At 37.0% G+C, this 144,179-nt stretch overlaps 1 protein-coding gene and 1 long non-coding RNA gene across 3 annotated transcripts in view; both read right to left on the bottom strand.

Annotated features, from left to right (window-relative positions):
- Positions 1-14,777: 14,777 nt before the first annotated feature.
- LOC116258522 (acetolactate synthase small subunit 2, chloroplastic) lies at positions 14,778-70,691 on the bottom strand. Of its 2 annotated transcripts, XR_007574052.1 has the most exons (13): positions 70,185-70,691; positions 67,594-67,807; positions 44,862-44,945; positions 24,938-25,006; positions 24,714-24,797; positions 24,495-24,647; positions 18,216-18,305; positions 18,015-18,119; positions 17,817-17,939; positions 17,371-17,523; positions 16,307-16,343; positions 16,127-16,192; positions 15,013-15,095 (listed from the first exon to the last, which is right to left on the bottom strand). XR_007574052.1 is itself a non-coding variant. In XM_031635697.2 (12 exons), the coding sequence occupies exons 1-12, from the start codon at positions 70,457-70,459 to the stop codon at positions 15,012-15,014; spliced, it is 1,500 nt and encodes a 499-aa protein (XP_031491557.1). In that variant the 5' UTR covers positions 70,460-70,689; the 3' UTR covers positions 14,778-15,011. The 2 variants fall into 2 exon arrangements, 1 of the variants encoding a protein (XP_031491557.1); XM_031635697.2 differs by lacking the exon at positions 16,307-16,343 and having other exon boundaries at positions 14,778-15,095; positions 70,185-70,689.
- Positions 70,692-143,011: 72,320 nt separating this feature from the next.
- LOC126410305 (uncharacterized) overlaps positions 143,012-144,179 on the bottom strand; it is a 2,250-nt gene continuing 1,082 nt past the window's right edge. The window contains exon 2 of the long non-coding RNA XR_007574091.1: positions 143,012-144,179. This exon is cut by the window's right edge and continues 36 nt beyond it. This is a non-coding gene — a long non-coding RNA (uncharacterized LOC126410305).

The raw sequence follows: 144,179 nt of genomic DNA on the forward strand, positions 1-144,179 counted from the left end.
AGCTTTGAGGTCAGGGGGGTATATGATCTAGGGATAGTTCGGGCAGAGTTTTGGACTGAAGTTGCCTGTTCTTTAGGTTGAGATGGCCGGCTAATAAAGAAATGATTTTTGGGTATGACGGATTTCTTTTGTTTTGCCAAAGATTGTCTAGAAGGACATGATCTTTTAGATCAAGGATTAGGCTTGGAGAAGTTCGAAAGACCAAATTTGAATGTGGCGGGAAGATCGGTAATCCTAGGTCTGGGTCAATGGGCAACTGGTTTATAGAGGCCATGTTTCCTGAAACAAAATTTTGTGTTAGAGAAAAGAATGCATTCTACATTGTCTACCGTGGCTAATGTCTACATGCAGATGTATCATTTGAAGAACGAGATGAAGATGCTTGGACCCGTTCTTGTTTCATGTCATTAACTAACTGTTGCATGCTTAAAACAATGTCTAAAAGATCATCACTAGCTTTTCTGATCTCGATGGAGAAAACAGGGTTAAGGTCATGTAACCTTACTCTGGATTGGTCGAGATAACTTACAATTTTATTAAGTCTTCTAATTTCTGACTCATAAACATCAATGTCTCTATTCATCTTTGAGCAGTCGACTTAACATATCGGCTAGACGATTGTTTTCTCCTTTTATGTGCTCAAATGTTACCTTATAATTTTGGTTTATAAGAGTATCTTTAAAGGATATCCATCTTCTCTGACTTATTCGTTTAGAATTTTTATTTTCATAAAACTTTACAATGGCCTCACAATCGGTCCAAACTATTATTTCTTTTTTGTTGAGCAAAAATAACCGAAAACTATTAAGTCCATATATTACAACAAGAATTTCCTGATCTATATTACTGGAGAGTCCCTTTTCTTTATACTGGCCGCTGCTATATCTGCAGACGACTTCAGTTACTTTGGAAGCATATTTATTGGGTTTCCTTTTTAATACTGCTCCCCACCCATTAATACATCCATCAGTTTCAATTATTAAAAAGTCTGAATCGAGGGGTAGATACATTTCTGGTAAGTATTTTATTGCTTCCTTAACTTTTTCTATTTGTTTCATATCTTTTATATTAAAAGCTTTAACCCCAGATTGACCGAGTTTACTATATAAGGGGCCTACCATTTTTCCTAAGTCTTTAATAAATGGTCTAGCATAGTTTACTAATCCTAAAAACCTTTGAAGACTTTTAATATCATGTATCTCAAATTCCAAAGTTTTAGTTGCTATATGTGGTTGTAGTTTGATTTTTCCATCGCCAATCTCTACACCTAAATATTCTATGTGTTTTCTAAAGAATTGTGCCTTCTTACTGATTATAATTCCATTACGTAGGAATTCTCCTAACACTATTTTTAAGTGGCCTATATGATCTAGTTGTGTTTTACTATGAACAAAAATATCATCTATTTAAATACACACAAATCCTCTATATTGGCCAAATATCATATCCATTTTTCGTTGGAATATAGCAGGAGCATTTTTTAGGCCGAAAGGCATAACTAACCATTCAAAGCTTCCTAAGGGACAAGTAAATGCAGTCCATTTAATACTATCTGTATGCTTTTTTACTTGCCAGAATCCAGATTTGCAATCAAATTTACTAAATATTTACTGTGTTGTATACTATTGATTAGTTCAGTTTTATCAGGAATATCATAAGAGTCTTCTATGGTATTATCATTAAGTCGCCTATAGTCTATGACCATTCGTGATTTTCCACGAACTTGTTCACTATGTTTATTAACAATAAAGGCAGGACTCCGGTGAGGGCTTATGACTCCTAGTTTCAACAATTCATTTATATGCGTTTCAAAATCTTTAAAATTGTCATTCGTAGCATTTATCTTTTTGTTTGAAATAGTAAATCCTGGATCTTTTACCTGTAGGACACATTCTATTTTATTACGATCCCAATGTTTAGTAGGTATTTCTCCTCTGATTTCATCCTTTTCTAATATCCTGAGAAAGTCATCTATTTCTGTACAACCTGTGTCTAATTTATTATAGATTTTTTGTATATTTAAAAGGTTATAATCGGGGTCCATTTCTAATTCTTCTAGGTCATCTTCTTCTTCTAGGTAGGCTAGGTCAATTTTTTCTTTGCAGGCTCCTGGAATTTCATAGCTACAATCTTTAGGTCCATATTCTGGAACCCAAGAAACCTGGTTGGTAAGAAACGAAAGGCCAGTTCTGGTTATGACACATCCGGACATATTCTCTAGAATGAAATTTAGTCCTATAATGCATTTTGTACTATCATGTAATTGCATTTGTCTAATGAATGTCTTAGGTCCTGGTTGATAGGCAGTATGTTCTTCTTTAGAGAGTCTAAAGGCTATTTTATATTTGCATATTTCTTCATCATATTTGTGTAAGGATCCATCCATTTGTTCTGCCCAAAGTTGTAAGGCAGGGTCTAAACTTCTATGGTATTCTGGTGGAACTAATGCTTTGTCTAATACCGAGACGCTACATCCTGTGTCTACTAGGGCATCTATTTCTAATTTCCACTTATCTATTTTGAATATACAAGGAATTCTAATAGCTGTTCGTCTTTGTTCCCTATGGTCAGTCTTTATATTGGGAAATGTTATAGTAGTTAGTGCCCTTTCTCCTTTTTCCAAAATTATGCCTTTTCCCTTGATATTTGGTATCTCAAAATTTGTGGGATCAAGCTTAACTATCTTATTTTCTAAAGAACCTAATTTTAGTTCAGCTATAGCTAAAGTTTTTTCTATATCATCCATTCTATTTTCTTACGATCCCAATGTTTAGTAGGTATTTCTCCTATGATTTCATCCTTTCATAAAACACCATGTGTGACACCTTTGTCATCCCATTCAAACCTCACCGTTTGTGTACTTTTTCCCCTAAACAGCCTCCTCGCCTCACGGGTACTTCTTTTCCACAATAGCCTTTTGGTCTTAAAGGATTTACACAGTGGCTCGTCCAGAGAATCAAGAACTCAAAAACACGGGAATCATATCATGAACAAAACATGTTACAGCAGGTTCGTCTTTATAAAGCATGGTTCTACGCATGTTACAGAAGTACCCGTGAGGCGAGGAGGCCGTTTAGGAGAAAAAGTACACAAACGGTGAGGTTTGAATGGGATGACATAGGTGTCGCACATGGTGTTCTATGAAAGGAGAATATAACAAGTTTTTAAAATCGGGGGAATCATACCATAAGCTTACCATGTTTTAGTTTGTTCTTTTTTATAATAGATGTGTTATCTGTTCTTAGAACCCTGTTCCTGTGAAAGGAATTTTTCCAATCTAAAACTTAAGACTCGTAAACAGAGTGTGAAGTTGTATGCATGATACATAGGACTGCGGGATTAAAAGAGATGAGTACCTAGTAGGCTCTAGAACCTTTTTATTTCAAAAAATCTTAAGTACCCTTTGATTTCTGAACGCGGTGCTTTCAAAAAATCCTAAAATATTTTAATTAGTTTACAAAATTTTCTTTCGTCTTATAGGTATAGAATAGAACACTTGAATCCTGGAAAACATAAGACCCTAAAAACTTGTAAACCTTACAGACACTTATGTGTGATAAAGAAGACATCTACATACAAAGTCTAAAAGAAACAAGAACCTACTACTCCGAGGCAGAAGGATTAACCAGATACGATCCACCTAGTAGTTCTGATAAACTTATAGTTCGTCAACTAAACCTGCTAATCATTATGATGATAAAACTAAACCAAAGGCTTAGCCATCTCGAACGAACCTTAGGAAAAAAACCAGAACCACAGGAAGCAAACCTAGAGGAATTAACCAAAAGACTAGACAAACTAAACATAGGAAATGGTGGGATCAAACCTACCCCTACCCCTATTCCTAAAAGTATAGCTTTTTCTAGAAGATAATGGCTGTAAGACGTTCTTTTTCTAGTCTCAGTAGAAACCTCAGTGATACTAATGAAATAAGGCGAATAGACGATAATCTGTTAACTAGAATGATCCGAACCCAGGGTCCTAGCCCTAGAACATTAGAAGAAATACGTAAACAGAGATTTGGAAATATACAATAATCATCAACTCTCTCTGTTAAACCCTCGAACTTTATATATGACAGGATTTTGGAGTATTAACCCACAGTTAGTCAGAATAAGTAGAGAAGAAGAAGTTTGTGTAACTATTGAACACCAAAACATTGGCATCGTTAGTCATAACAGTATTAAACAATTATTACGAAACCAAAATAGATTTATCCATCTTGGTCTGATAATTATAGGAATTAAGGGCTAAGCCAGAAGAAATCTAGGAACTAAAGTATTAATCACTTTACTAGATAAGAGATGGGCAAATGATGCTAGGAAGGCCATTATAGCAAGTATGGAAATTGATATGTCTAACAACAAGGGCATATTTTATTGTGCACCTGATTTCTTGCTAAGCATAAGAGACCTTGAACATATTATCATAGGAATTCAAACTAAAAGATATGAAACATTTACGGGAAAAGCTAATTTACTTGTAAATGTCGGATTCTTAGGAAAAGTGACAAATAGTAGTACTACAAAATACAAAATCGATACTAAGGCTATAATCGAATCTATGACTAGTAAAGGTATTAGGATGATCAAGCCTATGGCTATTGACCCTGAAGAATCAGAAGGCTTAGATTGGAATATTAGTAAAAATCTAGAAATAAAGACTAATGTCAAAGTTCCTAAAGAAAGTTTAATGTTTAAAAACCCCAATGGTAACTATACTGTGAGATTTTTAGACTATAAAGAAAAACAACATAAAGAAGAAATTGAATCTGAAGAATTTCGTAGTCAGATAGAAGATTAATGGAAACCTTAGAAAATAATTGTATTCTCCTTCCTAAGGGATTTGACTTATCAGAAGAAGACGATATCCTTAGACTAGAAATAAAATTAGTAGCAGAAGGAAAAATTCAAGAAGAAGACAACCTATATATAGATCCCACGGGAAATATTAGGATAAATAGACTAGAAGATATGCACATCTCAAAAAATCTTATGGAAATAGATGCTCCAGAATCATCCCTCGTGACCAGTGGAAGATCACCTCAAGACCAACAACAACCTCAACACCAAACACAACCCCCGTCAACTTCACCTGTACTATTTTATTCACCTGGACAACCCCCTAGAAGACCTTATGTAGAATATAACGAAAGAGATACCTATACATCTAAGGGTAAAAGAATGCCTTTAGAAACCATAGACATAAAAGATTTAATAGATGAAGGAAGAATTTTGAACATTAGTGCTCATGATCCGCAATTATTACCCTCAGTAATAGACATGTGGACTCAACCAGTTGCTAGGAAATGGGATAGGATGAATAGAGAAATGTGGACAACAGAAGAAATGTACAATTGGGCAGAAAATTTTTTAGGAGAAACCGCTAGAGCATCTTGGGAAGCATACAAAAGAGAACACCCACAAGACTTACAAAGAGAAATTCTTTTAGGTAAAAACATTTATAACTTTACCAATAAAATACAATTACTCTTACTAGGATACCAGCCAAATACAGGGTATGATAAACAACAGCAAGACTCTATTAGAAAACTAGAGCAGCTCCAAATTAAGGACTGGCGCTATATTAAATCTTTTTTACAAGACTTCTTTTATTATAGTTCCTTAGCAGGCTGTTTTTATAATAAAGAGATAGGAGAAAGCCTATTTCTCAAATTACCAGACCCCTTGGGTTCTGAAATTCATAAAAAATATAAAGAAAAAGAGATGATGCCCCACCTAGACAACATTAGTATAAGGATTCAATTTATTATTGACGAATTAGTAAAGAAATGTACCGAGATAACCATTTCTAAACAATTAAAAGGAGAATATAGTTTTTGCAAACAAATTTATACGCCACAAAGGTATGATAAAGAGCCTAGACACCCAAAAACCTATAAGACAAGAGATAAAGATAAACGACGGAGATACTACCTTCGTAAATCTAATGCTAGAAAACCCTATCTTGACAAACATAAACATGTTAGAAAATATAATACTCAAAGAGATTATAAAAACAAATTAACATGTTTCACTTGCGGCAGTCCTGAACATTTAGCTAGGGACTGTTCAAAAAGGAAAAATCTCTACAATAAAGCCTCTATTCTAGTCGACTGCGTAAATGAGGATGTATTGGCTTTAGATGAATATATTAGCGATACTGAAAGCATTTATAGTATTGTATCCATAGAGGAATCATTCCATGCTCCTAATTCCTCTGATGAAGAACCTTGTAGCTATAACTGCATGGGACATAACATACTCGAATCAAATAGAAAAAATGGTGAGGAATTTCAAGAAAAATTCTCTACTTTAACCAACCTACAATACATGTTAGATAACATGGATGATGACTAATATTTTTTCGACAGCTTTTTGAGCATCATATAGGATGAGTTTGATCTTCTGTAAGTAGACATTAGCCACGATAGACAAAGTAGAATGCATTCTTTTATTTAACAACAAAATTTTGTTTCAGGAAACATGGCCTCTTCCAGCCAAACCCACCTTGTCCAAATCGACCCAGACCTAGGCCTGCCCATATTACCCCCAGATTCCAATCTTACATTTTTGACCTTGCCTGGTATGAACCTTGACCAAAAAGACCATATTATATTGGACAACCTCTGGCACAATAGAAAAAACCCAACCTTCTCTAAAGTCCTTAGCATCCTGGCAACCTACCTTAGCATCAAAAACACACAAAACCAAATCACACAAAGCCAACTTAAGCTCTTTCTAGATCCTACCCTTAACCCCGTATTTTTAGACATAGCCCAACAGTTAGAGGCTGCTAGTAAAGAGTTAACTCTTTGTAAAGAGACAATAGAGGACCTGGCTGAAAAATTAAAACAGTCAACAACCGAGGTCGAATTACTAAAAAAAGCAATGGGAAAAGGAAATGAAAAAACAATGGGAAGAAAAAAGAGAAAGCTTTCCCCAAGTAATTGATGAAGCGAAAGAGCAAGTCTACAAAATCATACTCCAGAAACAAAAGAAGGAACAAGGACGCATCCAGGATATACTAAGTTTTCTTGCAAGAAACCCTGGTCTACGAAAGAAGGGAATGAAATTCTGTTTAGTCAAATATCAGCAAGAAAGACATATTGATAACTCTTTCTGTGAGTGCAATAAAGGATTTGGGATCATCCTGGCAAGCATCAATCTCAAGAAATGGACAGACACAGAGATGTTTGATATGCAGGTCTCCTTGAAAAGTTTAATGGAACAAGGATATGTAAAAAGAATTATCGTAACAGCCGTGGAGCAGACTCATATGCTGCGATTCAATTGGCGTCTGGCCCATATAGTAGAACAAATCTTCCTGAACAACTGGGTTACAAAGGGATTTGTAAACCTGAACATCAATACAATCCCACCAACATATGATTATCCATGTGATGCAAAACATGAGATAACTATTCAGACACACTCTTTTGCCACCCCTCTACAAGCCTCCCTACTCTCGCAGACATACCAGAAGCAACTACAGATGAGTGGTATGATGAGCTCACAAGATGGAGGGAATTCAAAATGTCCCAACAACTGAAAACATGGCATCACCCACATAACCTCATCTCAGAAGACAGAAATACTAGGATATACACATCTGACTCTGAACATGTAAAAATGGTGATACCATTCCAAAATCATGTTTGTATGAAACCAGGCCTACGGGAACATTTTGCCCAAATTAATGTAGGATGACAAGTTCATGAAATAGAAGACACAGGCAAAGATGATGCTGCAACTGTTCTCCAATTCTATCAGCATTCAGAGAACGAAGGAGAAACTGATCTAGCATGGCAGTAGACATCCTCTAAAAGAAGTAGGGACGAAGCTGCTGAGTCCTTAACCCTGCAGCCTAACGTTTGTCAAGACCGGTAAAACTTGACCCTTGTAAGTCATGGTTAAACTTTCCATGGGTACAGTGCTTCCCATGTAAAACGTAAGCATCATCCGTTTGAGAAGAAACGTGATAAACTTCTCTTTGAGAAAATCCCCCAAGTTAAACATAGGATTTGCGTTGTAGATCATCGCCTCAAAATCTACCCTGGAAAAACCCTCTAGGATAAATATGGGTTTTACGTTTGTAAATTTTCGGTATAAAAATTTACCCTGTGACGCACCCCATAGGATAAGCTCTGGGTCACATCCTGAAGCAAATCGTTTCGAGGTGCTTCTAGAAGATCGTTGTAGTTGCCGACCTTCTTTATGTAAATAAAGCAACGTTGTGTGAATAAAGACGAAGGAATAAAAATTTACCCTGTGACGCACCCCATAGGATAAGCTCTGGGTCACATCCTGAAGCAAATCGTTTCGAGGCGCTAGAAGATCGTTGTAGTTGCCGACCTTCTTTATGTAAATAAAGCAACGTTGTGTGAATAAAGACGAAGGAACATTACACACGTCAAAAAAGTGAACACGTGGCAACTTCATTGAAGAAAAGACGAAGCGGCTACTGTAGCAGTCACTGTAGCAGTTACTGTAGCACTTTGGCGGTCACTGTAGCACACTGTAGCACTTTTTGGCGTTTTGGACACGTTCGACTGCCACTCATCCAGCACACGACATCTGTCCACCTTCGAGTTCCTTCGAGTGTAACTGCTTTTGTTTGTTAGCGTTTAGCTTGTTCGGGAAGGAATCTTATTCCTTTTCCATATTGTAATTTGTTTTGGAGTCTGGTGCCTATAAAAGCACCACCCCAGCATCTGTATCCTCATCCTCTTCGATCCACACATCCTCTCATCCATCCACCTCCGGGTGCTTACTTCTGAGTGCTTGAGTCCTCTCCCTTGCTCGCTCCCCTTCCTTTTCTTCTCCACTCCCCTTTCTCCCATGCTGTTGTAAGAAGCGAACCGGCGCTTTCTTGCAAAAATCCGGCCCCCTCTTTATAATTGGCCTCTTTCCTGCAAAAATCTGGCTCCCCCTTTATAATTGATATCAGAGCGGAGGTGGATGGATGAGAGGATGATTTTTACAGACGTTGGGGAGGTGCTTTTATAGGCACCTGACTTCAAAACAAATTACAATATGAAAAAGGAATAGGATTCCTTCCCGAACAAGCTAAACACAAACAAACAAAAGTAGTTACATTCGAAGGAACTCGAAGGTGGACAGATGTCGTGTGCTAGATGAGGTGGCAGTCGAACGTGTCCAGAAAGCAAAAAGTGCTACAGTGCGCTACAGTGTCCACCGAAGTGCTACAGTAACTGCTACAGTAGCCGCTTCGTCTTTTCTTCAATGAGGATGCCACATGTTCACTTTTTTGTTATTCCTTCGTCTTTATTCACACAACGTTGCTTTATTTACATAAAGAAGGTCGGCAATTACAACGATCTTCTAGAAGCGCCTCGAAACGATTTGCTTTAGGATGTGACGCAGAGCTTATCCTCTGGAGTGCGTCACAGGGTAAATTTTTATGCCGAAAATTTACAAACGCAAAACCCATATTTAGCCTAGAGGGTTTTTCTAGGGTAGATTTTGAGGCGATGATCTACAACGCAAATCCTATGTTTAACTTGGGGGACTGGTATCAGAGCTTAGTACGCTCTTGGTCTTGTAAGTATGCTCTGCTTTTAATAAAAGTTTTTCTGTGTGTTTAAAGCTTTCTTTCGTACTTCGTTTATAAGCCGAACGGGAAAGTCTCTTCCCCGAAAGCATGTCTCTTTGCATAAGCCTGCATAATCTGTTATTATGAATCTTTGTATTTTATGTTGGAAGTTCTGGCCCTAGCCAGGATCTATGCGTAGAACCATGTTTTATAAGGAAGAAGCTGTTGTAACATGTTTTGTTCATGATCTGATTCCCGTGTTTTTGAGTTCTTGATTCTCTGGACGAGCCATTGTGTAAATCCTTTAAGACCAAAAGGCTATTGTGGAAAAGAAGTACTCGTTAGGCAAGCAGGCCGTTTAGGAGAAAAAGTACACAAACGGTGAGGTTTGAATGGGATGACAAAGGTGTCGCACATGGTGTTCTATGAAAGGAGAATATAACAAGTTTTTAAAATCGGGGGAATCATACCATAAGCTTACCATGTTTTAGTTCTTTCTTTTTTATAATAGATGTGTTATCTGTTCTTAGAACCTTGTTCCTGTGAAAGGAATTTTTCCAACCTAAAACTTTAGACTCGTAAACAGAGTGTGAAGTTGTATGCATGATACATAGGACTGTGGGATTAAAAGAGATGAGTACCTAGTAGGCTCAAAAAATCCTAAAATACTTACTATAGTTTAATTAGTTTACAAAATTTTCTTTCGTATAACATAGAGTACTTGAATCCTATTGAGTCCTAACATATACCCGAAACATATACACTGAACGATTAACTTACCATTCCACCATCATATGAATCGGCTAGAATACCTCAACTTAGAACTATACCAAAAAACTAAAAGTACTGTAAAAAACAACCAATTTAGTCATACATGTTAGTTTCAAAATGGAAAACATCTACTTCATAATGAGGACAGTAGCCCTATGTCTCAACAACTGAATAGTTTAACCGATCTACACATTTCCTTAGCACAAAGCCTAGAATCCTCCAATACTAAAAATCAGGTCTTTTTACAACCCATATTTGATACTTTAAGAAATAATATTTTTAAAGACATCTTAGAAAACCAAAGATATCTAAAGGATCAACTAGCCACAATTTTGAGTAAACTAGGAAGCTTACAAGCATACAATGATAATACTGAAATCATAAACTTAATAACTGAAATCAAGCAAATAATCTTATGCTGAATATGGATTCCTTTTTGAAAAACTTAGCCAAAACAGAATATCAACATCAGCATGAATGGAAACATAGATAAGGAAGTAGCGACCATCCATGCATCTTTTGTAATCGGTATCCTAGTATAGAACTAAGATTTCAGTGCAAGGTTTGTATGACTGAAGCGTGCAAATTTTGTCTAGAACAAAGACAGTATCCAATTCTTCTAGAAAAAATTGGACGAAAAGATGACACTATAGAAAAATGAATTCTTGTAGTAGAAAATAAAATGGATATGATATTTGGCCAATATAGAGGATTTGTGTGTATTTATATAGATGATATTCTTGTTCATAGTAAAACACAACCAAATCATATAGGCCACTTAAAAATAGTGTTAGGAGAATTCCTACGTAATGGAATTATAATCAGTAAGAAGGCACAATTCTTTAGAAAACACATAGAATATTTAGGTGTAGAGATTGGCGATGGAAAAATCAAACTACAACCACATATAGCAACTAAAACTTTGGAATTTGAGATACATGATATTAAAAGTCTTCAAAGGTTTTTAGGATTAGTAAACTATGCTAGACCATTTATTAAAGACTTAGGAAAAATGGTAGGCCCCTTATATAGTAAACTCGGTCAATCTGGGGTTAAAGCTTTTAATATAAAAGATATGAAACAAATAGAAAAAGTTAAGGAAGCAATAAAATACTTACCAGAAATGTATCTACCCCTCGATTCAGACTTTTTAATAATTGAAACTGATTGATGTATTAATGGGTGGGGAGCAGTATTAAAAAGGAAACCCAATAAATATGCTTCCAAAGTAACTGAAGTCGTCTGCAGATATAGCAGCGGCCAGTATAAAGAAAAGGGACTCTCCAGTAGTATAGATCAGGAAATTCTTGTTGTAATATATGGACTTAATAGTTTTCGGTTATTTTTGCTCAACAAAAAAGAAATAATAGTTTGGACCGATTGTGAGGCCATTGTAAAGTTTTATGAAAATAAAAATTCTAAACGAATAAGTCAGAGAAGATGGATATCCTTTAAAGATACCCTTATAAACCAAAATTATAAGGTAACATTTGAGCACATAAAAGGAGAAAACAATCGTCTAGCCGATATGTTAAGTCGACTGCTCAAAGATGAATAGAGACATTGATGTTTATGAGTCAGAAATTAGAAGACTTAATAAAATTGTAAGTTATCTCGACCAATCCAGAGTAAGGTTACATGACCTTAACCCTGTTTTCTCCATCGAGATCAGAAAAGCTAGTGATGATCTTTTAGACATTGTTTTAAGCATGCAACAGTTAGTTAATGACATGAAACAAGAACGGGTCCAAGCATCTTCATCTCGTTCTTCAAATGATACATCTGCATGTAGACATTAGCCACGGTAGACAATGTAAAATGCATTCTTTTCTCTAACACAAAATTTTGTTTCAGGAAACATGGCCTCTATAAACCAGTTGCCCATTGACCCAAACCTAGGATTACCGATCTTCCCACCACATTCAAATTTGGTCTTTCGAACTTCTCCAGGCCTAATCCTTGATCTAAAAGATCATGTCCTTCTAGACAATCTTTGGCAAAACAAAAGAAATCTCTCATACCCAAAAATCCTTTCTTTATTAGCCAGCCATCTCAACCTCAAGACCAGGCAACTTCAGTCCAAAACTCTGCCCGAACTATCCCTAGATCATATACCCCTCTGACCTCAAAGCCTAGATGCTTATCTTACCTTAGAAAGGAGCCTAAAAGCGGCCCAAGCATAAATAAGTTGGCGAAAAAATGAAAAAGAAGAGGTAAATGAAAAAATACAAGCTCTAGAAACAGAAAATAAACTCCTCAGGGAACATGTTGAAGAAGAAATTAGAAAATTAGGAGAAAAAGAGAAACGATTCCCCCAAATATTTCTTTAGTCAAGGAACAGATCTATCATTTGGTAATGCAGGCAAAAAGAAAACAACAGATTGACATGCAGAATCTGTTAAGGACCATGGCACGACATTCAAAGAAGAAAAAGCATGGTTTAGAATTTGCTTTGTTGAAACATAGACATGACATCAATGAAGAAAGTTCTCTCTGTGAATGTGATCAAGGATTTTCCATTATACAAGCCACTCTGAACCTTAGAAAGTGGCAGGACCAAGAGATCCGGGGATAAAACTTTCCCCCAAAACTCTTTTGGAGCAAGGATTTTTGAAACGAGTACTAGTTACAAAAGAAGAGCAGGTAAAACATCTTGATTTTCATTGGCGGCTAGCATACACATTAAGAAGGCTGTTCAAACTATGAAGTATAAAGCCTTATGGATATGTTAATTTAGACATTGAAACTATTCCTCCTTCGTATGAATACCCTTGTGATGCGAAACATGAGATCACAATCAACACCTATACTTCACAATTTGCCTTGCAGACCCGTATCCCTGAAGAAACTCTTCGAACTCTTCTCATTACTGAAGATATATATTCCCAACTAAAGCGTTGGAGAGCTTATACCATAGCTGCAGACCAACATGCCCGGTGGACAAGATCTACTTGTATGGTTGCTGAAGATAAACATACACGCATCTTCCTAGCAGATACTTGGCTTACTGAGAAATTTTATATTCCTTTCCAAAGTATCTTACAGATAAACCCTGGCCTATGTGAACACTTCTACCAAATATATGACAGTAGTCCTGCAAAATGGACTGGTGATGACCAAAATGTCGGAGCAGTCATTCACAGAGACGACAATGAAGATGAGTGGCATGTTGATGGTGAAGGAGAATGGGATGATAATGAACAATACGAAGAAAAAATTATCGAAGAAATTGGAAACAACTAGAGAAAAGTACGGACAAAGCTGCTGAGTCATTAACCCTGCAGCCTAACGTTTGTTAAGACCGGTAAAACTTGACCCTTGTAAGTTATGGTTAAACTTTTCATGGGTACAGTGCTTCCCATGTAAAATGTAAGCATCATCCATTTGAGAAGAAACGTGATAAACTTCTCTTTGGGAAAATCCCCTAAGTTAAACGTAGGATTTGCGTTGTAGATCATCGCCTCAAAATCTACCATGGCAAAACCCTCTAGGCTAAATATGGGTTTTACGTTTGTAAATTTTCGACATAAAAATTTACCCTGTGACGCACCCCACAGGATAAGCTCTGGGTCACATCCTGAAGCAAATCGTTTCGAGGCGCTTCTAGAAGATCGTTGTAGTTGCCGACCTTCTTTATGTAAATAAAGCAACGTTGTGTGAATAAAGACAGAGGAATAACAAAAAAGTGAACATGTGGCATCCTCATTGAAGAAAAGACGAAGCGGCTACTGTAGCAGTTACTGTAGCACTTCGGCGGACACTGTAGCGCACTGTAGCACTTTTTGCTTTCTGGACACGTTCGACTGCCACCTCATCTAGCACACGACATCTGTCCACCTTCGAGTTCCTTCGAATATAACTACTTTTGTTTGTTTGTGTTTAGCTTGTTCGGGAAGGAATCCTATTCCTTTTCCATATTATAATTTGTTTTGAAGTCCGGTGCCTATAAAAGCACCTCCCCAGCGTCTGTAAGAATCATCCTCTCATCCATCCACCTCCGAGTGCTTACTTCTAAGTGCTTGAGTCCTCTCCCTTCCTCGCTCCCCTTCCTTTTCTTCTCCACTCCCCTTTTCTCCCATGCTTTTGTAAGAAGCGAACCGGCGCTTTCGTTTGTAAATCCGGCCCCCTTCTTTATAACAGGGTTTTGAAGTATTAACCCACAGTTAGTCAGAATAAGTAGAGAAGAAGAAGTTTGTGTAGAAAAACCAACAGACAGCCATATGCGCCAACACCGAACTGCGAAGCATGGACCCAATCCGTGGGCTGGATTTAATTCCAGCAATCCTTTTGACTAAGATCAAGGCCCCGACTAAGTGGTGCAAGATACAGCAACATGACCTCACATTTCATGGCATCGAAGACCAAGTAGCCACTAAAAATGCTCAATTAAAAAAGATGGTAGATCATCAGCGCATAAGCATGGGAACTGCACACGTAACAAAAAGCCAAGATTCAACAAAACACAAACAGCAAACTGGTAAGGTCATTGAGCACTAGGAAGAGTGCCTTAACATGCCTCTGGTATCAGAAAGCAGCAACCAGAGAATATTTCCTCTCTCTCTCTCTCTCTCCAGTTCAGTTTCAGATAAGCAAGCATTCTTTGGTTGTGCAGTTCACACCAGAAAACTTGGTTGCAATCCTACATGACTGAAAAATTAAAGATATTTTTTGTTCCATCTTCAAAGTTATAATGGAAGGGAAAACCCACGAAGGTACTCTGAATCCACACCAGACTCACGAACAAGTGCAATACGGCCTGTTCTTGCCACCTATAAGAATCAAAACCAAGTAAAAGTAAGGCTATATAGAACCATCTTAATTTCTGGATGAACTTTATGATTGATTCATGCATATTAAATCTACTAGTAAACATGGGTAGAATGAGTTTTTAGGTGATCTGTTATGGCCTTCCTTTTGGATGACAACAAAACTTTGTCAGGTTCTTTAGGCAAAAACCAGGGGTTTTTCAACCCTAAATCTCTAAAACCAAGTCTGGCTTCTGGTATGTTCAGATGCTAAATCCTGTTTTCTTAAAAACAAAAGCAAAAAAGACAAGCAAAAAGTGCAATCGTCTACCAGTCAGGAGATGAAATGGTTGAACTGGCGAATCGACTCAGTAACCACCCAATTGACTCTGATTGTCAAAGGATTGGGTCATGAGTCAAGTACAGACCCAAGCGTAACTTAATCCTATACGACTCTGTTCTCAATTGGTTGAATTGGCTGAATCAGTTCAATCGGCTCAGAATCGCTTAACTATAGACTCATTCAAATTCAGCACCAGTTCTAACGACCACCCAATATCACTAATAAATAGACTATACTCATTCATTGGAAACATATTAATGTAATGCTTGTTGTTTGATAGTTTTTATTATTTTGGAGTTGTGTTCATAAACCGTAGACATTTGATTGTATTTATTTGATCATTATCTGTCATTTTATAGATATCCTAAACTTTTTCATCATTTTGTAGTAATGTGCACTAAAAGATTCCAACCAAAGCAAGTCAACTCCACTAAGTGCTAACCCGTAACCCATAGTCTCAAATCTCTGTTAAGAGACAAAGATCAATTCAACTGGATACCCACAGGTGGCCTCCAAGTGCGCCACTAGAAACAAAGACAACTAGTAGAAGAGGGTATGCATGCGAAAGAGGAATACCCTGACTTTCATTGTCAAGGTTACAAGCTTTGACCATAATTGGACATAATCAAATGTTGTCACCGTTCCTCTTCTGATGAACCACCAGGGGAAATTTTTATCCTGGAAGCTATTGCCAGAAAGTTAAGGATTTTACCTCACATATACCGTAGGGCTCCAATAATCTTTGCAAAGCAACCATCTTATCCAAGTCACCAGTAAGCTGAATTAAGTATCAGAAAACAGCCATTAGCAAAACTTCTATGCACTAACATACTTTTGGGTCTGGAAAAATGCATTTACAAATAATAGTGGAAACAGCTAGAAGTTGATATACCTTTGACATTGTTATCATCGAGCAAGAAAAGATATCCCTACCATTTATCATAAATATGACAATTTCTTATTCAAAATATTGCATTAAAAATGAAAAAATAAGAAAAAAATGTGAACAAATATCACAATTTTGGAAGTATTTAGCTCCATAGTTTTGGAACAGTACATCTCTAATAGCAGCATGATATTCCAAGTCATTCAGAAAGCATCAAGTCCCAATAGTTTTGAACTGTCACACGGGTACTGCTCCCGTACCAACCCGGTATGGTACTAATACGATGCCGCGCACGGTTTAGGTACTGAAAAAATCATACCAGGTACGGTCAACATACCCAAGACTGTACCCCTTCATTTTAAAACTCGATCAAAGTTGACTGAGTCTTTTTTCGTCTGAAATTTAGGGTTTTTCGATACTATTTAGTATGGTAATAATGAAGGTTAACTCTACTTAATGCTATAATAATGAAGATGCTGTAATAATGAATTTTAACTGCATATTTCATGCTATAATAATGAAGATTAACTAACAAAGGGCATAATAAAGGAAGGAGAGAGAGAGAGACAGCCCAATTTACGAACCTACTACATAAAAACTGTAATAATTAGCTATAATAATGAATCTTAACTGTATATTTAATGCTATAATAATGAAGATTAACTAAAAAGAGGCATAATAAAGGGGAGAGAGAGAGAGAGAGAGGGGGAGACAGCCCAATTTACGGACCTACTACATAAAAACTGTATTAATGAGGAGACTTAATTAAACATTTTTGTATATGTAACTTCTAAATAAAACTTCCATCATAAAGACTAAATTTCTCATTAACTAAACTAAACAACTAAAAATCAAGATACAGAAAAAAAAAACAATAACCAGTTATATATATATATATATATATATACGGCCATATCCACACACCCAAGTTCTGTACCCGTACCCAAATCAGTACATCTACCGGCACCCATACCCATCCCTATGTGATGGAGCTTTTGAAATAGTTACAAACGTTGAGACATTTTCACTTAGGCAATTTTCTTAATATGGTTTGTAACTGAGATGTGTACCTCAAGTGTGATTGTATGGTCAGATACATCAACAGCCTTAGCACGAAATATTGTAGCAATATCTAGCACATCCCTTCGAGCTGCTGTATTTACTGCAACTTTAATCAGCATAAGTTCTCGTTGAGCAAATGGCAAATGAGTAATATCTGCAACCTAAATTAACACCTTTTTCAGCTTTGCAGTTCAAGCAGCAGATATGACTGGTGAAAAAAGAATGGAGTTCCCACATGGACTTGTGGGCACCAGAGTTGACACAAAAGTCACCTTTTTTTACAGGTAAGGATGTCTCACATCAGACTAGTGGTGCTTTAGATCCATGTCACACAACTAAGAATTGAAATCAAATTGACCTCATTTCCTTAATCATAATGTAGGTCCAAAGTTCTCAACCACTAGAGTTCAAACATGTTTTAAGACAAGAACCACAAAAGTATATGATCATTCACCTCATGCACATCAATAAGCTTGTACAGCTGCTGTACCAACTTGGTGATTGATTCATCAGTGGCAGGTACAACAGTTGTAATGCGTGAGATTCCTTCTCGTTCAGCTGGTCCAACTGCTAGGCTCTGTCAGTATCCAGAACAGCACGTGTCACGGGGAGAGAGAGAGAAAGAGAGAGAGAGAGAGAGAGAGAGAGATACCTGGATATTATAGCCTCTTCGAGCAAAAACACCAGTGACTATGTTCAGCACACCTGGGACATCATTTACAAGCATAGACAGTGTGTGTGACCTCAAGCCAGTTGACTGAAAGCAAGTAGAAAAGTCAGTACTGAAAAAGCATTTAAACCATTAATTCCTGAAGAGATAAATATGATGAAATGAAACATGTTGGCAGCGTACATCTTCATCACCAAGATCACCCCAATTAGCATCCAAAACTTGATTCATCCAAAGGTCATGTTCATATGGTTCTACAGGATAAACATCACCCTGCAAGTAGAAGACATTTGTACCTGAGAGAAAAGAAACAGGGAAGCCTTCCCATAAAAAGATGAACCACTAAACAAAATAAGAAAGGCTGACAAGAAGCAGCCTGCTGTTAGGAAAGCAGAAAATTTTGAAAAATAATAATTGAAAACGCTGCATTAGGGATAAAACACCAACATAGCGTGCACCAGACTTACAAAAGAAGCTATACCTGAACCAGAGAATATGAGCTCCAATATTGCTGTCCTCCAACAAAACCTCAAAACAACTTGGATGACAGCTGGAGTAATTCATTCTCAGCTAGCTCATTCATAGGTCATGTTGCATAAGGAGCTATGACTGATGCTGCAAGAATCATAACACGTTGAATGATCTATTATGTATTTTAACTATAGGGAAGGCTGATATGGCATGCCCTTTCAATTTGTTCCAATGATGGAGATATGCTTTATGGGGTTAACTGAAGAAGTATAAGGTATTGTTTTAAAAGATTTCTGGGGAAGTCTATCAATATGAATTGGAAAGACAAGATGAGGAATTCAAAGGTCGATTGCAGGGCCAACTCATAAGAGAAACATAGCAGCTAGCGAATTCATCATGGAGGGGTACAACATGGTCCTCTCTTGCAGCTTGTGGTGACCGCATGAATGTCAGTGAATGATTACTTGGAAAAAAGAACCTGTTGCTTTGTCAATATAGGGGAGAACAACCGGCCAATATGGGAGAAGTACCTCTACATGAATGGATGCCTGGTCAGTTAAGAAGGGAAGATCCATCTGTCATCCAGTCTCGCCTGCATTTGATGTTCCAATCTCAAAGACAGACCACCCTCCTCCCACTACCTCATGGCTTCAAGAAAACGCAAGACCTTTATGTATTGTTTTTATATTCTTCTATTGCTGACGCTGCTTTTAGACATTGAAATCTGGCTAGAAGCTGCTGCTTTCATTGCATTAAAAAGGGACCAATGTCTTGTTTAGTGTTAACGCTCTTCATATAGTTTGTCGGAAAAAATTTTATGATTAACAAAAGCCATTCTTTTGTTTCATCATTGACTGTGCATTGACGCACATTGTGAGAGACCATTTTGGGTGACTGAACATTGTCTTTTGATTACTTGTGAAGGAGTTCATGCTGTGTCTGACACAGGTGTGTTCAAATTAAGAACTTAATTAGTTTAGGATATAAATTTAAATTCAAATTCAAATTCATCTATTTACCCAAATCAGTCATTTCGAATTCATTCTTTAGAAAATGCTTTACCTGCATGATTCCTTTGATGCCATTACTTGTAATAATCATGTCATCTATGTATAAAAGCAACACTACAGTAGCCTTTTTAAACATAACATTGCTAAATCCATCAAATCAAGCTTTTGAAGCTTGTTTCAAACCATATAATGTCTTTCTACGATGAAGAACCTCACCTTCAGGTACATCAAGCCCAAGCGATGAGTCCATATACACCTCATTTAAGTAGCCATTAAAAAAATCATTCTTGACATCGATTTGACATATGGACCATTGTTTGATAGCGACAATGGCCATAAGGGTCCTAATTGATGTCATTCTAGCAACCAAAACAAAGGTCTCCTCATAGTCTATGTCATATTCTTAAGCATACCCTCTAGCAACTAAACTAGCTTTATATCTTTCAAGTGATCCATCACTTCTAACTTTATATACCAAACTACATCATATTGTCTTTTTCCTTAAGGGAAAAGAAACAATGCCTCCAGCTTTATTATTTTCAAGAGCTCCAAGCTCATTGCTCATAGCTTCAATCCAATGTTGCATTAGACTTGGCTTCAAGATAAGATAAAGGTTCATCAAAGGAGTGAATATATAATAAACAAGTCTTATGTTTTCGGGAAAAAGACTCATAGAAGACAAACTTTTGAGGTGGATTGCTATCTCTTTGAGATCTCTTAAGAGCAAGTTGAGAATATTGAGCGCTTTCTTGAGTCTTTCTCTAATAAACTAGAGAACTTCTCATGGTGGTCTATAATCAAAATGAATGTTATCAAGCACATTCAAAGTATCATCACATGACGAATGCAAAACATCATCATCATCAACATCTTTTATCCATAAGAACGAATAGCAGTGTTGTACGTATCGTACGATACGAGCTCGTATCGTTTTGAAAATACGGTACGATACACCCCCCGTATCGTAAATAGGGGGTGTATCGTTCCTGTATCGCACGTATCATGCGATACAGGCCCGTATCGTACGATACGGGGCGATACACCCCGTATCGTACGATACCGGCTGATTTCGCAAAAACCTGTCTGAGACCTACTCATTCGACTTTTTTTGAAAGAAACCCTCCGTTCTTCATTTCTCACGCTTGGATACTGCCGTCAAGGAGGACGATCGTCCATTTTCACCATCAAAAAATTGATTTTCACCGTGAAATCGAAGATTAAGGGGTTGATTTGTGCGTGGAACCGTGGTTGATTTTCGTTGGGAGGAAAGGGGTTTTCTTCATTTCTTCTTCGTAAGGTATGAAATCTCATGTTTTTACCATATATTCATAATTTTTTACCATAGAACCGTACATTGAAAGATTTTGAATGTTTTTCATTAAGTTTATCATAGGATTTCGTTTTTTTTTTTAAGATATGGATCCTACATGGCAATGGTGCGAAAGGGTGAAGGAGAATGTCCGCTTGAAACTCAAATGTAGCTTTTGTGAGAATACATTTTCAGGAAGGATTAGTAGAATGAAACACTATTTGGCAGGGACCTCCAAAGATGTGTCTCAATGTGTTAGAGGACCAAACAAACATTTGCCTCCATTTGTGCGTCAACAATGTTTAGATATGCTCCATACTTTACGTCAAAAGAAGATACAAAAAGAAATGAAAGAGGCAGATGTAGGCTATAATGAGCCTTTGGAAGATGAAGAAGAAGAGGAAAAAGCTTATGAATATGATGATGAAGATGATAGCAGTCTAAGAACAGATTTGGAGACCTCAAGAGGTAGAGATCGTAGAGGAAAAGGGATCATGTATGAAGGAGGTCGATCTGGCATAACGGGAAGGAAGAGAAGAGGCAAAACAAATATTAGAGCTAGGCGTGGTATGCGACTAGCTAGTGGTAGAGTTCCTACTGGTAGGTCTAGTGTTGGTTCTATTAAGAGATTTTTCTCTTCATATACTAGCCCAGGTGGTCAGCCGCAGATTTGTGTTGCTATGACATCTAAAGATATGGTATATCATGCACAAAAGATGATAGGGAAATGGTTTTATGATGCATGTATTCCATTTAATGCAGCTAATTCTTTTCAATTCCAAGCCATGGCAGATGCAATTGCTTCTATAGGCCCCGAATTCAAAATGTCGTCATATCATCAGTTGAGATATGTATTTGATTGTCCAAACTTAGCACTTTTTGCAATCAAAGTCCTCAGCTAGACATGCAGTGCTAGTGGATGCGAAAGGAACTGGAGTGTGTTCCAACATATCCATAGCAAAAAAAGGAATAGGCTTAAACATAAAAGGTTGAATGACTTTGTCTTTGTTCGATATAACATGAGGTTGAAACAAAGGTAATATAGCTTAATGTTTACATTTTTTGTACAATATATTTATATGAAATTACATATTAACAAACTTTCTCTTATTTAACATAGAGAATTACAAAAAACATCAGCAAGGAAGCACACATCTCAGTTCGATCCTATCAGCTTGTAAAACTTTGACGAACTGGAGCCATGCATTGAGGAAGAACCAGCTACAATATTTGATGATGAAGATCTTGAATGCTTCAACCTTGAAGCTGAAGCAGCAGAAGGCTTTGTTGATGAAGGAGAGTCTGCTACTGCTGGTGCTGAATATGTTGGTGAAGATCTTCCAATTCTTGACGATGAAGATGAAGATGATGAAGATTATGAATGATGAATCATGAATGAGTCACGTCAAGAGTGCTTTCATTTTATATGTAACGAACGACTTAAGAGTTATGAATCTATGGTTGTTGAACACTTGAATGTTTTATCACTTTATGGCTTATGCTTTGCTGAATGATATTGTTATGAATTTTGATGTCTATGAATGATGAACAGGTAAGTTTATAGTAATAATAAGTCTATCATTATCTAAACATGTTTTATGTAAAGAATTTATTATTTTTAATTTCTTATGATTTTTTTATAAATTTTTCGATTTTTTTTAAATTTTTTCTAATTTATTATTATTTTTTTAAAAGAATTTACGATACGTTATGATATTTTACGATACAGCGTATCTTAAAACCCGACCGATACGACTTACGATACGCGTTTTACAACATTGACGAATAGTCATCTTCATGCTTGGGTTTGTTTGCATCAGTCATTTTCTTTTTCTAAAAATATCACATTTCTTGAAACATACACTATCTTTTTCATCATAGCCTTAAATGAAAAGTTTATCATTTTTGTCATTCAAGGTATGCCACGGAAACTCCTATGGATACACCAAACAACCTGGATGCCATCTGAACCAGAGGTGGGTGCCGCCTACAATGTCAACCACCAGATTGGCAACCATGGCATCTACAAACCACTAGAAATTATAGAGCCAAGTGGGCAAAAAAAATCAAGTGATGCTTCATTCAGGTCCCCACACACTAGAAGGAGGATATCAAAGAGTGGGATAGTGGGCAGGTAATGCAACCAAGAAAGCCTCCCTGGTAAACAGTTGTGGAATCTCAAGCGACGTGGCCTCCTACATCGAGAACAATAAAAAATTTCATGGGAGGAAGAATCCAGATAAGGGGAGGAAGGCCTTTTGGAATTTGCGCTAGGAATGCAGATGACCTCCCTCCCTTGCGAGGCTTCCTGGCCTTGCCAGATGAACTCCAAGAAGAAGCTCATGAATCTAATGAGGCAAATCAAGAAGGGGCAGAAGCTCGTCCTCCACCTTTTAGTTGGAGAGAACGGCAAGCGACTCGCTCATGCAACTAAGGTGTTGGAGCGATGTTTGCTAATGCAAGGGCAGTCAAAGGTGTGTTACATTGCTAGGTCCTTCAACACCAGGCATAATAAAAAGATTGCTTCCAGGGGGGGTGGAGGTGTTTAATGTGATCCATAAAGAAGGGCCAAGAGGAAGGCAATCTCTTCCTCCGGCTTGCTCTAAGGAAGAAACCGGAAAAGAGAGAGAGCTTGCAAAGAACCGACCCAAGGTAGAAATTGTTTTAGTCGATAGGTTCCAACGGTGGACATGTTTGCTGCTTCTATTTGCTCCATGGTACACATATACTACACATGGATACCCAAAAAATTGCTTCAGATTGTACTAATATAACACATTAATGTACAATACGTAAATAAGCCAATGCTTCATTTTGTTCACGAGATGTGGGACAATACAATTGAAAAAGTACAGGAAGTCATTTGTAAACATGAGAAAAAGGACTTGTAAACTTGAAGATTCAGTCTTTTTAAAGCATGTGCATAAGATATTAATAGCAAGGATAAGAGCAACACTCCTTTATGATGCATGGAACACTCATTGAACCCCAAGTGTTATGGTAAATAGTGGCTTTTGAGTGTTGGAAAAACCCCATTGCATATAGATCCAGAATTATCAAGGTATAGGTTGGCATGTCTTAATAAGATTTTTACAGATCCAAATCAAAATAAACAAACTCACAATGAATTTGCAAGCTTTTCTACAAGAGATGAAAAGACATCTGCAATTGTAGAAAGAGACAGCTATCAACCTGTTCCTTGGTGGGTCAAACATGGACATGCTTCTCACTCTTTAGTACCTTGCTTTGAGGTTGTTAGTTCAACCTGCTATATCTTCATGTTGTGAAAGGAATTAGAGCACTATTTACATGTTCACAATATTAAGAAAAACAAACTTACATGCAAGCATGCAGAAAATTTAGTTCATGTGCATTCTATCCTTCGGTTACTTTCACAAAACAAAGATGAATACAGGTAAATCAATATTTATTGGATTGTAGGTTTTTCTTATTTATATACTTCTATATACTTGACTACTTGGTAATAATACACTTTGTTGACTTAAATTATAGTGAGCAGTGAAAATTGGGATCTGAATGGTGGCGAATTTGACTTCAAAAGAGAGGACGATCTTGACATTCTTAATTCAGGGTTAAATGAACCACCTAGAACACATGGCGCACCAGATCTTAAAAAGCAACTTCTGGTTCTACAATTAAAAAACCACTTACTCTTGATGATAAATCAGAATCATTAGGCACTTTTTTAAAGTCCTTTGCAGGTTTATGCTGTTTTGGCCTTGCATCTTCAATATCAGGATAAGATGCTGCAGAGAACCTCCAAAATGGAGCAGTTGCGCCCAATTTCTCCCTCCGCAGGGCAATCTGTAGGAATCATGAAGAATAGTAACTAAGTCGCAAATAATTTTTCCTGTACTTATATATGAATACCTTTCCAGTTCTTGCAATTTCTTTGATTCCAAACTTGCGAAGTGCTCTCCCTACGGCAGCTATCTTTCCAGGATCTCCAGTTACCTGAATCACAATACAGTTAAAGGTGTAAGCTTGCATATATAAAAGCTTTACGGAAATGAAAAACTAAAATATCCAAAAGTCTCAGACACTATGCTGATAGGAAGCTCCAAGTAATCTCAACATATAAGTTGGTATGTTACCTCAACGGTGAGTGAATATTCTGAAACATCAACTATCCGAGCTCTGAAGATGTCTACCAATCCCATCACCTGGGGATTGAAAATGATGTGCACAACAAGTCCAATCAAATCATATAAAGTTCACCCAAAAATGACAAAGTTAACTACAGTTGCATGCATTTCAAGAGAATAATAGAGAGAGAAAGGCTGCCTTTATTCAGAAAATTGGCTGAATTAAATTGAATATTTACAGATAGCTTTTTAACTCAACAAAAATGAAAGCTCGGTTTTCTAGTTAAAGTAAGCAAAAGATTTGTGAGAGTAAAAGGATCTACTAAAAAATAAGTTGTCAAAATTGGAAGCCAGACATAGGTCATTCAAGGTCCTTAAAAAGACTAATCAGGACTTATCCAATCGACTCTGTCCAAGTCGATTGGCAATAGATAAATAAAAGTACATACATTTATACATATATTTCATTTTCACAAAAAACGCGTGGGTATTATCCGGAGAGGAATTTATTGGGTATAATACAGCAAAGTTGTATATCTCGGGAATAAAACAGGAAATTCTCGACAAATTTTTAAAAAAATTTAAAACATTTAATAAATCCTAAAAATTATAAAAATATAAAAAATACGAAAAAAACACAAAAAAATGTGTATAATACGCGTTTTTTTCACGTTTTTTATTTTCTGGCATTTTTTTAGAAAAGACATGTTTTTTTCACGTTTAATACGGCTGACTATGTTTTGGCGTATTATACGCGTTTTTTTTCAATGGGATGCGTTTTTTGTGACAGTGAATTGTATTTATATGAAAAGAAAAGCATAAACATACACATACATATATGTAAACAATGCACATATTCATTTATAAGCTACAGATTACTTGATTCACCATAACAAGGCCAACTAATTGACTAGTCTGACAAACTAGTCCCAGTTTCATTTATCTCCTCTTAGTTGTCACTTGTCATCTAAATCAAAGGTAATTGAGTATCAGGATGTTCCAAAATCTCATTCTCCCATCTCAGGTTGATGCTTCTGTTTGACTGGGTCAGATCAATATATATATATATATATATATATATATATATATATATATATATATATATATATATATATAAATATAAACATGGGTGCGGCTGCAGCAACACAAACATGCACACAAACACACACACATATATATACACACATGTGCGCGTGGGGTTTGTGTGTGAAAAAGTTAAAAGTAAAGAAAATTTTTTATAGTAGGCCCCTTATTGTAATAAAAAAGAAAATGTAGAAAGTAAGATGGAAAGAAACTAAAAGAAAGATCTCTTTTTAGAAATGAGTAAATGACAACAAAGGGAAGGCCTAAAACCAAAAAAAAAAGTTGATAAGAAACCTAATTATGGATGTTTGCATTCTTCTCCGCTGCCACTAGGAATGTTCTCTTTTCCTCCCTCCTCTTCTTTCCCCTCCTTTCTCCTCCTCCTCCTCCTCCTCTTCCTCTGTTTTTCTTTTTTTACTTCTTTCTTGGTGCAGAGTCTGCTGACCGCACTCAAGTAGAACCCACAATGATGGAGGTGTGGCACCCAAAGTGCCATGCCCATAAATATATACCTACTACCCACAATGATGCAGGTGCAGCACCCAAAGTGCCATGTCCATATATATATATATATATATATATATATATATATATATATATATGATTTCTGTACAATTTGTTGTATGTTCTTAGTCGCAATGTTGCATTGCCTTGGACATAATTTCAGTGTCAACAGTTATTACTACTCTCATTACAGCCAACGTGCAATCATGGGAACCAAGGACTTAAAGAAAGATCAGTTCTTTATAAGACTGACCTTTGGTGCTACTGTTATTCAAGCTACTGTTATTCAAGTCAAGGTGTGATTCTGCCATTTCCAAAAAAAAAAGAAGAAGATAAGATAAAAGGCAAGAAGAAACGGAAAGCTTTCTCATTGATTTTTTATTGACACTGGACCTTATTTTTTATTTTGTGTGTTTCTCCTCCTATCGGTTGGTTGATGTTTTTGTTAATCTAGTGTACCCTCCATCTTTCTCAGTCACCTGCATATATAAACTTTTATTTTGAAAAAGGTGGACAATTCCTTTCATAAGGAGCCAGGATCTCCTTGGTCATGTGGACAGTTCTGTGCTAGCTATCCCAAAATTTCTCTCTCATGAAGAAAAACGTGATAAACCGGCAACTTCTACTATATTTATTAGGAAACCAGAATATATAAATTGGGAGGAAAGGGGTCAATTGCTGGTGGCATAGATTACAATATTACATCGACCTTGTTATAAGAGGTACTTGCAGCAATGCCCGATGATTGCACATTGAGCAGTTAAGAGACAGTTATTAACTTGTTATAATAAAGCACCATTTGGCAGGGACACAGAGACACATGCTAATGCGGCTGCACGCACTAGTAGTAAAGAAAACTCATTGCCACTATATGTGTGTCAACAACGTTTGGATATGCTTGATGTTTTACAGAAAAAAATTATCTAAAAAGAAATAGATGAGGAGGAAGGTGTACCCTCAGGAGCCGAGGCTGTAGATGAATATATTGATAGGAAGAGGATCATGATGCTACCCAAGATCAGATGTCGCTAGCTCATTGTGCAGGAAAGAGGTAGAGCTTCTAACAGGAAGAGAAGAGGTGTGCACCTATTGCTAGGCATAGTCATGGTGGACTTGATGGTAAAGTACCTAGTGGTAGGTCCATTACGGGTTTCCATTTTCTTTTCTTCCTATACTGCTCTAGGTGCACAACCCAACATCCATTCGGTTATGACATCGAAAGATATGACAGAACAAATAGATATAGCAGTTGGAATCAGTGTCACAGATATCACAAGATCTTCCAAACCTCACGATATTTAAAAAAAAAAATCATAAAACGGAAAAATAAAAAAAAGTCACAAGCTTTTCAAAATCTCTCCAAAACTAAAATCTCATGATTTTGTCATGATTTTTTCATGAGATTTAACAATTTTTTACTTTTTAGGGTTTTTTAATTTCTTTTTTAAATTGTCTAGATTTTCCAGATAAGAACAACTTTGCCAAAAAAAATACCTGAGAAAAACCTTGCCAATATTTTCCTAAGAATGATATTTGTGACAATGGTTGGAAGATGGTCTTGTGATGCATGTATTCCCTTTAATGCAGATAACTCATTTATTTCTAGGCTATGGCAAATGCTATTGCTTCTATTATAAAATGCCTTCATATCATCAGCTTATAGGCAGAATTCTTGATGCAACAGTTAAAAAAGTAAAGGAAAATATTGTGATAAATTAAGATTGAGTTAGAAGGAAACATCACGCAGCCTTATGGCATATGGATGGATTGATATATGGTGAAGAATACTCAAATTTATTGTCCTAATGGTACTATGTTCTTAAAATCTCTTGATCAGTCTAATGTTCCCAAGTTTGATGATCTTTTGTATGGTATTTTTTATGATGTTATACAAGATTTTGGGCCTACAACCATTTTACAATTTATTACAATAATGCAGAAAATTACAGAGTAGCACGTGAGATATTTCAAAGATATAAATCATTTTATTGGACTCTATGTCCATAATTTGTGCAACTTTCATGCTTCAAGATCTTCGCTACAAGTATGAGATGGAATTAGCCGTTGAACAATGCCAAGAGATCACAATATAATCACGCTTATGCAGTGAGATTCATGGGAAAATTTACAAATGGAGCTGAATTGATACAATTTGCACAAACTAGATTTGCCACAAATGTTTTCATTGTACAGGGCATAATGAAACAAAGAAACCCTTCGAGGCAGATGTTCTTTGGTAATGTATGGGCTGCATACAACATTTTCATAAAGAAAGTCTTGTGCGGTTCCGGATATTATATTTAGTGCTGAATTTTTTTATAATCATGTCTGAAATTATCTGAACCCTTTAAACAAAGTCCACAAGTTAGCTGATAGTGAAGACAAATCTCCCATATGGTAACTATACGAAGCTATAAACAGAGGAGCAGAGGTTATTAAAGATAGCTCAAGAGAAAAAAAGGAGTCACACACGCCCATATGGAAAATTACAGATTAATGGTGGACTGGACAACTAATCTAAATTCTGCTGTCAGATGTCCCGCATTTAAAAATGGCAGAGAGGCCATACATGGTTCGTTGAATTGTATTGATGTGTTAGTCAATGGAACCTAGGGAACAAGAAGTTGCCCACAAATAGTTGGATATATATGATAATTGTGTAGCTGATATGAGAATAAACACAGTGATTGCCCAAACCTTAGAACTTCAAAAATCAAAGTCCACAGACAGACATGTAGTGCTAGTAGAAATGAAAGGAATTAAGGGCTTTCCGACATATCAATAACAAAAAGAGGAATAGGCTGGAACCTACGTTACACACGTACTGCTTTGACGCACCGTACCAGTACGATACTTGTATGGGTATGGGTACGCCCTGGGTACTGCGTTGACCGTACCCAATCAATGTACATGAGTTCATACCATCCATTTCTCAACTCGGTCAAAGAGAATCGAGTCCAAAAACGTCCATGGGTTAAGGTTGACGTTTTTTTTTTTTAACGTTAAAGAGAAACATTAAGAGAAAACGCAAAACCCTCAACGGTTTCTACATTTCACCCACAGCAACCGACGGCAGCAAGCTCCTCTCCGGCAAACGACGACTTCTCCAGCGAATGGCGACTTCTCCGATGACCGACGACTTCTTCGGCGAAGGGCGATGCCTATAAATTTGTATAGTATCGCATTGATGACTGAACTGCAAGAGTCCGGTCTTGTTAGAATCTTGAAGAGAAAATCAGTTATCGACAGAGAAAGGGGCCTTCAACGAAAGTTCAATAGTTTCATCGACGATTCTATTTGACTCTCGAGGATTCCGAGTGACACGATCGGCTCTCCCCTTGTATCATTTGGCACTTTTTGCTGAATCTTTTGATTATCTAAGGTAATTTTCTGGGGTCATTTGGGCCCTTTTTGCCTACTCAATTTTTCTAATATTTTCTTATTTTTGAATTAAAATATAAATTTACAATACATTATAAATTTACAATACATTGCAATACTTTATGATACATTGTATCTATTGGCCCGACCATACGCTTTATGATACATACTTTTAAACATTGGCTTTTTACTGTCCCTCCCAACTCCCAATAGGTAACTAAGTGTTCGGAATGGGTTGGCGGTTCTCTGCTTCAGTGAAGCAACTCTCCAAGGTTCGGGTTTTGTTTTCCTCTAGATGATGTATTGATGAGCTATGTCACATGATGACATGAGTGTCGGGTGAGGTTGAGGACGTGGGTGCCAGTGCGTGTTAAGATATGGTTCAAGTCAAGTCAGACCCGACCCATCTTCACCACACGCCACATATAATGGGCAGTGGCATACTTGTAATTTTTATTGTTGTTTTGTGTATTTACTTGTAACACAAATTAGTATATATCAATGACAAGGAGCAGCACCATGCCCATGGCCCTTTTTCTTTTCTCTCTCTTTTCTAGAGCAGCCTGTTCCTCTTCTCATCTTCTCGCACCTCCTTAAGACTCCATCCGGTGGTTTGGTGATATACATCAAAATCTTGCATGGTATCAGAGCAGGTTTTGCCAATTAGAATTTCTGATTTCTGCCCCAATCTCAGTTTTTCTGCCCTAATCCCAAAATCTCTGATTTCTGCACTAATCTCTGTTTTTCTTCCCTAACCCCAAAATCTCTCATTTCTGTTTTTCCTGTCCTAATCCCAAAACTGCTGCCGTCTGCCCTAATTTCTAGATCTTAATAACCCCAAAACTGCTGCCATCTGCCCTAATTCCTATATCTTAACAACCCCAAAACTGTTGTTGTCTGCCCTGATTCCTAGATCTATCGTGCCCTAACTTCCAAAGTCGTCTGCCCTAAGTTCCTATCCTTATATGTACAGCTTCTAAGTTCAAATATGGATCACAACCACAATTCTACTATCTTGTTGTCTAGTTTCCTCTCTCAACTCATCTCACAAAAGCTTAACCATACCAACTATTTGACATGGAAACGTCAAATAATCCCCTTTATAAAGAGTCACCGTCTCTATGGACATCTCAATGGCACTACACCTGCGCCACCAGAATGGATCATGCGGGAAGTGAAGAATGCTACAGGGCATGTACAAGAAACTATTGCAGAAAGCAATCCTAAATATTTCAAATCTCAGACCTCAATATCATATCACAATCCTAAATATGAAAGCAATCTTATTCTCGATATACTTGGATTCAGTTCATAAAACAAAAATCAAAAGTGTTTAGTATCTTTCGAGAATTTCATGTCATGATCCAAACACAGCTTTCGTCTAAAGTTGTGCATTTCCATTGTGATGGTGGGGGAGAATATTCTTCACGACTTAATAAACTTTTTACGAGATGAAAGGGGAATTTCATGCCATGATTTTCATTCAAAGTCTTGTTACAGATGGACTATTACATGAGTCTAGTCTAAGTCCAGTCAATGAGTCAAGCATGTGCTCAAGCTGTCATATTTGTAAGAGTCATGCTCTCTCTTTTCAAATTTCAATCAATAAAGAAGCGAGCTTCAAAGTGATTTGATACTATATACTCGGATGTTTGGGGGCCTGCTCCCATTTCTTCTTCTTCTGGGAGCAAGTATTATGTTGTTTTCATTGATTCTTATTCACATTACACATGAATCCATTTCATGGAAAGCAAATCAGAGGTTTTCTGCTTGTTCACGTTAAGTTTGTATGGTATGGATCGGGTCACCCAGATCCAACCCATTTGATCCACACGCCCACACATCATGGGCGGTGGCATACTTGTAATTCTTAATGCTGTTTTGTGTATTTTGTTTTTGGTGTAGGAAGGATACCTCTCCCCATCACTGCCTGTGTGTTCCAAACTCTTGGACGGCTTCCTTGCAAAGCATGGGTCCCACTGACCAACACATTGTGACTACCAGAATGAATTAATTCATGTTGTTGTACACGACTCGTTTGAATCAATTTTGCTTTTAGGTCTTCAAAAGAGGGAAGAAAAGGTAATACCTCTAAAGCAATGTAGAAAACATCAAATTCTGACCTCAATCTACTCAAAGCCTGTTGTACCTTGTCCTTGTCGTTGACTGGGTGCCCTATGATTGCAAGCTGATCGCTGACATTTTTTATTTCATGTATGTATTTCAAGACTGAATGTGTGTCTCGCTTGGTATCCTGAAATTGCCTCTTGAGTTGCAGAAATCTCGCTTCTGATACTTGAGAATACGTGGTAACAAGTACATTCCACAACTCAAGTGCTAAAAAATCATTATCAACGCCCGCTAGAACTTCCTCTAATAGTGTGGAGGTGATATAAGCAACGAGAGATTGATCATGACTCATCTACGTCTCATATTTAGGGATGATTCTGCAATGGTTTCTTGAACTTGCCCTGCAGCATTCTTCACCTCTAGCATAATCCATTCAGGTGACGTAGGTGTGGTGCCATTGAGATGTCCATGGAGACGGTAACTCTTGCTGAACGGGACTATTTGACATTTCCATGTCAAATAGTTGGTATGATTTAGGTTTTGTGAGATGAGTTGAGAGAAAAAATTGAACGACAAAGATGCTGAAATTGCGGTGGGGATCCATAATTGCAGCAATCAAAAAAGCAAGGGAATCTGTTTCGAACATGATTGTAGTGTCGACATTTCCCCTGATATGCAACAAATTTTAATGACAGTGTTGCCTAAAGTCAATCTCAAGCAAAATGAAGAAGGACAATGGTATGTGGATTGTGGTGTTGCCGCTCATGTAACTGGTGACACAGGTGAACTTAACAATTCACTCAATCCAAAACAAATACTCCAGTAACATTGTGCATTTCCAATGTGATGGTGTGGGTGAGTTCGTCCCAAATGAATTTACTGAGTATTTACTAAATCATGAGATCACTAGACAGATTTCATGTCCACACACACCACAGCAGAATGGTGTTGTTGAAAGAAAGCATCGACATATAGTTGAAAGTGCACTAAGTATGTTGCATGACACAGATATAGCCATGAATTTATGGACTAAAGCCTTCCATACTGTTGTTCATGTCATTAATCGACTGCCACTATCTATGCTTGAAGGAAAATTTCCATTCTTTATTGAGAAATAAGTTTCAAGTTCGAGCTGTTATGTGCAGATTTGTGGGTTATGCAGAAAATTATAAGGGCTATAGATGTTACAATCCAAAGACTGGTCGCATACATATTTCACGACATGTTGTTTTTGATGAGCTTAAGTTGAAAGACTTAAAGGAGACACATGCTATGTTCAATACAAAGGATAATATACGATTCATGGCTGAACGCCAAGATATTAGGTCAAGGAGATGGTACATACCACACAGTGACAGAATTATGAATGAATTTGAGGCAGCCTCAAATGTTCAGATTGACAACATGCCTTCATCTACTCAGACAAACAACACGTCTTCACCTAATCGTTTTTAAGGAATAGTGTATACTCGACGATCAGCTCCAGCAACCGCTCCAGAAGCTGCCAGCACTTGCCCAATTAAATCAGAACGTATGTGACACCCCATTGATAGATGGGTAAGTTATGATAACTTCTCTTTGAATTTACAACTTTTTATGACAAAATTGAGTAAAAAGGTGGAGCCAAAATGCTATGAGCATGCATGCAAGAGCAAATATTGGGTCAAGGCCATGAATGAAGAAATGGCTGCTTTAAATGAATGTCAAACTTGGGATATTGTCCTTCATCCAGATAATAAGAATGTGGTGGGTTCAAAATGGGTTTACAAACTCAAATATAAACCTGATGGAAGTATTGATAGATATAAGGCTCGTCTTGTGGCTAGAGGTTTCACTCAACAGTACGGGAAAGATTATGATGAGACTTTTAGTCCAGTTATCAAGATGGGAACGATCCGGGTTTATCATTTCTCTTGCAGTCTCACATGGATGGACTTTATATCAGTTGGATGTTAAAAATGTTTTTCTTCATGGTTTTCTAAAGGAAGAAGTATACATGGTACAACGTCCAGGTTATACTACCAAGGATTCAACTCAATGGGTGTGTTGTATGGGCTTAAGCAAGCATCTCGCTCATGATTCGATAGATTTTCTCTTCATATACAACAGGCTGGTTTTCTCAGAAGTTCACTTGACCATTCTTTATTTATATATCATTCAAGTGAAATTACCACTTGAATACTTATATATGTAGATGACATAGTTCTTACTGGAAGTTCTTCATGTCATATATCTCATGTTAAGGAAGTATGGAAGCAACAATTCAAGATGAAGGATCTCGGTGAACTATAATAGTATTTCTTAGGTGTTGAGCTTGATAGAAAGGGTGACACATTAATTCTTATGCAACACAAATACACTCTTGATATTTTGGACAGAGCAAGGATGACAAATTGCAAGCCCATAAATACTTCTAGTATTCCCAACACAAAATTGAATGCCTCTAATAGGAATGATACATACTCAAATCCTAGTTTTTATCGAAGTATAGTTGACATGCTGCAATATCTCACTTTTACACACGCCCAAACATAGTATATGTAGTGAATCAATTTTCTCAGTTTATGCATGCACCAACAGAAGGACATATGGATGCTACTAAGTACTAAACATATTTTGCGTTATCTGAAGGCTACTTTTGGGGATAGACATGTCTACACAAGACAGTCAACTGATTTGAATGGACATACCATTTCCACCTATATTGATGCATATTACGCAAGTGATCCAAATGATAAACGATCAGTTTCAAGTTATTGTATCTTTCTTAATTTCAATCTTACTTGTTGGAGTAGCAGGAAATAGTGTGCAGTTGCCAGATCGAGCATTGAGGCAGAATATAGGGCACTGGCTGCCGGTACAACTAAGCCTGGGCGCCGGGCCGAGCCGTCGCCGGGATCCGAAAAACAGCGTGCAATTGCCAGATCAAGCATTGAGAAAGAATATAGGGCAATGGCTGCCTGTATCATAAGCCTGGCCACCGGGCCGGGCCGTCGCGGGGTACTCGGTACCCGGCCAGGCTCAAGCCCGGGCTTGGAAAAATACTTATCGGGTTCGTTTTATCGGGCCCAGCCCGACCTGCTACAGCCTGACTCACTAAAAAGAAAAATAAAGGCTAGGGTTTTTCATTTATCAAATCGGGTGTGTTGGTCGAAGGCAACAGAGAAGGAAGGCCATGGGGAGTGAGACGGAGTGGAGATTGTAGGAGATGGGGAGTTTGCCGTAGCCAGCAGAGAATGGTGGTGGGAAGTGGTCGGCGAAGAGGACGCCGGCGGTTGATTTTGGAACTATGGTGAGCTTGACAGTGTTGGGGGAGAGGAGACGGCTGCAGCTGTGGTTGTGGTTGGGGGGATGACCGGCTTCCATTGTTGTTTCCTCTGGTGAGTCCTTTAATGATGACAGATGCTTCTTCATCTGACTTTCTCCTCTATCTCCTATCATTTTAGCAACCAAGAAAATGGGAAAAGAAACAAGAAAAGGAAAGCAACACAGGGAGAAAGAACAACGAAAACCGTAGAGTGTTCTTCCAAAAGACGATGAAAAGCAAGGGAGGAAAGAACAACATCAAAAATAAAATGGAAAAAAAGAGGGGAAAAGATTGAAAAGTGGCTGAGAGACCCTTCACGGCAGCAGCAGGAGGCCAAGCCTGGGCGGCCCTACCCGAGGGCTGGCCCATCAATAATCGGGCTGGGCCGGGCCGGGCCTCGGGCATAATCTTAAGCTCGAAGCCCGATACTTCATGGACCCGGCCCGGTTATGAACGGGTCGGGTCTCGAGCTGGCCCGAAAATGTTAACGGGCTTCGTTTTTGAAACTTTTTTCGGGTGGGCCGGCCCTACGTACAACTCAAGCTTCATGGTTGCGTCATCTTCTTGGGGAACTCTCCCTTCCCATTGCTCAATTATCTCCATTTTGTGATAACCAAAGTGCGATCAAGATTGCTTTCAATCCCATTCTACATAATCGGACTAAGCATATAGAGATTTATCAACACTTCATTCGTCAAAAGGTTGAGGAGAACGAAATTGTTCCTACTTATATATCCATGTCTCAACAAGTGACCGATCTATTTACCAAGGGTCTCACAGGGCATCATTTATGAGAATTGAAGAACAAGTTGTGCATGATCAAACCTCAAGCACAACTTAAGGGGGGCTATTAAGATATGATTCATATCAAGTCAGACCCGACCCATCTTCACCACATGCCACACATAATGGATGGTGGTATATTTGTAATTTTTATTATTGTTTTGTGTATTTACTTGTAACACAAATTAGTATATATCAATGACAAGGGGCAGGCACCAAACCCACGGCCCTTTCTCTTTTCTCGAGCAGCTTGTTCCTGTCTCATCTTCTCGCACCTCCTTAAGACTTCATCTGGTGGTTTGGTGATATACATCAAAATCTTACAGCGCAGAGTGGCGTATCCCAAAAAATTTGAATGCGAGGGTGTGGCGAGGGTGTACATATATATAATATTTATTTTATTTATAAATTTATCTTGTTTCTTAGCTTAATCTGTCCCTTTTTTCTTTACTTTTATTACCTAAGTCACACGGACGCTACAAAATGATTACCACACCCATGTCGACACGACTCTGTGCGCACCCAACACAATTCAACGAGTTGGGTGCTGCTAACTGCACCCATTCATTTTCGTCCATTTTAGACATGCATCCGATTTGCGTTTGACTCGAGTAGGGTGCGGTCAAACGGCGTTAAGCCTATTGTTGTCCTTTTTCGATATTTTTTAATTGAAATTTTTTTAACATTAAAAAGAGGGTTTAGGGCACGATCGTATAGCCTCTTCCCATGCAGTCCTTCCGTGTTCTCCTCCCTTGCGTGGGTTTTGCTTGTTTCACTGAAACATCCAGAGGAATGGAAGGTCATTTCCGGTGACTGAGGGGGTCGAACAACGGTGCGACAGGTCTTCAAGTGGAACAGAAGACTTCTCTGCCCTATTTTAGTAGTATTATCGTTTGCATCTATCTCAACCCTATTTCCGGCAAAACGGCTGGTTTTCAATCGGTCTCTGGCTTGATTCTGCCATCTTCACTTCCTCATTGCACTCTTGAGTTTGTATTTCATTTTGTTCTGTCACCGATTCAACTAACAACTCATAGCACAGGTGCTTATAATTTTTTGTTTTATCCTTAAATCAATAAATGTTCATATTTGACTGTTAGTTTTTTTCACTTTCTTAGTTTTGTGTTTCATTTGAAAAAAAACGTGAAAAACAAAAAAAAAACGCGTTTTTCGCATTTTTTCGTGCTTTTTTCATTTTTTCATTTTTTTAATGCCAACAGTTTTTTTTTCATTTTCTTTTTTTTTGGTTGCAAATATACTTATCTTTTGATGTTTGTGACTTTGTGTTATTATTTTCTCACTTATTTTATTTGTCCCCATTTTTAGTTTTTTTAATTCAAAAAAATACCGTTTTTTTCTCGCATTTTTCAACCCCGCCGTATTATACCCCAAAAAAACCTCACCATTTAAAACTCTGAGACGTTATTTGTGACTATTTATAAGTATGTAATATATATGCTCTCGTTTTTGTTGTTTGTTACGTTGAAACGGTCTTTCTTTATCCATGGGCTATGAGTTTTGATATATTGGGCATATACGTGTTTATAGAAGCTTTGATTTTCGTGCGTTACCCATATTGTGTAGAGTGCATAGACTGTGTATACTCTTGCTACAGCGCCACACCGCCACACCTAAATTTTTGGGGATGTGCCGCTCTGGCACTTGCACCTGCACTAACACCCGCACCCCACACCTATGTGACATATTGTACATAAAGAAAGAAAGGGATAGAGAGAAGAAGAAAAAAATAGCAAATATTTTGAACATGCATAAGAAAGGATGTGGTTCGGGTGTGTGTCGAAGCCGCACTCGTACCAGCACCAACGCCATGTCAACACAGGTGTGACCCCATTTTTGAAGATTCTGTGTGACGTAGTTGATGAATCTTTCTTGGGACCCCTTATGTGCTTTGATGTGATGTTCATTTCCCTTTCCAAGGCTTTTTCTTTGCTTTTCTTTTCTTTCCATACATACTTCCAAGTTTTTTTCATTAATAAAGGTCATAGGCCTCCCTAGCACGTGTTTTAATGGACTCTCAAAGGTAGCATCTTTGATTATGTTTTGTAGGTGAAAGGTAAGGAAACATGGCTTTGCTGTTTCCTCTAGATTGTAGTTGTGACCTATTTTCTGCTGTCTAGCAAGAATGTGGTTTTATGGAGATACTTTGTGAAATGTGCTTATTCCCCTCCCATAAGAATGCCAACAAATCTTCTTCGAGTTTAGCCATGATGACCAGCGAAGAAGGACAATGGCCACATGTGTCTAATATACTTAGTATATATTCATATGGATGGTTGAAGTCTTTGGCATGTAAAAAAAATTATTGCTAAGATACTAAGCTATTGAATTACCTCCCACCTTGGATATGGTTGTATTGTGAACCACCAAAATACCTACCTGAGCTAGATGATGTATGTGTATTAACTCATGCATTTCAAAAGTCTAAAGATGCAAAAAGTTAATAATCACTTCATTCATATGCATAAGCATATTTATGTTTAATATCATGTCATATTACTATAACCACATGTTATGGATGCTATGGGTTGTGTTGGTATTTACAGCAGTTTTTGTTATGCTTTATGCATGCTTTGGATTGACAAAGCTAGGGCAAGGATTAAACCTATCATAGACAAACTTCATGTCTTGAGCCCTATAAAACAAATGTCTCACATTAATGAACAGGAACACGAGAGATCTCGAGAAAGAAGCACATCACTGGTAATGAATGGCAAGCGCTTGTGCTCAACAAAATCTCTCGCATGACAGTTTCCACCTGGTGCTAGCACCATCTTCCCCTAACCGGGTGGGGAAGTAGTACCGACCGATAGTCCCCGGCCACCTACCAATCAAAGAGGCAGGGAGTCCGGGAACTCGTCAAGCTCTTACGGAATCAAGGTTTGATGGATTGATGGTCAGCTAGTAGAGGAGGATCAGATATCATGGCTGGAGGCTTCATGGTGACTCCAATATTTGGTTGTAGAAGACTTGAAAAAAAAACTTTAGCTTCAAATTTTCATTATTTAGACTCTTCTATTTAATTTCTTAAATAATGTACACTTTGATACAGTGATACTGCATTAATTTAAATTAAATGAATGGTTTGTTTTTGTAGAAACACGCAGCGGAAGAAGAGAAGAAAAACAACACAGGATTTACATGGAAAACCTCAGAACGAGGCGAAAAACCACGGGGAAGCTCTAACCTAGGAGCAAAACTGCAACCCTAGGAGAGAGAAACTTAATTCACGTAATCAACAATTACAATAAGTGATTAGAATAAAAAAGGGAGGAAAAGAGACCCGCCTAGGGAACCGAGCCCGTCCTCGGTTCCCGTGCCCATGGGTACAGGGTCCATATCCGGACCCGGTTCTCTATTGCACGGTATTCTAACACTCCCCCTCAAGCTTGACATACATGTCAAACATGCCAAGCTTGCTAACATTCTTTTCAAATTGAGATGTACATAAGGCTTTGGTTAGAGCATCTGCAATTTGATCTTCAGACTTCATATAAGGAAGGATCAACTCCTTTGAATCTATGTGCTCCCGTATGAAGTGGCAATCTATCTCCACATGTTTGGTTCTGTCATGCAGGATGGGATTATTTGCCAGGTTAATCGCAGACTTATTGTCACAATACATTTTCATCTTCTCTTCAATTTCAATTCCAATATTTGCTAGAAGAATCTTTAGTCATAACATCTCTGTAACCCCCATAGCAACAGCCCTGTATTCAGCCTCAGCACTGGATCTAGAACAGACCTCCTGCCTTTTACTCCTCCATACCACCAGGTTTCCCCCTAGAAAGATGCAATACCCTGTGGTAGACCTTCTGGTATCCGTGCAACCAGCCCAATCGGCGTCAGAGTATCCTTCAATATTAAGCTTGTCCTGCCGTGTATACAGTAACCCTTTACCTGGGTTATTCTTAAGGTACCCCAACACTCTTTCTGCACTCTTCCAGTGACAATCAGTAGGAGCATGCATAAACTGACTCAACACATTTACAGCATAAGTAATATCAGGGCGAGTAAGAGTAAGATAAATAAGCTTACCAACCAGCCTCTGATACCGTCCTTTTCCTTCTTCATCCAGGATGTTACCAGTTTTGATACTTATCTTTGTACCTAACTCCATTGGAGTTAGAAAGGGCCTGCATCCCAGTTTACCTGTCTCTTTCAGGAGGTCCAGAGTGTACTTCCTTTGGCTCATAACAAGCCATGTCTCTGATCGAGCAATCTCTATTCCCAGATCTTTAAGGTCAAATTCAGCAGCTAACCTCTCTCTCCTTCATCTTCATTTTCTCTTCTTCATCATCTCCTGTGACAATCATATCATCAACATACACAAGAAGAATGCTCACCAGGCCACTTCTATGTTTAATGAACAGGGTATGATCACCATTTCCTTGTTTGTACCCATTTGTCTTCATTACCACCCTCAGTCTTTCAAACCATGCTCTAAGAGACTGCTTTAGGCCGTACAGAGCCTTCTTGAGATGACAGCATTTTCCACTTTGAACATATCCGGGAGGCATGCTCATATAGACCTCCTCCTCTAGATGGCCGTTCAAGAAGGCGTTCTTGACATCAAGCTGGTCCATGCCCCACTTCTTTTGCACTGCAAGTGCCAAGATGACCCTCACAGTCTTCAGTTTTGCAACAGGAGCAAAGGTTTCAAGATAGTCAATTCCGTATTTTTGGCTGAACCCCTTTGCAACCAGACGAGCTTTATACCGTTCCACAGTGCCATCAAGTTTATACTTCACACTAAACACCCACTTGGAACCAACTAAGTGAGTCCCCTTGAGAATATCGACCACTTCCCAAGTGTTGTTCATTGCCAAGGCAACCATCTCCTCTGTCATAGCCTGTAGCCATTTAGGATCCTCTCTAGCATCTTCCATACACCTGGGAATCATAGACATAGACAGAGTGGTAATAAAGCATTTGTATTCTTTACTGAGTTTTGAATATGAGACAAATCTCTGAATAGGGTGAGAAGTACATGACCTATAGCCCTTGCGCAGGGCTATGGGAAGCTCTTCATTCATTGGACTTGGTTCATTCGGGGAACTCACAGGATTGGGATTGGTCACATCAACAGTTTCAACCACATCTTTCTCCTTTCTAGTGTAAACCTGCCCAAACAAATGATCATGGGATGTGGGCTGATCATCCACAGGGCCCCTTTCCACATGACTGTCTTTATCATCTCTGACTATATCTTCCACACTGTGACTAAGTTTGTAGTCCAAGAAGTCAGTAAACTGAATAAGTTGATTTGGAGAATACTCTTCCACACTCTCCTATACACTCCCCCTGAAGAGGATTCACAGGAAAATACGCCTCATGTTCATGAAAGGTAACATCCCGGGAGACATAGATTTTGGAGGTAGTAGGATCAAGACATTTATATCCCTTCTGAGTGGAGGAATACCCCAAGAAGACAGCTTTGACAGACCGAGTGTCAAGTTTCTTGATGGTGGGACTATGATTATGAACAAAGCAAACACACCCGAACACCCGAGGAGTAAGAGGCCAGGGGTTATGAGTGGGACTAAGCACAGAGTAAGGAGTACGGCCATTCAACACGCGAGTCGGCATACGGTTGATGAGGTGGGCACTAGTGAGGACAGCATCGCCCCAATAGCGCTTAGGAACGTGCCTGTGGAACATAATAGCTCGGGTGACATCTAATAAATGGCGATTTTTATGTTCGGCCACGCCATTTTGAGGAGAAGTATAACTACAGGACGTCTCATGAACAATACCCTTGCCTCGTCGTAAGTCCTCCAGGGATTGAGAGACATACTCCCTGGCATTATCAGTACGGAAAATCTGAACAGAGGACTGAAATTGATTTTCGACAAAGGCAACAAAATTTTTGACAACGACAGGAACCTCACTGCGTTCTTTAAGCAAGTACACGAACGTACAACTGGAGCAGTCATCAATCAGAGTCATAAAGTAATGGAAACCACGACAAGTGGGTACTCCCGAAGGACCCCAAACATCAGAGTGAACCAAAGCAAAAGGACGAGTGGTTTTATTGATAGACACAGGGTACGAAGCCCTAACATGTTTAGCAAACTGACACACTTCACATGTGAAGGAGTCCATGGAAACAAAAGTAAACAACCTAGGAAACAACTTCTTAATCAACTGGAATGGGAGATGTCCAAGGCACTCGTGCCATCTCATAATGCTAGACCTGTCCTCCACGCCCGTCAACTGTCTGCTAGTGGCTGAGATGAGAGCAGAGGCAACCTGTACGGGCAGTCTGTAGAGGCCATCAATAACCGAACCAATGTCAATCTTCTTCCCCGTCACCAAGTCCTACAGGGTACAATGATCAGCAGAGAAAATTAGATTACAATTGAGTTCTTTGGTGATACTACTGACAGATAACAGATTCACAGGAATATTGGGAACATGAAGAGCATTATGCAGAAAATATTTATTTAATAAGGACAAACTCCCTTTTCCAGCCACAGAGATCGAGGACCCATCAGCCATAGAGACGCGTTGCTGCCCTGAAGACAATTTGTACTCTTGAAACATCTTAGGGTTTCCTGTCTTATGATGAGTAGCTCCACTGTCAACTACCCAATCACCAAGTAAGGGATTACCTTGATCACTTGTGACAACAAGAGCTTGGGCTAACTGAGCGCCGTCAGACGTGGAGGCTTCCTCCTTAGTAGTAGATAATCGGCTGATATAAGCTTGTAATTCCTTGATTTGGTCAGAGGAAAGCTTCGGTTTTTCAACACTGGGAGAGCTCGTATCAGGCACAGGAGGACCCCGCCCACCAGAGGGAGGACGACCACGGGTAAGCCTCTTCTCAGGATGAAGATCCCAACAAAAATCAACTAAGTGTCCCAACTTGTTACAGTGACTGCAACGTCGAATAGGACGCTGCCCAGTCCCTGGAGCACGGCTAACAAAAGCAGAGGGTGAACTACCATGACTAGAGTCAATATGCATCACTTGACAGCGTTGTTCCTCAGATTCCACCCGGGCATACACCTCCTCAATTCCAGGGGTCTCGTCACAGTTGAGAATTTGACTCCTAATGGATTCAAACTCATCACGTAGACCTCCCAAAAAAATAAAAGTGCGGTCCATCCATTCTTTCTGCCAGTACAGTTCATGATCAAAACCACAATTCCAGTCAACATTCAGATGATAGTCCAGTTCCTCCCATTTAGTCTTCAGGGCTGCATAGAAGGATGCCACAGACAAGTCACCTTGTTTAAGAGAATAAATGTTGCGTTTAATCTGGTATGTACGCAGGATTCTCTTTTTACGGCCATACATCCTCGCAAGCACAGTCCACATGTCATATGAGGTCGACTTTCGCAAAATAAGGGGCTTAATATCAGCAGAAACAAAACTAATAATCCAAACCTTAACTTGACTATCTTCCAACGCCCAAGTCGCCCATCCAAGATCGGTTTTACTAGGCGCAGGTTTCTCCCCAATGATATAGGGTAGACGACCGCGACTAGTGATCCCAATTTCAAGCGCAGCAGACCAAGAGAGATAATTGTCTTTGTTCAGCCGAATAGAGGTGACTTGAACAGGCAAATTTTTGCTCTTGGTATTGCTGCCCGTGTCAAAGGTAACATCGGTCTTGGAGGTCATCTCTTCAGCCATAACGACCACAAAAAATCCAACAGTCAGAGAATACCAGAAGAAACGAGGAGGACCCGGGCGCTGTACTTTGCCTAAAATGGAGGACGGGCAGCGGCAGAGCAGCGAGCGTTGGGCGGCGTCGGGTGGCGTCGGGCGGCGTCGGGTGGCGTCGGGCGGCATCGAACAGCGAGCGGCGTCGGGCGGCGCACTCCAGGCAACGGCGGGCGGCGATGGGACGGTGTGCTGCGACGGCGGCGGGACTAAGGGCGACGTCGGAGATAGAACTTCAGCAAGGTCAGACTTAGGGTTCCAAAAAAAAAAAAGCCCTAAATCACACACGAATGAAGAGGCCAAACAGCACGATTTTGGCTCTGATACCATGTAGAAACACGCAGCGGAAGAAGAGAAGAAAAACAAACACAGGATTTACGTGGAAAACCTCGGAACGAGGTGAAAAACCACGGGGAAGCTCTAACCTAGAGGCAAAACCGCAACCCTAGGAGAGAAACTTAATTCACTTAATCAACAATTACAATAACTATAAGTGATTAGAATAAAAGAGGGAGGAAGAGAGACCTGCCTAGGGAACCGAGCCCATCCTCGTTCCCGCGCCCATGGGTACCGGGTCCATATCCGGACCCGGTTCCCTATTACACGGTATTCTAACAGTTTTTTTATGAGTTATGATGACGACCAAAAGAAAACTGAAGTCGATTAGGATGTAACTAACTACAATCAACTGCTACTTTGTGTTTTCTATTAATGAACATTTTTTTCATATATGTCATTGGGATACATATATTATGTGAATTAGCGAATATTATTTTTTAATGTTAGAAACCTTCAAAAAAGAGTTTGTCTTATTCTATTTTCAGAATAAGGAAATCAACAATACAAGTTTTGTAGCTTTACAATTAGATGTTAGAATATAAGCACAACTACAAAATTTCCATATGAAATAATGACTTTAAATAAATTTGAATTTTTTTATTATATATACTTATATACTATTTTTAGTGTATTTAAAATATGAAAAATATATGTTTAAAGGAAAAAAAATATAAATCGACATATAAATTAGTCACACTTTTTCTCAGAGGTATTGTTTAGATTCATCCAGCCCATCCATGTGGACGAAATATTTCTAGTAAGGACTAGACAGGTTACCTCCATTCGATTGGTTGCATCCACATTGAGTTTTATAAGCATCAACTCTCGCTCCACCTGAGGATCCCTTGAGATGTCCTCAACCTGGTATGTTTAAGAAAGTGTCAGGTTAAGAAATCAAACTTTGAAAACACCAGCAGTAAGACACCATGAACAATGGACCATGTCACACAATTAACTAACTGTATATATAGTTCATGAATTCAAATCAGAAAATCATTTACAACAAACCCTGGACAATTAATCAGCTAAAGAAGCATCAGAAACAGGGTTTAATGCATATCGATGTCGAACAATAAGAGCAAGAGAGGACTATTCAATTTCAAAAGTCTTCACCAACTGCATCGAACAACTTCAGCATGTCCAAACCTAAGACATTAATTACTAATATTAAGATCCTAATCACATTCATATAACAAAATGACTCTGTCAATATTGTTTACCATTTCATCATCCCTTTTTATCAAATTTTAACTTAGGACATTCATGTTTTAGGTGTCCCATTTTACGACAATTAAAACATGTAACCTCCTCATTTCCATCTTCATTAGACCTACAAAAGTGAGGAGGGCCTATATGGCTTTATGTGCATGCCGGGGCTAGGAAGTAACAACAACACTTCCATTCTACTCCTTGGCAAAGCTCAACCTGTTTCCTTTCATTGGGAGTTCAGCAATATCGCCACTCATAATGGGAATTTTAAATTGATGAAGCAAGTCCTTGCACTTTCAAAATCAGCTCTCAAACCAGTGATAAACTTGTAGCATTTTGTTACAAGGTATGTGAAAACTTGTATACACACACACATCCATATATATATATATATATATATATAATCATGTATATATAAATTTATAATAGATATATGGCTATGGACTAATACAAATGTGTGTGTGCGTGTAATATAATATAATATAATATAGTATGCACATTTCTATATAGGTTTCTTTGTAAAGATTTTACTTCATTTATCATTTTTTGTATTTTTATGATCTTCGAGTTCAGCTTGGTCAAAACATGCTTTGGCCAAGCTGGAGGTAGCCCTTGGAGCAGGTGCAGCTCTCTTTCTTTTACTGAATTTTACTTGTATAAATATGTATATTATTCCCTGATGGAAGAAAGCTGTTTTTACCCAGGTATTAAGGTCCATTAGTAAATATTACTACGTTCTCCAATTTTCTATGTTTTCAGGCCTTAGTACCTCTGATTTATATCTATCCTTGCCTGTGTATCACCCTTGTTTGACAATTTTTTTCTACTTGATTTGTTTTTCTTAAGGACTATATCTTTTAAGATTAACCCAATAAAATTCGCGCACAGCCATTTCACCCCATAATTGATGTACTTTGGCTAGATATTTTTTATGGCCTTGTCTCCTTGTTGAAGATTTGCAATTTTTACTTGTATGTTGCACATATGTACAACATCCTTCATAGTGTGGGTCTTGTTTAAGTAATCCCAAGCTTAATGGGCATACTTAAATTTTGAGATTTGACCAACATTTGCCGTATTGATACAAGTGAGAAGGCAAGTGATGATTTTGTGGGGACCAATTTTCCACTCTTCTCATTTCTATTTCCATTATTAATTTATCCTTTTCAGACCCTTCAAGTTCTTGAGCCTTGTCATCAACAAATTGTGTTAATCACCAAATGTCAAGGATCCTCTCATTGGAAGAAATCCCATAAGAAAAGAATTCACCTCACCAATTGGCCAATGTTTAACAAGGAGAGGTTTCAGTATGCAAGCACTAAATCTCTGAACCAAACAATTGCTACCAGTGCCATCAAACAATTGATTAGTTGAACTAGGGTTGTTCATGAGCAGAGTTTGAGCCAAGCTGAGCCAGCTCAAGCTCGGCTTGCATCGAGCTCAAGAAAGCTCAAACCCAGCTCGTTCAAGCTCGAGCTGAGATCAGGTGGAGCTTAGCCGAGCTTGTCTCGAGCATAGCTGAGAGACAGTTCATTGAAAAATATATTTTCATTGGAGGAAGAGCAGGGAACTCAAACTCTAAACCTAGAGTTTGTTATTCATGAGGAAAACCATTGAAGCATCTTCCTTTTTTTGACAGCTGTATAAAATGTCTTTTACTTATTCTCTTACCACAAGCTTTAATGAGTTTAACTTTAAATGAGTTGAGGTCTTCCAAGCTTGAACTTGACTCGTTTATTTAACCGAGTTCATGTGTTAGCTCGAACTCAACTCATTTATTAAATGAGTCGAGCTGAGCCAAGTGAGTTCAAGTTGAGCCCTGAATTGGCTCAACTCGTTGAACATCTACAAGTGGACCTTTACTCATTAGCTAGCCAACTAGTCCATGGCCATATGGTTGATCGAGGATGACGATGCATTTCATTTAGCATGCACTCATGTTTTAATAGCTAACAAAACATGTCTACATTGTTTTTATTGATAAGAGCTTATATTTCAAATTTCATGTGCCATGGGGCTAAATTGGGAGAGATATTGTATATTTGGAGCATGGAGCAACATTAAAAGAGATCTGGATCCAAATCCATGGAGCCAAAACAGATCTAGATCCAGATAAGCCTTGAACCAAGCATCAAAATTATATTGATTGAAGATTTCATAATTGTAATATAGCTAATAACAGGACACAAATAGGATAGAAGCATATATAGAAAAATTTTGATATTTTGAGATATTCTTAACTTTTATGGGGCATTGAAAATTAATTCCGAATTTTCCCTCATAAAGGGGATGTTCTCTAGAGGAGAAGTTTGTCTTTGGCTTGTACAGCTCTAGTGTTCATCTTCCTCTTTTCCTCAAGCTTGGTAAAAGAGGGTTCTCATCATCAAAATGTTCTTCCATGTGGAAAAGTTTGGCAGTGAGTTGTTTCTCTTCTCCCTTGTCATATTTCATCTTTCTTGTTTTCCTCCTTTACATAGAGTGCTGGTTTTCGCAGGTATACAGCAAGTTGGAAAGAGATCCTTGGGCAAAAGTCAGATTTTCATGGCCTTTCGTGTCCATGAAAGTCGGGTTCACACTACCAGCACCCCACCACTTCCCTTACACTTGTCCTCTCGATTGTAACTTGTTAGGGACTACAAGAACATCTATTGTGTTGAACATGTGAAGGACATCAAACCACCCAGCTAGAGACTGTAGGGAGTGCGTCATATCTGTGCACTTTCATTGGAGCACCGAACCGGTGATGCTCTTTTCCTTATCCCTTTTTCTAGGGTCCTGAGTCTATAGTCTAATTTATTTTTGTTGTCTTCATGCTTTTCAGCATGTTTTCCTTGATTTCATTATATACTTTCATAGTTTTAGGCAGTGTTATTTGTATCACATGATACGAGCCCATATCGTGTGATACATATTGTATAGGTTCGAGAAACCTATACGATACGCCTACGATACATGATACATGATACGCCTATGTATTGTAGGCATATCACTCGTATCGCACACGAGGGCCGTATCATGTGATACGGCCGATACGTCCTCGTATCTTATGATACGGGGACAAAACGGAAAAAACCTTGTTTTTTGTGCTTCTTTTTAAAATAGCTCCTGCCTTTCACTTTCTAAACATCTCTAAGAGCTGTGGGAGGGGGAGTTTTACTAGTTTTCTAGAAAAATCAATCATGTTGGTGAAGAAATTCCATTTGAAGCATTGAAAATTAAAATTTAAAACAATTAACAAGAAAATGAGGATGAATACGAAGATGATGATGATTATCATTGATTGATGACAATCATCATATTTGGTACTTGGCAATAACGAATTGTATGGTGTGGACTTGTGATATAATCTAAAACATTTTAAACTTGTGATTGATGTTTATTATGTTATTCTGAATCTATGACTTCTCATTTTTTAATGTGTTGTTGATATATTATAGCTTATGAATGACAAATCATGAACATTCTTTATTGAGATGTGTTTTTTATATGCAATACATTTTTCCTGATTTTTTCTGTTTTTTCACTATTTTTTCTAATTTTTTGTATTTTTGGAATTAAAAAATTAATTTTATGATACTTATGTTTATGATACATTATGATACAGCGTGTAGTTCGGCCCAACCGATACACGTTACAATTCACCTTTTAAAACATTGCCCTTAGGTGTTGATTTTTATGAACACAAGGAGTTTGTACAAGAAGACTGGTTGACTACAAGTGTAGATTTGAAAAGCCCTCCCCTTTGTCTCTCCAAGCATCATTTTGTCTTATTAAGTTTCTTCTTAAGTTTCATTGGTTTTTTTCAAGGTTTAGGTATAGGAAGACACAAATATCATTAACTTTGTATATTATGTGATTCATGTAACACAAAGGAGGAAAGTTTGCAGTAGCAGCACCTTAGTTGCCACTGGTTGTCTCCTTCCTCACTACCGTCTAAGTTCTAACATGTTAGTTTCTTTTTCTCTTTCTTTTTCCTTTTTTTTTTTTTGTTTTGGTGTAGAGTTCATGTCTTGTTTTAATTTTTGTAGATTAACATTCTTAACATTCTAGTTTTGCCAGTTTCTGTAGATCGGCAGCTTACCGTAGGTTTCAGATTCTGTTATGTAATGTTTCAAACTTCTGATCAATTTATAGTAGGTTAGCTAATAGACAGTTTCCTATAGTTTTTTTTTCCAGCCAGTGAATTAAGTTTTATACATTCAGTTGTTTCATTTAATTCTTATGATTTTCATTTCTGTTTTCAATGGATTGAGCATGTGATCAATCTGTATACATGTTTTTCGCATTGTTCATACATATAATATGCAAATTGTCATGCATCAGATCATGATTTATGCATTACATTGGCCAACTACAGTTTTTTTTTTTAGCATCCATCGCCTGCATCACTGGAATCCTTGCTGGATTCAGGCCATTCACCATGAATTCTGATCAGGGTTGTTGCCGAAGTGTCGTAGAAGGTAAGGGCAGGTTGGGCATTTCGTGAAAATATCAAGGATAGTTTAGGACATCATAATTAGGAAACTTGCCACTTTTTTCTGTATCGGTTTTAGGAAGTTGCTTACCTAATGTGATTTTTTGTGTTAGCTAAATATCTTGCAATTTTGAAAATTTTCTTTGGTCAAAATGAGTTGTCCACCTGTTAGCCACCGACTATCAAGTTGCTTACAAGACCAATGCACATACGGATAAAAACCCCAAAATTCACCCACGCAGACCCTAATCCCTGATTAGGGTTCTCTCTTCAGGAAATGGCCTTCAATTACCCGATGCCTCCCTACTAAGACCTTTGACCTATTTATAGCCTTATTTGGGTCTGACCCAAATGGGATCCAATCCAAATCATATAACCGGTTACTAGCAATACTCCCCCCTTGAAATACACCTTGACTTCAAAGTGTGAGAATGAGAAAGAATGCCAACCTCAAGGTGGACTGCCAACTGTAAGAACTTGTCTCAATGAGTCCGCATAGTGTAAGTGCACACTTGAAATTCTGCTGCTCGCTCTCAGAAGCCTCACAATTAACGCAAGACAGCACCATAGGTAAATGCAAGCCAGCAGCTGGGTTAAGGGAATTGTCATTCCATAGCTTCCACATTTTGTCATATTTGAATAGCCGCAAGGGAAGCCTACACTTCAGGTTAATGCAGAACATGAGTTTAGCTGTAGAAGAAAATCTAGAATATGTTTAACACTTTTTAACAGGACTGATCTCTCCTTCTGTCTCATCAACTTCATGAGACTCTCTAGCTGCTGTTTTACAAAAATAAGTATAGTGTGCTGACTTAGCCATAGCTGAATGTGGATTTGGATATTTTAGCGATGTCTCCAAACCCGAGTTTCTTGGATCGATACCAAGGGAGTCTCTTATACACTCTGTCGTTAAATTTGTCCTGCTATGAGTAACAATTTTGTTAAGAATTGAAGACAGGAAGGTAGCAGCCTTCCGATAACCACTCAATATAACATGGAAAGTGGAGGACAGGGAGGTGACTTTGACATCTGCAATTTTCCTTCAGCATTTCCAACAGTGCCCCACCTTCCAACATGTATCAAGACATTTGTTGACTTCACCGAGATGTCATCCATGCATAAGTCAACTCAAAATTCGAACTGCAACCAAGTTTCCTTGGGTAAGAAAAACTGTATCTAGGTTGAAACTTTGTTTGGTAGAGCGTTAATCCATAATAACATCAATCCTAAAATAAATCCTTTTTCTACTGTATGAGATGTATAAACAAGAATATAGTTGTATGGTCGAAGCTGGTTGTGCATCGCTACTGTCAAGAGGCACACTTCTTCACACTCTTGGCCACCAACCCATCGCTCGGGAGCATTAAACCCCAGGTCCATATCTCTACAGCTGAATGGAAACAGGGTGGCAATCCTCATCCCTTTCCAAAACACCAGGGTTGTTGTGTTCTTACAGAAATCACTTATATCTTGTCCTAAACCATGGCTGTTGAAAATTATCAGTCAAAAGCTTAGGCAGCTCATTGACAACATAAGCATACATTCGCCAGTTTTTCCATTTCTCTTGTGTAGCATTCAGAATAGATCCAGCACCGACACCAAAGTCCCAGTTGTCTGTTTCTCCCTTCACATTCAGACCTCTTGATGATGTGTCTGGTGCAATTACTGCAAAACCCTCGATAGAATCTGCGCGTTGAGCCTCGGACTTGATGCTAAAGTTCTCAGCCGAGCATGTGAGTCCAGACCACCAATAGAACACGGGAAGCTTCTGAGAGTCCACAGAGGGAGGGAAGTAGATATAGAAGGTCATAGAGCAGCTGAGGGTTGGGCTGAAATGGCAGTACTTGTTTTTGTAATCCCCATTTCCATGCATACCTGGATTTTTTTTGTGATGGCGAGCTGAGTGTGGATAGACCCATATTTAGTTTGTTATTACCATGCTCCTCTTCTCCTCATCGAAGTCTGTCGCCTTTCACAACAGTTACTGCATCCATGGCCAGTGGCCCTACTGAATTTACTGGTGGAACAGGGGTGATATGCCGCAGACTTTTGGCGCCAAAATGACCTTGCACTAAAGTGTCTTTGCCATTTGGATTGCCCCACACTGCTGTATGGCCAGACATCTCTTTCATACGCACCTTCCATCGATCTTCCCAACCCAGCCACTCTGCAGCATCCTCCCTCCTACTGCCTTGAGAGGCTATCCTTCCTTCTTCTCTAGTTTTAGCATATGAGCCATCAGAGCCATCATCATCAGTACCTTCATGGTTATGTTCACCAAATCGCTCATCTCTGATCTCACGATCCTTCCTCTTCATTTTGTCGGCATTATCTAGGCTTTTTCCCAAAGACACATAGGGCACTTCCCCTGCTCCATCGCTTGATGTGCTGTCATCTAGGGCACCAATTTTGGAACCTGCACGCTTCGACGTCTCAAGAGCACAACTCAAGTTTTATGGCCTTCCTCCCTTTATTAAACCTTTGTCCTCTTCATGGGAGAGAGAGAGAACCCCATCGTGGCTGTTTTGGTCTACAGCTGAAACCTCTCCATTCAGACCGTCCATTGTTTTTCGACTAACCCCCATTTCGTGACTCCTTCTCCTTGAGTTAGTAGCGCCCTTTGCTCGCCTTGCATGTATCCATAATATGTGGCCAAAGGGGGCTTTCCCGGCTGGTCGACTAGTCCCTCGCACAAACCTTCTGCTTCTTCCTCTTGGCACTCCACCACTTGCAGGAAGTGGTGTGCTAAACCTTTGGCCTACAAACAGAGCATACTTGTGAATCCTCTGTAGCAAGGACCTAGGTGTTGGCGTCGCACTTCTTGTTTTCTAACCCCCGCCAAATGATCCTCCTCTTGATGTGCTGGAATCTGGATGAAGAATAGCACGGTTTCTAGCTCACCTGCCTCTTGAATTTCTAGTGGTTTTCAGGTGCCATATTTGGCGATATGGTGGCCGATGAAGTAGGCGACACTCCCCTCATATTTAGATCACATACTTGTTTATCACCATGGCAAAGGACTCCTCTCTTTGAGCAGAATGGGAGTGGAGAGTCGTCATCTGTTTTGTCCGCCTCTTTTGTCCAGCTTCAACACTTTTGTTGTCGTCTCTCTGATTTGGTGCTCGTCTGCACAACCGATTGTCCATTGTGGCAAGACATGAAGTGGAGGAATAGTGTCTCCATCATCCCACCTTGTGGTAGCAAATCCACGGTCGACGTCTCTCTGGTTTGCATTCTCCCTCAGGGTTGAGACATGAGCATCGTCTTCTTAACGTCCACCGTCGGAAGGTCCTAAATCAGTCCTTGGCCATGCGTCAACTCCCCTTCTTGAAAGAGCACCATCAATCAGTTTCTTACCAAGAAACTCTTCAAGCATCAGACGCATCTGCCTATAGTTTGCTATTATCGTCTCCCACATCTCGTTGACGGCTTTTGTTGTTTGGTAAATCCCTGCTGATGAAATCACCATCTTCTCAAATCGAGCATCTACAATGTTTGCTGACTGAACCCTCAGAACCTGGCTCTGATACCATTTGTTAGCCACCGACTAACAAGCTGCTTACAAGAGCAATGCACACAAGGATGAAAAACCCAAAACTCATGCAGACCCTAATCCCTGATTAGGGTCCTCTCCTCCCAGAGAAAATGGCCTTCCATTACCCGATACCTCCCTACTAAGACCTTCAACCTATTTATAGCCTTATTTGGGTCCGACCCAAATGGGATCCAATCCAAATCATATAACTGGTTACTAACACCACCAACCAAGGTCCACACCTTGGATGGGTCCAACATGTTCATCGTGACTAACTATCTCTTATTACAAGTGCATCAAGTTAGGTTTACGGAATATATTGCACATCCTGGTTTTAGACTTTTAGTGCAATAGGATTTCATTTATGTTATTGTTCCTAAAGCTGGCATCAATTCTTTTTAAAGTGGCTAAGTATGGTAAGTCAACTTAGGAAATCCTAATTTTAAGGAACTAATCCTAGTCAGATTTAGGAATCCACCCTCTCAACATAGGATTCCCTACTGACACCATCTAGGGAGATTTCCTAGATGTTAATAATTGTTGGAATGATTTAGGAAACTAATTAACATAGGAAATAAATAAATAAATTAAGATATGGAAGTAACCAACGTAAATGGGTTTTATCTCGGTCCAAGTTGACATCCTTATTATTTATTTTACTTAGACTTTGACTAAAATAATTAAATAACTAGCCAACATATAATATAATGCAGTACCAACTTAGTATAACGTAATAATTTATAGACTCAGGTAGAACGAAATAAGCTAAGTGTTTTGTATCTTAAATAGGATCATGTCATCTCTAGAGCATCCTACACCATGGTCTTCTATTATCCACGTGCCATTCATGGTGACCACTCACCAATCATAATAATTATTCATGACCTAGCATAGAGATATTCAGGATACATCATCTAGAATAGATCACTCATGTCATGAAAGTTGAAACCTATGTCATATGGGTGCTTCTAAATGGGTGCCGCACCCGTGCCTCACCCATGGCGATGCTGGTGCTGGTGTTGGTATTCCTCCAACGCAGCACACATGGTTCAGTCAGCCAAAGTGAGTCAAAACTAACCATGTTAAATGTGCACATAACTAAATTATCTTTAATACAAAAAGTTTATATGTAATTATAGATAAATAGGGCTAGTAAACAGTAAAATAATTATGTAACAGATTTATATATATATATATATATATATATATATATATATATATATATCCCTTGTCACAAAAAACGGATACGGGTATTATACGGCAAAGAAAAAAACGGGTATAATACGGCAAAGTTATATATCTCGGAAATAAAACGGGAAAAAGACGGCAAATTTTTAAAAAATAAATAAATAATCCTGATAATTATATAAAAAGAAAGTAAATGAGAAATTAAAAAAAAAACATTGAAAAATGACTAGATAAGCAACAAATTAAAATTAGATAATGAAAACTAAGTTAACTAACAGTCTCACAAATACACAACTAACAAAAGTTTTTTGCCTTCATGGCTTCGCAACACAAATGAAGTCATTTCACTTGGAAAATGAAAAAAAACATGTCCTAATCGTCTTCCCAAGAAGTAGAGTCATCTTCTTCATTTCTTGTACGCCTTGAACTTGAAGCTCTTTGTCCTTTACTTTCATCAATATTTTCCTCTTCTGAATCTGAAAACAAGTTCGCTGTCTCAGTATTTAAATTTTCTTCTTCAGCAAATGGGTTCACATGTTCAATGTAGATAGGATTTGAATTGGTCTTCTTCAATTCTGGAGCCATGCTTTGCAAACGCATATTCATTCTATCGAAGACCAAATTTGTTAATCTTGATGGTGCAAGATTGTTTCTTTTCTTCGTGCTAGCAGCATCAAATGCACTCCAATTTCTTTCACAGGCTGATGCGCTGCATGGTTGACTTAAAATTTTGATTGCTACACTTTGAAGCACAGGAACAGAAGAACCGAACATCTCCCACCAAACCCCTATTATAATTAGAAAATAAAACAAAATTTAAAAGAAGTGCATAACCAATAATGAATATTGATTGCATAATAGAAAAACTAGTAAAATGAGACACTTACGTGGGTGTGTAGTGTGAATACTCTCATGCCTAATCCCTCGCGAAACAATGTAGGATCCTTGTTATGATATTTGACCAACTCATTAGCTATTTCAGAATAGTTTTCAAGAGGAACAAGTTTTTTTGTCACTATGTCCAAACTCTCATGAACTTCTTCATCCATTTTGACCATTTTATTCCAAAATAAAAGAGGATTTAGAAAAGCAGCTGCAGCATGTACTGGATTGTGCAAGTTACGAGTCCATCTCCTATCAATGATTTTCCAATATGGCATATATTTTTCCTTGTTGTCCTTACTTGCAGCCTTTATAGCTTCTTTAGCTCTGTCAAGTACCTCATACAAATATCCCATATTGGCTCCTTCTCCATCTCTACCATTTTCAATACTTTCACTAATGGTTCAACAAACATGATTATTTCTTTTCCCATATTCCAAAAATCTTCATTTTGAGTAAGATGTATCTCTTACATGATCTTTTTCCACTTCTTCTACAAGTCTCCAATCATTGGAGGCAACCATGAACCTCAAATTTTCTTCTTGTTTTAAAATAGAATGTAAACAAATGAAATGAGAAGCAAACCTTGTTGCACCCGGCCTTTTTAACTCATTTCCTTTTGTGTAAGTTCTCATTATATCTAAAGCTTGTTGTTTATTGTATATGAATTTGACAGTTTGTCTAGCTTTTGTCATGATAGATGCTACATTTTCCAAAGTATCAATATCTTCAAGCATTAAATCAATGCAATGAGCAGCACATGATGTAGTAAAAATATTTGAATACATTTCTTCAAGGATAAGTTTTGCCTTTCTGTAATGGAAGCCTGTCACAATCTGTATAACATTTTTTGGCCCTATTTCTTCAATAGCTGAAGATAAAAATTCAGTTATAAGTTCTGCATTTTTAGGAACCTTTTCTACATGTTTTGCTTTCCAAAATATCGGACCTGTTGGACAACTTACCAACAAATTTATGTATGATCTGCTTCTAATTGTGTCCTTCCAAATATCTGACATAATAGTACACCCATATTGTACCCATGTAGATTTTGTTTCTTTAATATACGCTTCAACCTCTTTCCTCGCATCATCTAGTAGCCTTTTTCTCGCTGTTTCACTGCTTGGTGGAAAGTATCCTGGGCCATGCTGTGAAACAGTAACAACAAAATTCTTGAAATCATTCGATCCAAGTAAGTTGAATGGCAGATTGTTCATAGCCATAGCTTTAAAGAGGAGTCTATCAATATTATCCTTTTCTTGTTTTTTGAACATGTTTGAAATTGTCTGATGTTGTCCTCCTTGTTTAGTCAATGAGTTTGAACCGGAAGAACCTAAATATGGTCCACTTGCACTTGAACTTATTGGGTAGCTTGACATTTTCCCCTGTTTTGTAGGCCTCTCGTTAATACCTTCCAAAGTTTTAGTGCTATTTGTCTAATATTTTCTGGCACATGATGACATATAGCAACATCATGACATGAAAGACCTGCTAAATGATAAACCGAGTGATTCCTCCTGCATATTGTTCTCCACAGAAATTGCAAATTAATTTTCCTTCTTCATTTAATTGTGCATGTTGCCAGAATATGTCCTTGCCTTTAGGCATGATTAAAAATTTATCACCACCACCTAAACCATTCACCAAATTAACAAATAAAGAAAGAATTCAATCAAAGAACTTAGTTCAAGGCTTCAAGCCACAGGACGCATAAAGTTATAAACCCTAACTTAGGAATTATTTTAGGATTTAGTTTACTTTTTTTCTTTTCTATTTTATTTTTTATTTTTTATTTTTTATTTATTTTTTTTATTGTATTGCTGAACTAACCGTTCGCAGTTCCAACAGCTCTATTAAGAGCCGTCCCTTGTAAAAGTAAGTTGTGTTTTACAGCCTTCACATGATTTATTGAATGAATTTTATTCTTCTCACTTGGCCTTAGTGCCTTTTTACTGTTATATGCATTTTTTGTGACTGTTATAGTCACTTTTCACATGGTATCAGAGACACTGTGCTGATTCTTGAAGCTTGTTAAAGGCTGTTACTGTTATCTTGAGTTGTTGGTTCGTTGAAGAATCTTTTTGTTGCTGGTGGATATCATCTCTTGAAGGCATCGCCGTGGCTGCTCACCAACTGTTTGGTGAAACTTCTAGAAGAATTTTTTTTTGACTTCCTTGAAGATTATTATTTAATATATTGCTCTCATGGAGGACTCCAAAGTTTCAATCGAAGGAAGAAGTTATTATGCTCCATACAAGCTTAATGAGACCAATTATATGTTATGGGCAAAGTGTTTGGAAATGCATATCAAAGGGAAATATTTATGGGGCTTCATAAGAGGTACGTCTATTCCTCCTTCTCTTAAGTTAACCAAAGTAGAGAATGAGATTGAGAAACAACTAGACGAGGAGGAAAGACAAAATGCCATGAATGAATACTACAAAAAATTAGACGATTGGAAAGCCAAGAATTCTAGAATTAAAGAATGGATTTATGGAAATATTGAACCTAAGATTGCTCAAAATATTATATATTATGAAAAAGCTAGTGAAGTTTGGGAATATCTCAAGGGAATGTTTACCCAAAAAGATATGGCCCGAAAGTATCTATTGATTCAAAAGGTTCAAAGTATCAAACAAGGAGAGAAAAATGTTAGAGAATATTTTATGAAAATCTCTAGTAAGTGGAATGAGTTAGATCAACTTAGTCCCCAACTAGGGATGGATTGCAAGTGCCATGAGATTTGAAGAAATGAAATCGATGAATTTAGGTTTTTCCAATTTGTTCAAGAACTATGTTCCGAATTTGAACAAATAAGGTCAGCCCTTCTTTCCTTAGCCTCTCCTCCACCCATTCATGAACTCCTTACTAAGTTAAGTGGAGAAGAAACTAGAATGAACTATCCAAAGAAATGGATAAGGAAAGTGTTCTTATTTCAAAACAAGAAAAAGAAAAAGTCTTTGCCGCCTCTAGACCCGGAAACAACATCAAATCTTTTAGACCTCCTCACTTTTAAGAATCAAAATAGAGGAGAATATAAAGTTGTTTGCCACTTTTGTCATAAACCGGGTCACATAAGACCTAGTTGTCCAAAGTTGAACAACTATGAAGGACAATCACGAAATATTTGAGGAAATTTTCTCAAAAGAGGAGCTTCATATCCCCAAGGAGGGCAACACAACCGGAGAATTTCATATCCTCAAGGTGGACAATACAACACTAGACAATTTCATATCCTCAAGGTTGCAAATGAAGGATGTGATCTTTCATCAATCTCCACAACGTTGAATCAAATCATGACGGCCCATCAACTTCTGATCAAGGAGTCAAATTCTGGAGCACTAGCAACAACGGCATCCATCTCCAACTCTCTCAGTATGTTTTCTTGGCTTTTAGACTCTGGTGTATCTTTTGATATGACACCTAATATATCATCTTTGACCAATTTTGAACAAACTAGAAAAGAATCAAATGTTGTTACCGCCGATGGAACTTCTTTGAGTGTTAAAGGAATTGGGAATTTTAAAAAAGAATTTGGAAAACAAAAATTTTTTGTTCCAAAAGTTAGATATGTCCCTAGACTTAATCTTAACTTACTTTTTGTGTCACAAATCTCAAATCTTGGTTCTGACATAATTTTCTCATCAAATAAATGTTTGGTGCAGGATCACCAAACCGGGAGATTGATTGGGAAGGGTTTTAAAAAAGGAGACCTTTACTACATGGACAATTTGTGTATCCCCAAAGAAAAGTTTTGTCACTATGTCGAAAATGTAAACATCAATGTTTGGCACCAAAGATTAGGTCATCCAAACATTAGAAAATTATCTATGATGAGTCCTACCAAGGATATTTGTATTGAGGACTTCAAATGTAATGATTATATACATGGAAAAATGAAATCTTTATCTTTTGGACAAAGAAACTTCTTCTCTTCTTTGCCTTTTGAGCTTGTTCATTCTGATGTATGGGGACCCTCTCCTGTCATGTCAAAAGGAGGGCTATCATATTATGTGATCTTTGTTGATGATTTCACTAGGTACAGTTGGTATACCTGGGCACCGGGCCGGGCCGCCGCCGGGTACCCAAAACCCGGCCGGGTCCGGGCCTTAAATTTGTCAATCGGGTGGCCCGCCGTTGTGCCCGGCCTGGCCCGACAGCATAACGGGCCAGGTCCTGGTTATCAATTAAGCCCATTGGGACCCGTTGAGCCCGTTATGAATTATGTATCGATCAAAAAATTTCAAACTTTTCCACATTCGCATTTGTTAAGGTTTCATTTGGTTGGAAAGAGAGAGAGCCGAGACACCGTCGCAGCACCGCTGCTGGTCCACCACAGCTGCTGTCGACATTCGGTCCACCGCAGTCGACCTCTGGTCCACCACCCAGTTTATTTGCCTCCTCCAGTGAGCCACTCAACCACAGCAAAGTCCCTCTCTTGCTTGCTCGCTCTCTCTCTTCCTGTGTGTGTTGTAGAATCATTTCAGCATGCTGTTACTTGAGAACTTTTTTCTTGTTTGCAGTGGACTTCTTTAAGTCATTTGTGTAACCTTTCTGCAAGTTCATTTCCTTGTATAGTGATATGCGCAGGTGAGCTCCTATCATACCACTATTACTTCTTGTTTTGGTAGAGAAACAGCTAAAGAGGCGACGATCTCATCAAACTTCATCTTTCAGGTAAGACTGTGACAACCGATGGGCAATTCTGCTACCAATTTCAATTTTCCCTTCTCTTTCTGCTGCTTTTGATCCATCTTTAAAAGCCTGAACTCATGCATCTAATTTTTCATACCATTCATGTGTCTATATATAGCTGAATCACAACCATACATCTCCCTGGTTCATTTTTAAGAAGACAAAAGTGACCATTCAAAGTTAGGTTGCTTTCTCAATTATTGACCTTTAAGTTGCTCTCTCTCTCTCTCTCAACTCACATGTATGCTTGCAGACAAGCACTGGGAATTCCTATTCACATTTACTTTTTCATGTGAAATTGCATATTTGCAAATGGGCATTTTCATGTTGTTGATGGACTTTGAAGATGTTTACTTTGATTTTTCAAACTCTATTGATGGACCATTTAAATTTTAGTTTTTGCTTATTGCTTCCCCCTCTCTTGTGGATGAATGGTAGGTATTTCAATTATTTTAAACTGATGGATGGGTTGCACCAAAACTTTCAAAATGGATGTACAAATTTATGCTTTACATGCTCACTGCTGGGAAGACAGCACTAATTGATGGACAGGTGATAGAAGACTTTATGAAAAAACTTGGTGCTGCAAAATGTGGTGTTATGATACGCTCAGGAGTTGGTGGAGTGAAAGGTAAAGAGCTGACTCTTATGTTTCTGATATTTCGGCTGTGTGCTTTGAAACTTCATCTTTGGAAATTCTGAGATGGATACAAGCATAGAACCCTTGTGTACATGGCATGAGGTGAGCCATCTTTAGCAAAATGTTACCAACAGCCTTAGTTTGTGACTTTATGTTGACATCTGCAAGTGCTCCATGACTTAGACTTGAATGTTGTATTAAAAAGGAAGTGAATATGTGAAGTATGTATATGCTCAAGGTCCAAAAACAGTTATTTGTGTTTCTATTATTGTAAAAAACGTACCAGAAAACTTATACGAACAAAAGTGACCCGACCCGACCCGCTCGACCCGGATATCAATTGCAAATGGGTCGGGCCGGGCCTCTCTGACCCGTTTTCTTAACGGCGAATTAAAACCGGCCCGGCCCGATACCCAGGCCTAACAATTGGATATATTTCCTAAGATACAAATCCGAAGTTTTTGAAATATTCAAAAATTTTCACAAATTGATACAAACTCAGTTCAATGCTAAATTAAAAATTTTAAGGACTGATTCCCTGGGTGAATACATTTCAAATGAATTCAAAAGATATTTGAAAAACTATGGAATAGTCCATCAAAAATCATGTCCTAGAACACCTCAACAAAATGGTCTATCTGAGAGAAAACATAGGCACATAATTGAAACAACAAGAACTTTTCTTATTACCAAAAATGTGCCTAAAACTTTTGGGCTGAAACAGCCCTTGCCTCTGTTTATAACAGAATGCCTTCAAAAGTTGTAAATAATACAACCCCATTTGAAAAATTATTCAAGTATGAACCCGGTTTCAATAGACTTCGTATTTTTGGATGCAAATGTTTTGTTCTTAATGACAAGGCTGACAAGCTAAGTTCAAAGGTTATTGAATGTGCATTCATTAGTTATTCTGAAACTCAAAAAGGCTACAAATGTTATGACTCTGTCAAAGATAAGATCATAGTTTCTAGGAATGTAAAGTTTTGTGAAGATGACAGTGGATTCAAAAATTGTGAAGAGTCACAACACAACAATGATTATTCCTTCTTATTTAAGCATCTCTCTCAATGTTATGATGAAATACATGATGTTGATGATAGTAACACTGATAATAATAGTGACAGTAGAGTAGGCAAGGACATAATCACCTATCAAAAAAGAATTCGACAACAAGATATTGGTGAAGAAGATCATCATGAAACTATCAATCCCCAACCAACCTCAAGTAAAGAAAACATTAGAAGATCCACTAGAAATATAAGACAACCCAATAGGTTTGTGTCATATGAAACCTTTACCCCATCACATAGAGTAAGAATTAATGTCATTCACTCTCACTTTGAACCTTCAACTTTTAATGAAGCCTCCAAATATATTGAGTGAAAGGGTGCCATGGAAGAAGAATTGGATGCCTTAAACAAAGCCCAAACTTGGGAAATACAAGATTTACCTATGGGGAAAAAGACTATTGGATGCAAGTGGGTACACAAGGTGAAGACTAGGAGTGATGGATCTCTAGAAAGATATAAAGTGAGACTTGTTGCAAAAGGTTATACTCAAGAATATGGTATTGACTATAAGGAAACATTTGCCCTTGTAGCTAGGATGACCACTGTTAGGACTCTTATTGCTTTAGCTTCTATCAAAAACTGGAATATCTATCAAATGGATGTTAAAAATGTCTTTTTAAATGGAGATCTTATAAAAGAAGTCTATATGGAAGTACCGTCTGGTGTGTCCATTCCTCAAGGAAAAGTTCTTAGACTTAAAAAGACTCTATATGGTCTTAAACAAGACCCCAAAGCTTGGTTTGATCGGTTTAACTCTGTTATCTCTAATTATGGATTTCACTCATGTTTGACTAACAGTGCTTTGTTTGTTAAGAAAACTATTGCAGGTATCATAATCCTTCTACTATATGTCGATGATATGATCATTACAGGTAATGACAAAGAAGATATCAAAAAAATGTAAGGCTTTCCTACAGAGAACCTTTGAAATGAAAGATTTAGGTTTTCTAACTTATTTCTTGGGTATTGAGGTTGTATTCCCTACTAAAGGATATTTTTTGTCTCAAACTAAGTTTGCTGTAGAAATTATTGATAAGTTAGGTATAACAGATGATAAAGTCACGGAAACCCCTGAAGTAGTAGGAAGCAAAATGAAGATTGATGATAGAGTTCCTCTCACCAATCCTACTCCCTACCGTCAGCTTGTGGGATCTTTAATGTATCTTAGTATTACTCGCCCTGATATTGCTAATGCGGTTCATACAGTAAGTCAATTTCAGCATGCTCCATCAACCGTTCACATGGACGTTGTTCTTCGTATCATCGGATACATCAAAGGGACAATAAATAAGGGAGTATTTATATCTTCCTCTTCTTCTCTAAATTTGACTGTTTATACTGATGCTGATTGGGAAGGCGATCCAAATGATAGACACTCAACTACTGGATTTTGTATTTTTTTAGGGGAATCGCTCATTTCGTGGAAGTGCAAAAAACAACAAAAAGTTTCTCTTTCTTCTACTAAAGCTGAATATCGAGCTATGGCTTCCACGACTATGGAAATTGTCTGGTTTCGTCAAATGTTACTCGATATGGGAACGAGAATAGAAGAACCCACTGATTTGTGCTGCGACAACAAGAGTTCTATCTACATTGCCAAGAATCGAACATTCCATGAATGAACCAAGCATATTGAAATGGACTGTCACTATGTTAGTGAAGAATTTCTGAAGAAGACTATCAAGCTTCCATATGTCTCCTCAGAATTCTAACTGACAGACTTCTTTACGAAGCCTCTATGTTCTCCCAGATTTAACTTTCTTTTAGATAAACTTTTGATGATACCACCATAAGTTTGAAGGGGGGTGTTAAGAAATAGGGTTTCTTAATTAGTTGTTTGTTACCTCTTAATTAGGTATTATCTTAGTTAGGAATTAGTTTAGGATTTAGTTTACTTTTTTCTTTTCTATTTTATTTTTTATTTTTTATTTATTTTTTTTATAGTATTGCTGAACTAGCCGTTCGCAGTTCCAACAGCTCTATTAAGAGCTGTTGGAACTAGCGCAACGGCTAGTTCAGCCCCTTTCCTCCTTACTCTCTTGTATAAATACTTGTAACAGTCCCTTGTAAAAGTAGGCTGTGTTTTACAGCCTTCACATGATTTATTGAATGAATTTTATTCTTCTCACTTGGCCTTAGTGCCTTTTTACTGTTATATGCATCTTTTGTGACTGTTATAGTCACTTTTCACAGTACATTCAGTTCAGATCCTCTATTATGCAATCTTGATTTAAACATGTGATTTGCTCAACTCCGTTAAACAAAATGTCTTTATTTTGTTGAGAATCGACTTTCATAGGGCAAATAAGGGAATTTAGAAATCAAATTTTAACTGCAGACCAATCAATGTGTCTGCATTCTACAGACCAGATTTTGTAAAAATTGAATATCATTTAGTGTAGGTTTTATGACTGTTTCCCCCTCTGGTTTACTGGAATTTACAGAATCCTGACTTTTCTGTTTTCTGCATTGAAATGTCTATACTTTTAATATGATAGTTCATCGCAGCTTTCCAAGTGTTGTGAAATGGGACTGGTTCCTCAAAGTGTCAGCTTCCAGACGGCATTTTTCTCATTGATTCTTGACACTTCTAACTATCTAATTTGAGTAAAGCATGTTATAACTTATATAAGGAAGAATGGAATAAATCTTCCATTTTTTTAATAACTTCATGGTTAAATGTTTTTTCTTATAAGAGGTCCAGAACGTAGAACACTAGGGTCATCATTCAAGTCACCTAACGGCTTGTTTGGATGGAGGGAAAGGGAAATCAATCCGATGTTTGGTTGGTTAAGTAAGAAGGAGGGGAAGGAAAGGAAAACAAAAAAAGGCATGTTTGGTAGCTAAAGAAAGGAAAGGAAAGGAAATGATAACTCAATGCAAATCCAATTGGAGGGATTGAGATGGAAAGGAAAAGAGCTGCTCCTTTCCTTTCTATCCAAACAAGTTTTATAATAATCTCTTTCCCTATGAAATACGGGTGCGTCTGGCGGACTGACGTGTCCATGTGGACTTGGCCCGACATGGGTTCGGGTGTGGACACGGTGCAGACACGTTAGTCCGCCGCATCCATCCGTTGGACACGGTCAGCACCTACGTTTTCAGTTTTTCGTAACCCCCCCCCCCCACGATGGCCTACTCTCTGCCTCCGCCATCTCAAAATTTTTCCCCTCCCCCCCCCCTCTCCGCCTTCTCGCATCCCTTTGCCCGCCCACCTATGTCACATGGGTACGGGTATGGGTGCCGGTATGGGTACGGACCATTTTTAAAAAACTTGGGTACGGGGGTACGGCCGTACACACATATATGTCAAAAAATTTCAAACATAATAACATATTCGCACATATATATATCAAAAATTACAAACAGAATAACATATTATCATATTCATAAATCATAAACCAATAGAAACAGAGATCATTCCAAATAGACGAATCCTCTCATGAAATGATGTATCACAGCAATAATTAGGGACGACGCAGATTTGAAAAATCTGCAATAGGAGACTCAAACATATCTCATTGTCGAACACATTTATCAAGCCATATGTTTAGCTTGCAAGATATCTTGGAGGTTGGAACACAAAACGGCCCCTGGTATAGAACTATAATCAATTTGACTATTGTATTACCGAGCAGAGCAGCTGAAGCACAATCTCATTCTTCTACTGCAGATTAGAGCTTATCAGCTATAACATGGAAAGCAATAGGATTATAGGACAGTAAATGAGGTCAAATCTAAATATTCAGATTCTCTCATATAGCATTGAAATATAACGTGATTAAAAGAAATCTAGGCTGCCTTAGACAGTCTGCATCTACTTGGGCATTTTTGACGTTAAAATGGTTTCGTTAAAATTAAAAACGGACATTTTTGAACTCGGTCAAATTTGACCGTGTCCAAAAAAGGACGGATACAGCCTCCGGTGCGTTGGCTGTACCCGGTACAGTCAACGCCGTACCATAGGCGTACCCAAGCCCGTACCCGTACCTGTGTCGTACCGGTACCGGACGGGTACTTCACCTTCACAGGCGTACCCGTGTATCATAGCCGCCCACTAACCCCTCGTCCTCTGTGGCGTACCTCGTCTCCCCTCGCTTGCAGGAGCTTTGTTCTTGTCCCAGGGGCAAGTGCTGCATCTCCTTCCGGCGTCAAGTAAACCCCCAAACTTCTTACTGCCTTCCACCCTTACCTGCTCCTTACGCTCCACTATTCCATTCAGCTGCTCCACTGTTCCATTCTACCCAGCCATTACATCCTCCGCGGACCAAATTCAAAATCACGGGTAAGCGAGTGTGACTTTTCACTTTTTCATGGACTAGGTGTGTTGGAGCCTAGGCGAGCTTAGGCGCCAGCCTAGGCAAGAACACATATCATGTTGCCTAAGTGGACTTAGGCGATGGGTGTGGACTCACGCTTAGTCCACGTCCATGACTAGGTGAGGCCTTAACAACATAGATGTACTATCCCATTTCTCGATTGTTGTGAAAGAGGTGGAGTCTGACAATGTTGTGCAATTTATCACAAACCTATGTCAACCAATATGGTACTGGCATGGATACTGGTATGGCCTTGGATATAGTCAGGGTACAGTCAAAGCCATATCAGAATGGAATACATACCCATGACTGGTCGTCCATTTTCGAACTCGGTCAAAGTTGACCAAGTCCTTTTTTATCCAAAAATTAAGGCTTTCTATTTTTTCTTTTCCCTCATATATACACAATTTCTTCTTTTTTAATGAATTATTATATCTTTCGAATGATATTAAAATTTTATATTAATGATGTAATAATGAAGGTTAACAAAATCAAGCATCATAAAAGAGGGGGGGGGGAGAGAGAGAGAGAGAGAGACAGCCCAATTACAAAACCCTAATCCTTTTCATTAACTTCATTCAATAAGACAACCTTTATATAGTGTGATTGAGTAAAGTGGGTCGGTAGCAGTAGAACACGACTGAATTTATTACATCAAACTCCTATCCTTTTCTATTATTTACACTTAACCTACTATTTTTCACATATGGTATTGTTACTACTGCATATTGTTAGTGCTTTTATCATTTTTCTGCATCTTGATTTTTATGTGTTTACGACTTATGAGAAATTTGGCTTTCATAATGGATGTTTTATTTAGAAGTTATATTGAAATTATAATTTGTTATATATAATTATAAATATGTACGGTGGTACCCCATACCCAAAATTTTTTGAAAATGTTCAGTACCCATATCTGTACCAATACCTATATGTGCGCCCATACTCATAACTATTTGACATTGTTGCAAACCAATGCGGCCCTACAGGGAGAATATTGGCATCAAAGTGTGAGGCAGTTCTTTTGGACTCCAGTCTCCATGCACTGCCCATTGCATTAATCTAGTGCTTAAAGATCATGGCCTCCTTTTTGGGAATCTGACCATCTCCCAGGACACCACAATTTTTTTTCCAAAAAATTTTATCCACTGGCTGATCTCGAGGGAGAGAGGATGCCTTCCGTCTCCTTCAGGGAGAATATTCAACATAGGATCATGGGCATTTCCATTTCTCCACCTTTCAGTTTCAGGAACCTCCTAATTTCGGACAACTCCTACAATTTCTCTGATTGCCAAGTCATATGCTCAGTATCCAAATGCAGACCCATACCTATGTGACTTGGGATACAAGCATATAAGGCCTGCACTGTGCTCCAAATTCACAAGCTAATATATAGCACCACATAAACCCAAAGTAATATATACATACTATATGCCAACATACAAAAAAGGGAAATGCAGCATTCAAAATGTACGCATCCAGTGATAGAAGGAAAACCTTCAAAACATTGACAAGCTTGCAAAGTTGATCCATGACTTGCTGCAACACCCTTTCAGTGCCAGACACAACTATGGTGAAGAGAGCCTTGTCTTTATTCAAACCCACTGCAAGAGACTCAATGTTATATCCCCTTCTCGCAAACACACCTGCAATCCTATTTATCATGCCACTTTCATCACCAACAAACACGGATATGGTATGGCGCTGAACCCTGCACCCTCAAAAGTCGTAGGGAAGAAAAGTTCAAAGATTATGCCATACCCAGTTCATTAGGATAAACTAATCAATACATCAAGGCACAAACATACACTTGCACCCGAAGACATGCATGTACAAGAAGAGAATAGCAACTCAATTTCCAACCACAAATAGTGAGCTAAAAGCAATAGGAAGCATAAACAACACCTAAGAATACACAAAACAAATATTTCAATGCATAAGAAAAACCACCATAAGGTATCATGGCACAGTATTATTGTATAATTTTCTACGGAATCCATCTATCTATGATTCTATACATTGAGATTGAAATACCAGTTTCATTGGTGGCAATCTCTCGATAGGGCTTCTTTGGGAATTTACTTTTAAGGTGCACTTTTCTTGGTAAAATATCAGGAAACTTTCAAAGGCTTAAAAACAGTGAAACAAAGATGATGAGATAACAGGTTTTGTAGTACCTTTCTTGAGAAAAATAAATAAATCAAAGAAAAATAAAAGAAATAAAATAGAAAAATTGCATGCTGAAAATATGAAAAAGGGACTTCCAATTTCTTGGAAAATATTGAGAATAATCTAGTTAATATTGGTGATATTTTTTTTTAGTGGAATACTTTGCCAACATTATCAGCTCCATTCAAAATAGGATATTTTCAAAACATTAGAGATTTTTCAAAACATTAGAGATATTTGTATGATAGCCAACCTTACAGTTGAGTCCAGAACAGCTTGAATATTAGGATATTTTCAGATATCTTTGAGTATGATCGGTGTACATCCGTGTGTACATATATGTGTGTGGGACTGTGCACTTAGAAAATTCACATAAAGTAGGATGGTCCTAATCTTGTGAAAACACATAAAAAAGGATGTTCAAGGAACAGATGGCCTGGCCAGCCCAAAATAGAGGCTGGCCATATGCATTCTTTTTGCTGCACACTATTTTTGCCGTCTGGAAACCATCAGCTAGTTTGACTGGATTCAACCAGCTCTCACAATCTGACCACATGGATGTGACCACAATGTCCAAAACTGTATGTTTCAAAAAACAGGCTCAAATCATATTAGAGATCTGATATATAGGACAGGTATTATGTCATCAACCTACTTAAAGTCATTAATCTTACTATGAAACCCGATCAACAAATTGAAGTAATCTTTTTTTCTTTTTGAAACATATAATTTTGATAACTCAACCACATTGGTACAGTTAGACTTGTGAAAACCCACTAAATCCCACCAAAGGGGCCAACAGCCACTAGAAGGCTATATGTATTACGCTGCCAAGTCCATGGCTCCTGTATACTATGAAATGTCACATACAAATAGGGTTCACTATAGTCCAAACTCCAAAGACTCCAACCAATTGCTATAATGGGTTCTGCAAGAATCTAGCAAGCACCATGCTGTCCTTTATACAAGAGCAATTCACTTAACACAAAGTACTCAAGTCACAAAATTTTAGAAAGAATGTTAATAAGAGACAACAAGCTTCACAAGAAGTTGAAAATTCAGAAAAAGACAACGACCTCAATAGATACAAGACAGGGCAACTAGATCAGTCAGCCATTTTTATTGTGACTAGATAGAAGAAATAAAATGTACAAAAAGAAAAAAGAAGATGAAACCATCAACAAGAAAAGATATAAGAAAGACGTTACAAATATATCCTCATAACCTAGATAATATGTATACGTACTGATCTGTAGCATACATACAAATCACAAGCATAAATATTGGCAATATTTTGAATATGTCACATTTTTATCGCCAAGAAGTAAGAACATTTTTTCTCAGAGTTGTTGCAATGTTCAATATATCACCAAACAATAAGTTTGCAATGTTCATTAATAATATCGTGAAATTTTGCCCCTTAAAAAGACATCCCTGATGTGTATATTATTATAATTCTCATTTCTTAAGTCTTTTAAAAAAATTTACAAAAAAAGTTAGCAGAAAACCCATAATCTCGTAATCCTCTTGTTTTAGTCTCTGTATATTTCCTTTAGTTTCGTGAATTCCCAAGATTTTCCTGATAAAATTAGAACTTAAAAAACACATCCAAGGAAAATCTTCTTGAAAGGAATATTTATAATACACCTTGTTGCGAGTTTTGTAGAGGAATAAAATCCTTCGCCGAGAAGGATTGAACAATTAACTTCGCCTTGTTACGTATGAACAAGAAAAGGAGGGGAAACACCCGAGGCGAATCCATCGAATTTAAGTGCTTCCCCTTGATATTTTGACGACTCCGTCGACTCCCTTGTCGGAGACAACTCAAAGAGGGAATGCAACAGACGGGTTCGTCTCAAATCATGCAACTACCCTTCAGTGAACCAAATCATGGAAAGGAGGAGGCAGAGGATTCCTACTTGTTCCTCGTCCTAGAAGGAGCAGCATCAGGAATAGCGACGCCGCTGCTGCTATCGTCATCAACAACGGCCCGCAGCCTAGAACAGTTCAACGGCTGCCGGTAAAACGAGCTCAAGCCGGGAAAAAGAAGTCTGGCGGAGTCCATCGCCGCCAGCCTGCTGAAGCCAAGGGACAGTGTATGCACTTGGAGTAATGAAGTCGTTTTCTGGAAGGGATGAGGAAGAATACCCCCTAAGTTCGCCTTCGGCATAGAGAAAGAAGCAGCGCCTGCCATTCTCCAGGGAAGAGAAACCCTAGCCCCTCTTCCTCAGTCTCCTCTTTTTTGTATCTTTCTTCGCCTCCCTCCCGTGCCGTTGCCGGCGGCTGCACTTGCACAGCAGTCGTTCACGCGAGACAGAGTTGCGAAGCTCGCTATATGTGAAGCCGGTTAAGCCGGGTAATTGATCCCCCGACAGTCGACTAAACTCAATCTGCAAACAACGAAGGAAAATAAGAATCCGGCATGCACTAAACGCCATCATCTCGGATCTTGACGCGCCCAGAGGCTTTCCGCAAGTAACCTTGAGCTTGGCTGCTAACGCGCCAAATGAAAAACTTCATAAAGAAACCCTCGATGACGCCCTCATGTAAACCGGTTTGTTAAAAAAAAAAAAGTAATCGATTCTGAAAACGGGTTTTATTTGTTTGGTGATACGCCCAAACCATTTTGTATGAATAAATTGAAAGGAGTCAAGCTTTTCACTTCCTTATACTATTCCTCACTTATGTTTGGATGGATGGAAAGAAAACGATTTTAGTAGATGGAAAGAAAAATAAAATAAAAGGAGGGAAAGGTGATGGGGTGGAAAAACAAGGGAAATGAAATAAACATATCTTTCCATTGGTTTCTCTTCCTTTCCTCCCATAGTTTATTTTGTCATCTGTTCATTTCCCTCTTCACTTTCCCTCCATCCAAACATCTTATTTTAATCATTGTCCTTTCTTTTCTTTCTCTTTCCCTTTCCCCTCTACCAAAGAAGCTGTAAATGGAGCTTTGGCTGACAATTAAAACCAGGTTTTGGGGGCAAAAGTTGGTTTCCCTCTCAAACGAAGTTTGGGTACAATAAAAAATCGGTTCGAGGAAAGCCCAGTTTTGACATGCCTAGTTTTGTTATGGCCAGTGAAAAACCTAATGCCCTTTAAGGTATTAACAAACTAAATTTTGTGTGTCACAAAACAAAAAAAACAAGGATTTTTATAAATCTTTAAATAACATGGTTTTCATAAAACCAAGTTTTCATAAACTAATTTAGATGAAGATATAATAAATGCCTCCTTATTGATAGACTAATTTAGATGAAGATATAATAAATGCCTCCTTATTGAATTTTTGTAACAAAATGTCTATTCCAAGTATGTACTCATTGATTTCCACACTTGCACCATTTATTTTAGTGAATCCTCTTTCCTTTTTATTTCTATAGATGTTTATCAAACGCAATTACTCTTTCTTTCAGTCCTTCACTCAATCCGGCCAAAGAAATGAAGCATCCAACCTTTTAGGCTTTTATATTAAGCAATGTACACATCTTCTTATAAACAAAAATGTTGGATATTGTGAACACAACAAATTTGATTTTAAACAAGGTTCCAAATTTTACTCGTAACCATCCTTAGTATCTACAATTATGTCATTAACGTTAGCTTACGGTCAGTAGTGTCAACCCTAGCCCGACGACCATTGGCCTTTTGTAGCAGCGACCTCAAGAATAAAGCACCCAACTTTGTCTTACAAAAGAATTAGGAAATTCCACTTACCGTTGCTTTCAGTAAAAAAAAAAAATTACAAGTTTACCACTCATGCAAGTCTTTATATGAATGGTGTCTAGCCCTCTTTGTGACCTCTCAAAATTTCCCCCTGAGATCTGGGTGCACTCCGTTAAATTTTGAACTTTACTTCTGTTTAAAATTACTAAAGAATGCCACTTATTATGGTACTCATGAATGATCCAGGAAGGCCCCTTTAAGCAAGCCGATTCTTTGGGTGTGCCTAGCACTACATTGCCTCTAGTAATTCCACGGGGATCATGAAGTCACATACTTAACTTTCCCCTTTTGCCACTGGCTTTCTCACTGAAGCACAAAATTAACCCTTTTATGAAACCCGTCTCAGCAACCAGCCCAACCTATAGCTTGGCTTCTCATACAAGATGAATCAAATTGTGATATTTGCACTTTACTTTGCAGTCTACTATGTGTGTGAGTGCACTCCGTATTACAGATGGTTAATGCAGACCTTGAAGGGTATGTCAAAAACTAGAACGTTACCCCTTGTGTATTTTTCTGCTAGCTCTAAGGGCAATAGCTGAATGCATACTTCCAATTGGTTTGGGTTGGAATGGTTGAGCCAGCCTTGTGTTCTAGCCTTAAATACCGTGTATGTTGCTCACATCATTAACTCTTGGGTCAATTGGGCAAAGCAATATGTTTGGGACTCATCCCACCTAACCACTGGTGTAGCCTACTTGAAAGGTGGGTGGTGCAAGGCTCAAAGATAACATAGTGAAGGTGCTTGTAGTGTTGGGCTCTCACCTTCCTAACCTAGGTGTTGTATGGAAGGCTTAGCAAGTCCTCTTCGAATAATTTTCTCCTTGATCTACTGCTATATCACTTCAGTGAATACCACATTGTGGTGCTTTGGGCCACCACAAGAATTGTCTGCACCTAATGTCACCCATGGTGTGCACATGGTTTGTAACTATATGAGCTATAAATGTGAAATGGAAATGATTGTTGATCTATTAACAAAGTGTGTGCTAATGTTTCATAGACAATGGACGAAAGCTCGCATGAGACTGTGACCACACCAAATTTGCATAAGCCTAACTAACCATTTTACCCTTCACTAAAAGATTTCAAAATTGATTTTTAGAAATCAGATTTAAGGGTTGTTGCGAAACCAAACAAAAACATTTCTCTATTGCATTTAACACCTAGACCTGGGTCACCTATGTCATCATTTCAAGTAAAATGACTATTTTACGCTGGTGACCCATCACTATGGGTGAATTTCATCAGAATTCCAATAATCGACTAACATTTGAGTAATTAGACCAATTTGCAACTTTACAAGACCTCAAGAGTCATTAGAGTCAACTTGCTAGGGTTTCCTCACCTCAAAATCAACTCATTTTAACCTGATAAACTCATTGAGACCATTCACCCACCATTTATTGGTTATCAGAATCATGCCTACAGAGTATTTCTTAAATTACTTTCATTTTTGGTACCCAGATTTGAGCTATGGAGTGACTGTCATTAAATCAGAGTGACACTTTCTCACTTGTTTTAGCAAGTCCAAGCTAAAATTCTCTCAATTCAAAAAGCCAGCTCTGATCAAGCTAGGATCACATTCCTTAGTGCTCAACCTGAGTATTTTAGACTTTAGTTTCAGTTTAATCATCTCGATTTGAGTTTAATTTTCATTTTACAAATTTGCTAAGGATTGACTTGTTCTAGCTCGGTGCAGCTCGAGTTGAATTCTTATCAATCCAAGAATCATTTTCTCAATTTTTTCACATCACTATGACCAGCAACTCCATTGTAGAGTATTTTCAACTCCAGTGCAGATGTCTGTGCCCCATATTAAAAGTTCTCATTTTGCCCTTGCACATCACTCAAAAAAGGGTATTTTTACATTTTGCAAAATTTGAAAAATGAGCTTTGGAGGGGCAAAGGAGGTAATTTTTCAACCAAATTCAGGATGCCTATTTTCACTAGGAGCACCTTCTTGTGTGGTCAACCTATCCACACGATCCACTAAGCTCATTTTCCATGCCAAGGGTACTTTGATCTTTTGCCACTATATGCATATTTTTCATAAAACCTAATTTAGAAGCCACATGAACCTAAGTTAGCATTTTATATAAGTCCACATGAACCCAGTAGGTTCACATTCAAGCCAAGTCCACCTTATACTTTGGCTAAGCCTGGTTTCCAAAAATTTAACCCAAACTGAGTGTAGCTTGACCTTGTGCCTAGCCTAGCTCTGAAGCCATTCCAAACTGAACTTTGTCTAGGTCCAGCACAAGTTGACTGAGTCTAAACTAGCCTAGCCCAGATTGTGTCAAGATCAGGTCCATGTCAATCCCAGATCTCACATCCATATCTTTTATCCAAATTTTAGATCTGTGACTTGTCTTTTATAGTTCCAGATCCATTATTTCAAATCTCAGACCTCAATATCATATCACAATCCAAATATCCATATGATAACCAGATCTGTTTCTTAGAATCTTCTTTAGATCCAGATCTAGATCTAGATCCAAATGTCAAGTTTAGATCTCGGATCCACATGTGATCATAGTGCACATCACATTAATTTATTGCATTGTTAATTTATCATTCAATTCTTAATATTAGTTTGTACGAAAGACATGAACAGTGCAAAATTCTCCATTGAATAAGCCGGTATTGATGAAATCTGAATCAATATCTGTATGGAGTCAGGATGAGCGTATTTCTATTGAATATATGTCACAACATATGCTTTTAAGTGTGTCATCTCCACTATGTGTTCTTGCTCCATGCTATATGTCGTTTATTATCAATCGATCAACACTTATTTGGGCATGTGTTGCTTTTCACGAAATCAATTTTTGATCCCAAATCAAGTGCATAGTGAATTTTTCTGTTGAAAACACTATTTTAAATATAACTTTTTGTGTTTTTTAGGACGAGATGACAAAAAAAAATTTAGTCATGTATTGATCCTCCCAAAGGCGTTTGAATCCCCTCCTTAGCTATAAACAGGGATCACATCCTCCATTCAAGCCCTGAAAATTTGAGCTGCTTTAAAGCCCCACAAGTTTTGGTAAAAGTCCAACCTCAAAAGCTTGCTCACTTCAAAATTAAATTCTTAAGTCTTAGTCACGTTCTTGAGTTTGATCTGCAGTAGAACTCAACCAAGACCTAAGCAAGCTCAATGTAGACGTCATGAGAGCAGACTCAACTAGGTCTTCAGCAGGTGCAGGTAATTTCTTTTCCTATTTGTAATTTAGTCATTTGTTTTCATTTTTACTCTTAGGGGCATGCTTAGGCTTCTCTATTTTGCTTTCTGCTTGCTTAGGTTAGTTTCTCTCCTATTTCTAGGTTTGCTTCATTTTCTCTTATAATGCTATAGTTTAGCTCATTGTTTCATAGAATAGAATTTAATTTAATGTCCTTAGTATAGTCATTAGGCCAGGTATGCCTCATCGTCTCTCTCACTTCCAATTTGCATAATGTTCTATTCGGTACTTAAATGCACACTTTACCCGTATATCACCCACATCCACCCTTATTTGAAACTGAACTAGGTTAGGCCAGTAGTATGCCTTGAGGTAGTAGCCATTGCATGCAAACAACTGAGCCTAGTTCAGACCTCATGCAGACCCACTTTTGAAAACATATATATATTTTTAAAATGGCTTCAAAACCACAGTTCTTTAAAGATATTTTCCCAAAACCATAGATCATGTAAACATGAAGCCGAAACTTAGACTTGTCTTCGAGCTCACTAGTCAAACCCATGAACTTTAAAGTTAGGTCCTTGCCAACCGCTACAAGAGCCACTAGACTATTTATGATCAAGTATGGGACTCTCATTTAACATAAGATCTCATAGAGAAATAATAAAGCCTAATAATTCCTAGCCAGATTCATCCTTAGACTGAACCTAGTCTAGCAAGGTTCATACCCATTTAAGTCCAACCCCTTTCCACTGATCTAACCCTTTACTCATTTGATCTTGGATCTTGAACATTGGATTGTAATAATAAATCCTGGGTTGATTTCGTAAAAGTGGATTTGAGAAGACCAGATTACAAGCGACCATATATCAAATTTGGATTTAATACATTTTGATATAGACCTTAAGGATCATATCCTAGATAATAGAAGAAATTCATTGGATTTAAGATTGCCAAGTTTGAGGTCATTTGATCTAGATATCAATACCAAGTCAAAAAATTGTTTAGATCATCACGACACATTCAGCACCAACATCTCATAGAAACCTGAAGACTTGAATCTCTTGGATTAAGATCAAACACTCAAATTTGGATCTGATATCCCTCAAGCCTAGGCCCACGTCCTTCAATTGAATCCCAAATAGAGTCCAGCCTTCAAGTATACATGATCTAGTTTTACATTTAGGTTTTAATTGCATGGATCTATGATGATCTTGACATGAACAAATGTCAATTTTATTTTCTCCTTGTTCATACGCCCTAGTCCAATGATCTAATTAGATTTTAAAACTTGCATTATTTTAAAATCAGGGCACATTCTCTTCCTTAGGCTTTGGACGGTAGAAATTAGAACATTTACTTTAGTCCTTGGTTTGATTATCCTTGGTAAAGGTGCCAGGAATGATGTACTAATAGGTTGGGTCCCCTCTCTTGGATTCCAACATCTAGAAAACAGAGGCGGTATAGGTAAATCATTCTATTTATATGGTCTGCATGCAAAATGAAAATTTTACATGTAAACAAAAATGGTGACCATGATGTGACATGTCTCTATCTTATTAGACAAAGTGTTGCAGCTTTCTAAGTTTTCGAGACCCAAGATATTCAGTTTAGGTGATCAAGCTGGTTTTCAAATAATTATATGATAGAGCCATGTCACTAGGGAGTGCTGTCTGAGCACTTTTTGTGTATTATCTAATTATATGTTATTCTCTCTACATGCACTACATTTCACTCAAACCATGCACAATGTTTTCATTCAAAAATTTGATGCCACAACAACATTTTATAGACATCGAACACAGTCCCCAACACTGATTTGGGGAACCATTCCTAAGTCTATGAGTGATATAAGGTGTCATTCTCTCGATTTCTCTCCCCTCTCCCTTTCTTTCTTTTCATCTATGTGTTTCCCCTTCTCCATCCCCCGTTGTCCTTTTCTCTTTGTTGTCTCCATCTCTATCACCCAATCTATATATGGACCCCCCTCTCTATTAAATTTTCGTTTCTCTTGATTTCTGCATCTCTCTCTCTTTCTCTCTCCCTCTAATGGGAATGGGAAGGTTGTTCTGCTTCAGTGGATTAATAGAAAAGGGCAATGAGGCTTGCTAAGAGTGACAAATAGAGGGTCGGATGCCTTCTGAAGTAGCTAGAGACGCAGCCTTCACCTAAAGCACTTCTAGGCTGCCTCTGTATATTTCTAATGCTATTTCTCTTGACCAAGCCCCTTGTCGAGGACAGACTTGCAGAGAAGATGGTTGAACTCAGTTGTCTATTAGAGCTGAAATTCGAAGCTGAATAGACTATTGGCACCTTCCTGTTAAAGAAAAAAACCTAGCCATAGAAGAAACAGTAGCTATGACAATATTAGAGAGGAGATCCGTTGATCTCTATTCTAAGCTTTAGCTACAATAGGCGACAATGACTTGGAGGATAGCATCAATCTTTGCTACCTCAACAGGTGGTGCGGCAGACAGAGAGGGATATTCTACCAAGCGGTAAGAAGAAGGGTACGATCCATCATTGCTTCTAGTTTGCATAAGTAACTTTCTCATATTCTTCATTCATTCACGGTTCCCTGCACAAGTTGTAGGGTTTCATTCTCGTTTCCCTAAAATATCTCAAAATTTCTTCAATTTCTTGTTTGTCATGTTTTTTCGGCTCTTATTTTCAGCTTCCACATTGGCTTTTTGATGTTCAAAAGTGTGCTAGCGAGATCCAGCAAGAATTTAGTGATCTCCAAGGGAAATCATAGTGTGCTTTTGATCTGACTTGCTTTCAACTGTTTCTAGTGTTTCAATATTGGAGCTCTTTTTTCTAAGTTTCTTTGTTTTTTGTTACATTATATGCAATCGTGATGTTTTGTCAAAAAATGTTTAGTAACAAATATCAGTCTATGTAAATAGAGTTAGTTTTCTTAAGAAATGCTTAGTAAAAAATATCATATGTACAAATATGAGTAAGAAAATAGAACAGATATGCCAGCCACTTGTGAAATATAAAAAACTATAAGTCTTTGAGGAATTATTCCTTATAAGGACTTAAACTTACTCCTTACATGACTGTCATTGTCATTCTATTGTATTTTGAATGAAACATATGCTAATAGAATTGCACTTTTGCATTCAGTATGTTGTAGGTCAAATGGAGGCATTCCCTGCATAGAGAAAAAGAAGCACTTAGGAGCAAGAAGTGAACTAATACAAAACTAAAAGGGAAATTTAAAAGAAACACAAGAAGTGCTCATGTGTTGGAGACAGGTCCCTAATATATACACATAAAGGAGAAAGTGAACTAGTTGTAGACTAGTTAAGGATGGCTATAGATGTGAACCTTCAGAATTAGGTAGTAGCCAGGTCCTAAATCCTAAAACAAAATGCAAAAAAGGAATAGGAAAAATGCAAAGGGTACATGAAGCTTCTTTTAAAATATATAGAGAACTTCTTTCAAAGTGCATGTAATAATTTGTGAATGCTAAGGTATCTTAGGTAGAAAATAAATATTATGGTTGTATGTCATTAAACTTAACAAACTTTAAACTTGTAAATCGATCTACCAGATAAGTTTTGAAACTACATCATGGAGGAAAAAAGAATTTGTAAACTTTGAAATTCTCTCTTGTGAGGACACAAACATATTTCTAGTTTCATTATTTGCTACCAATACAAGAAAAAAGACATCTAGTAATGCAAAAAATTGTGTTAGTCAATGTCTCTCCTAATGTAGACAATGTGTTACAAACTATGTTACTAAAGACCTTATTACTTAAGGCTTTTCTTATGAAAGTGTTGTGCATTAGAATGAATTATTGTTAGCTATGATTTATGGTCATTACTAACACATGTTCTATCTTTATGCAAGCCTTTTCATTTGAAAGTTCATGTGTTAGCATTAATTATTACTAGAATTTGTGGTCATTACTAACATAAATAGTGTGTTACTAATTACTAAATGATTTTTTTAGCTTTCCAAATGGGTGCCTACCAGTTTTTCAATACAATCAAATTATTAACTTCTTGTCTTACACACCATCATCCCAGTGTGTCCTTTTCCTTCTACCTCACTCTGCCAAGGACATGATATTGCTAGCTAACACTGTTTCATGCAACTGAGCTTTATGCTTGTGAGGAAAGTTCCAAAAATAGAAACCAACAAGCATAAAGTTGATGCATAATTTGGATACAAAAATGCCATGCCTTTAATCATTTTTAATGCTCCATGTGTGTAATAAAGGAAGGAAGGAAGGAATATTGTTAAGATCAGATAAATGAAGAAGCTTAATTGGATGATTTCTGTCATTTTTATTGGTTTTTGTGCATCCAAGTAAGCAGACATGGTCATGGCCCTTCAAACCCAATCTCAACCTGCAAATTCACAACCAAAAAAGTATTTTTTAGAACAATCAAAGTACACACCAAAGAAGATGCCACATTTGGAGCAATGAGAGTCCATGTAATGACAGATCGCAAGCCAACTAGCATGTTGGTTGCCATTTTTTGCAATATATGGAACTACTGTTTCTGTTGAACATCTGGAAGCAAGCAAGGCTATCGCTGCCATCATTGATAAGATATATGTATATGTGTGTGTGTGTGTGTGTGTGTACATATATATATATATATATATATTGATGTAGAAGAAAGAATGCCAGTTCAAATAAATTAGAATCAAAAGTAGAGGTAGTAAAGATCAAGACATTTAAGTGGTTAATTTAAAATTTTGGATCACTAAGAAGTTGTATGCAGAAATGTTTAAGGAAGAGATATATATGAAAAACTTGATATAAACATATAAAGCAAAAAACAAAACAAACATGGGAGAATTGATACATATCTGAGGGAAATGCCAACAAAGTGACATGGGGATCTTGATTCCTGAATGGATAATGGGGTTCCTACAACTTATTCTAAGTGATTCATGTGACTCTGCAATTAAATCCATTTCCTTCAAAAGAGAAAAAGTATCTTCAAAAGAGAGAAATATATAAAAGAACTTTCCAAGTCCAAGGCAGATAACCCAGATAGAGTCTTGTATTTGGAGCTTGCAGACCTCATGATGAATAAAACAGAGATGAAATAATACACAAGTGCAATCAAATTCACAATTATGAAGAACCTGACATGGAAAATGTTAGGAAGGCCATTCTTGCTCAAAATCACCAAATTAATGACATGCATGAATTAAGGTTCAAAGAGTTTTGGCATCTTTATCATGGGAGCTTTGGTTAGGAAACAACATGACTCTCATGAAGAAGCAAGTGCTAAATAAGAGATGGTGATCTAGAGTAATATATTTTATGTACTTGAACGACTCAGAGTAGCTGAATTTGGTCTCAATGGTTGGTTTGCTTGTGTTTACATGTAAAATTTTCATCTTACATGTAGACCATATAAATGAGATGGGACCATTGGTTGGTTTGCCTCCATTTCCTTATGCAGGATTTCGAGAGAAGGGACCCAACCTATCGGTACAAAATCTGACCATTCGTGGCATTCTTCCTAGGGCAAATCAGACCAAGGACTAGACCAAAATGTTTCATTTTCTAAGCCTAAATGTCGTTCAAATATAAGAAAGTGATTGTGCTTGAATTTCTCACACTCATCAAAGAAAATGGACAGGTGTGTGTGAGGGTTTTCTGTAACACTTGAATTTACTGAATTTATGTGGTAGCCCATCTAGGTCTTTATCATCCAGCACCTCATAAAAATATTTTCAAGAATCTTTTTGCCCTTGTTTTGAATTCCTTGATCCTTTCCTGCATGGGGTCTGTAGGCTTGGGGGATGATGACTTCAGGTCATTATTTTTGTCTTTTTTTTTTCTGACCCCTCTTTTGTGAGCTAAATGATCATTTTTTGCATGGTGGATAATAAAGTGGGATTGATCTCTAGTTTATTTATCTTTAGTTCCCTTTCTTCATCTCTTTGTGGTCTTGTATGTGAGGCCATGATGAATGCTTATGTGGCCTTATGTTTGACCAGTGACAGTGAGTCCAAAATAAGAAAAAAAATCAAGATGAGGGGTGAAAAATAATGACATGATTGGATGAAATGTACGAGGACATAATAAGAAACAAAATAGGAAGGTGGTCAAATTTGGTGAAAAACTATAGTTGCGAAGGTCGACCCAATAGGAGGTATAGACTTAAAAAATGATAGTTTTGACATTGACAAGTTGAAGAAATCCTAAGGGACAACATAAAGACTAAAATTCCTAAATGGTTTTGACATAGGAAAACAAGAGTACATTTTGAAGTACAGGCCCGGTTTTGATAGACATTGTGCATGGCGTTAATGAAGTACGATGCTTGCAGAAGAAACAATATGTAATCAGCCAAGATACACATAAAATACTAAAACAACACTGCCTAATGATACAACTCCATCATGCAAATGTTGGAAGCAACATAGTCATCTGAACTAGATATTTAAGATCTGAAAATTTTAGTAGTTTCATATATCATATATGCCTATATACATGGACAAAAAGTCCATATTACATGGCTGAGACTCCCCCAATGAGGTTCTAAAGGATAGGGATCTTTGTTCTCCTTGATCACCCACCAATATACCAGGCTACCGCCTCAATACGAGTGAGGTGAATGCCAATACCTACTTCCAGTAGGTTGGTCCAGCCATTAAACCATCCGAGCTAATGTATACTGGGAATATTCCACACATAATAAACATGACATATAGGCGAAGGGAAAATTTGGATTATGCAAGTACATGTACAATAAGTTAGCTCTAATGCATGGTTCCTAAGATTGGGGTCCAGAGAGAGAGAAGCATTGTATCAAACAATTTCTAAACTGAGAGGGGTAATATGTAATCTATATCTACGTGATCATGAAAAGTTCTTCCAAATTCTAAGTCTTAATATACATAAAAAATATACATGCAGCAATCAAGAGGGCACCTAAGTGGCTGTACGAGTGGAATAACATTTGGGACATAGAAAACTAGAACATTTCATCTAGTAAGATAGTGATAGGTCTCATCACCATCTCCACTTTTGCTTACACAAGCCATATAAATGGATATAATTAGTTGTACTCACCTCCTTTTTCCATGTGCAAGAATCTAAGAGATGGGACCCAACCTATTGGTATGAAGTATGGCCATTTCTGATGCCTTTACCAAGGGTAATCAGACCAAGGACTAGGCTATATATTTCAATTTCTAGGTCTACTTGTCGTCCATATCCTAAGCAAAAAAATGTGCCCTAATTTTGAAATCTTGTAGGTTTTCAAATCTAAGTAGATTTCATAAATGGACTGATGAACAATAACAATTAGATCTGATGTCTGTCCATGTCCAAACCATCACAGATCAATGTATATCAATATACTAAATCTAAAATGACACATACAAAATTAGATAATGTGAACTTGGAGTCTAGACACTACTGGGACTCAAGTAAAGATGTGAACATATGAGGGGGAAATTGGACCCAAGTCAAAGAATTTATAATTATGATCCAAAACATTTCCTGTAATTCTTGTTCTAAGTTCAAGATAGAAATGCCATGAAGATCCAAATATCATAAGATTGTATTGAGATTCATGATTTGAAATTTCAAGGTCAGTAACACAGTAGATCTTAGTCTTGCATATGAGATTCAATCCTGTAAAATCATGATCCAAAATCCTTGATTCTTAATCGAATTTTTTGAGAATCAAATTAGAGTTTAGGACATAACATTCATTAAAAAATGTGAAATCCAAAGTTCAAGATCTAATATCAAAGATCCAAAACCCAATGTTTTGAGATCCAAAATATGAGATTTGAAATTATAATTCTTGTGACTCAAGTTTTAGGTGGTGGTTGAATGTCGTAATTGAGATCTATCAAATCCAACCCCTTTAGAATCCATATTAGGATTTTAAATACCTAAGGCTAGGCCGATCAAAAGGACTAGGCTAAAAAGGTTTGATCCTAGCTAGACTAGATTTGCACTTGAGAATAGACCTGATTGGTGAATAGTGAAGTACATGGTGGACTATCAGCCACTAGCCTTGCTCAATGATCCTACCAAAGAGGTGAATGTCAGGACTATAAAAGATCTCAAAATGATACAGGTTGGTGTCAACTTGGTAGCAGAAGAAGAAGAGAAGTGGGTTATTATTTCCCGAAAGATAGAAGTTTTCACATGAACATATGAAGATATGCCATGATTGGATCCTAAACTAGTGGAGCACAGATTAATTCTCAAACCAATGAGTCAGAAATTGTGGAAGCTGGATCTGCAAGTCGAGAATACAGTCAAGAAGGATTGGAAGATCTACTCAAGGCCAAATTTGTCAAAACCATCAATTATCCTAAACGGCTTGCCAAGTGGTCGTACTAAAGAAAAACGGGAAGGTTCTGCATTGATTTTTGAGATCTCAAAAAGACCACACCCAAAGATGACCATTTGTCCAATATTGATCTACTGGTTGATAGTACTACTGGAAATGCCATAATTCTACTTCATGGATGGATACTGTTGCTTTAATCAAATCAAGTTAGCTCCAAAAGATCAACCCAAGACATCATTCACTATTCTTTTGGGTATTTTCTACTATACAATGGTGCCACGTGGACTGAAAATGTAGGAACTACATATCAAAGGGCCATGACAACTATATTTATGATCAGATGCACAAGTTTCAAATGTCTATGTGGATGTTATCATGGTAAAATCCAAGACATGCCGTGGTCATATTGGGGTTTGGACTCAAGTTTTGATAGGTTGCTCCAATACAAGTTGAGATTAAATCCTAAAAAATGCATTTTCGGTGTTGAATCAAGTAAATTCTTGGGATATATGGTGAGCAAGCAACGCATTGAAGTAGATCATGCCAAAGCCAAAGCCATCAATGACATACCGTTCCAACTACTCTAAAAGAATTACGTAGCTTACAAGGCAAAATGTGGATAATCTGGTAATTAAAAGGACGAGTGTTGGTCAATCAATTAGTAGACTTCTCATTGGCTGAAGAACTAAAGGTTAACAATGATTTTCAAAACAAGCAAGTCTTACACATTGAAACTACTAAGCCATGGATAATGTTCTTTGATGACTCTAAGAACATTGCCAAAATAGGCATTGGGATTCTTGTACTCACCCCTACAAATGAGATTATCCTTATTCTCTTAGATTGGAATTCACAAGCACCCACAACATGGTAGAATATGAAGCATTATTACATGGACTCAGAATACTGCTTAGTTTCAATGTAAGAAAAGTTAATGCTTATGGTGATTTTCTACTGATTATGAACCAAGTCAAAGAAGAATGGAAAGTGAAAGATCCCAAATTAACGCCTTACTAGAAAATCACTTGAGCCTTGGTGTAGTAGTTTGAATAATTTCAACTATTTCATGTCAAAAGAGAGTTCAATCATTTTGGCGATAGTGTGGCCAGCTTATGATCCATCATTACTTTAAAAACAATGAGCCACTTAGAGCATTCGAGGTTGGGAGACTGACTCAACTAGCTTGCCACCCTTTGGAACAAGTTAACCAAGCTGATTCAGATGAAGGTTATTGGTACCAAAACATCAAGGATTATTTGGAAACATAAGAATTTCCTCCTAATATGCCCAAGAAAGACCAAAGGGCAATATAATGCATGTCAGGCTGATATTTCATTTTAGCAGGGATATTATATAGATGTGGATTCAACTTAGAATATTCATGATGTCTTGACAAAAAGGAAGCTCAAAAAATGATTTGGAAGCCTACAAATGAATTTATGGAGGACATGTTCATTGTCAAACTTTGGTCAAACAACTGATTAGAGCCGGCTACTATTGACCAACCATGCAACAGGCTTGTCACAAGTTCATCAAGAGATGTCTACAATGCCAAAGCATACATGTTCCAGTAACAAATTTATATTATGTGGTATCACCATGGCCTTTTTCAGTGTGAGCATTTGCTGTGGTAGGCCCTATCCATCCTCAAATGTTAAATGGGCACAAGTGTTTCATTGCTGCAACAAAATATTTCACTAAGTGGGTAGAAGCCATCACCTTGAGAACTGTGGAAAGCAAGCATGTCATCTCTTCCATCCATAAGAATATTTCTTTTTGCTGGTTTGGAGTGTCACGTGATATTATATCCGATAATAGAATACATTTAAAAAATGCATGATTTCTGCTCAAAGTTTAGGATCTAGCATCATTTTTTGGCATCCTACTATCCATAAGAAAATGGTTAAGTGGAAGCAGCAAACATAATCTGAATCATGGAAAGGATAGTGGAGACTAGTTGATATTGACATGAGAAATTACATGATGCATTATGGGCTTATAGGACTACAGTCAAAACTCCCATCAATGACACCCCAACATAATTGGTATATGGCATAGATGTGGTCCTCTCATTACACATCCAAAAAGCAGCCTACAGGTTTGCATCCATTATTGAGCTTCTCATGGATCAATATCAAAACTAGTGGATGTTATTGTTAGACCTGCTTGATGAGAAAAAATTGTGAACAGGAGCATGGAGATGCATATCGACAGTAGTAGCCAGACACTACACCAAATTAGTGAGCAAATAGAATTTCAAATTCAATGAGCTAGTTTGAGGTCAACCATTCTGTGAAAAAAATCGTTTGCGTAGGAAGTGGGTACCAAATAGGGATGGATTTTATGTCATTAGAGAAGTTTTGCCAAGCAATTTGTGTTGACTGATTGATGCAAATGGGGTTGAATTGCATGACCTACAAATACTTTTGATTTGAAGAAATTTTATGTTAACATACACAAGTAAATGCACCATTGCATATGATTTTATGCTCTGACACACACAAGTGCACACATTTCAACACATATATTCATACTTTGGTACACATTTTCACATTTCGGCATATACAAGCATTACAATTTAGAAAAACATTCCTTACAGGTCATCCATTGAACCAAATGATTTCAACATTTCTAAAATGATAGGAAAATTTCAACTAAAGGTTTCATAATTGTCGAAGGACTCGAGTTTTGACAGGACCACATCATAAGCAATGAAGAGAGCTCAAGGAAATAGAGAGAATTGAAGTCTAGAAAATGTCATCTACTTTGATCTCTGAAAAAAAAAGCTTACCAAGAATCATCAGAGAAAAAAAGACTAAGTTAACCCGAGCAAGATATTATAAGATGAGCATTGAGCAATGGGCTCAAGGTAAATGTGGCCATTCTGCTGGATCAACACTCGAGAGTACTAGGTAGGCATAAAACTTGATTTGTGTCTATTCTGCGAAATTATATAATCTATGAAAATTTGTAGTTATGTCTTCTAAAGCCTTTTGAACTCAAGCAAATAAGCCTGAGGGGTGTCCTACACCTAGTATCATAAGAGCAATTGGATTGTGAGTTGCCGATGCAAACTCATTACAAGGGTTCAGTACAAAGTTTGATAGACATGACATTGCAGATGACAAATCTACATGACCATCAAAGCAATGGAGCCTCGTAGTAGTTTGTGGGATGGTGAGGTATTTTCCATGAAAATGAAGGTCGACATGAAAAATAACTAAAGCAAGAACAAGAATGAAAAGATTAAAAAATGACCAAATACAAGTAAAAAAATTGGAAACAAGCAAAGTGACTGCTTGGAAAATTTGGGTGGAACAAGTCAAAGTTTCTCTGGTGATATAGAAAGTTTCTTGATTGCAAAGGGAGTTAGGATAGTGACATATCATGTACTAAGAAACCCTATGACATGTAGAGCAATTCTTCTTGGCATAGCATTTGGAAATGAAAGAACAATTGTCTTAGATGAGTTTCATAAGATTGGCTGAGAGTTTTCATCTTACAAGAACAAAATCATGCAAGTCTACCCAAGATACAAGAGGTAGAAGCCACAAGCATCGCCCCCCATGCACCTAACAATTTTTGAGCACCAAGGCTATGTCATCAAAACTGAGCTAAACCTAAGCTCTTCTTAGTGCATACAAAGTATTTTTTTCACTTACTTTCAGTTTTGAAATCTAAATTTGAGTCTAGAGATTTGTCCTAAAATATAAATGTCACTCTCTCACCAGCTCTAGTAGGTTTGAGCTAAAATTCTCACAATCTGCACTATGCCAGCTTGTGCCAAGCTAAGATTATATTATTCATTGTCCAATATGAGTATTTCAGACTCTGATTTCAGTTCACTCATCTGAATTTGAGCTCAATTTCCATTCTACAAAGTTACCAAGGCTCAGACACTTAGTTTTTGTACAACTCAATCTTTCAAACTCAATTCTGATCAATTTGGGAGTCAATTGCTTGATTTCTTTACATGGTTGTGATTAGCAACACTTTAATGAAGTATTTCCAGCTCCAAATTAGATGAATTTGTCTTGAATCAAAAGTTTCATTTTGCCCTTGCCTAGGCTTTAAGAAAAGGTCATTTTGATATCCGTAAAAATTAAATTTTTGAGTTTTGAAGGGAAAACAATGTCATTTTCAACCAAATTTCACAAGATGCCTTATTGTTGTCTTGTGCACATCCTAGAGGGGTCAGCCTACCACACGACCCACAGGTTTTCATTTCATCTTTATGGGTATTTGGTCATTTGGTGCTAGTACATGTTTTTCATAAAACCCAATTTAGGAGCCACATGAACCTAAGTTAGCATCTATATACTCACATGAATCCAGTAGTCTCAAGCCTAGGATTATTTGCCCACCTGAATTTTCATTGAATTAGGGTTTCCAAAAATAGCACCTAGGATGACCTTAGTAAACCTATGCCCAGACTAGGTTTGAACCTACTTTTCAAAAATGAACTAGCCTAAGTCCAGTCTCGGTCACTAAGCCTAAACCCACCTAGCCTAGGTCAAGCCAGGACCAATTTCAAGTCACTCTAGATTTCCATTTCAGATTGGCAATCCAGACTTCATATCCAAGTGCAATTTCCGCATCTAGATTTCATATCCAAATCTTTGATCTCAAACCTATTTTCATAGGTCCAGATCCATTATTACAAAATTGAAATCTCAATATCAGAACATCTCAGCATCATATCTAGATCCATTTTCTAGAACATTCTTTAGATTTGGACATGGATTTAAGTCCCAGTATCAAACGTAGATCTAGGATTCACGTGTGAGCTTAATGAACAGTATATTTCAAAAACACAGCGATTTTTTCACTCCATGCTTACTTTTAATTCATACAAAAGGACATGAATACTACAAAATTCTATGTTGATCACACCATAGACAAAATTAGAATCAGTATCTGCATGTTGTTAGAATGAACATTTGTCTATTATGTCTTTTGAATATGGTTTTAGTGTGTGTTTTCTTCGCTTCATATATTCGCATCATTCATTCTCCATGTTCAATGTCAATTCCAATCATTTATCATGAATTGATCAACACTTCTCTGTGCACACATTGCTTACACATAATAAAGTTTAGATTCAGTATGAGATCACAACAAATATTTTTTTGATTGAAAACACGATTTAACCTAAGGTTCTAAACTATTGAAGTGAGGAAGAAGGTCTAGGATTTAGTCCTATTTCAAAAGTTTTGAGGGGATTGACCCCCCTCACTACTATAAAAGGGGCTCACGTGCCCCTCTCACACTAAGAGCTATCTAGAGAAGCCCAATACATCTAGCAAAATCCTAGGAGGTACTCCAAAAGGTTTGGCTTAATTCAATTAAAAAGTTTTAGTGTTTGATCTAGGCCTTGGTTTTTGCTTCTAACATGCTTAGTTTGGTTTATTTTTTGCCTAGGTCTTATTTTTCTCTTATTTGCTTTAGTAATGCAGTAGTTTCATATTTATTTTGCTAGAATAGGTTCAATTCAATGTCTTTAGGTCAGTTGCAGCATCAAGTATGCCCCTCTCATCCCTCTTTTTCTCTTTTAATTCAATGTATTTATTTACTTAGTCTTTACTTGAATCATGCATATAAATTGTATTTCTTGTATGCTTTATCAATCATGCATTGCACACTTATTTTAGTATGCACCTGGATCACCCTACAACCACATGCACCCCTGTTTGGAAGACCAAATCAGCCTAGTAACGTGCCTTGCTACATTAGCTTAGGTATGTGAACACCTCAATCCAGCCTGGTCCTCATGCAGGAAATCTTTCGAAATCATAGTTTTCTGTAAAATGTTTTCAAAATCAACTTCTTTAAATGATTTCAAAAATCCTTGGTCATGTAGGCATGAAGTCCAAACCTAATCCAGTTATCTAATACCTAGCACATGCTTATCTTAGAGCCCACTATTCATGAATCAAGTCTCATAGCCTGGACATAGCTATTCTCTTTAATTCATCTGTATAAGATGAATGGACCTTTTGGATTGGCCAAAATCAAGCCAACCTACCCTAGCCTAGACGTATCTTAGCCAAGCTCAAAACCCCAAACCGATTTTCCCTGACCGACATAACCTTGGCAAATTTAGATCTTGAATTCAATTCAAAAGCATTAGATTCAAGTCATGAATCTTATGTTGATCTAAATATTAAACCCAATTCTACCATACTTAGATTTGGATCTCAAGTACTGGATTTTAGATATTGGATTATGGATACTGGATTTTGGATTTCAAACATTATATTTTGGATTTTGGATCTTGAACCTTAGATTCTGGATCTTAGATCTTAGGCTTTAGATTTTGGATCAAATTTTAGACAAGTTTTGGATTATAAATTTTAGGAAGATCTCCACATAAGTAGACCCAAGTCAGGAATTTTGAACCGTATAATCATTAGATTTGGATTCATCTTCTCATAATTTGGATTTTAGAAGATCCAATTATGAATACAAGATCACATGTACTTGATCTCTAACCTTGAATTTTGGATCATGAGTTTCAATAATCTCATATGATATTTTGGATCCGTATGATATCTCATATTTCAATTTAGAATAAAAAATATTGAAAATCTCTCAGATCATGATTACAATCCTTGGATTTAGATCCAGCTTTTCCCTAATAGGTCCACATCCTATACCTAAGTCCTAGTAGGGGGACAGACTTTAGGTCTATATGATATAGTTTTGCACGCATCATAGGGCACATTTGCTTTCTTAGGTCTTAGGTCTAATTTCCCTAGTAAAAGAACAAGGAATGGTTAGACATCATACCGACAAGTTGGGTCTCATCTCTGGGGTTCTTGCACATTGTTCGCACCCCTCCCCATCCTCGGGGGCGTCGATGCGAATCAGCAAAATTTTCAAATTGGGTTTTGAGAAAAATTTCAAGAGAAAGGGGTCTGCCCATCGGTATGAGATCTAACCATTCCCGCCACCTTTAACAGGAGTAATTGGACCAAGAACTAAGGATTATTTGGACCATGTACAAATTATTGATGCAAATCCTATAAGACTGTGCATTGAGAATCAAAAGTTCATTTCAAACAAGTGATTTTAAACTTGTTTCAGAGTAAAATTGAGATAAATGACTTATCTTGACAAGTAGATTTTCAAATAGATTTGAAGACCATTGTTTTGATTGAATACGTCATTTGAATTGGTATGGATTGATTTGAAATGATAATCATCATGATTTTGAAAGTCAATCTGACATTTTAGGTCATGATTTATAGGGAAAATTGGGGATTTTGAAATCGAGTTCTTTGTTGTGAACTTAATATGATTTTTGGGTTGAATTTGTGATAGTCTTGTGATCAATCTTTGGGAAGATGGCTAAGCTACCTTAGCAAGTTGAATTAATTTTAAACTCTGTTTTGCCAAATCGTGTGATTAGGTCTAAGAGATGAGAAATTGTGGGTTTTTGCTTAAGTAGAATTTGTTCTTTAGATGAAACATGAATTCCAAGATGATAGAAAATGTTTCATTTTCAAAACATGTTTTGGCCAAGATTATGGATGCGATGCTTGTGTTTTTTTTTAGAAATTAAGTGAGATCTTCAAATTCTTGTTGCAACATGACTTGGTCACCTTTTGCAACTCAAAATTGAATCACTTAATTTCCAGAGAATGTGCATGTAGTGCTATTGATCTTGGGTGAGTGTGAATGCATGAAATAGGAAAAGAAACTATATGAGACATTCATTCTTCTCTCTCTCATAATCTCTCAAAATTCATTCACATGAAACATTCATTATTCCCTATCTTGTAATCTCTCTAAGTTCATTCAATGTACTAACACACCATACAATCTACACATAAATATTGATTTTAATTAGGATGTACGACTTCCTCTAAACGTGCTTATCATATTGTCAAGCACAGAAGTTAGAGATGCAGTCCATAAGCTTGAGACTTGAATAAAATCTCCAAACAATTGAAAATTATGCAAACGAAGATGAAATCAATCTTCAAAACGTAGGGGAAATGTAGCTATTACCCACTTCCCCTCAAAATTACCATAAAATCAAATTTTATTCTGATTTAAATGGTTTTAAATTTGAAATATTGGTTCTGAGAATGTTTAACTCTTAGAGGATGCTGAGATTCAAATTGATTTCATATAAACTAAGTATTCAAATAGGTAAAAGGGGCATGTGCTTCTAGACAAGCATGCTTTTAGGGTAGTTAGGTTCGACCCTTTTAACCTAATCCCTTGGCCTACTTACCCATAGCCTATTCTGATTTTGGATTTCAATTCAAACTTGAACCTTATGTTGATCTAAACATGATTTTATGTCCCTGGTCAGATTGCCCTGGTAAAGGTGCAAGGAATGGTCATACCTCATACTGATTGGTAAGGTCTTTGTCTTTTGGAATGCCACATGGAAAAGAGGCAATTTCATGTAATTTATATCATACGTAAGGTCTGCATGTAAGAAGAAAATTCTACATGTAAGCAATAACCCAATTTATATCAAGCCTTTCCCTCTTAGACTGCACTAAGCTGATCCTCATGTCCTTCTCTTGTCCTTGGCTATACAAGTTTATGTAAGGTATGTGCAAGGTCAAGTATTTGTTAGGATGAAGCAGGTTATTATGTGTTAGCTTTAGAACTAGTTGTAAATGTCTAGTGACAACTGGTAGAAAGGATTTTGTTCTCTTTGACATTGTGTTCTCCGGTTGAGGATTTTAGAAATTTCTGCACTTGTGGGATCGGGAAAACTATCAAGTATCCCATCATTATTTGCACTTTTCAAACATCCTAAGCACTCTTACGGAGTTGACGATTGCATTTATATATTGGATAGTCCAGCTATAATGTTTTAAGATGTTTATGTTATGGTGCCTCCATTTAACATCTTGTCCTTTTTCAATTGGGATTTAGTTTTTTTGTTCATTTTTTATCTATAAAGATTCAACAACACAGCAAAATCTTTGCCTTTCTTCTTGTCATCCAATTATTTTAGGTACATGTTCTTGTAGGAGACATTATTTGATGAATTTGTACTTTCTCATGCCTTTGGACGGTGGATCAAGGAAATAATGATTCACATCCTCAATAATCTCAAATTACTTCAGATCTCATATCCAAGGTAAACAGACATAGCCTTAGCCTTCTGCTAGAAAAATGCATTTAAGGAGGCATGCCTTTCTCCCATTTGATTAAAGATCTCTAGGTTATGCGGACATGAAAGATCTCAAATTCCTACTCCAAAATTTTGTGGTTCTATAGGATTATGACTTAGAAGTGCAAACCAAATCCATTCCATCACTCTATCTTCAAACCTAGATAAGCAAACATCCCCTTACGGGCCAAGTATTTATTGGGTGGCAATGGAATATATTTTCTAAAATATGGTAAGCATACAATGTGAAGGTGGTTATGTTGAAGTTTATAGATCAAGTTTCAGTCTCTTCATAATGTTGTCTAAGTTCCTTCACAACATTATCCTCTTCAAACTTGGCTATCTGGGTTCAACTAAATTGCTGGTTTCTTGTAATGAATTTTGTTTACTTCTTCTTCTTTTTTTTTTCTTCTTAAATGAAATGAAACCTATGCTATTTGCATTGTGTCGATTATTCGTATTTCTTTAATGTGGTTTAGAAGTCTTCAAGTGGTCTTTCTTTGAAGTTGATAGGTTTTTTCTTCATATTGATTGAAAAATCTGTATTGAGGACACCAGTCATACTTGCTCATTTATGCACTATTCTTCTTGAATGGGCCTCTATATGAGCTCATGCTGTTGTTGGTGACACTGGAGAAATAATCCGAGTGATAAGCTTTTTTTTTTTGTTCCTAAACCTTTTGAGACTGTGTATACAAGTAATGAAGCAATAAAACATTTATAGTTTTCCTATCCCTTCTATTTTTCTTTGTGTTTTTGTCGTTCAATTCTATAGATTTTTTTTTCATTTATTTGTCTTTTCCCTTAATCAATATTTAGTAAATAAATGTAATGCATCCATTAATTTATTGTTAATGTGTTCATTAATTTATTATTTTTGTTAGATAAATTTTCATATTTGAGCTAGCATTGTTTCTCTTTTTTTTTTTTATTTTGAAAAGGGATTTTTTTCATTAATACAATCCCTGCCTATTGCTTTATAGATAGAATGGAGGGAGATGAGGTACAAATTCAAGCGAAAAGTAAGTTGCCTTCTTAAAAACTCCCAAAAAAGGTTCTGAACCTTGATGCTTGTCTCTTGGATGATTGAACTTACTTGTGGTCATCTATCGGTATGATATGTATGGCTGTGGTTTAAAGGAGTTAAAAAGTTTCTTGTTTCTATTGAGATTCTCGTGCCACCTTCTATTTTGTAGTGTCTTGTGAAGACATTCTAGGCATTATGCAATTCTTATTGCGCAGCTATGTTCGCACTCCTCCCCATCCTTGGGGGCGTCGAATGTTAATCGGTAATTTTTTTTTTAATTAGTGTTTTGCAGAAAATTTTCAAGAGAAAGGGATCAGTCCGTCTGAGGAGGTCCAACCATTCCTACCACCCTTAACAGGAGTAATTGGATCAAGGACTAAGGATCATTTGGATCATGTACGAGTTATTGATGCAAATCCTATATGCTTGTACATTGAGGTTTTGGATTCAAGAATCAAAATTCATCTTGAATAAGTGACTTGTTCTTGAAAATAAAGTCCTCGGAAAATGATTTGAAAAGTTATTTGATGATTGAAGGGTTTTCAAATTGATTTGAAAACCTTTGTTTTGATAACCACGATTAGGGATTTTGAAGACTGAAATTGAGTTCTTTGTTGTGAACTCAAGATGATTTTTGGGTTGAAATGGTGATGACCAATTTTTTGAAAAATGGCTAAGTTACCTTAGCAAGCAAAGTTCATTTTGAATTATTCTTTGACAAATCATGTGATTTGGTCTAAGATACTAGAAATTTGGGATTTGATTAGGTAGAGTTCATTCTTTTGATGAAACATAAGTTCCAAATTGTTAAAAAACGTGTTATTTTCTAAACATATTTTGAATGAGTGTATGTGGTGCTGTTGGAGAGATTTTGGAAGTTAAGTGAAGTTTACGAATTCTTGATGTAATATGACTTGGTCACCTTTTGCAACTCAAATTTGGATCACTTAATTTCTTGAGAAAGTGCATGCGGTGCTATTGGCTTTGAGTGAGTGTGAATGTATGAAGTGAGAAAGGAAACTAGATGATACATACATGCTTCACTCTCTCATAATCTCTCAAATTCATTCACTTGAAACATTTATGTTTCATTCTCTTATAATCTCTCAAAGTCCATTACACATCATACAATGTACACATAAAGATTGATTTTAATTAAAATGTAAGACTTTCTCTAAATGTGCTTATCATATTATTCAGCACATGAATTAGAGATACAGTCCATAAGCTTGAGACTTAACATAAAATTATCAAAATGATGAAGAATATGCAAATGATGTCAAAGTCAGTTTTTAAAATAGATGGGAGACGTGGATGACATCACTTTTGTCTCAAAATTACCATAAAAATCAGATTTTTATTCTGATTTAATGACCTAAAATTAAAAGATTGATTGTAAGAGTGTTTGACTCTTAGAAAATGATGACATTCGGTTTCACTCCATATGAACTATTCATTCAAGTCGACAAAAAACATGTCCATATACTCTCATTCAGGTCATGGTTTGTCTACATATGAATTAAACACCTAAATCGAAAAAAAGAATGTGCCATGTGCTCTCATTCATGTTATAGAGTTCTAAGAACTTTTCTTTCTCCCCAAAATCAAACTAAATTCCATATTCTTGTGCTAAGGATCGATTCATTTTTTGGACTGTTAAAACACTTTTGATCTTGTTGTTTTAGGGACTACAAAGATTAGGGCCTTAAGTATGATTTTAAATTGTTCTTGTGACTTTTGCAAGTATAAAAATTGATGAATGAAATCAGAAATTTCTAAAAGGCATTAAGAGAGCCGATTAGGTAGGATTAGATCTTTTTTTGTTGTTTTACAAGACAGCTGTTTTGTGGTTGAACATTGGTAAAACTTGTAAATTTTGAAGTTCTTAAATTAACTCGTGCAAAGTATGATTTAATTTCAATAACTTGCATACACTTTACGTATGAGTTGCTGAAATTAAACAAATTTTAAGATGAAAGAAAAGTGATTTCATAGCTTTGCACTATGAAAATCAATAAATTGATCTCCTTTCTCAAAAACCAGTTTGGAAACGTGCTCCAACCTGATTTTATAAGAGAAAAATGACTTTTAATAAGAGATTGCACGTGTGTGTGTATATATATATATGTATATATATTTATATATATATTTTTACATATCTTACTCCTCAAAATAAAATTTTATCAAGGGACCGCATTGCTCATGAATCATGATGATTTATTGCTGAATTCTTTTACGTAGAAAAATTGAAAACTAGTTTCTAATCTCTTGTACTACCCTTGATCAATTAAATTGAAAGACATGAATCAAAATGACTTTAAATGAGAAGGAAAACAAGACAATCAAGCTAGTTCGTCCATAATTTTGCCATGCAATGGTGGATCACATTCATAAGAATCTATCCATCTATCCATCCCTAATTGACATTTTCATCATATATGTTGCAACAAAATCACTCTCTCACCGTGGGATTCTCTCATGGTAGGGAGTTAAAAATGGTTTTAAGCTTATTGTTTTGAAAGGGACGTGGCCTTAGGGCCCTTTTCAAAATTTAATACATGGGTTCATCTTTTAGAAAAATAGACTCATACATGCATTATGAATTAACATGTACATTTAATCATAGTTTTCCGCTACTTAGACATCATTCTCAGCCATGAAATAAATGAAAATAAACCCTTCCTATGAGTGCTCAAACTAAAAATAAGAGCAAGAAACTAAAGTGGATGAAAATGGATTAGAGTCGCCTACCTAGTCGTCGGTCTTGGTGATTGATCTACTTGCTTGCTTGTTTTCTAAATCAAGCAATCCTAAGCAAGAATCCAAGTTTGAATTTGAGCTTAGCAAAGCAAGAAGAAGAAGAATGACTTGTTGGAATTTGCAGTGGGGAAGAGAGAGCTTCTCACAATGAAAATCACAAGTAAGGGTTCACTTAAGCACCCTAACTTAGCAAAATCAATGGAAAGAATGAGGGAAAATGAAGAAGAAAATGACAAAAAGAGGGGAGGGCTTGGACGAATTTTCCTTGTCCTCTTTGGCTTATCCCTCCTAAATCCTTGGCTGCAGCAACTTGATGAAAACTTCAAAAATTCGTCCTGTTCCTTGGTTGTCAAAGGGGAAGGGGGGGGGGGGGGTGAGTTTATATAGAAGAGAAGAAGGAGCTCACTTTGGAAACTCACTTAAGACTTTGGGGACTTGTAAAATGGATTAAATAGGGTTTAAAGATCTTAGTTGACCACACCTAGCTCATTTACATGAGCTAGGTGAGCTGAGCTTGTTAGGTTAAAACCTAGTTGTTAAGCTCTAAATGTTATTGAATTATGATAATTCAATTAAAATTTAAATGAAATTTGAAAATTCTATCAAATTTGGTTCGAAAATGGTATTTTCATCCATAACTTGATTGATGATAGATTTCAATTGAATCAAACTTTGGTTTGAAATATGAAATTTCAATTTGATATTTAATTTATGCATTTGAAAAATCCAAATGTATATTTGTCTTTTATAAAATTTGAAATTAGGTTTTATAATCTGAATTTCATCATAGAAGGGCAAAATTGTTTAGATTGGTCAAATTTGAGCAATTGACTAAAGTCAAAGCTCATTTATGAGTAGTTTGACTTTATTTGAGGTAATTCAATGAATTTGAGCTAAGAAAGATCTTAATTGAACTAAATTGTACTTTGACTGAGCTAGGTCAAAGTAGATTCGATCTGGTCAAGGTCTATTTTCATCCATTGATTAGGTCACGGGACAGACCTACCCTTTTGACTGAGTTGAGCTCTTAGAGACTGAGCCTAGCTGAAATTGGCGCCACATGAGTGCACCCAAGTAAAACCTACTTGGATTAAGTAGGTTAGGTGAATTTAATTCTAACACTTATTGCTTCCTTGGAATTTGATTTTTCTTTAACTAAGGGAGACAGAGAGAGATTAATGTCTCTCTTTTCCTATGAACCTTTATTCATTTCCTTTTAACTAAGGGAGATGAAAGAGCTTTTTGAAAAAGGGGCTGCGTGACCTCTTGGGTGGGCTTCTGATCACACGAGCTAGGTGGGTCCCACATGTCGGTACCACAGAGCATTCTTGACCGAATTAGATCCAGTTCTCAGATTTAAATCAAAATTTTAATTTTGTAATTAGATTTGGATTTGAAATGCCATTTGTAATTGGATTTGTATTCCAAATGATATTTGTAATTGGATTTCAAATGACATTTGTAATTAGATTTGGATTTCAAATGACATTTGTAATTGGATTTGGATTTCAAATCCTAATTTGGACATAGTTTGGACTCGTAATCTGCATTGAGATTCGTGTCATGAATCAAATTCATGATTTGAATCTAAATTGTGTTTAGATTCAAAATTGGCTTTGAAATTGCAAATTTTCACAATTCTTTTGTAAAATTTTGACATTGCTTCAATTCTAATGTGAAAAAATTTGGGTGTTAACAGATGCTCCTCTTTGCTGTTAAGCAAGTTGATGAATTTGCTTAATAGCAAAGATTTATGCACCAAATTTTTGAAAATGTTTTGCAAAATCTATTTTTCAAATAGTGTTGAGTCATCCTCTCTTGAGGGGAAATGCTAGAAGTAAGAAGATTTTCCTCTATCTTACAGGAGACTCTGTAGAGAAATTAATGTTGGTTGGAAAATCTTACAATTGTGAAAGTTGTTGCATTCAATGCTTGGAAAACTTAGTCCTTGACGCCTTCTTAACCATTGGCAAGTGCTTTTTCTCTCTTTTTGCTTTGCTTTTCACCTTTGGCTTTAACGTTTGAATTTTGATTTTCTTTTTGAGCTACGCTTCACTCTTGGGGTAAATTCCTCACCACCCTAAAAGCTGCTACAAAGTTTAACTGCTTTAGTGGTTTTGTATAGTTTACTTTATGCAATATCAAGTCTATCAAGCTTTCTTCTGAATCCTTGTAGTGAGCTTTGAGTCGGTAACTCCCAAACCAGTTGGCCTTAGGATACCAAGTGTAAAACACTCATCGGACTTAGTTACTCAAATTCAGAAGGTTTTAGGAGACTTAATATAAGCAAAGTGTTCATGGATTGCTTTTTAGCTTCAGGGCGTAAGCATAGGTTGTATGCCAACCCACAATTGCAGAGCTTTGAACGAGAAAAACATCTACTTTCACCCCGATCTCATCGCTCAACTCATTTTGCTTGATAGTTTTTTCTTGCATCTTGCCAAAGTCTTTTTCTTATGGCATCTCATGCTAGGCCTTTACAAGTGCCCAATTGTCGGGACCAACATTAATTTCTATACATTAATCCCTCAATTTCATTGAATTTCCTTCCATAGTTTAAGTCAATGCCCTTGTTGTTGTCCTCAAGACTTGGGCTGAGTTTGAAAATTTTGATGCATTTTTGAAACTTTTTCTAAGAGATACTATGCCCCTTAGTTGATTTAAAAATTGATAAGAATGTGCTTATCAAAGCACAATTGTTTTGAAAATTTTGAATTGCAAATTCAAGTATAGAATTTCTTGAGATGCAAAGCATTAATTGAATCAGAGATTTTGACTCCATTGGCATCAATCAACCAATAAGAATTGTGAGGTAGAACCTCTTTGATGACATATGGCCCTTCCCAGTTTGGTGCCCATTTTCCTTTGGGTCTACTTCTTAATGGAACTATAGATCTTAGTACAAGATCATTTATCTGGAATTTTCATTCAATGACCGATTTGGCATAATGTCGGGCGACTCTCTTGCGATAGACTTCAGCATGCTCTACCGCTTGTAACCTCTTCCCATCTAAGAGTTCTAATTAAGCAAGTCTCTTTTTTGGTACTTGCTAATTGGGAATTCAATGAGCGCAGCAAATTTCATTGCTAGTTTTGGACATGTAATGGAAGAGCAATTGCTGTTTCATATACTAATTCTGCTGGTGTAGCATTTGTGAGTGTTCAAATTGTAGTTCGATATGTCCAAAGTGCATTGTGTATTTTCTCGTGTCAATCTCAGCCTGTTTCAACAGTCCTTTCTAAGACAAATCAAAATTTTATTGGTTGCTTCTGCTTGACCATTACCTTGAGGGTAATATAGGGCAAAAAAGTGATGTTGTATTTTATATTTATGACAGAGATTGCACACTTTCTTATTTTTAAAATGGGTGTCGTTGTCAGAAACAATATCGTGTGAGATGCAAAATTTACACAAAAGGTTTTTGTGAATGAAGGACACCATATGTCATCCTTCAACTGTTTTTAAGGTGATTGCTTCGACCCAGTTGGTGAAATAGTCTGCAGTTGCAAGAAAATACCTATGTCCATTTGAGGCAAGTGGATTGATTGGATTGACCATGTCAAAGGCCCACATAGAGAACGGCCAGGGTGAACTGACTGAATGAAGGTATGCTGCTGGAGCATGAATTGATGGTACGTGCAACTGACATTTGATGTACTTTTTGACAAATTGGTGACAGTCTCTTTGCATTGTGGGCCAATAGTACCCTGCTCTGACTATCTGCTTGGCGAGGTTTGATATCCTACATGTCCCCCGCAAATTCCTTCATGGGATTCTTAAATGACTTCTAGTGCCTCATTTATATCAAGACATCTTGTATATTCTGTGCGAAATCCTCTTATGTATATAATATCGGCTAAAATAAAATATCTTGAAGACATGCCTCAGAGCTCTTTGCTTTTTTTGGAGACATTTCAGGTGGAAGTGTTCCTGTTTAGAGAAAGTCCTTGATGTTTTGGTACCACGGTGTTTTTCTACTTTCTGCTTGTAACACCTGTTTTGGTATGACAAAAGATGGTTGTTCGAGTCTTTTAACTTCAAAAGATTTAATAGATTCTCCTGGTTTGAAGGTGATGGTAGTGCCTAAGTTGGCCAAACTATCTGCAATCAAGTTAAATTCCCTTTTGACAAGTAATAGCTGATATTCCTCAAATTGTATTAAGAGGGAAGTTGCCAACTCTTGGTATAAGATCAATTTATGATTTTGACTTGCCAATCTCTATTGACCTGACTGACAACTAAGAGAGAATCTCAAAAAATGTGAATTCTTTGCACTTTAAATTTGGGAAGCATTTTGATTCCTTGGATTAAGGCATCGTATTCTGCGATATTATGCGTGCAAAAGAAATTCAATTTGAGAGAGTAAGGAATCATTTCATTTTCTAGTGTAATGAAAAGTATCCCAATGCCTGCCCTAGCTGTGCTTCTAGATCCATCAAAATGCGTCTCCCAAATTGACTTTGATTCGGTTGTTATGATTTGCTCATCTGAAAAATCATCGTTTGTTTTAATTTCTTCAGATAGAGAAAAATCTACCAAGGCAAATGTCTTGCTGCATCAACAAAACCTACCACTTTACTATGCTTCCATTTAGAAATGGCAGCTCAAGGATATATTGAAGTGGATTGAGTTTGGATAAAATTTTAACCTTGTATGACAATAGATAGTGCCTCAATTTTTGACACATTCATACCAAGGCTAAGCAAGTTCTTTCCATGTGTGAGTAATTCTTTTCATATTGCACAAATGTCTTGCTGATGTAATAAATGACATGTTCTATTCGACATCCTTCTTCATATTGAGCCAAAAATCCATCACAAGATGAATTGTTAACTGTGATATAAAGTAGTAAAGGTTTCCCCAAAATTGGGGGTTTCAAAATCGGCAGGCAAAGAAGGCATTTCTTGATCTTTTTGAATGAGGTCTGACATCTATGTTCTCATCCAAACTTGACTCTTTTTTGCAGTAAATGGTTGAAGGGTTCACATCTCATGGCAAGATTAGATATAAACCTTCTGATTGGTTGAATTCTACCTTGAAGGCTTCGTAACTCCTTTAGATTTGTTGGTAGTGACATCTCAATGACCGCCTTTGCTTTAGAGGGATCCATCTTGATTCCCTTTTTGCTGACTATAAATCCCAAAAGCTTACCAGATTTCACACCAAATACATACTTTTCTGGATTCAATCTAACCTTATATTGTGAGAGTCTATAAAAAACTTGAGAAAGAATGTTGATGTGATTCTCCATTGTTTTTTACTTAATTAACAGATCACCCACATATGCATCCATGATTTGATGCATTTGATTATGAAAGATAACTACCATAGCCCTTTAGTATGTTGCCCCAGCGTTTTTTAGGCCAAACAGCATTACAATATAGCAGAAGCTGCCCTATGGGGTTGTAAGTGATGTTTTGGCCTGATCTTGACCAACCAACTTAATTTGGTTATAGCCAGAATATTCATGTGTAAAAGAGAACATAGCATGGTCTGCGGTATTGTCTACCAATAAGTCGATGTTTAGAAGTGGATAGTTGTCCTTTGATGTGGCTTTATTCAAATCTCTGAAATCGATGTAGAGTCTAATTTTACCGTTTTTCTTTGGGACTACCACGATATTTGCTAACCATTCAAGATAATCAATTGTTCAGATGAACCCTGCCTTTACTAAGTCTTGTAGGCCTTCCTTAACTTGCCTCTCAAGACGAAGGTCTAGTTTTCTCAACTTTTGTTTGATTGCTTGCATTCTGGTTTCAATGGCAATCGATGCTCAACTAATTTTGTATCAAGTCCTGGCATGTCCTTATAAGTCCATGCAAAGACTTCTTAATGATCTTTGAGGAAGTTTATCAACTTTTCTCTTTAATCTGCCAAAAGACTTGTTCCAATTCATAAAATCTTTGGATTATCTTTTGTGCCAATGTTAATTTCCTCAATCGGGTCATTAATGAAAGGTGACAGTTGATCTTGTCTTTTTATTTGGATGAACTCTGGTTCAGTGAATTCTAGATTTACTTTCTTGAAGGATTTTGATGTTTGATCCTAAGGTGCCATCCTAAAGATGATAAAGAGGTTAAATAGAATTTGAGACAATTTATATGGAAGTAAATTGCATATGCCATTGCATATTTGAAGGTATTGCAAAATAAAGACACTTGGTCTATTGGAGTACAATGACAACAAAATGACAAAATAATGACTAGATGACAAAATGATAGCAGATTTGTTGATTTAGATTGATGGTGAACATTTGCCTATGGTGTTGCTCTTGACAAAAGGTACTGGCTTGAGGACTCTGTCTGACTGTCTTGTTTGCCTGGCTCGATTTGTGCATTGACGAATCCTTTGTCATGTTTGGAAAGTAACCGAAAAAAGTTTAGGGATGCTTTATCCCTTTTGTTTGCTACCACGATTTGATGTTTTGTTGAAAACCTGACCATTGCAACTATTCCTTTCCCATGTTTAGGAAAAGGGTTTTTGAAGATGTCCGGTTGTTCAGTGATCTTCATAATGATTTCTTTGTTGACTGCATCTTGCACAATATTTTTGAGCACAAGACAATCTTCTGTATCGTGTCCTGGAGTATGATGAAATTTACAGAACTGTTCTTTGTTTTTTCCCATCATTGATGGAGGGTTGGAAACTTTTGGGAGAAACAAAGTACCTCTTTCGATCAGTATGTGCATGGTTTCTTCGTAACTCTGTTTTAATGGGGTGAATTTTCTATCGTATCCCCATCCAGGATGTTTGTTTTCAGTGCCGCTGCTACTACTGCTAGCTTTGTCTAAAATCCCTTTATTCTTGGGATAGTCTGCTCTTCCTTTTTTGAAGGCGGCAACATTGGCTATAATGTTGGCCGAAGCATTTAGGCTCGTGTTGTTCTTCTTTATTTCTTTCTTAACCTTTACTGAGATGACAACATCAAAAGCTCCATTTTCAATTTCTGCTTCAATATATTCTGCTCTTTCAGTAAGATATGAAAAGCTTGATTGGAGCATTGGAAATGAGGCTTTTTAGTGGTTGTGTCAAATTATTGACGATCAATCCCAATGTATGGGATTGAGTCCCTCATCTTGTCGCAAGAAGACCGCCATCTTTGAATAAAGTCCCTAACCTTTTCACCTGGCTTCTGTTTCAGAATATAGTGTGATGATCATTTGTGTAATTTCGACATTTTGGATGAACCTTTCAATGAAAAGGTTGATTAGTTTGTCAGAATTTTTCAATTCAATTGGATTGATGTGCTCCCTGTACCACTATGCCACAATTCATTCCAAACTCCTTGGAAGCATCGAAAGAGTGCCCTGTGATTGTGGCGAAATTTATAGCATTCTGCAAATAACATGGCCAAATGTGCCTTTGGGTCTCCATGACCATCAAATTTGATAAATTTCTTAGGCAAGTTTTTTATATGCTTGTCATTTTTAAAATTTTCATAGAAATTTTTACAGGTGAAATTCCTTTTGTTCTTGCCTTTGAGTTAAACTGCATTCAACTTCTTTTTGACTTCTTGATTCTTTGCTTTCTATGCTCCCCCTTCTTTTGCTTGGGAGTCCTTTGTTCTTCCTTACTACTAGATTCTATGGTAGCATCTTTAGTATAATCAGAACTGCTCGTTGAAGATTTCTTTATTTTCTTCCCTTTCTTCTTGGCCCTCTCTGCCTGCGCTTGCTCTTCATTGAACATAATCATGTATCTCCGTAATTTCTTGTATTCTTCATATTTTGGATCATTGACTTCTATCCTGAGAGGTGTTTTGGAGGAGGATTCTTCTCCCTTGTCTCCCAAAAAAACTTGTTTTAATTCCATCTCAATCATCTTCCTTTGTTGGCTTTTGGTCTCCACCATAAGGTAGATGTTCAGCTTGTAAGAAGAAAATTTGAAAACGTTAGGATTTGAATTGATGAGAGATAATTTGTACATATGACAAAATGACAAATTTTGATTGCATATTGAATGGACAATGAGATTAACAAAACTTTTGACAATGTTCAATATGTCTTGACAAAACTTGACAAAAATTGGCTTGGTTAACCATAATGAGCTAGACATGATGATCTAGGACAGAAGGATAGATGGGTGGACTTCATCCCACCATTTTACATATTCAGGACCCATTCCTGGACCAAGGACCAGATACAAGTGAGCAAATGATTTCCAACGTTGCTGGGCATAGGTGTATATTCTAGGCCACTCTTCAGTATCTAGTTCACATTCTATGATGGCTCCTTCTGACTCAATTAGATATGCTTTCCTTTGACGCAGTGAAAATTGTTTGAGGCAACGCTCTTGATAGTATTCAACTATGAAGAATGGTCTCAATAGAAGACTTCCTCTGACTGGGTTGTAGGTATATCTTGACTTGATGACTTCTTGATAAAAAAAAGACCCAAATGATGGTGGATTCATCCACTTCCTATGGTAGTGCTCCATACTAGATAACTGGTTATCGGTGTTTTGAAAATGGCATGATTGTGGCTCCACGTGTTTGTAGAACCATGCTTGTAATGCGGAGACACTTATTTCTATTGAATCTGCATCCCCAATTGAGAATTTGGTCAATCCTCAGTAAAGAAATATCAAGGCTTCCATTGCTATGGATATGTGGCGGACTTTGGCATGCCTCCATTTTTTTAAGAGGTGAGCTGTGCTAAAATTTATTATGTGTTCTTCATTGTTGAAGAAGATAAAACTCATGGTATAAGTCGCCATAGAGTTTTTGTACTTGTTTGTGATACTCCTAGATCGTGAAGCATGGTTGATATATTGGGAATATGTTTCACCAAGTTCTTGTAGTTGAAGATATTGATGACCATCTTTTTCTAGAAAGGGCCAACTTCGTTTTACTATGAGTTTACGAATCACTTCTAGAGTTTTGACCTGACCTTGATTAACAAGGAAATAGTCTTCAATTGGTCCTCTTGGGTCACCTTTTGGCTCTGGTAAACCCATAATGCTGGAAAACTCATCGAGAATGATTGTCATTTCACCTCATGGGAGCCAGAATGTATTAGTTCTTGGGTTCCATCCTTTGGCAATTGCAAGAATTAGACCGTCGTTGATAGATTGCATGGCAAGATTGACTGCTTCTTCAAGACTGCAATCCTCTAAGTGGTTCGGAAACATACACCTAAAAGTTGGGTACCATGAAAGATACCACTGAGGTAGGTAGACTCTACTTGGGATGATGCGAAGTCTGGATCGACCATGACACAACCCGAATAGGATGTGGTCAAATGAGAAAATGTTTTCTAAGTCCATATGGACAAGAGAAAGTATAAGAGGTTGACATGAATTGACCCCATAGAGACTCGAGAAGAGTTTTGACATTGGGTTTGGACATTTGGAGGCAAAGTAAAACATCACATCTCAAGCATCAAACAAACATTTAATGAAAATTTGATAATGCAATCCCTAGGACTCTTTCCTATATGCATTGTTTTGAAAGTTGGCCTTGAAACCTATGGAGAATAAATGGGTAAATTGTTCTTAATTTATCCAAAATTTAAGGTATGCCAATATACCAAATTTATGGTACTGACAAACACTCCGTTAAGGGTTTTCTAGATTTGGGCTCTCTAATTCTCCTTGTTCACCCATCGATATACCGAGACTATTGTTTGTTTCAGAACTAATGGGGGGACTTCTCAGTCCAATTGGGAGGTCCAATTGTAAGGCTATATCTTGGACTAATGTCCTAAAATTGCCTGGCAACATGAGGACCGACATATGATATAGGTAAGGATTTGTTGTTCAAAACTCATGAGAAGATGCAAAATAGATGACTCTATTGCATACATTCCTAAGAGATAGATTTGAAAATTTGTGAGCATCCATGAGCTTCATACAATCCCTAAATTGAGGAGGGATATGATAAATTGCAATAAAAAGGGTTCATAGAATTTCCTGAATGTTTACTACATGATGCCGATATGCATGTTTATGAAAAATTTTAGGCAATTGATATCCAGTATTGTAAAATTAACTTGTATATGATCCAATAAATCCTGAGGCAGATGATGACGGGTCCTACTGGGCGTGCCATCTGTTCGCACCCCACCTTGTGCTCGGGGGTGTTGAATGCAAATAAGCAAAAATTCTTTTTAAATTAAGGTTTTGAAGAAAATTTTCAAGAGCAAGGGATCCGCCTGTTGGTACAAGGTCCAACCATTCCTGCCACCATTAATAGGGGTAATTAAACCAAGGACTAAGGATCATTTAGATCATGTATGAGTTATTGATGCAAATTCTATATGCTTGTGCTTTGAGGTTTTGAATTTAAGAATCAAAGTTCATCTTGAATAAGTGACTTATTCTTGAAAATAAATTCCTTGAAAAATGATTTAAAAAATTATTTGAAGATTGGAGGGTTTTCAAATTGATTTGAAAACCTTTGTTTTGAAATCCATGATTAGGGATTTTGAAGATTGAAATTGAGTTCTTTTTTGTGAAGTCAAGATGATTTTTGGGCTGAAATTGTGATGATCAATTTTTTGGAAAATGGCTAAGTTACCTTAGCAAGCAAAATTGATTTTGAATTATCCTTTGCCAAATCATGTGATTTGATCTAAGATATTAGAAGTTTGGGATTTGATTAGGTAGAGTTCATTCTTTTGATGAAACATAGGTTCCAAATTGTTAGAAAACGTGTTATTTTCTAAACATATTTTGAATGAGTGTATGTGGTGCTATTGGAGAGATTTTGGTCACCTTTTGCTCAAATTTTGATCACTTAATTTAGAAAGTGCATGTGGTGCTATTGGCTTTGAGTGAATGTGAATGTATGAAGTGAGAAAGGAAACTAAATGATACATACATGCTTCACTATCTCATAATCTCTCAAATTCATTCACTTCCAACATTCATGCTTCACTCTCTTATAATCTCTCAAGGTCTGTTACACATCATACAATCTACACATAAAAATTGATTTTAATTAAAATGTAGGATTTTCTCTAAATGTGCTTATCAAATTATTCAACATATGGATTAGAGATCCAGTCTATAAGCTTGAGACTTAACATAAAATTGTCAAAATGATGAATGATATACAAATGTTGTCAAAATAAGTATTTAAACTAAATATGAAACCTAGGTGACATCCACTCTTGTCTCAAAATTGCCATAACGGGCTATAGCAGAGCTAGGGAGTAGCACTGCGCTAGCCAGAGCTCAGGAGAGGATAGCGAAATGTGAGGCAGAGCTGATTTAATGGCTTAAAATTAAAATATTGATTCTAAGAGTGTTTGACTCTTAGAAAATGATGACATTTGGTTCAACTCCATATGAACTAAACATCCAAGTCGACAAAAAACATGTGCCATATACTCTCATTCATGACATGGTTTGTCTACATATGAATTAAACACCTAAATCGGCAAAAAGAATGTGCCATGTGCTCTCATTCATGTTATAGAGTTCTAAGAACCTTTCATTCACCCCAAAATCAAACTAAATTCCAGACTCTTGTGCTAAGGATCCATTCATTTCTTGGACTATTAGAACACTTTTGATCTTGTTTTTTTAGGGAATACAATGATTACGGCCTTAAGTATGATCTTAAATTGTTCTTGAGACTTTTGTAAGTCTGAAAATTGATGAGTTGAATAAAAAATCTCAAAAAGGCTTTTAGAGAGCCGATTAGGTAGGATTATATTTTTTTTTGTAGTTCTACAAGACATAGCCGCTTTGTGGCTGAATGTTGGTAAACCTTGTAAACTTTAGTTCTTAAATTAACTCTTGCAAAGTATGATTTAATTTCAGCAACTTGCGTACACATTACGCATGAGTTGCAGGAATTAAACAAATTTTAAGATGAAAGAAAAGTGATTTCATAGCTTTGCACTATGAAAATCAATAAAATGATCCACTTTCTTAAAAACCAGTTTGGAAACGTGTTCCAACATGTTTTTAAAAAAGAAAAATGACTTTCAACAAGAGATTGCATGTGATATATATATATATATATATATATATATATATATATATATATATATATATATATATATATATATATATATAGTGTGCGTGTATCTTACTTTTCAAAAATTTTATCAAGGGACCACATGACTCATGAGTCATGATGATTCATGGCTGGGTTATTTTACGTAGGAAAATTGAAAACTAGTTTCTAATCTCCTCTACCACCGTTGATCAATTTAATTGAAAGACTTGAATCAAAATGACTTTAAATGAGAAGGAAAACAAGACAACGCTCAAGCTAATTCGTACATAATTTTGCTATGTAAGTGTGGATCACGTTCATAAGAATGTATCCATCCCTAATAGGCATTTTCATCATATATGTTGCAGAAAAATCACTCTCTTACCATGGGAGTCTCTAATGGTATGTTGTTCAAAATGGTTTTAAGCTTGTTGTTTTAAAGGGGACGTGGCCTTGGGGACCTTTTCAAAATTTGATACATGGGTTCATCTTTTAGAAAAACCGACATTTGCATGCATTATGCATTAATATGTACATTTAATCATAGTTTTCTCCAAGCTGGACATCATTCTCAGTCATGAAATAAATGAAAATAATCCATTCTCACGAGTGCTTAAATTACAAATAAGGGCAAGAAACTGAAATGGATGAAAATGGATTATAGTCACTTTCCTTGTGGTCGGTTTTGATGATTGATCTTCCTCCTTGCTTGTTTTCTAGATCAAGCAATCCTTATCTTGTGGTCGGTTTTGATGATTGATCTTCCTCCTTGCTTGTTTTCTAGATCAAGCAATCCTTATCTTGTGGTCGGTTTTGATGATTGATCTTCCTCCTTGCTTGTTTTCTAGATCAAGCAATCCTAAGCAAGAATCTAAGCTTGCATTCAAGCTTAGCAAAGCAAGAAGATGAAAAATGACTTGCTGGAATTTGCTGTAGGGAAGAGAGAGCTTTTCACCATGAAAATCATAAATAAAGGTTCACTTAAGCACCCTAACTTAGCAAAATCAATGGAGAGAATATGAGAAAAATGAAGAAGAGAATGAGAAAAAGGGGGGAGGAGAGCTTGGATGAATTTTCCTTCTCCTCCTTGGCTTCTCCCTCTTAACTCATTGGTTGTAGCAATTTGATGAAAACTTCAAAAATTTGTCCCCCTCCTTGGTTGCTAAGGGGGCATTTATATAGAAGAGAAGAAGAGTTCAACCACATTTTTAACTCACCTTGGAAACTCACTTAAGACTTTGGGGACTTGTAAAATTGATTAAATAGGGTTTAATGATCTTAGTTGACCACACCTAGCTCATTTACACGAGCTAGGTTGTCTGGGCTTTGCGTGGTCAACCTTGGTTCAGACCTAGCTGCCCATTTTTGACCAAAATTTTGTCTGAAAATGCCCTTGCATAGGGTTTTGCCTTATTTTGTTCTATTTATTTTTTTTTTTGTTTAAAATTGAGCTTGTTAGGTTAAGACCTAGTTGTTAAGCAGTAAATGTTATTGAATTATGACAATTCAATTAAAATTTAAATAAAATTTGAAAGTTCTATCAAATTTGGTTTGACCAGGGTATTTTCATCCATAACTTGATTGAAGATGGATTTCAATTGAATCAAACTTTGTATTGAAATATTGAATTTTAATTTGGTATTTAATTTTTTCAAATCCAAATGTATATTTGTCTTTTATAAAATCCTAAATTTGGTTTTGTAATCTCAATTTGATCATAGAAGGGCAAAATTATTCAGATTAGTTAAATTTGACCAAGGACAAAGCTCATTTTGCAAGTAGTTTGATTTTGTTTGAGGTAATTCAATGAATTTGAGCTAAGAAAGCTCTTAATTGAGCTAAATTGTACTTTGACTGAGGTCAGTCAAAGTAGATTCGATCAAGTCAAGGTCTATTTTTGTCCACTGATTGGGTCATGGAACAGACTTACTCTTTTGACTGAGCTGAACTCATGGAGACCAAGCCTAGCTGAAATTGGTGCCACATTTAGGTGTACCCAGGTCAAACCTACTTGGATTAAGTAGATTAGGTGAGTTTAATTCTAACACTTATTGCTTCTTTACAATTTGATTTTTCTTTAACTAAGGGGGGGGGGGGGAGAGAGAGAGAGAGATTAATGTCTCTCTTTTCCAATGAACCCTTACTCATTTTCTTTTGAAAATGATTTTTTATTTAATTGAGGAAAGAAATTTTTGAAAAAGGGGGTGCATAACCTCTTGGGTGGGCTTCTGACCATACGGGCTAGGTGAGGCCCACACATGGGTCCCACATAGCATTCTAGACCGAATTAGACCCAATTCTTGGATTTAAATCAAAATTTGAATTTTGTAATTGGATTTGGATGAGATTTGAATTCCAAATGATATTTGTAATTGGATTTGAATTTCAAATGGCATTTGTAATTGGATTTGGATTTCAAATCCTAATTTGGACATAGTTGGACTCTGAATTTGCATTGAGATTCGTCTCATGAATCAAATTTTTGATTTGAATCTAAATTGTGTTTAGATTCGAAATTGGCTTTGAAATTGTAATTTGCCATAATTCTTTTGTAAAATTTTGACATTGCTTCAATTCTAAAGTAGAAAAATTTGGGGTGTTAGATAACACTTAAATGCAGAAGAAACCAAATGGCTGATTTAAAAGTTGATGAAAAGACAATTTTTCAAATGAAAAGCCATTTACAAGTTTGGATTGATTTTGTGCTGTAATTTTTGAATTTCTTGAATAATGCAACCAACATTGTTATGAACCAAGCAGCTTTATCTCATTTTCATGTTGCAAAAATATTGAAGGGCCAAGGGTCACCCAAAATTTATAGTTGGTAAACTTTTCCTTGTAATTGCAGATTTCACGTCTTGGCCATATGAAAATACAATGACAATGGTTAACCAAATTTGTTGTCAATGCAGTTTGGTTGCAATTTTCAGCAACATCTATAGGGACACTATGCTATTCTCAATGATTTTTCCTCCCCCCATAAAAGATAATAGTCTATGAGATGGACCACAAGGCTAAGAATGCATTCTAGGGAATCACTTTTCCATTCCTCAAAAGGGCATGATGCAGCCAGATTATGTTAACTTGATCATTAATAATTAATGGGTGTTTATACTTATTGTCATGATTCTTCTTGCCCTAGGTGAGAAAAATAATGTGTGATGATGGAGAAAATTAATAACCATGTTCAATGTTTGTAAGATTTGCTTTAGTAAAAGCATATATTTTCACTAACATTTTCCCTTGTTGAGCATGTACATAAGAAGATTGGGCTATATCAACAGGTTAAACATCTTAGACATGGTTACCTTGATTATATGTTTAGAATGATGAAATAGTTCTGGCCACCACTTTCTCTACAGAGGTTATTTGCACATGTAGTGCCTACAACTTCCTCAAAATCGGTTGCTCCATTTCCATGTTGTTCATATTTCTTCTCCTTTCCAGATTTGCATCAATTGAACCATCATTTCTAGAATGGGAAAAGCTAACCAGTGTTCACTGGAAGAAGTTTGCATTGAGAGGATTGGTGAGGGTGCCCATCGTGCTAGTAATCTGGTTCCTAGCTTTGGCTATTCCATTTTTTTGGAACCTTGAACTCGATCATTGGAGCCTTTCTCATTTCCTTTTCCATTTATATCATTCCTAGGTTTGTGTTTATGAAGTCCTATAAGCAAAGACAAAGCATAATGGTAATTACTTTCTCTACCACTTTCACTGGAGAGCTTTGAATTAGCATTCCTTTTCTTTTTCTTCTTCTAATGCCAAGACACTAGTCTGTTCAAATTTCTGCTAGTTATGCTATTGCCATGTAACTGAAATTGCAAAATATAATTAGAAGCAGAACATGCTCCCGGGCATGATTTTCTTCCTTCATGCATCTATACAGTTTGGGTTTTCATTTTTGGATTTGGCTTTGGTGGCTGGGCGTGCATGACCAAATTTGTTCAGCATATTCAGTGATTTGGTTTCTCTGACAAATGTTACCAATGTCCCACAAAGCACTATGCGACATAGGGTCATCAAGACATTTGACAGCAAGCCCTCTTTTTCCCTTGAGTTAAATGTTGGTAAGTTTTCTATATAAGATTACACATTTGTACACTGTAATAGAGCTTTCAGTTGGAGCTAGTGGGTCAAGCAAATATAGTCTACAAAGCAAATCTACATGCCGCTGGAACTTGTTCTTCATGTTCATGATTTTTTTTTCCCTTGAACTTACGGGAATCAAATTAGGATGTCTTTGATCTCTTTTCTCACTGGCCTTCTATTTGAAATTGATGCTTGAAAGTTAAACCCTTAAAAATGATTTTCTCAGTTCTAATACTTCATCTAGCATTTGGTATTTTTTATAGCTTGAAATTGAAGATATATGATATTGATCCTAAAGTTGCATACTGAATCCTATATAATTTCAAAGCATGAGAAATTAAAGATTTTCATTGTGGTGAAGGAGTAGACATTGGTGGTGTGGTAACCAAGATAACAACTTTGAATGCCTTTTGAAATTGAGGATATGCAACCATGCAACACTGTTCAGTATTGATGCAAGCTCCACACCCATAATTCAGATTGTAGACACCCCAAATTTTCACAAGAAAAAATGGCCATTTTACCGCTCACAAAGAGGATTTTGAACTAGTTTTCTGAAAGATATTCAAATGTAGGGGCCATGAACTACATCAGATTAAGTCATAATGTTCTAGTAAATAGACACTAGGACCTAGATCACCCATAACGTTTCCACATAGAAAATTGACCATTTCCCCCTAATCACCCCATTTTGTCCAATTTTCCAAGAACAGTCATGGAAATCCTGAAAGTCGTTCTACCCAAGATCAATTAGGGTTATTTTCATCTCCATAAACCTCCATGAACTCTTAGAACAAGTTTACGAGCTTGAATTTTGTTAGAAATGGTCCATTAACCCAGTTCTTCAAAAAAAAATTGTCATTAGAGCACATGTAGACTAGATCAGACCTATGATAGGTCTTCTATATCGTCACTAGAGTATTTCCAACTTTATTTTCAGCTTTCAATCTTGAATTTTAGTGTGAGAGCTACCATTTCTAGGAAACGGTGTCACATTTCCCCATGTTCAATTATTTGATCACCATTTCTGCATAATTCGAGCAAGTCTGCCCGAATTGATCTAGGATCATATTCTTTAGTGCTAGATCCAACTATTCTTAGCTCTAGTTTGAAAAATTCTACCTTAGATTGAGCACACTTTTAGTTTCCCAATCACTCCTAGAATGTTTGTGTCTGGATAGTGTCGCTAGTGACTATTGAACAAATTTATGAAAAATCTAGGAGCCCAATTTTCAATCTGAGCACATTGATGCATTCAATGTCACTCAAGAGAGTATTAGTGTGTTCATCTTTTATAGACGAGGTCAAATCCCTATTTCCCATTTTATCGTTAACATGTCCATTTATGGGGTAAATTTCAGCTTGCTTAGTTCTAAAAATGTGATTTTCCAATGGCAAACTAAAGAATTTTCTAGTGAAAGTTGGCATACACCTAGGACTAAGCCTAACCCATACCCCAAGGTGGTCAAACTGCCTACTAAACCTCACAAAGCAAAGTTTTGTGCACGGGGGCAAAATCATCATTTGTACATATGTGCATTATTTTTGTCTAAAGCTAAGTTTAGAGTTACATAAGCCGAGATTAGGATATTCCTGCATCAGACATGAGTCCAATAAGTTTCATGTAGGATCAAAACATGCTTAAAATTGAGCTCAACCATGTTCAATCTTAGCTGAATCTATTTGACTAGGACTAAAACCATTTGACTTGAGCTCAGTTTGACCTACATCCAGTTGAATCCAAACCTAATTCAAGCCCAAATCCACCTTCTGAACACTTAATCTGATCCCACATGATCCATGTTGAATCTAGTTTGGGCAACCAAACCTTAGATCCTCAATTCAAATCATAGGATAAAAAATCAGATCTATAACTTGCTCTTATTTAGATCCAAAACTTGATTACTAGATCTAAACTTCTCAATTGAGATCTCAACATAGAATTTTGATTCAAGTCCTAGATCCAAATTTTTATTCACACCTCAATCCAAATCTCTTCAAATCTAGATGGTAATATATATATATATATATATATATATATATATATATATATATATATATATATATATATATAATATATATATATATATATATATATATATATATATATATATATATATATATATATATATATATATATATATATATATATATAATATATATATATATATATATATATATATATATATATATATATATATATATTATATATATATATATATATATATATATATATATATATATATATATATATATATATATATATATATATATATATGAATCCAAATCTAAAGTCTAAATCCAAATTCACCAGATTCCAACACATGTCACGATCCTTCCACTCTTAAGGACATGTGTTGCAGTTCTACTTAATCTCAGACTCTCCGAGGACACATGTCATGATATTAAGATCCCACCATTTGAGACTTTCCACTCTTAGATTCATGACACTTGTCCACATCCCAGTGGGTCCACCACATTTGAGACTCTCCAATTCTCTATAAATAAAGAAATAATAGAGAGGATGGCCCATTTAGAGACGCTCTTTTTGCCATCTTGGATTTTGTGTCAACCCTAGGGGTAGATCTTCTATATTTCACGTCCATCCCTAAGGAGGAATAAAGAAGAAGGTGAAGAAGAAGAAGAAGAAGAAGAAGAAAAGCAAATTCAGAAAAGGCAAGTACATGATTCTCTTTTTCTTTCTTTTCTTTCTTCCCTCCTTTTGTTCATATTCTTTCTTGTGAATTTCTCATGTTTTCACCTCCTCATCTCTTCTCATCTTCATGTATGTGGAGGAGAAACGCTCCTTAGAATCTCCATGAGAAATTGTCTCCCCTTTGGTCTTCTTGTTTTCTTTTTGTACATGTGTGATTCATGATCGTTTTCTCTTCATCTTTAGTTTAAGCACATTTAAAATAAAATTTTGCAAGTCTTTAGATCATTATATTTTGGATTTTTATATGTTTTCTAGTTCTAAAATGTATCTTCTTGAGTTCATGCAAAATTTGGAATTGCAGAAATTTTAGAAATTTTCCAAAATTCACAAAGCTATAACTCTCTAACCAGAAATCATATTAATAATCCATAAATAGGATGTGTTTCTCCCATGTGCCTTTTTTGTTTTCGCTTTGTGTCAATGCATTATAATCTCATTTGGACTTGCATTTAGCCAGTTTCCTAAAGTCTAATGTCCTAAAATTTTCTGATTTGTGAACTTCACAAGGTTTGATTGGGAAGTCCAATTTACATTATGTGACAGCCAGAAGTCATACCTATGTTCCTAGTGTCTTCCCACCAAATTTCAACCAATTTTAAGTTGATTTGATTAGTCAATTTGGTTATTTAGTCGAAACTATTCTTCGGCAGCTTTCTATAGAATTCTATAGAATCATGTTCTTTGTCAAGTTCATGAGTTTGGTCATCTCTCTCTCTCTCTTAGTTTAATATTTTTTTAAAATTTCAACTCCAGTTAATTCTTTGTTATGCATAGAATCTACAAACCCAATTTTAGGACAAACCAAGCTGATTTGGTACTCTTGGTTCCAAATGTGGTCAAGGAGTCATGTAGTTAGTTCTATTTCTGTTGTTCATATTTTTGCTTAAAGTTCCTGAAGTCATAACTTTTTACTCTAGGCATTTTTTTATGTTATGCAAAGTTATATTGATTCCCAATTATATAAAGAGTCTAGAGACCAATTTTTATATCAATCCAAGTTCATTTGACAGGGTTTGAATCACACTAAATATACTTCAATAACATGTTTTTCAAATTCTGTTTTCTATTATTTCTAATTTATGTCATATGTTTTTGGTCCTATATCTCTTAGATAATAAAAGGTTTTTCAAAACTGTCACTTGGAGTTGATTTTTCATATATGTGGAGTCTTTCCATTAAGTTTTGTAACAATCCAACACTGTTAACCTAGTTTCTGAATTCATCAAAGTCAGTTACTGAGTCATATTGTCATGTTTTCTAGTCTTGGAAAAATTTTCATATTTCAGCTTGTTAGCCTAAGATCAATTCCGTTTTAGAATGTGACTTTGGTTTATCTCATATTTTAAACATAGTTAGGGTTTCTTAGCATGTTTTGACCCTAGTCTAAGGTATCTAAGCTTGCAAATCTTAATTTAACATGTTATTTTACATTCTTGTTACTATGTATATTGTGTTAATTTTCAATACTGCAATGCAATATTTGGTTGCAAATTTGCATTTGAATCTATAAAGGAACTCAAGCGAGTTCAACACATGCATTGATACAGTATGTTAACATCATGCATATTATAATTGGAGGTTATGTTTGGTGTGCATTCATATAGTTTGCTTTTGTTTCACATCATGCATTTAATTTTTAACTACGCATGCAGAATTGGGTCAACGTGAATCAGGACATGTTATCCGCTACTTGGCTGCAACAATAGTCCTTGCATGCATTTGATCTGAACTAGCTTTCATAGGATACAAGTTTTCAAAAAATAGATTTGAACTGCACATTTTTAAAAAATTGAAATAGTTTTCAAACTCGACTTCCAAAATTCTAGGTTTAGACATGATTGAGATCTAAACCCTATATTGAACTTACCTAAGACCACATTAGATTTATTTGATCCCTTACTCAGCACCTAACATTGGGTCCACTACGATAAAGCCAAATCTTTCCCATGTTAAAACCCTAACTCAAGTTAGGATGACGTCAGTTTCTATTTTTTGAACCTAGGTAGGTTGTGTGGATTAGAATGGATCTAGGTCTTGTTAATTGGATTTTAGATCTTTGAATTTGAAAATGATCTAATTGAATATGGATTTAGAAGATTGGGTCTTGATATTACAATTGGAGCACCATATCTAAATTTCAAGTAATTTGGATCATGATTTTGGATCTTACACAAAATTAGACCCCAATTTGGATTTTCGATATTATCTCAAGAATTTTAGATCTCAGATCTTAGAATTTGGATCATAATTTCAATTGATAGGATTAGATCATAATTTGGATTTTGGATTTTAGATCTTTATGTTTTTTGGATCAAGATCTTAGATGTTATAAGTTTGGATTTTAGATTTGAACCCAGATGTGAACCCCAGTCAACCCCTAGATCCAAACCATAATTACAAAACTTTCAGATTTAGATCTTTGAATTGGACCATAAAGTACAAATTTGGATTGTCACTAAATCAGATCTTGAACTCTGATTTGGATCTCAATAATTTAGATTTCAGATCATAGATCTATTTAGGTCCACATCCCAAAAACTTTAGAAACCAGATCTCAATTCTTTCTGGACCTAGTTTGCATGCATTCATATAGATCTTGGAACCATTGCATGGACCGATGATGATACGTACCATGAATTGCATTTCTAGATTCCAAATATCTATTCATTTAGTTCATGTACTCCAATTTCTGATGATCCACTTAGATCTTTTAAAATCTTATTTTTTCAAATTCAAGGCATGTTAGCATGAGGATGGCAATTGTAACTTAAAATTTTGAATACTTAGTATAGTCCTTGATTTAATTATCACTGGTGAAGATGTAAGAAAGTGTTAGAAGTCGTATCAACAGGTCAAGTCCTATCTCTCATAATTTCTGACATCAAATAAAGAGGCAAATATATTTTCCTTGAACATTTCTCATAATAAGGGTTATATGTAAGATTGTGAAATTTTGCATGTATACACTCATCTACTCATAAGTCCACAAAGTTGTGCTAAAGTTCCTATTTCTGATCCTATGCTGTCATCAACTGATGCTTCAACCGTAATGTCTCACCTTAGGAACAATGTTTTCAATGGTTGAAGAGATAGCAGGAATGAATTGCAAACAATAGTCATTGTCAACAGTATGTAGGATATTAAGACACATATGAACTTTCTGGGGCTGGTGTGGGTCATGCCCACACCAGTCACATTGTAGCTTTGCCAATGGTGAGAACCAAGAAACTGATACGACAATCACACAACAAATCGTGATGCTCCTTATCAAGAATGTGATATCAATCTGTAGCACTAAAATCTCTAATCCTTGTATATCCACTTTTTGTTCGGTTACAATATTTTCATACATGAAGTATTGCTTGTTAAACTGATTGTTTGGAGGGTCCTAGAAGAATTAAAGAATCATCCTCTATAGGATGCAGTTGAACAGCTTCATGGAATGAAGTCACAGGGAAATCATATGATCAGCAAGATATTGGTCATCAAGTACTCTAAGGATGCAAGAAAGCAACAGTGGACTTGGAGCAACGAGCTCAGTTATGCACCAAATAGAATCCATTTAGTATGTTTCTTGTGTTGCTGCTGGTCGTTACTTATTTTTTCACTACACTTCTCCCATTTATGTCAGATTAAGAGTAAAAAAGTAAATAGAATAATATTTGAAAATCTAAAAGTTCTCGACCTGACTCCCAGCATTGGTCTATCCAAATTCCCTGGCCAAGGGAAATCATTCTTGGATCACTGTTGTATTATTGTCAAGTTTTATGAACCAGTTGTGGTTCTATGACATTGGTTACATTTGAAAAGTAGAAACCGGATGTTAGGCTTTTTTCTTTTACACATTTGAGTTTCACAATTGATGAGTTTGGATATTTGAACCATTCCTTGCTTCACAAGCCTTTCAATACACTGCGCTAGCAAAGATGTTCATTTTTCATATTTTTATATATAAATCTCTCTCTCTCTTTCTCTCTCTCTCTCTCTCTCTATATATATATATATATAGGGAGAGAGAGAGAGAGATAGCAAGAAGTCCACTATATATATATATATATATATATATATATATATATATATATATATATATGTATATATATATGTGTGTGTGTGTGTGTGTGTGTGTGTGTGTGTGTGTATGTATGTATGTAGAGGAGTGGTCGGGTATTGTTGCAAAAACATTGGACGAAGTTTTAGGAATGATTGGTAATTGTTCCTATATGAAATGTTAAAATGCAATCAAAAATTGAATTTTTAGGAACAGACATAGAAAACTGGTCCTAAAAATTTTAGAAACGGTCGTACTGGTTCTAAAAGTAATTAGGAATGACACTTTTTGGAATGCTTTAGGAATGAACACTTGATCATTGCTAATTACTTTTAGGAATGGCCAACCATACTTTTTAGAAATAGTTTTCAGTCATTCCTAAAAGTGATATTCGTTATTGTGCATGGAATTAAAAAAGGCCCATCATTTTCTCTCTCAAAAACCGTCTAGCATTTTCATAGGTCTCCATGTTGTCACTCAGATTTTCTTCAACCTGTCAAGGTCAAAATTATCTTTTGTAAGGTCTAAACCTCCTATTAGGTTGACCATGACAAGCACAGTCACTTCATCTAGTCTAGACATCCTCTATTTTGTGTTGATTTTCATGTCTAATCTAGCCCCCACTGTGTTACCCTGTCGGTCATAATGATTAGTATGTTTTCACATGGCCAAGTTGTTCACTCTATTCTCCGAGGTACCTTGATATTAGACATATCCCTACAAATAGACTTCTATCAGGCAGGTACCTATAGTATTTTTACTAGTTTTTGGTTGTCTTTTCTCATCATTTAGATGATTGTGGCTTAGAAATAGTGGCCTTCCTAGTTGTACGCACATCAATAGCAACCTCATTCATGCCTTGGTAGGAAGAAACCTATTCACGTCTATGTTTTGGTTTCCCTAAGGAGAGATGATACTTCTTATGTTCAAATCCATGTACATCATGAGATTACCAGAGCCAATAGATCACCTTAGAGATCCCATCAATGCTTACTTCATGATCAATTTTGAGGCCAACAACTACAATGACCTATCAAACTGAAAGGTATCAAGAGTAGACGATTGAAAAAAGAAAGAGATAACCGCATCATCTGTTTCGTTGATTTTCTATGCTAATTTTGGAGTATCAACAAATGAAATGAAGATCAGGACACCCAAGGTACAGTACAACACCAAAGAGGTGATGACTGCTTGCATAACAAGGGTCATGATCTTTGCCAATGGACATAGTAACATGGATCTACATGTCATCTAGCTCTTCAAGATGTAAGGCAACATCAAGACCCGGTGTCTCTCACTTGCCATGGCTGGTTTCGCCTTCTTATACAGGGAACTCTCATGATTTGTCATGTAGGGATGCTGATGTGATAGAGGGTTGCCTATGGTTTCTATAGGAGTGACTCTATAGGCATATCATTTAAGAAGATCGAGCAGGCCTATAGGTGACAACATCCTCTCACTCCTCATACTAGTAGATGCTAGACAATCTTGTTGAGGAGTAGATTATTTGGGATTACTTCTATAGGAAGGATCAACTGGCTTGGTACACATTTCCTGATAGGAGAACAATCATTCTTCTTTTGGGACCTTCTTTGTAGTCCTCTATCATCCAAAACTATGCATGGCACAATTCTTGAAGCAACAAATGGATTTCTATACCCTTAGGGCAGATTTTAGCATAGTAGCAGATTCCGACTTGGACAACAAAGCGTCACAATGTATTCACAGCCTAGCTGCTACTAGCTGTTCATCTGTGGGGAAAGAGATCTATGTATATAGGGAATCTGCTAGGTCTAAAGTGTACATAGAGTGGTAGGAGACTATTTGCCCTCTTCCTCATTGTCATTAGTTCATGTAATGCCATAAAACTATTTCCAGTTTTATAGTATTTTGATTTGTCCAACAATTTTCTATTGTGCACATGATTATCTCTCTTAATTTTCAAAACAATTTCATTTCCATTTTTAAATAACTTGTCTCTTTTAGGTGAAATTAGTAACACAAATTCTGAATGACTCCATGCACTAGATCTCAGGGTGAGGAAGAAAGGGATCCAAAATTACAAGAAATGAAAGACCCTCCAGGTTGACCCTATACTCATGCTAGCCATTCAGAAGATGTTCCAGCATATGATAAAAGAGGGAAGTGGACCAATATCTGGACCTATTTACAAGAGTTCTGAGGGTTTTACAAAAGGCAAAGAGCTAGAGACCTCAACAGGATGAGTGACAAATCCCATGTAGTCTTAGATAAAAGAGATGAAAAGACTGTCCAACACATCCAAAGTAGAGGAAAAAAGGTCTACTCTAGGATGGACTTTTGTGAAGGTCTGGATGATGAGTCTGGATGATGAAGACCTTGTGGGATTGCCCTAAAAATTCAGCAAATTCTAATGCACGGATATTGCCCACACTATTTGCCCATCATCTTCATAGAATGTGGAAAATTTTAGGATAATAATAAAGGTTTATTAATCTATTTTCCATAGAGATAGAAGGATAAGCCCACTCAATGGTACCCAGAAGTCATTGACATAGGTGAGAGACTTTGATGAGGTTGTCAATGCATTTATCGAGAAATGTGAGCCAAATCTCTTGGTTGTTCCAGCAATTGAGACTCTCATGAGTCTCTGACTAGAACCTAGAGAAACTACACTAAAATACATACAAAGGTGGTGGACCCCAAGTCTTAAACTCAAAATATGATATTGGAAGTACAAGCACTCACCATGATTTTTGGAGGATTTAAAGAACATCTTCATCACCATCTCATCTCGTTTAACATGACTTCAAAAATTTCTATGACCTGACCAATAAAAATGAATTGAAACAACCATCAAGAATAGTTATCTTGGGTTAGACATGGGGCAGAGCAGCAACAATACTGAGAAAGGGGACTACAGGAGACCAAGAAAAGCTCAAGTGCACGCCCTCTTTGTCACCAAGAACTCTACCCGGTCACAATGCACACCCTAGCCAGCCTAACTAGCAACAGGGCTACAAGAACCAACACAAATGAGGGAACAAGAAAGAAAGAAATAGTTGTCCAAAGGAACTAATGAGAAGAATCCAGGCTAGGTGCAGGATCAAAAGTTCACTCCTCTAGAAAAAAAAAAGGAAAAATATAGTAATATATTTTGGCAGGTGGCCCCTGCAAATTCCCCCACATATTAGATCTTCTAGAAATGAAGGGGAAGAGAAGATATCAGTTTTATAAGTTTCATCACACTTTGAGCCACACCACATGCAACCGCATTCCGCTCAAACATATTATACATGACTATATTGACAAAGATATGTTAGTGGAGGAGACCACCTAGAGGTCCTCGAAGACCTATTTTGGGACCACGGCAAGATTACAATTGTTGTGGTAGACAATGTATTATTATGTTCATAGGACCACATTAGGCCTTGCACACAAGAAGAGATGGCCATCATGGCCAATGATAATAAGCCCATTAAGAGTCCATTGGACTTCATACAGGCTTGAATAAGAAGATGATTGTCATGTACATTCAAGTATATGAACCCAAGCCCGTCAAGAAATTCATGTATGTAGACACCAATTTTTTTACAAACAAAATAACAATTTTACCCTTGATTAATGGGATTTTGAACTAGGATTTTAAAAGAATTTCAAATGCAATGGCCATGAAGTAAACTAGATCAAATCTTATGCTCTAGGTATCAGACATAGGACTCAAATCACACTTAGTTGTCAACATCTAGAAAAATAACCACTTTGCCCCTAAGAGCCCCATTTTCTCACATGTTCCTTCAATTTTGTAGCATAGTCATGAAAATATTGAGAATTGTTTTACCCAATATCAATCAGGGTTATTTCCATCTCTACAAGCTCTAGGTATCCTCAAAATATGTTTGCCTACTTGCATTTAGTCAGAAATAGCCCATTTCCCTAGCTTTTTCACCATTTTTTATCGTTAGAGCTCCTACAAACCAGATCAGACCTATGATAGGTTCTGTCTACTGTCAATAGAGCATTTCCATCTCCATTTTCAATTTTCAAGTTCAAATTCAAGTGTTAGAGCAACCATTTTATTTCCTATTTCGCATGTCTAACCACCATTTCAGCCCAATTCAAATGAGTCAACCTGAATTGATCTAGGGTTCATAATCTTTAGTACAAGATGTGACAATTCTCACCTTCAGATTGAATAATTCCATATTAGATTGAGCACAATTGCAGTTTTCTAGTCACTCCTAAAAGGTTTGCTTCTAGACATTGCACTAGTGACTTCTAAACTAATTTTTGAGAGATTTAAGATGTCAATTTTCAATCTAAGCACAAAAATGGATTTAACATCACTCAAAGAGAGCATCAATATGTTCATTTCCTACATACAATGTTGAAATCTAAGTTTTCTATTTTACTTTTCCCATTTCCATTTGCAAGTTTGATTTGAGCTTGGTCAATTTTGGAAAATGTGATTTTCTAAGGGCAAATTGAGGAATTTTGCAACCAAACTTGGCACACCCCTGGGAGTAAGCCTAACCCATGTTCCATTGTAGTCAAACTACCTGCCCAATCTCATAGACACCAGTTTTGCAGTAAGAGTAAAATTGTTATTTGCACATTATAAACCTATGTTTGTTGTAACGTGAACTAAGCGTCCGGCATTCCTGTAGTAGACCTGAGCCCCATAAGGCTCACGCAGGTTTCAGCCAATTGGGAGTTGGATTCAACCAATTTTCATCCTAACTAGACCTGTCTAATCAGAATTGAACCTAGTTTGACTTGAGCCCAGTCTGACCTGTGTCTAGTTGAGAATAGACCTAGATCAAGCAGCATTCTGAATAGTGAGTCTGAGCCCATAGGATCCATACTGAGCCCAGTTTGGATGCCAAATCTCAGATCCTTGTTTTACATCATAGAATCAAAACTCAAATCTATAAACTGCTTTGATTCAGATTCGATTCTTAATTCAGATTTCTAGATCTAATTTTTTCATCTAGATCACAAATCTAGACTTTAATACGAGTCCTACATCCAAATTCTTCTTCACATCTCAATCTAAATCTCTCCAAATCCACATGGCAATCTGAACTTGTATTTGAATCCAAGCCTCTGATTCAAATTACTAAATGCTTACACATATCATGATCCTATTGAATCCTCCACTCTCCAAGGACATGTATTACTTTCCCATCAAAATTTCTAGTCTTCAAGGACACATGTCACCCTTCTATTGAATCTCCCACTCCCAAGGACATGTGTTACCATCCTATTTGATCTTTCACTTTCAAGGGACATCGGTTACAATCTTAAGAGTCTACCACATTTGGGACTCTTCCACTCTTAGACTCTTGAAGCTGCTGATCATAATCCTAGAGTCTCCATTTCATGTAGGAGTCTCTAACTCTCTATAAACAGATAGAGCCTAAAAGGAGACCTCCCATCTAGAGACCCTCTCTCTATCCCTTGGAGTTTGCACCTACTTTGAAGGTGTTCTCCATTGCTGCCCATGTCTAAATAAGGAAGGGAAAAAGAAGAAGAAGATAAAGACAATGAAAAACTTGAAGCAGAAGAACAAATCAAGGTAGGATCACTCTTTCTCTTTCATTGAATACAAGTGTGATTTCTGTTATTTATCTTTTGTGTAGCATGTAGATGTTTAAATTAATGTTTTGCAAGCTCTTGGATCGTGACATTTGGGATTTTTACATGTTATCTAGTTTTAGAAATGTATCTTCTTGAGTTCATGCAAAATTCAGAATTGTAGAAATCCCATAATTTTGCTTAACTTCAAGAAGTTATCTCTACAACCAGAAATTGTATTGACAATCTGTAAATAAGATATGTTTATTTTATAGGTATAGTCTGTTTTTCAAAAATTTCACCAAATTCTAAGACTATTTGGTCTTGCATTTGGTTATTTTTCCAAAGTCTATTTTCAATAGTTCCCAAACTGCAAAAAATTGGGTCCATAAAAGTTGCGAACTGCATAACTTTTAACTGGAAACTCCGATTGGAATTCCAAAAAATCTAAAATTTAGATCAACGTGTCTAGTTTCTTTGCACCAAATTTCAGCCAATTCTAATTTGATTTGACCAGTCAATTAGGTGGGTTAGACTAAACTAATTTTTTTTGAAACTTCTACAATTGTATAATCATATTTTTAGCCAGCTCCATAATGTTGTTTCTATCTCTTTGTGTAGTCTTTTTGAAACATTCAACTCCTATTGATTTTCTTTTATGTGGAGAATCTACAGACCAATTTTTTGAAAAAAATCATAGTGATGTGGTACCCTTTTCGTTATTCCAAACATGGTCATAGAGTCATCAAGCAAATTCTGTTTCTGCTATTTTGTATCGTTCATATTTCTACTTTAAGTTTTTGAAATCACAACTTTTTACCTATGCATGTTTTTAAGATCTGTAATATCATGTTGATTTTTGGTTATCCAAAAAGTATACAAACTAATTTTTATATTAATCCAAGCCGATTTGATTGGATTTTAGTCAAACTAAATATACTACATCAAGATGTTTCTCACTCTATTTTATGCAAATTTCTGATTTTTGATAAGCTTCTAGTCCTATATCTTTTAGGTCTAAAAATATTTTTCAAATATATCAGATTTGATTGTCTCATGTGTAGAGAATCTGCCTATCAAATTTTGTGTCAATCCAACATAGTTAACCTAGTTTTTGAATTTGTTAAATTCAGCTACATAATCAAGTTGTTCTATTTTCCAAACTCACCCAAATTTTCATGTTTCATCTTGTTAGCCTAGGCTCAATCTTATTTTAGTATTTAACCTTGATCTCTTGCATGTATTAAACATCTTTAGGGTTTTATAACATGTCATAACTCTAGTCTAGGGCTCTAGGTTTCCAAACCACAATTTGACATGTAAGTTTATAATCTTATTATTATACATATTATGTTTTATTTTTAATATTATAATGAGGCATTTGAATTCAAATTTGCATTTGAATTCATAAAGGAATTCAAGCTAGCTCAACAGGTGCCTCAAGGCAATAGTCCTTGCATGCGTATTCTTGACCTAGCTTAGCTCCTACATGGGTTCAATTTTCAAAACCATGCATATTATAATGAGATGTTTTGTAATGTTCGGTGTGCATTCATATAGTTTGCTTCCGCTTTTATCATGCATTTAATTTCAAACTGTGCACTTAGATCCATCTGAGAATTAGATGGGGTTATCATCTACATGCTTCTGGCAATAGGCTTTCCATGTACTTGATCTGAATTAACTTTTATAAGGATAATGTTTTACAAAATATAATCTTAAATTCCACAATTTTTTCAAAATTGAACATATTTTCCAAAATCCTTGGTTCAAACATTGATTGAGATCTAAACTGTAGGTTAAGCCTACCTAAAATCACATTAGGTTTACTCGATGACTTAGTCTAGACCTGAAATCGAGCCCACTACTAACCACGTTAGAGCCAAACTGGAACCTTGATCCTAGTTAGGTTGACCTAAATCCACTTTCTTATAACGTAGATCATGTGCATTGGATTTCATATCTTAGAATCAGAATTTTGATCTAATTAAACCCGAATTTGGGAAATTGGATTCTGATTTGGATACTATATTTAGAGCACTAGACCTAGATCTCAAGCAATTTGGATCATGATTTTGGATCTTACACAAATTTGGATTATGGATATTGTATATAGAACTCCGGATCTCAGATCTTGGAATTTGGATCATAATTTCAAGCCTTATAGGATTATATCCTAATTTGAACTTTATATTTGGATATATATATATATTATTTGATCAAGATCTCAGTCTTACAAGTTTGGATTTTTAGTCGAATTTAGATCCCAACCTCATCCCAAATGCAAATCCTGACTTCAAACCTTTGGATTTAAATTACTAAATTGTATAATCATCACCAAATTTGGATTCTCCTGAATCAAAATGTGAATACAAATTTGTATTTCAATATTTCAGATTTCAGATCAAAGATCTCTTTAAGTCCATGTCTGAAAATCTTAGAAACTGGATCTCAACTCGGGCTGGATCTAATCTGCCTGCATTCATATTAAATCTAGAAACAATTGTATGGATTGATGATGATACAGATCATGAACAATGTCACTGTGTTCCAAATATATATTGCTTCAGTTCATGCATTCTAATTTATGATAACCAAAATCTCATCTTTTTCAATTTCAGGGCACGTTAGTATCAGGATGATAGTCATAATTCGGAAGATGAAATACTTAATCTAGTCTTTGATCTGATTACCCTATAAAGGCACTAGGAATAGTCAGATCTTGTGCAGATAGGTCAGGTCCTATCTAATAATATTCAACAAGAAATAAGTAGGTGACTAAATTTTCTTTAAACTTTTTTCATATAAATGGTCATGCAAAATTTCAGAATTTTGCATGTAAACAAAAATAGCAACTGTGATGGGACCTATCTCCGCATTGACTAGATTAAGAGTTCCATAACACCAAGTTCTGATTGTCATCCACAACAAATAGCCATCTAAGTGTCCTCATATGTTTGTATTTCTTTCTTGCACCAAGACATAGAATTGGAGGAATTTGGCATGTACACGTAGATCTAAGATCAAATAGAACTTCTCTTAATTTAGATCTCTTCGAAAACCATGTTTGCTTCTTTCTAATAATTAAAACTCCTTCTTAGGATCTGCATTAAAGCCCTCAGTTTGCACATGTACTTATGTTTTCAAACTTTCCCCAGACCTATATAAGTCCTGGTCATCATGTTCTAGGTTTTTCTGTTACGCAATAGCTTTGGGGGATTCAACGGCTAGACCAACACACTGGAAGCTGATATCAGCCCTCCCCTTACCACATACTGAGACAATTGTCCCATATATCACTGAGGTCCAAGGAGAATTGGTAATCCTAAATTATAAAACCCAAGGAGGAGTCTATGCCTCATACACTAGATTTTATCAAAGTATATAGGCATAACATGATATAGAAGTACAGCTGATCATGAACTTTATGGATCTAACTTAGGAGTCTAAGATAATTTTCGAATATACATCATAGAGCCATGTCTTCTAGGGTGTGCTATGTGTGCACGCTATGTGATCCATGTTTGTCTTGTCTCATGGCTTCATAAACTTCTTTTCCAAAACTAAACATGAATTTCTAAATGTGTCGTCCTACTTTCTTTGTCAAAAATGTCCAGGAGTCCTAGTCCTACCTTGTACCATCAATTTACTTTTTAGGATGTCTATTTTTCACCTATTTTGGTCAAACCTATATGCCATCATTATCAGTATCTCTTCTACTATGTCGACCTTGTCAGGCACAGTCCTTCCACTAAGTTTTGTCATCTTCTATTTTGTCTAATTAATTTGTCCAAACCCCACCACATCCATACGATCATATTTTTCAAAATTGTCTATTTCATAGGAACCAAGCAATAACAAGACACTATAGCCCTTAAAACCACATCAAGAAAGAATGTCGAGGCAAAGAAAGAAGAGATTAAGCTAGAGTGCAATGAACGGTCCAACAGCTCTGAGAATGAACGACTTCAAATAGAAAAAAATGATACAAAGATCAACCCAAAGCCTTCACCCAGTTGTAGAAATGTTTGAAAAAATGATGAGGAAGAATGGAGCTGAATCATCTAGAAATAAGAGCAGGACAACTTCAACCAAGGGAGGCTCCAGCAAATCAATTGAGACCTTACAATCTTGAAGTGAGCCGATGAAAAAGGCAATGCACCACATGCAGACCAGTGGCAAGCAGCTGTATACAAACAAGGACTTCTGTGAGGGCTTTGATGCCAAAGATTTAGGACATTCCAGGAAGTTCTGCAAGTTCAAAAGAACTGAGAACCCACATGTGCACCTAGGCATTTTCTTTGTCAAGTGCACCAAATTGTGAGACAATGACAAGGCTCTCTTTTTATGTTTCCAAGGAGATTAGAAGGGGAGGCAGCACAATGGCATATAGAACATATAGATTCCTCTAGAATAAAGGATTTACATGAAATTATAAATTTATTTATTGACAAGTATGAATCCCATTGTTATTAAGTCCTCACCATTGACAATCTCATGGCGATACACCAAAAATCTAGAGAAGCAACTTAGGGTTTGTGAATATAAAAAATATTCATAAGTCCCAATGATTATTTTTCCCTTTACCTAGAGATTTCCATTTTCAAGAATAAAGATTATTTTGGATAAGACAAGCATGTTTCATGTCAGCATTGAGCACCTAGATCATATCACCCAAATTGTCCAAGTTAAAAATGACTATTTTGCCCATGCACCTAGTCATTCTACCATAAAAAGCATGATTTTTTACCAAATTTTTGAGAATTTTCTAACATATGAGCAATTAGGTCCCTTTTCAATTTTATATGACCTCAAGAGTCGTTTGGGTAAACTCATTAGGGCATTTTTAGTTCAAAGTCATTTCGCTCTAGTTCAATCAGCTCACTGAAACTAAGCACCTACCAATTCTGGAACATTGGGACCATGTCAATCTGAACTAACCTAAACATAAAGTTTCCTTAGTGCACACAAAGTAATTTTTTTGTTACTTTTAGTTCCAAAATCCAGATTTGAGTTCTGGAACTTTGTCCTAAAATAAGAGTGACACTCTCTCATCAGTTCTAGTAGATCCGAGTTATAATTCTCAGAATCTGCATAATGTCAGCTTATATTGAAATAAGATCATATTCTTTAGTGTCCAATCTGAGTATTTGATCTTTGATTTCAGTTCATTAATCTGAACTAGAGCTCAATTTCCATTTTACAAATTTACTAAGGATTAGACACTTAGTTTCAGTGCAACTCAATCTTCTGAACTCAATGATGATAAATTTGGGTGCAATTTCTCAATTTCCTCACATGGTTGCAATCAGCATTACTTCACGAAAGTATTTCCAGTTGTAGATCGGATAAACATTGCTTGAATCAAAAGTTCCCATCTTGCCCTTACCTAGGATTTGGAAAAGGGTCATTTTGATATCTATAAAAATTGAATTTTTGGGATTTGGAGGGGCAAACTAAGTCATTTTAAACCAAATTTCACAAGATACCTTATTTTTATCTTGTGCACATCCTAGTCTGATCAGACCCACACGCCCACCTGTTTTGATTTCATCTCCAAGGGTATTTTGGTCATGTTTTTCATAACACCTAGCTTAGGAGCCACGTGAACTAAAGTTGGCATTTTATATACATTCACATGAGCCCAATGGGCTTGAGCCTAGTCTCAGCCTACCTTAATTTTCATTGAACCAGGTGTTTATGCCCCAAATTTTTCCATCTAAATCCTAGCGGCAATTTCAAATTTTTGCCAAATATTTTAGGCAAAATTTGAAGCAATCTGGTTCAATGCCTATTCAATTCAATCCTAGAGCAAAGTCTAGGAATCAATTGCTATCCTGGCTCTAAACCAGCTTGGAGCTTTGAATTGCAAATCAAATTCTCCTACTAAATTGGAAACAATATTTCATATTCAAGTTCAATAACAGCTAATATAGAGCTCTAAAATAAATCTGGACCAAAAACAATGGGCTAAATTTGAACTTCAATTTCAACTCACAATTTGGACTTGAAATCCCAATTCATGTTATGTTAAATTTTTAACTTAGTCAAATTCCCGTTACTGGAATTATGGACTAAATTTTCCATGTCAAACGTAGAGACCTTAATTTAAGGTTATCCGAAGTCAATGTATCCAACTCAGAGTGTGTGATTGCATGATCTAATTCAAACAAGTCAAAAGAACGTAATTGAATTGCACTCATGAAAAATCAAGTTGTAGAAAGTGTGTTCAAAATATGATTCAAACTAAAGTTACATAAAATATAGACTCTAGAATGAAAATTATCAAAATTGGAGTCTAGTCAAAGCCACGATGGACTTTGACTAAGTCTAGACTCACCTAGCCCATGCATGTGGGCTAGGTAGGTCTCATGAATTTCAAAATTTCATTGAGAATTTAATTCTCATGTCATGTCATTCAATCAAAGACTTTCCAAGAAAGGAGGTGGAATTCTCCTTAGTAGGGTTAAAATCCAACCAGATCCAACCAGAAAGACAATAAAGAGAGTTTAAAATTAATTCTCTTTTCTTAAAATGGTTCCACTCAAAATGAACCCAAGTCAATTACAGAGAGAGCCCGTTCGGGCGTACTTCTTTCTCACTTCTTTTTAGAATGATTCTAATTAAGAAGCAAATTACTTAAAACAAAGCAACTGAAGAGTAACCCATTTGGGGCTTTCTTTTCATTTTAAAATCATTTTAAATTATTGTAACGAAGATAAAAACCAACTTAAAAGTTGTTATGTTTTTATAGAGAACATCCTTGAACTCTCTGTTTTGGAAAAATTATAAAACCAGCATTGTTGAAGCTGGAATTTCTTCAATTGAAAAAGGGAAAATTGATTTAGAGCAGCCCATTAGGGATGCTCCATCTCTACTCTTTCCAAAATATTAGAAAAATCTCAAATTGAAAAACCAAATGAGCTTAAACAAAGGGAAAATTGATTTAGAGCAGCCCATTTGGGAGTGCTCCCCTCTTTTCAAATCATTTTGAAAAGAAATCAAGTTAAAAGAAACAGATCACCTTAGTTAAATTTGATCCAACTCCAAAAATCGAATTGAAGAGCAGCCCCTAATGGGCGTGCTTATAAAGATTAAATGCTAATTTAATTAATTTAGCAGTTAAAATTTAAAAAAATGATCCACCTTGCAACGGTTCATTGAATGGAAAGAGGTGCAGCCTAGCGGGGTGCGGCCTCCTCCTTTTCTTTTTGGTTCAAAGAATGATTTCAAATCAATCTCTCAACCAATTTACTTGGTCCCAAACTGAAGGGACCAAGTCCCCGCGAAGAGCATCAATGCTCTTGCCTCTAAGGTTATATCAGATCCTACATCCCAGCTCAAGGGAGAAGGCTGCAATCCTTAGACGTCTACAACAAATCTCTTGGACGCAGCTCCGATCTGCGTCTTCATCAGTAGCTCAAGGGAGGCTTCTTTTTTGGAGCACCTCCAACAGCTTCCTTCAACAGCTGCTCTTCTACAGCTTGGATCAGCAAGAGCTTGTCCCTTGCTTTTCTTCAACAGCCTCTCTTCAGTTCGGTGTAACAAGGTCCCTCAGTAACACACCAAGCAGAACTCAACGTCCTCCGCTCCAAGTCCTTCAGCTACTCCAAATTCAACCACGGATCCTTTGCAGTTGGGGTTTTCTTCTTCAGCAGCTCCCTTGGACACCCAGCACCAAGACCTCCTTCATAGCTTGGACGCTCAGCTCCAAGACCATCCCCTTTAACTTGTTTCAGCAACTTACCCCATCTGCCATCCCTAGTAATTGCTCCTCAAACTAACCACGTTTCTCCTCAGCTGACGCAACTCAACGACCTGCTGCCATCTGAAGCAGAGAAGCTCTCTTCCTCCTCCAATCTTTAGCATATACTGCTGCAACCAGCGTCCAGCCTTACCAAGTGCAGCTCCGGCTAACTGTTTCTGCAATATACGTAGTTTCAGCCAACATCTTCAGCAACTCCTTCAAGTTGGTGTCATCCTCCATAGCATCTCCAACAGCTCAAGCTTAGCAGTCCCAAGTTCGGTTCCATCACATGGGCACCTCTTATAACAACAGCCTTGCTGCCTTCCACCATGGTTAGTGACCAGTGCTAATCCATTTCTAATGTAGCTCTTGAGTCCTTGGACAAGAATGCAGGATGCTCCCTATTAGCTTGGCCTTGCAGCTATCAAATGGCAACAGGTTCTCTTGCTCCCACTCAAGTTCAAAACAACATCTCTCTACTGGTCCCAATCGGCAGCTCCCTGCTGTCTTCAAGCTGAAACTGGCAACTCCCTGCTGCCCTTTTTCCCCAATCTGCAGCAGCCCTGCTGTCTTCAACCAGCAGCCTTGCTGCTCCCAATAGCACTAGCAGCTCTATGGTGCTACTACTCAAGCAACAGCTGCCCTCCAAGCTGCTAACAATTCTTCCAACAGAGCAACTTGGCTTACTTCAGCTTGACAGCTCCTTGTTCTAGTTAAGACTAGAGGCTTCCTCAACCAGTGACAACGCCTTGCTGTCACCTCCCGACAGCAACTCCTTTGCTGTCCCAAACAGTAGCAACAGCGGCTTCTTGCTGTATTAAAAGGTCCTAAATCGTGAGAATCCACAATGAGAAAATCTTGAAAAGGTAGTACGAGAGATGCTTGGCTCGATCATGTGATGTTGATACTTTTCCTTCCTATCTCAGGCAGGGGCGTGAGCCAGGATTTTTTTTGTTGCAGAGGCCAAACTATAGTTTCAAAATTTTAACAGGGGCTGAAATAGAAATTTTCAAATTATATATATATATATAAAACTATTTTTTTATATTTACATTTAAATTTTTAAAGTTTTAAAATCTGAGAGGGGCCAAGCCCCTGCCGCCCCCTTCCCTCCGCCCCTGATTTCAGGTGAATGCAATATGTGAGAGAGGGAAATGAGTTATGAATGACGTTCATGCTCCAGGAAGGTCGAAAGTGAATACAATTTCCAATCCATCAATTTCAGCCCTCTAAGGGTCAGAATCCCTCAAACAAGCAGCTTAGTTCACCTCGCAAATCAATCATAATGGGCTCGTTTTAAGCTATTATTTGTTCAATATATATATTCCTGAAATTTTCATAATTTCCAAAATCAGCTTACTAAATTTTATATATATATATATATATATATATATTCAAATCCCAAATCAATTGTCCCAAAGAGAGATAAGGCTTTCCAAATTCGTCCAGTTTGCCAAGGAACCAGGTTCCTTCAAAACAGGTTTCCAAAAGATCAATTCTAAGGCAAATCAATTTATCTCTTCCAAAGTTTCAAAATCATAAAAAAGAAATCTGAAAAACTAGATTTCAAACAATTAAATATGTATTTTTACAAACTGAAAAGAGAGTTTGAATTAATGGGTCAATCACTTAGGAATAATCCCTAAGCATTCCAAGCTTTTCAAAGTCCTCAGATCTGACTTTGAGTAATACCAATTCCGTGCAAATCAAGTTGATTTTAACCAAAATCCCATTAATATTTTGGCTTAAATAAGCTGAAACCAAATTCCCAACTGGCAAGCAAAAGCTCGCCAAACCGGTTGGATTTTTCAAAATCATCATCAAGACTTGATTCAAGTCAATCCAAAGAGTTCCAACTCTACAATTCGTTTTTTGAAACAAAGATTTCAAGAATCCAAAAAACTCAAAGACTTTGATGTCCAAAATTAAGTCAAGCCTACCGATTATATGCTAAAACACATTCTTGATTTCAATATTAGGAATGAGTCTATGATCTATCCGACATTCTAATTTCCCAAAATAGTTGATGTTTCCATGAATGAAATCAAAATTACTATGCATTGGGAGATGGGAGAGTGAAGTGTGAATTTAAGCATGTAGTTTGCATTCACAAAGCACATATTCACCAACTATACTTGCACATAATTCACTAATCACCTATACATAAGTAAACCAATTCAGAGTTGCTACCATGACCAAGTCATATTGCAACAAATATTTGGATCCCATACATATCTCAAAGAGACAAATGCTCAATTCAATCACAAAGTGATTTCGAAAAAATAATGTTTTCAAATCAAAATTTCATCTCAACTTCTCAAAATTTTGGTCTTCCAAATTTAGAAGTTCCAAAATCCATTTCAAATTGGTTTAGAATCTAAACTTTCACCTACTCTCCAAATTGATTTCTAATTCTGAAATTAAAGCAATAGCCCCGATTTATCTTCAAAATTACCAAAATTCAAAAAAATTTTGATCAAGTCTAAAACTTCAATCAAATTTGCAGACAACTTCAAGTTTCAGATTATTAAAATCGAATTCCAAATTTCCAATGAAGTTGCAAATAAACTTCAAAATCAAATCCAATTCTTGCACAATCATATAGGACAGTCAGTCAACTAACTTGTACAATTTGAAAATGGTTAGACCTTGATCCGATTACCCTTATTAAAGGTGGTGGAAATGGTTGGACCTCATACCAATAGGTGGATCCCTTTCTCAAAATATTGGGAAATGCAGAGAACAATTTTCAGAAAAAATAAAGGAGCTGCAGGAGCAGCCCTTCCAGTGCTGCTGGATCGCCTTTGGTTGGCAAATGGCATGGCCGAACGCAGCGATGGCTCCAGCATTAAGGACAATGAAAAGCAGAGAGGCGACGGCTCCTGGTCTGCACGTCGTTGTGTCGGGATTGCCTGACACAGATGTCAGGTATGCTGTCGATGGCTGACCGATGCACACACAGAGAGATCACATGATAGCAACGCTTGTTGTGGGAAAGACCTACCACTGTTTCTCATTGCCTCTATATCATTGTTTTCATGAGAAGCTTAAGGCGGAGTCAGTTTTTTAGAGACGGGTCAAACCATCCGTGGGTCGGGTCAAGAGAAGCGATGGGTCGAACCAAAATAAAAAAATTTAATTTTTTACATATAAAATTTTTTTTCTTTCTGGGCTCACCCGGGCCATGGCCCGAGTGGCCCCCCCTCCCTCCGCCCCTACTCCCGCCCTTCGCATTGCTGACCTGAGTCTTCGCTGTGTAGGGAGGCCGTCACCAGTTGAAGGGGTAGGCACCTGGCCGCCCAGTAAGAACCGGCCCCAGATCGGCCCGATGTTCGAAACATCGGGTTCAGCACTGGGCCCGAGCGGATACTTGAAACTCAGGACTCGATTCGACCCGATTTGGTAAAAATAAAAAAATAAATTATAAAATAATTATTTTAAATAATTTTTTAATAATAAACCATTTTTTATTAATAATAAAAAATATTTTTTTAATAGTAACGGGTCAAGTTGAGCTCCATCCGGCCGACCTAGGCTGGATTTTTTAGGCCCAAACCGAGGCCTATACTTGGTCGGGTATGGGGCCCCCTGCTGGCAGCCCAGCCCAACGCCCACCTCTACAGTTGATTTAAGGGTTTGTTCATGTATGCTCTTTTTTGGTCTCCCTCTCCATGAAAATAAAATGGTACTCTTTCTCTCTCTTCTTACACCAAATAAATGTGGTGCGTGAAAGAAATAAAATGCACACTATCTCTCTCAAACAAATAAAAATTTAGTGGGCTAAGAAAGGGGATGAGCGCAAGGAAAGTTATCCACAACAGATTCCACCCTAACCAGCATCGGTTGACGATGTATGAAATTGTTGTAGTGGAACATTTGCACTCTCTTCACCTAAAATTCTTGGAGTATCCTGAGCCTTTGAATTGAAGTCTCATATTCTGCCATATTATGACTACAAAAGAAGGTAAGTTGTTTCTGGAGTGATGAGTAGTGCACCATTGTCTATGGTAGTTATGTTCTTAAAACCATCAAAGAATATATTTCATATTAATGGTTCAATACACAAAACTTGTTCATCAATAATAATATCATCTTCTGCTTTAATCTCTTTGTTAACAAGAAATCAGCCAACTGATTCAGTATAGCCTAACCCTTGATGGATTTTTAGGCGATATATTTAAGGTCATACGACATCAATAGTACTTACCATTTAGTAATGCAGCCACTAAGCAATGGCTGCTCAAGAATGTATCCGAGGGAATTGAGCCTTGACAATATTTTGACCTCATGCGAAAGAAGATAACGTCTCAGCATTTGATACATCCATACTAAGGTCAAACAAGTTTTCTTCATCATGTAGTATTTCTTTTTATATTGTACAAATATCTTGCTTACGTAGTAGATGACATGTTCTATTTTGTTTCCTCCTTTATATTGTGTCAGTTCATTAATTGAAATGTGCAGAAGCAAGGGTTTTGTTAACACCGGTGGTTTCAGAATTGAAGGATTCAACACGTACTTTTTTATCCTCTCAAAAGAGAGTTAACATTATGGACCACATGCAAATTAGGCATTCTTCTTTGATTGTCTGTTAAAATGTTCACATCTCATGGCATTGGAAATGAACCACTTGATTGACTCTACGCACCCTTGTAAACTGTGGAATTCTTTCAAGTTAGTCGGTGTTGACATTTCTATGATAACCTTAGCCTGTGCAAGAGTCCACCTCAATACCTTTCTCATTGACCAATAATCCTAGCAGTTTGCCAGATTTACTTCCAAAGATGCATTCCTATGAATTGAGGCTTAACTTATAAGGCTGTAGGTACCTACTTTAGTACATCGATGTGGTCTTATTGATCTCTGGATTTGACCAGGATGCCGCCAACATATGCATCCATGACATCTTATCATGGAATATGGCCACCATAGCTCTTTGATATATTGCTCATGTGTTTGTCAAACCAAAAGATATGAGTGTATAACAAAAGGCTCCCAGGGTGTAGTGAACAAAATTTTCAATTGATCATTGATCGTCAACTTGATCTTGTTATATCCAAAATATCATCCATAAATGAGAACATTGCATACCCTACGATAATGTCAACCAAGAGATCAATATTTAGTAGGGGACAATCATCTTTTGAAGTTACCTTATTGAGATCTTTGAAGTCAATGCAGGCTATTACTTTGCCATTTTTTTTTAATATGACTACAATGTCAGCATGCCAATAAGGATAATCAATTGTTCGGATGAAACTTGCTTTCAACAAATCTTGCATACCCTCCTCAATCTTGTTCTCCAATTGGGGGTCCAGTTTTTGAAGCTTTAGTGTGACTGGTTTACATTCGGGCTTTAGAATGAGTCGATGTTCTATCAAGTTGTTGTCTAGCCCTAATGTATCTTCATATGTCCAGGCAAACAACTCATGTGGTCTTTCAAGAAATGAAAGAGCCTTTCCTTTTTCTGTGGAGCTGAGGCTAGAACTGATATGAAGAATCTTGAGGTCCTCCTCAGCACCAATGTTGATATCTTCTATTAGGTCAATCACTAATGTGGATGTTTGTTCCTGCTTTTCTACTTGTGTAAGCTCTAGTTTATCTTACAAGGTTGGAGAAAAGGGGGAACATAAACAAACGATGTTGGCTCCCATCACTAATGTCATTTGGTTAAGCCTGGGCACCCGGCCGGGCTGCAGCCGGGTACCTGGTACCCGGCCCGACTTGGGCATGAGCCCGGGCCGTGAAAAACTGCTAAACGGGCTCACTTTATCGAGTTGGGCTCCTTCGATTGTGTTCGTCGGAGGCTCGATAAGCCCGACAATAATTTTAAAAAAATATTTTTTTTTCAAAAAAAAAAAGCTTAGGTCAAGGTTTTCATTTCATACTCGATACTTTCATTCTCTAGTTGTCTGTCGTTCTCCTCTAGTCTTCCACTCCTCTACGGCTTTGCAAGCAAGACCAGCGAGACTGCCTCCTTCAGTCCTCCCCATCGCCCATTGACCGCTTCCTCTGGTCCTCCCCGTCGGCCGTCGCCCATCAGCGATTCAGTTGTTTCCTCTAGTCGTCCCTATCGCTGATCGGCTGCCTCTCGTCCCACGAGAGAGGAAACGTTTCTCTCCCAGTTCTCCCTTCTTATGCTTCTTCATTTCCTGAACGTGATTTTCTGTTCGAATATTTATGATTGTCTCTGTTGTTGTTGAGTGTGAAAGCTAGAAATGGTCGAATAATTAGAGCATTGAATTAGTCAGGGTTTTGCTTTTTGGATGGTGATGGCGAATGATTTTCCTTCTTATTCGCCTTCATAACATCATTTTTGGCTGTTGAACAATTTTTTTGCACGCAAGATGTTCAATGAATCAATATGACATTCTAATTGTTTCGTGGTTGTTAGTTGTTTCCTTAATTTAATAAGGCAGACTGTTCACAAAAGTTGTACAAAGAATGTTTATCCATGTCTGACATGCATTTGTGTCTGTGTAACAGGTTAGAACTTCGAATGCAACAGGGCTCAGGTTGCTCACAAGAAATATCACCATGTAAAAGAAGTCCGTCCAAAAGAAGGCCGGCCAGGCTCGGCCGGCCCATTAATAATCGGGTCGGGCTGGGCCGGGCCTCGGGCATAAGATCAAGCCCGAGGCCCGATTAGCTAAAGGCCCGGCCCTGCCTAATTGTTAACGGGCTGGGTATCAGGCTGGCCCAATAAAGTAATCAGGCTTAAAAATAGTTTTTTTTTATTGGGCCGGGCTAGCCCGGCCCGGCCCGATGCCCAGCCTTACATCTGGTTCAACTCAAAATGATCTTGGTTTACCAATAAGATTTTTTTTTTTTAATGTGAGAAAAAATTGGGAGCCCACATTGGTACAAGGGCCCACCCATCTGTACGAGGCTTAGTCTTTCCAATGTCTTTAACGGGGTAACTAAGCCAAGGGACATGTTCATCCTCAGTGTATTTCTGTATTTACTTAAGCATTATCCTTAACATATATGTGGTGCGGTGCAACCGTATGGTAAAGATTTTAAAGTGTTTTATAAACTTAAAACAATAAGAAAGTACATCATAAACCCTTAGAAAAAGACAAGTTCTAGAATCTATTTGATAAATAACAAGAGGAATGTTTAGGATGAAATAATTTTGGCTTAATAAGCCATTTTGGTGTGGGAAAAACCTTTTAAAAGTAAAAGCTTAAATTTTTTATCTTTGAAAATAAGGAAAAGTGGATTTGTTTTTTGAAAAACTCTTTCCAAATAGGCAATTGATTTGATTGGCTAGTGTTTCCATTTGAATCTTAAGTAGGTTCCAAATTTTGTTCTAAATAAGTTATTAGCTAGCTAAAGCTTCAATCTCATTTTACTTAAGCTCCTTGGAAAACCACTTGTAAGCATTTGGGATCTTGCAAGTGATTATGTATAATTTTTAAATTCTATATACTTAAAAATGGATCATTTATTCCTATCACAACATTTATCTAACGGCATTTCTAGCATCACTTGTAATTAGATTTTTGTTTATAAAACCTTCTTAGCATAAAACTCTTCAAGAAAAAAAGTTTTTTCAAAATAGATTGGAATCGTTGGCCATCAAGCATAGCTACAATAATGGACACATTACTTTGGTTTTAGCGTTGATGAAATTGGCAGATTACAGGTCAAGAAAAATAGGAATTTAAAATCGGGACTTTAAGAGAAAGATTAATAAGTGGAAAAATTAAAAGGAGTGATTAAAAAGATAAAGGTAAAGAAATTTTAAAAGAGAGAAATAACAAGAAAGGTGATTTAAAAGAGAGAGAGTGTGCGAGAGAGGTAGATGCCAAAGAATAGAGAGAGATTTAGAAGAAAGATAGAAAGAGATTTAAAAGAGAGAGAAATGAGAGAGAGAAAGACTAATAAATTAGAGATGTTAAGAGAAAAAAAAGAAATTTGAAGATAGAAGAAACCAAAAAGAGAAAAGAGAGAAATTAATACGGGGGGGGGAGAGAGAGAGAGAGAGTAATAACGGAGATATCCTTCATTTTGATAGAAATTAAAATTATAAGCTCACGAAATAATTTAGAAATTACAGACTTCATCACTTTTTGTATAGATCAGATAGGAACATGGGTTCATCGTAGAGGCAACGTCTCCACGGCCTCTTTAGGATATTATTTTAAAATATTTTTGAAATCGGCAAAGGAAATCTAAGGAATATATATACAGAATTATATGTATATATGTATATGAAATATCTCATTTAATCTATTGATTTGCAAAAAAAAAAAAAAAAGTTTCACCCACCATTGGGGATGAGAGGAAGCCAAACTATGAAGGTGAATAACCTATTTCAAAAAGAGGTTGATGAAGAAAGCACTTATTGTGTTCTTCTCACATAAAAAAGGCACCTCTCTATGAAAATCACTGTTCAAGAACCACTAAAGAGATGGTCAGTTGGTGGTTTATTGAAGAAAAGAGGATTAGAAGGTGGCTAAAGAAGCAGTTCATGATGAATGGTAGAGATGATGCCAAGATGCATATTAACATATACACGTTAGTAGAGTTTTCTCCCCCATGGACTACCTCCAACCTCAAAAATCAATATTAAAGAAATTTCATTCCCAAACTCTCATCATATGCATTCATTCATTCTAGAACCGAAAATCAGCCATCTATACATGCACAACATCTATCTTGTAGAAACATAAGTGAAACAAGCATTTTAGGAGACACAAAAAGAAAGAAACATGTATGGTTCCCATCGAGATTGACAAAAAGAATGAGGTAAGGCTGGGCGTCGGGCTGGGCCGCCGCCGGGCCACCGCCGGGCTGGGTTTGGGCCGGGAAAATCCCGGGCCGGGCCGGGCCCGGGCGGTCGGGCGGCCCGGCCAGCCCGACTCCAGCCCTCGAGCGGTCGGGCGGCCTCCGCCCTGAGCCCTCGGCTCGCTCGGTCGCTCCCGTGACCCTCCCTCTCTCTTCCCGTCTGCCTCTCCATCTCCCTCCCGCCATCTCCCTTTCCCTTCCGTCTCCCTCTCCTTCTCCCTCCCGCCGTCTTCCTTTCCCTTCCCTCCCTCTCCTTTTCCCTTCCATCTCCCTCTGCTCCCTTCCGTCTCCCTCCCGTCTCCCTCTCCCGTTTCCCTCTCCGCCTCCCTTTTCTCCCTCTCCCTCTCCCCCTCCGTCCACCGCAGCCCCGCAGCTCCCCTCCCTCTCCGCCGCGATGGCCGGCCGTCTTGGGGGCATCCGCCGGCGGCCACCCACGAAGTTGGGTGGCCTGCCGGTGAAAAACTACCGCCCGCCTGCCGTTCGGCAGGCGAGCGGTGAAGGGCCTGGACGAGACACTCGACCGCTCGGGTGGTCGAGCGCAGGTCGGGTCCGGAGCGCAAGTCGGGTCCACCAAACGGGCCGGGCCAGGCCGGGCCTGATTTCTGTGGACCAGGGCCGGGCCGGGCCTGATTTCTGTGGACTAGGCCCGGTACCCGGCCCGGCCCGGCAATATATCGGGCCGGGCCGGGTTTTAGAGGGCCGAGCCAGCCCAGCCCGATACCCACCCCTAGAATGAGGGTCTAGGAAGGAGAGAGGCTTGCACAACTCCAAAATCCCCATTTGAATGCTGCAAGGGTTCCTCAATAGTTAGCACACACTCAAGGATGAAAATCCAGGTGTATTCATGTAGAGAAATAAAGCTAAAAATAAAAAATTTTGAATTTATTTTTTTTTTTAATTTTCAACAGTTATTATGAATTTCTCAACCTTTTCAATTTTTTTTCAGTACTTTTTTTAGGCTTTGACCCATGGTATTGGCCCCTATCCCTACCAAGTCCCTTTAGAGGTCGTTTGATTGTTGTCCATTGAGACAGGACAGACAGGACGTCCTGTCCATTACATTACTGTCATGTTCTCATGGACAACGATGTTTCTTGTCCGCCGTTTGATAATTTTAAGAACAGAACACTATGATCCTTTTGTCCACCGTTTGTTTTGTATATGTCCGTTCTGTCTGTTCTGTCCGTCCTGTCTAAGGTTTGTTTCTGTTTTGTCTGATTTATCCGTTCTGTCTGATGTTTGTGTCTTTCATGGTCTCTGTTCAAAGTGTCTGTTCTATCAAGTGTTTGTGCCTTCCATGATCAGTTTTATCTTTTATATTTGTTCTATCCGCTATATGAAATTATATCAATATCAAATTAGGTGCATCCAAAAAACACCAAGTCGAACCCCACAAGAAAGAACACATTCAACTAGCAAGTTTTTTTTTTCCTTTTTTTGTGAAAAGTTGGAAACGGAAGGACACAAAATCTTTGTTTTTTAATCACCATAAAAAGATATTTTATGAGCACTTCCTTAGTTGGAATCAATTGGACTATGAAAATAACCACCTTACTTGTTCCATATGTCATGAATATTTATATCTACATGTTCTAAGCAATACACCGACAATCTCAAGTTAGATTGATTATGTCAAAATAGTCTTTCAAGTTGCAAGAAGATTATAATTTGAGGTAACAACGTCTAAGCCTCAAGTTTTGTACATGAGTCCATAGAGCCAACTTTACCATGTTCTTCAACTTTGGATCTTATTACATACAAACTAACAAGTGGAAAGAAAAGAAAACATGCCACAAAGATCGCACTATTCATTTTTTACGGAACGAAACAAGCAACACACTGCCCTTATTTATCCAGCCTATGAAATTTCCTCAATATTCACACTACAAAGAGCTAAAAGTTCGGCACTAGACGACCAGGCCAGGCAGCCATGGGTGCTCACACCTCTACCGTCCATCCATTTCGATTTGGAAGGAACCATTATATGGTCAGCTTCTGTCAAGAGCGGCAGCGACTCTGCCTTCAATCTTTACAGGCTTTGAATAGTATTTGTCGATAACATTTATAAATTCATGTTGCTCGCTGCATCTGCTCTGTTTCTAACTGTAATACAAGTGAAAGAAAGAAAAATAAAAAAGGAAAAACAATTGACATTTGTCAACACTCTTTGGACACACCCCTTTCACACCCCTTTCACTTTTTGCAGAAGCTCCACTGGAATTCCATGGTTCACTAACTACAACAAGTGCAAAGCCACAATCAAGTTTTTTTTTCTGCAGCACAAAATAATTATTAAACACATATCAACTCGATGCTCTATGATCGAGCAACGACAAATGGCCTATCAACATGGGAATTCAAACTTGAAACAAAGCCTACATAAGCGTATCAATGGCTACAAGAGAAGTCTGCACTCATAAAAGAACATCAAGAGAGCAGGATGTAGTCTTAATTTCCACATATAGGAAGATTGAAATATATTAAAAGCAAAAAAAAATTGGCATTAAAAGTATCAAAAACTGTTGCTAAAAGAATATAAATCATCAGTGCATTTCAGTAACAGAGTTTTAATCCTTTACCATATAACAACATCCAGCAACCAACAAATTAGAATATATATATCACAATAGCAAGGTTTAAGGGTTTCTTTCCGAGTGAAAATGAAAAATAGTGAGAAGCACAACTTGCTTAAAGCATAAATAAAGGTTCGTATGCTTGGGAACCAAAGCTGAATCATATAATAATTGATAAAATTTATAGAAAAAGGGTGCTCCACCAAGATCTGTTCATAGGTATCTACTTTCTTTAGGAAAGAGAGTAACCACCGTAGGATTGGAGAATAAACGACTGCAGCTACCCACATTTACTGTGCCCCTCCTC

This window comes from Nymphaea colorata, chromosome 8 (genome assembly GCF_008831285.2).
Source record: "Nymphaea colorata isolate Beijing-Zhang1983 chromosome 8, ASM883128v2, whole genome shotgun sequence".
Classification (NCBI taxonomy): Eukaryota; Viridiplantae; Streptophyta; class Magnoliopsida; order Nymphaeales; family Nymphaeaceae; genus Nymphaea; species Nymphaea colorata.

Bases quoted from the DNA above. Each gene is read 5' to 3' on its own strand.
- LOC116258522 (XM_031635697.2), bottom strand. From the start codon at position 70,459: ATGGCAGGCGCTGCTTCTTTCTCTATGCCGAAGGCGAACTTAGGGGGT. The intron at 67,808-70,184 runs GTAGGAATCCTC...TTGAGGGTGCAG, and splicing joins CCTTCTAGGACGAGGAACAA to GGTTCAGCGCCATACCATAT. The intron at 24,798-24,937 runs GTAACATACCAA...ATTGTGATTCAG, and splicing joins AATATTCACTCACCGTTGAG to GTAACTGGAGATCCTGGAAA.